Below are 133,031 nucleotides of genomic sequence, written 5' to 3' on the forward strand. Positions count from 1 at the left end.
AAGTCCCTGCTGTGTTCTTGTTAATTCCATACGGAAGCCTCACATTGATTACTTCCAGCCTTCTCTTTCTACCTTAGATTCTCAAATCGACACACTGCCCACCCAACAAATGGCTGTACCTTCTATTTCATTTGCAGTAGTGAATTATAGTTTATATACTTACTATAGCACCATTGAATATGATAACTGAAGATGATGCTTACCTCCTGCTGTGATTTATCCAGAATCATATGTCCAGGAAGTGAACAAGTCATGGCTCAAGCCCACTCCTGTTTGATTTCCAGCCATCCTCTCTAAGTCTCATCTTCCTCATCTTCCAAGTCCTCAATTTCTTCTTCCTTTTTAGAGGAAAATGTGTTCCTTCAGCTGTAAAGTTTCCCTCCCTCCTCTGACTCAGACCCCATATTTATCAGTCCCCATAGCCATCTCCCCTTTCTCTTTGCCTTCCTTCTCCCTCTTTCCCTTATGGGTTTGCTACTGAGAAAGCACAGGCTCACTGCCTGACACATAGAAACCAATACTATGTCACTGGCTTTTGAGAGAAGAAAGGCTTTATTGCAAGTTGACTGGCAAGGAATAAGGAGGCAGCGCTTACATTTGTCTCCTCGAGCTGGGGACTGGGACAGGTGTTATAGGCAGAGGTAATGAGATGTGATCTAATTGGATCTTGCAATGAGGTGATGCCAGGTGTGATCTGACTGGGTCATGCTGTGGGAATGATGCCAGGGCTCAATCTGATGGGATCATGGATCCTGCCATGTGTCTGCTTCTTAATTCAGTTCCTTATTCTTTGGTCTGAGCACTTAGGTTCCACCTGTGTTGAACACTTGGTTCATCTGGGTATACTCAGGTTACATAACTTGCCACCTGGGGTCCATAGCAACTGATAAACAACTCACAATTTTATTACACAAAGTTGAACCAGACTGGGCTGGTACTGCATTTATACTTTCAAAGGTACACAGGCCCACCCTTTCCTGGGAAGACATATGTTCTGTGGTTAGGCTTTGTGCCCCCACCCAAATCTCATCTTGAATTATAATCCCCATAAGCCCCATATGTCAATGGAGAGACCAGGCGGAGGTAATTGAATCATGGGGGCAGTTTCCCCCATGCTGTTCTCATGATAGTGAGTGAGTTTTCATGAGATCTGATGGTTTTATAAGGGGCTCTCCCCGCTTCACTTGGCACTTCTCCTTCCTGCCGCCTTGTGAAGAAAGTACCTTGCTTCCCCTTCACCTTCTGCCATGATTGTAAGTTTCCTGAGGCCTTCCTAGCTGTGCTGAACTATGAGTCAATTAAATCTCTTTCCTTTATAAATTACCCAGTCTCAGGCAGTTCTTTATAGCAGTGTGAAAATGGACTAATACAATATGCCACCCCATTGTGCTTCTTCGTGGCTGAATCCACGGTTCTCCTCTTTAACTACCAGTTTTCTGGGAAGCAGGGTTGGCTTCCTCAGTCTTCCTTGCTCATTGCTTATTTTCTCCTCCTCTCCTGCAGTCTGGCTTTACCCCTTCTCTTCCCTGAGCAAGGACCCTTTGGCAGCTCATGGGCTGTCCACATAGGCAATCTCTTTAGATCACTGGGGACTGCTGATCATCCTAGCTTTTGCAAAACTTTCTCCTCATACTGCTTCCATGACACTTTTTCAATTTGGGGTATGTGAAACAGGTTCATTGTGCACTGGTTACCAACTTGTCTGAATCTGATGAGACAGAGCATACTCATATGCAACAAGTTACATGAAGTGGATTTATTCCTTAGAGGTAGGCAGAAGGGACAACAGAAGCCTACGATTCATTACAGCCTGGTCCTCCAAGGCTCAGGAAATCTGCCCAGGGTAGATACAGTCTCCTCTGCATGTGCCTCCTTTGTACTGTAGCTGAGGAACCCCAGAAAAGAGATCATCCTGGGTTTTATACTCTGGGGACACGTGAGTCACTGGGTTAAAACACTGAAAGGCATCTTGCTTCTAAGGGCAACTGAAACAGAGAGCCTGGGTTTTTCTGGCCAGCTCCCCCTTATCGCAAGATATTGTAGCCAGGTGCAGTGGCTCACAACTGTAATATAAGCACTTTGGGAGGCCAAGGCGGGAGGATCACTTAAGGCCAGGAGTTCAAGATCAACCTGGGCAGCATAGCCAGACTCCATCTCTACAAAAAATTTAAAACTTAAGCAGGCATGGTGGTGTGCACCTGTAGTCTGAGCTACTTGGGTTGTTAAGGCGGGAGGATTGGTTGAGCCTAGGAGTTCAAGGTTACAGTGAGCTATGATTGCACCACTGCACTCCAGCCTGCTGGGTGACAGAGTGAGGCCCATGTCTCAGGAAAGAAAGGAAAAAAGAAAGGAGAAGAGAAGAGAAAAGAGAAGAAAAGAAACATGTTACATCCCCAGGACATTCTGAAGTTGTTCTTCAGAACTACAACTGAGTAAAGAGGGAGACAACTGGTTTGGTTCAAGGCCACCTAGAGGACTGTCCTGCAGGGTGTCTGTGGTTGTTTTGTGTGTGTGTGTGTGTGTGTTTTTGCCAAGTAGAAGCCACAAAATAGCTCCCAGAGTGCACCACTGAAGCTACCCCTTGCCAGACATCCAGATGTCTAGCTTTGTCTAAGTTTCCCGTGACATTCTTGTTATGGGTCTAGGGTCCAATAGGGTCTGCAAGTGTTGTAAAAAGGAAGGGGATATTGTCTGGCTAAGTGAAATCTCAATTATCTGATTGCTGTGGAGGATACTGGCTGTGGAGTGGACCTTTGCCTTTAAATTGACCTTTAAATTGACCTTTGCCTTTAAAAGACCACTACATTTAGAAGGCCTAGCCCCCCAACTGTGGTTAGTCTTTAGAAATAAGCTGTACTACATTCAGTCCAAGGACATCCCAGCTGAACCAGCCAGGATCCAGTGGGTTAAATTACTCTCACTTTGGGCCAGCATCACCAGGTGTCAAGTTTTTTTGTGGCTCAGGGATGGGGTGGCGGTGGAATGTTTCCTGGAGACAAGAAGAGGATAAAAACAATCAGGAAAGTGACTAGGCATGATGCTCTCAGGGTCAGACCTGGTACTTGGTGGAGGACGGTGGGTTCTGTGTTTTTTGTGTTCATGCTGCCACAAAAGATTCTGAAGCTCTTGAAACCATTTTTGATTCCTCTCTCTTCCATGATTCCCAAAGCCAATTTTACGATGAACTTTCTCCCAGGAGTCTTGTGTCTGTCCCTCTTCCTATTCCCACTCTCTGGTTCACTACCTCTTTTATGGCCTTTTCCAACAAAAGAGGCCTTTTCTAAGTAACATCTCAAGCTCTTATTTCTCCCCAGTCTAATGCACCTGCACTTCCACAACCAGATGAATCTTTGGGAAGAAGCTACCTGTTTAAAACCCTTGGCTCTCAAAGCCTACTGAATAAATCTCTCAACTCCGTAGTCAGACCCTTGAAAAATCTACCCTTGGCCATTCTTTCTGTCAGCATCTTCTTTATTTCCAGTTGCATGCCCTTTTCTTTGTTCAGACTCAGAATATATTTGCATATTTAGGGATAGTGGTCAAAGACTGGCTTCCAATGTGGCTCCAGTAGCTGAGATGGCATCTTACCCAAAAGTACTCTTTAGGGAAAAGCTATGCAGAGGGGCTGCCAGTGTCAAGTGCCCACAACCTATGACAATGACCATTTCTCAGTATAGAGAGGCACATACATCAGGCCTTGAAGAGTATGAAGACCACCCATGGACATATGGGCCAGACTCTGAGGACCCCCTGGCCACTCAGCCAGGGAACAGGGTTGGGGCAAACTCTGGACTAAGATTTAGGAGAATCCCTGGATTTGGTAATAGAACAGCAGAATAGCAGAGCTGGCAAGCCTCTTAGAGTCTCCTGGTTCACCCCTATTCTACAGCTGGGCAAAAGGAAACTCAGAGAAGTGAAAGTCTGTTTTGTTTTATTGTTTTTTGAAGATATGTTTGTATTTACATTTATGAAATTGAGCCTGTTTGGGAATGACCTCCTGCCCCGTATTGGTATTTTGTGTCAGTAAATTCCATGGGACACTAGGACCCTTTTGCTGATCTCAAATAGCTGCTTTGTCTGTGGGAAGCTGAAATCAGCTCTCTTCACCATGAGGCTTATTGTCTGTCTGGAGTCAGCAGCTATTGCTGTCGCCAGGTTCTTCAGCTGGTGATATACAGGCACCTTACACACAAGCACCTCCTTACATACAAGCACCTCCTAATAAACCATCCAGTGAAAATCCTTCATTGGGAATAAGCTGTACAAATGAAGCTCTTCACTAATAGCCTGGTGTCCATTTTCCTGGGCATTTCTCCGTGAAGAATTCACAAAGGACACCAACCCCCCAAATGCACTTACAGCTCCACTTCTTCTGCAGTACACACTTCTCTTTTCTGAGATGACAGGGGTCACTGTTGCAGGTTGTGTGCAGGTGATGGGGTAGCCCATCCACATAGCTCTTTCCTGAGGGGTACTATCAAGGAATATGCCAACACGCCGAGTGGAGAACAAGAGAAACCTTTTAGGAACAATTAGCTTATTTAAAGCTTGGCTTTGTTGTGGTCTTTGTTGTGGTTGTGAATGTTTATGTCCCTCACTCCCCCTGCCCTCCCCACTTATACATTGAAAACTTAACCCCTAAGATGATAGTATTAGGAGGTGGGGACTCTGGGGGGTGATTAGGTCATGATAATAGAGCCTTCAAGAATAAGATCAGTGCCCTTATAAGAGAGGCCCAAGGGAGCTTGTCTGCCTCTTCTGCCTCTTCCACCATGTAAAGACACAGCAAGAAGGCACAGTCTATGAGGAATACACCCTCACCAGACACTGCATCTGTCAGAACCTTGATCTTGGGCTTCCCAGCCCCCAGATCTGTGAGAAATAAATTTTTGTTGTTTTATATGCTGCCCAGTTGATGATATTTTGTTATACAGCCTATCAGACTAAGACAGCTTTAAAGTCAAACTATTGGCTTTGAGGAGAGGAGAGTTTAATGTAATTCTTAAAGCACCAAGAAGCCCACCCCACAGACTTTCCCTACGAATCCTGTCCCTAGAGAATGGTATTCCAGCTATACTATTTTCCATTTCAATATGGCGCTCGAATTTGGTGACTGATTACGATTTTCTTTAAATAAATCATCTTTAAAGTGCTATCCAAATTATTCAACAGGATTTTTATTACATCTGGTGCCCACTCCGATATCTTTTTTGGTGGTGGATCATCAAGAAGAAAGCATAATACAACTTACAAATATTTGCTTCTCAGACAACGTAGCCAATAAGATGTATGCTTTGGAGTTTGGTTGGAGATCCTCTGGACAGACACAGTCAGAGGAACGGTGATTACAATGCACAGTTTGTCTGCCCCCCCTTCCCCCCTAGCTCCTAACATATGTGGGGTTGGCCAGAAGGCCTGCAAAGGAGGCATCTGCCAGCTGGGTTTCTTTTCTGTGGAAATGAAAAGAGAAAGGAGTGTCCTTGTTAGGCAGACACCCTCATTATTGATGGTCAGTAAATAAGGGCAGGAGGAGGGTTAGCTGTCTGTACAATAAGCAATTCAAGATCATGTCAGAATGTGATTGCTTTGGGGAAAGGCCAAGCAAACAGTAGGAATAATGGAATTATTGTTACTTTAAGGTTGCTTATAGCATCTGTTAGTTGTTTAATTACAGGAAAGTATAAAGTAAAAAATATGACTCTGGATGTACTCACACACATATATACATAAATGCACACACAGAAAAATAAAAAATAAGAACCTCTAAGCAGGTAGAATAGCATGTACAAAGGTCCTGGAGTGGAGGTAGCACTGTGAGTGTGAGAGAGTGAAATTGAGGGTGGAGTGTAGCCCAAGATAAGACTGGAGAGGCAGGTAGGCCAGACATGGCAGTACCTTGTAGGTCATGGTAAGGAGTTGAGGTGGATTTTATCTTGGAGCAATGGAAAGACTTCAAAATATATTATGCAGTGTGTGTGTGTATGTGTGTGCACGCGCATGCATTTGTGAAATGATTAGGTTTACATTTTGAAAAGACACCTTTGGCTACAAAACGAGGAATGGACTTGGACAAGGTGGGGAGAACAAGAGAGGATGTACGAGGAAGCATTTACAGGCTACCAAAAAATTCCAGCCAGAGGTCATGTTGGAGGCATCCGTATCAGGGTGGTGGGGGAGGTGGTGAGTTATTTAATCTGTCTCTTGCTGTTGGCTTGTTTGGTTGTTTTTATTTATTTTGTCTGGCTTTTATATGAACCAGCAGTTGGCCAAGAGCATTCTTGCTCACATGTTATCTTGGTAGTCTTTGGTCAGTGTAACTGTAGGGTAAATTTCTAGCTGTGGAAGATGCATGTGTTTCACAAATGAATGAGATGTTGGCAGCTGTCGCTCAAGTGCCATTCCAAAATGCTGCCTTGATGTATACGCCGGCTGTGATAAGAATGCCGGTGATTTCATGCCCTTGCTAGTGTTTGTATTTTTGCCAATCTGAAGGATAAAAAGTGGTATCTCATTTTATTTTCTATTTCATCTTTTAAAATGATAAATGTGGTTAAATGCTTTCAAATGCTAATTTAGTCGTTTGTATCTATTTTTCTGTTATGAGTCTGTTAACACACTTTGCCCACTTTTTAATTAGATTGATGAGTTTTTTCTTACTGATTTGTATACATTCTTCATAAATTAAAAAATTATCTTGTTTTTGTTTTCGTATGTGCTTCAAATATTTTAATCAGTTTGTCATATATATTTTGGTTTCATTTGTAAATTTTTTTGTTGTATAAAAGCTAAACATTTTTCTGTAATGAAATTAATTTTTTCCTTTATGTCTCTGGGCTTAGTAGGTGTTCATCCTAGAAGATTATAATAAATTATTTATTTAAAAAGTGTTATTGTTTGTTTTTTGTTTAAAATTTTGATCCATGGCATATAATTGAAGTTAAGGAATGTGATGCTTCCAGCTTTGTTCTTTTTGTTCAGGATTGCTTTGGCTATTCAGGCTCTTTTTTGGTTTCATATGAATTTTAGGTTTTTTTCTAATTCTGTGAAAAATGACATTGGTAATTTGATAGGCATTGTGTTGAATCTGTGTATCACTTTGGGCAGTGTGGTCATTTTAACAATATTGATTCCTCCAATCCATGAGCAGGAGATATTTTCTACTTGTTTGTCATTTATGATTTTGTTCACCAGTGTTTTGTAGTTCTTCGTGTAGAGATCTTTCACCTCCTAAGTTAAATGTATTCACATATTTTATGTGTTTTTAAATAGCTACTGTAAGTGGGATTGCCTTTTTGATTTGGTGCTCAGCTGGATTATTTTTGGTGTATAGAAATGCTACTGATTTCTGCACAATAATTTTGTATCCTAAAACTTTACTAAATTTGTTGATCAAATCTTTTTGGTGTTTTTTGGTGGAGTCTTTAGGGTTTTCTAGATAGAAGGTCACGTCATCAGCAACAAGAACAATTTGACTTCCTCTTTTCCAATTTGGATGCTTTTTATTTTTTTCTCTTGCCTGATTGAGCACGTGAGGACTTCTAGAAGTTAAATAAGAGTGGTAAAAGTGGATATTGTTGTCTTGTTCCAGTTCTTAGATAGAATGCTTTCAACTTTTCCCCATTAAGTATAATATTGGCTGTGGGTTTGTCGTAGATGGCCTTTATTATGTTGAAGCATGTTCCTTTATGTCGAGTTTGCTGAGAATTTTTATTATGAAAGGATGCTGAATTTTATCAGATTTTTTTTTCTGCATCTATCGAGATGTTCACATGGTTTTTTGTCCTTAATTCTGTTAATGTGATGTATCATGTTTATTGATTTGCATATGTTGAACCATCCTTGCATCACTGGGATATATCTCACTCGATCATGGTATATTATCTTTTTGATGTGTTATTATATTCAATTTGCTACTATTTTGTTGAGGATTTTTGCATCTATATTAATCAAAAATATTGGTCTACAGTTTTCTTTTTCTGTTGTGTCCTGCTCTGTTTGGTATCAGGGTGATATTGGCCTTGTAGAGTGAGTTAGGGAGAATTCCTTTCACCTCAGGTTTTTGGAATAGTTTTGGGAGGATTGGTATTAATTCTTCTTGGTATGTTTGGTAGAATTTGACTGTGAATTCATCTGGTCCTAGGCTTTTACTGGGGGAAGATTTTTTTATTACTGATTCAGTTTTGCTACTCAATATTGGTCTGTTCAGGGGTTCTATTTCTTCCTGCCTCAATCTTGAGGGGTTGCATGTTTCCAGAAATTTATCCATTTCCTCTAGGTTTTCTAGTTTGTGAGCATATAGTTGTTCATAATCTTTTGTATTTCTGTGATATTAGTAGTAATGTCTCCTTTTTCATTTCTGATTGTATTTATCAGGATCTTCTCTCTTCTCTTGGTTAGTCTAGCTAATGGTTTATCAATTTTTTTTTTTTTTTTGAGACAGAGTCTCACTCTGTTGCCCAGGCTAGAGTGCAGTGGTGTGATCTCAGCTCACTGCAACCTCCGCCTCCTGGGTTCAAGTAATTCTCCGCCTCAGCCTCCCAAGTAGCTGGGATTACAGGCACGCACCATCATGCCTGGCCAATTTTTTGTATTTTTAGTAGAGACAGGGTTTCACCATGCTGGCCAGGCTTGTCTCAAACTCCTGACCTTGTGATCCACTCACCTAGGCCTCCCAAAGTGCTGGGATTACAGGTGTGAGCCACTGTGCCCGGCCATGGTTTATCAATTTTATCTTTTTGAAGAACTAAATTTTGTTTCATTGATCCTTTGTATTTTTTTTTTTGTCTCTATTTCATTTAGTTCTGCTCTGATCTTTGTTATTTCTTTTCTCCTGCTAACTTTGGGTTTGGTTTGTTTTTTCTTTTCTATTGTACTGCAAAGCTGTAGTAACCAAAACAGCATTATACTGGTATGAAAATAGACACATAGATCAATGGAACAGAATAGAGAACCCAGAAATAAGGCCACTTATCTACAATCAGCTAATCTTCAACAAAGTCAACAAAAATATACACTGGGGAAATGACACCCTATTCAATAAATGTTGCTGGGAAAATTGAATAGGCATCTGCAGAACAATGAAACTGGACCTATACCTTTTACAATAAAAAAAATTCACTAAAATGGATTAAAGACCTAAACATAAGACCTGAAATAATAAAAATCCAAGAACAAAACCTAGGCAAAACTCTCCTGGACACTGGCCTAGGCAAAGAATTTATGACCAAGTCCTCAAAAGCAAACACGACAAAAACTAAAATAGACAAATGGAACTTAATTAAACTAAAAATCTTACGCACAACAAAATAAACAATCATTAGAATGAACATAACCTACAGAATGGAAGGAAATATTTGTAAACTATGCATCCAACAAAGTGTTAATATCCAGAATCTACGAGGAACTCAAGCAATTCAATAAGAAAAAAACAAAAGAAAAAAACAAAAAACTTAATTAAAAAGTGGGCAAAGGACATAAACAGACGTTTTCCAAAAGAAGGCATACAATTGACCAATGAACATGTGAAAAAATGCTCAACATCACTAATCACCAGAGAAATGCAAATTAAAACCACACTGAGATACCATCTTATACTAGTCAGAATGGCTATTAAAAAGTCTAAAAACAACAGATGTTGGCAAAGATGCAGAGAAAGATGATGCAAAGATGTTGGCAAGAATGCTTGTACACTGTTGGTGGGAATGTAAATTAGTACAACTTTTATGGGAAACAGTATGGAGATTTCTCAGAGAACTAAAAATAGAACTACCATTTGATCCAGCAGTCCCACTATTGGGCATATACCCAAAGGGAATGAAATAATATATTGAAAAGATACCTGCACTTGCATGTTTATTGCAGTACTATTCACAGTAGCAAAGATGTGGAATCAACCTAAATGTTTATCAATGGAGGAATAAATAAAATGTGATATATATATATGTACGCACATTAATATATATAATGTATTATATATTATGTATGTATATATACACATACATGATATACACACACACACACATACACCATGGAATGCTACTCAGCCATAAAGAAGTATGAACTCATGTCTTTTGCAGCAACATGGATGTAACTGGAAGCCATTATCCTAAGTGAAATAACTCAGAAGCAGAAAGTCAAATACCACATACTCAGTTATAAGTGGGCGCTAAACAATGGCTACACATGGACACACAGAGTGGAATAATAGACATTGGAGACTACAAAAGGTGGGAGGGTGGGAGTGGGGTGAGGATTGAGAAATTACCTATTACGTACAATGTTCACTATTTGGGTGATGAGTACACTAAAGGCCCAGACTTCACCACTGTGCAATATATGCATGTCAGAAACCTGTATTTGTACTCCTTAAATATAGAAAAATTAAAAAAATTAAAGTACTAAAAGAAAAACAAAGCTTTGATCCATTAGTTTGATATGAAGAGTAAAGTAGGGATCCAGATTATTTTTTTCCAAAGACTCAGTTATCTCTACATCATTTATTGGCTAATTTCTAATTTTCCTATTTTAAATACTAACTGTATTATAAATTAAATTCCTGTATGTATTTAAGCCTATTTATGGGCCCTGTATTCTGTTCTACTTGTCTATTTCTTCTTTTGTAAAAATAGGTTTTATTATTATTGTTATTGTACCTTGATAATATATTTTAGGAATAGTTCTTTCCATTCTCTACAAGTCCATTACTCTTCTTTTCCAGAAACTACCTGAGTATTCTGCATGATGAATTTTATTTTTACAGATAAATTATAGTTCTTGTTCAGTTTCCAAACAAAATCTCTTGATATCATATTTTCCAGGTGGATTTTCCAGATAACTTTTCCTAGATAAATTTTGATTCTTAAGTTTCAAAACAACCTTTCTGATATTGTCTTTGGAAACTCATGACTATAGAAATGATTCAAAGAAAAAATAAACATTTCCAATCAAAGATGAAGATATGTGTTTCCATTTACTCGTATTTTAAAAGATTTCTTTTTATAGGTTCTAAACAAATTCCGGCCTAGTTTATTACTAAGTATTTTGTCTTTGTACTTGTTGTTGTACCACAGGAGATTTTTTTCCATTATACTTTATTATTTCAATAGAAAAATAATTTTTATATGTCACTTGTGTAACTAGTCATCTTATCAAGTTCTCTGATTTTTTAAATTGATATTTCTATTAAGATATAGTTCACATTCCATAAAATTCACTCTCTCAGAGTGTACAATTTAGAACACTTTAATATTCACAAAACATGCAGCCATCACCACTATCTAATTCAAGAACATTTCATCACTCCACAGTGAAACCCTGTACCCATTAGCAGGCACCCCCAACCCCTTCCCCAATCCTCAGCCCCTGGCAACAATTAATCTGCTTTCTGTCTCTATGGATTTGCCTATTCTGAACATTTCATAGAATGGAAATCATTCAATATGTGGTCTTTTCACCTAGCTTCTTTTACTTAGTGTATTTTCAAGGTTCATCCACATTGTAGCATGTATCAGTATTTCATTCCTTTTTATGGCTGAATAATATTTCATTGTATGGATATAACATTTTATCCATTTATCAATTGAAGGAAACTTTGGTTGTCCTCACTTTTTGGCTATCTTGAATTCTGCTACTATGAACATTTGTGTCTTTGTATGGACATTGGGTTTTATTTATCTTGGGTAGATACCTAGGAGTAAAATTGCTGGGTCATGGTAACTTTGTGTTTAACTTTTTGAGGAACTACCAAAATGTTTTTCAAAATAGCTGTAACATTTTACATTTTCACCAGCAATGTATGAGGCTTCAAATTTCTCCACATTCTTGCTAATAGTTTTTATTATCTGTCTTTTTGATTATAGTGGAAGTGAAATGATATTTTATTGTGGTTTTGATTTGCATTTCCCTAATGACTAATGATGTTGAACATCTTTTCATGTGCATATTGGCCACTTGTATATTTTCTTTGGAGAAAAATCTATTCAGAGCCTTTGCTCAGTGTTTTAAAAATTTTTTAATTTTTTTCTTTTTTTGGTTTTTTGGTTTTGGGGTTTTTTTGAGACAGAGTCTTGCTCTGTTGCCTAGGCTGGAGTACAGTGGCACCATCTCTGCTTACTGCAACCTCCACCTCATGGGCTCAAGAAATCCTCCCATCTCAGCCTCCCGAGTAACTGGGACTATAGGCATGTGCCACCACACCCAACTAATGTTTGTATTTTTTGTAAAGACAGGGATTTGCCATGTTGCCCAGGCTGGCCTCAAATTCCTGGGCTCAAGCGATCCTTCTGCCTTGGGCTCCCAAAGTGTTGGGCTTACAGGCATGAGCTGCCACACCTGGCCGTTTGCCCAGTTTTTAGTTGGGTTATGTGTCATTTTATTATTGAGTTTAAGGGTTATTTACATATTCTAAATACAAGTACTTTATCAAATACATAATTTACAAGTATTTTCTCCCATTCTGTGGCTTGGCTTTTTACTTTCTTGATAGTGTTTTTTGCAGCACAAAAGTTTTAAATTTTGATAAAGTTAAATTTATCTATTTTTTTAGTTGCTTGTGTTTTTAATGACATATTTAAGAAACTATTACCCAGTCCAAGGTCGTAAAGATTTACACCTATGTTTTCTCCTAAGAGTTTCACAGTTTTAGCTCTCACATTTAGGGTTTTTCTTTTTCTTTTTTTTTTTTTTTGAGATGGGATTTTGCTCTTGTTGTCCAGGCTGGAGTGCAATGACACGATTTTGGTTCACTGCAAACTCTGCTTCCCAGGTTCAAGCGATTTTCCTGCCTCAGCCTTCCATATAGTTGGGATTACAGGCATGCACCACCATGCCCAGCCAATTTTATATTTTTAGTAGAGATGGGGTTTCACCATGTTGGCCAGCCTGGTCTCAAACTCCTGACCTCAGGTGATCCACCTGCCTCAACCTCCCAAAGTGCTGGAATTACAGGCATGAGCCACTGCTCCTGGCCTTACTTAGGTCTTTGATCCATGTTGAGTTAATTTTTCAGTATGGTGCAAGACAGGGATCCAACTTCATTGCTTTGCATGTAGATACTCAGTTGTCCTAGCAGCATTTGTAGAAAAAGTTATTCTTTTCCCATTGAATTGTTTTGGCACTTTTGTAGAAGATGAACTGACCTCGACCAAATGTGAGGGCTTGTTTCTAGACTCCTGATTCTGGTTTATTGATCTATATGTCTCTCCTTGACCCAGTACCACACAGTCTTGCTTACTGTTGTTTTGTAAGTTTTGAAATCTGGATGTATGAGTCTCCCAACTTCAGTTTCCTTTTAAAAATTGTTTCAGCTGTTTTAGATTCCTTGCATTTTCTTTGAGTTTTAAGATCAGCTTGTCAACTTTTGCAAAAAGCCATCTGAGATTTTGATGGAGATTGCATTGAATCTGTAGATCAATTTGAGAAGTATTGCCATCTTAAAAATATTAAAGTCTTCAATCCATGAACATGGGATGTCTTTTCATTTATTTAGGTATTCTTTAATGCTTTCAATGATGTTTTGTGCTTTTCAGTGTACAAGTGTTGTGCTTTTGTCAAATGTATTGTGAAGTAACTTATTTCTCTTGTTGTTTTGGATATTTTTTCAGTTGATTCGCTTATATTTTTAAATTATACAATGATGTCATTGGCATATGGTAAAAATGTAGTCTTGATCTGTCCAGTGTTTACAGTCCCTTCTTCTTTGGTCTAATTGTGTTAGGTAGTTTTTCTAGAAAAATATTAAACAAAAAATGGCTATATAAGCATCCTTGTGTTATTTCTATTTTTAATGGTATGTTTAAATGGAGATCACATACACACTCCACACACTTTCTCACATTAGGTAAGCTTAGGGGACATAACATTGTTTCTATCTGGGATGTATTTCTTTAGGGAACCATCTGCTGCTCATTCCAGGTGGTTTGAGTGGGAATGATTCTCAGCCTCCTAAAGTGGTATTTGACTCAGGCTTTGCCAGTCAGAAGACTTAATTATCTTTAGCAGAATTGGTTCAGCCATGTACATGTGTTTCAAGCTAAGCCAATTAGAATCCACCTTGGAACTTTACTGCTGAAACTGTGAAGAAAGACATTCTTTTTTTTTTTTTTTTTTTTTGTACTCATAGGCCTTGAATTAAAACAGAGCTTCTTACAGCCATCTTTCTTAGTTACAAGGAGAAAGCCATCTGCACCTGGGCCAACATTAAAGGAGAAACAGAGACCAGTTGTGGCAAACTAGTCACAACTGAACTATTGAAAATCTGATTTCCAGTCAAGTCTTCTTTTTTTTTTGAAGCAGAGTTGCTCTGTCGCCCAGGCTGGAGTGCAGTGGCGAGATCTTGGCTCACTGCAACCTCTGCCTCCTGGCTTCAAGCGATTCTCATGCCCCAGCCTCCTGAGTAGCTGAGGTGTGTGCCACCATGCCCAGCTAATTTTTGTATTTTTAGTAGAGACGGGGTTTCACCATGTTGGCCAGGCTGGTCTCGAACTCCTGGCCTCAAGTGATCCACCCACCTCAGCCCCACAAAGTGTTAGGATTACAGACATGAGCCACTGCGCCTGGTCTCCAGTCAGGTCTAAAGCAAAGATATACCTGGGCTTTTCAAATATGTGAGTTGATACATACTTTTTATTTTTTTCCTTAAAATAGTTTGAGTTTTTTTTTCTTATAATGAAAAATACTAAGCAATCTAGAAAATGGATGCATTTCTTTTCTATTAAGGGTTATTTTTGTTTGTTTAAAAAACAAGAATACATATGGGAGTTTGTAAAGTGCCTACTGGAATTTTCTTATGCTTTCTCTCCTTTGATCTGTTAATATAATGTGTTACATTAATGGATTACCTAATATTGAACTACTGATAGATCTCACCTGGTCATTTTAAATTATTCTTTTAATGAATTGCCAACATTCATTTGCTGACTAAAAAAAAATTAGAGACTGGGTGCAGTGGTTCATGCCTATAATTCCAGCACTTTGGGAGGCTGAGGCAGGAGGATCACTTAAGGCCAGGAGTTCGAGACCAGCCTAGGTGACATAGCAAAATTCTGTCTCTATAAAAAATAAAACAATTAGCTGGGTGTAGTGGTGCACGCAGGTAGTCCTGGCTAGTTGGGAGGCTGAAGTGGGAGGATCACTTGAGCCCAGAAGTTTTAGGCTGCAGTGAGCTATGATTGTGCCACTGCACTCCAGCCTGGGTGACAGAGCAAGACCTTATCTCTGAAAAAGAATAATAATAAAATAAAATTAATAAAGATTTTGGGTCAATATTTATAAGTATACTTCGTCAATGGGGAGAGATCCAAAAACTGATTGACTATGGGCCACATTCAGTTGGCTGACAAATTTTTTGTCCTATGGATATTTCAAAATAGGGGTGTTAAACAGAAACACCTGGATTTACAGCTTTTCTGGATTAACCATTTGCTTCACTGAAAAGGCTGTCTGGGATGGAGAGGTGGTAGTTTCCTTTGTACTGCTGATGCTCTCCAATCTCCAGTATCGCCACTCACAAATGTGCAGTCCTGTGCTTTTAGTTGGTCAGTGTCACCCATTTTAGTCACCTTCCTAGATTGTGGGGCCATTTAAATTTGTGACTTCTCTCAGTTTTCTTTTTTGTTCTGTTGTCTTCAGGTATTTGAGGCTGTGGAACAGTGAAAGTGATGTCAGGATGAAGTGTTCTTTGAAAGATTGGAAGAGTCACTTGTGAAAATATTGATGTGGTGCTTATTAGTAGTAGTATCTCTTTTACTTTTTAAAAAATAATTTTCCCTCTCCCAGCTTGTCTGAGCCTGTTGGCCCTCCCTGCATGGCTATGGTCTGAGAATAGCTTACAGGCTCCTCTGCCTTCCTGGACCCAAGGATACAGTGTGGGAAGGAGGAAATGTCAGAGAGTTTTTGCACAGCCTTGACTGACTTGGACCTGGACTTGACTCTGATCTGAAAGATTGTTTATCGGACCATTCCAGGGCTTCCTCCACAAACAGGAGGGGGTGTATCTTTTTCCTGGGAGATTGCAGTGGGGGACCCCTCTTTGACTTTCATGTCACTCTTCTAACTCAGCTTTGAGCCCTGGAGTCTGTTCTTACAGCCCTCAGGCCCCTTCCCCATTCCACTGGGTGCCCAGCTGGTGTGGTAAGTCAGGGCCCTACTGACATTGGTTTTTATTGTACATTTTCCCCAGGTCACACGATCACCCATTTAGATCAATGTCACTCCAGATTGGAGGCTATCAGTCAGTGTTCTCAGGCCTCTCCTCACCCCACCAGCTTCCTCAGCACCTGCATCCATACAGTGTGGAGAGCAGAGGAGTGGGTTGGGATTTATGCTGCATTGCTCTGGCATCTTTCATCTCTTCCCCTTGTCATCATTTTTGAAAGTTTGTGGTTTCTGGGGTTAAGGAAGGTTGAGTTTGTGGAAGTCCGTGTAGTGACAGCAAATTATCATAAATATTTTTCACAGTGGAGATGCTCCCTGAATAGATCTAGAATCAGAGAAGGAAAGTTGACTTGTAGAGTGATCTAGAGCAATGACCTTTAGTTATCCTATAACCACCAGAAACAATTTGCTTAGATTAAAATTCAGCCTTCTAGACAAAGTGTTTTTTAAAAACAACAACAAAAAGATTCAATTGCATTGATTTATGCCTGCTTGAGAAAGGACTCATGAGTCTATGAGGGTGGAACACAGATGAAGCACTCTTAGATATTTCTTAACCCAGACCTTATGCCTCTGTGGCCATTGTAGCCAGAAAGTGCACTTTGAGGACCACTTTTTCAGGGAGCAGTGACTGAATAAACATGAGCTGTGGTGGAGGGGAATTGTAGACCTCTATTGCTTTTGTCTGCTTAGCTCTTCTCCTTGTTACATAGTAACAGAACTTGACCTCCTGGCCAAAAGGATGGGCACACAACCCAAGCTAGGGAAATCAAAGTCCTCTTCTAGGATTTTTTCAAATTGGGGCTGGGAGAGAGCTGCCTGCTTTTCTTAATGTCAGAGTGCTCTGAAGGTGTAAGCCATGGTCCACAGTGAAAGTGAATCTGAAGCGAATGAAACCAGCATAAGGAACCACAAGAGGAAGAAAGAGCTCAGGGTTCCAGTACTTTCTGAAGCTGGCTCCATCCCTGCCTTTCCCATGACTTGGTTATTGAGTTCATTAATTCTGCTCTTGACTAAGCTCATTTATATTGGGCTTGGAGAGTGTGCAGTGCCTCCTGACTAATGGAAGGCAGAACAACTCCTCAGGGATGCAGATGTATGAGGCTGGATAACTGTGCAACCACATTCATCACCTTGGCCCTGCACTCTGATTCCTAAAGAATCTGAGGCATTGCTTTGTCATGGGAGATTGGAGTGCAGATTCTTTGAATTAGCATTTCAGTGTGACTGTTATCGCTTTAGTAAGCCTGGTCTCTATTCTTAACTTTCGATATTTGATTTTACAAAAATGGTTATTAAAGTAGATGATTGAGAGATTAAGGTATCAGAAGAAAGATGAATCTATTCATAGTTTTCTTGTAGAGAAGGCTAATCTTCAAGGTATATAATGTGGCTGTGGTGTCAGGCTGCTGTGAGTAGGAAGGGCCCTGAGGAACTAATCCTCATCTCCTCAAAGCCATTGTAAACCCTTCATGGGGCTGAGCCATTCCTGGTCCTCAGTGTTGGCCAAGGGATCCCTCAAGTTTGCTCAGGCTTGATCCCACTACCTTTCCCTCCTAGGCATGTGCATCTCTACAAGGGGTTGGATGTAAGGTATGAGTGAAAGAAGGGACATGGGGATGGCCCTACCCTAGACCAGTAAAACAGATTCTCTAGGAGGTAGGATGAAGCACTCATAGGGTTTCCCAGCTCCTCAGATGATTCCAATGGGCAACCAGGATTGAGAGCCATTGCATTATGCTATGCTACGTGCCTCAATGCTATTTCTAGTTTCTCAGAGTCATCCTCACGTCCCCTCCTTTACTCTTACCTTACATTCAACCCCTAGCATATCCTGTTGGACTTACCTTCAAAAATGTGTCCAGAACCCCACCACTGCTCACAGTCTCCACTGCTACTGTCCTGCACGCATCTCCTAGCTGGACTATTCAGTTGCCTTGTTTCTGATCTTCCTGCAACTATCCTCACCCTGCCCTACAGTCCTCTATCAATACAACAGCCAGATGATTTTGCAGTATATGTCAGACCATGCCATGCCTGGCTCCCATTTCATCAGAGTAAAACTCAAAGTCCTGTCCAGGGTCCACAATATCCTCTCTGATATGGCTTCCTTTCCTCTCTGGCGTCAGGTCCTACCAATTCTCCTTCTTACTTTCTCTGCAGCCAGACTGGATGCTTAGCTCTTATGGAGCATGTAAGCAGTCTTCTGCCCCAGGGCCTTTGCACTTGCTATTCCCTCTGCCTCACAGCTCACTTGTTCAGTTTCTTTGTGTCTGCTCACGTATCCCCTTATCTAAGAGGCTGTCCCAGACTACCCATCTATAATAGCAGCCTCTCACTGTGCTGTATTGATCTCTCTCCCTGGAGAAGCCTTTACTCTCCATCCCTTCACCTTTCTTCTTGGCACCTAATACCACCTAATGTATTTATTTATTTTGTCTGTCTTTCACTAGAATGTCAGTTCCATGAGAGCAAAGACTTGGTTTTGTTCACTGTTCTCTCCCTAGAACCCAAAATAGTGTCTCTTCAATGATCATTTGTAGAATAAATGAATATTATGCAGTGTTGTTTTATTTCTTTTTTACTTTTTCTTTTTTTTTTGAGATGGAATCTGGCTCTGTCACCCAGGCTGGCGTGCAGTGGTGCGATCTCAGCTCACTTCAACCTCCGCCTCCCGGGTTCAAGCAGTTCTCCTGTCTCAGCCTCCCAAGTAGCTGGGACTACAGGCACACACCATCATGCCCGGCTAATTTTAGTATTTTTGGTAGAAACAGGGTTTCACCAAGTTGGCCAGGCTGGTCTCAAAGTCCTGACCTCAAGCGATCCGTCTGCCTCAGCCTCCCAAAGTGCTGGGATTACAGGTGTGAGCCACTGTGCCCGGCTGCAATGTTGTTTTCTAATATAAGAAATTAAAAGGGAAAATATGGCTAATAAAAAGAAAATAAATCTATGGGCAAAGTTAATGCCCATATGAGATATAATTCCATATATCTCATATGTTTCACTAAAAGGTTTGAATGCAAATTTGGCTTTTGGCTTTTAGCAACAAAGGTAAAAAGGAAGACAGCATTAATTGTAGAATTTAGTGTCCATAAAAAAAAATAAGCCTGCTACACAAGTGAAACAGAGCTATTCCTAATACTAAGATGTAAGACACATGATCAGTTTAATCCTCATTAGAGGATACAGTGTGAGAAAGTGAATAATATCCTTGAAATAAATACAGTGAATTTCTCAAAGTTCTTTGATCCTTGGAGACTGTGAAGTCAAGATTGTTGTTTGAGGGAAGTGCTCTATTTGCTTTTAACAGTATTTAAATATTTACATTAAACCTATATCTAGCTGCCAAATAAAACTTTTTTTTTTCCTAAATTCCTCCGATATCCAGGTTTTTGTCCAATTCATCCACAAGCCCTTCTGAGCATCAGAGAGGATGCCCTATACTATTGCCAAAGGAATTTGGATCCTCTCCAGGGTGACCAAACATCCTGGTTTTCCTGGGACAGGGGGGTTACTGGGATGTGAACCTTTCCATGCTAAAACCAGGAAAGCTCAGGCACACTGGCATAAGTTGGTCACTGTACTATTTGTCTCTGATTCGTTGCCTTGCTTCTCTTGTGAAACATTCATGGAGTTAAAGAATGGAATACTTTGTGTCTTTGCAAATGGAGGCATGTAGTGGTAGGTATGCTGAGCTCTTATGTTCTTTTTCTGACCCACACATAGATAAATAGAGCAGAATTTGAAATGCGAGATAACATTCTGGAGCCCAAGATCAAGCGTTCAGAAATAAGTGGGAAGCCTGGGCACTGTGGCTAATGCCTGTAAAGCCAACACTTTAGGAATACAAGGCAGGAGGATCACTGGAGCTCAGGAGTTCAAGACCAGCCTGGGCAACATAGACCCCATATCTACAAAAAATAAAAAAAATTACCTGGGCATGGTGGTGTGTGCCTGTGGTCCCAGCTACTCAGGAGGCTGAGGTGAGAGGATTGCTTGAGCTTGGGAGGTGAAGGCTGCAGTGAGCCATGATCACACCACTGCATTCCAACCTGGGCAACAGAGTGAGACCCTGCCTCAAACAAACAAATAACCACAACTGAAAAACCTAAAATGTAAATGGGTAAGCAGAAGAATATCAGGCAGTTTGAAATGCAAAGGCCTACAGGTGGGCTCAAGTTAAGGGAAATGTACAGCACGTGGTGACAGGACAGCAGGAGACAAACAAGGCTACAGGAGGCCAAGGAAGGAGAGAGGCCCCTGTTCTCTTGGTGGTGGGCTGGAAAGTTACACAGGAAGGAAGCCTCCATCTGAGGGCCTCCATGCTGGGTATAGAGGCTGCTTTACTTTCAGCTATGAACAGGGCAGCTCAGCAGAGGCCTGTCTTATACCATCTTAAATCCATTCAGAAATGGCAACAGCGGCCACATTAGAGATTTAAACAGGATGGGCTTAGGTTGTCATAGTTAGGTTCCCTGAGCACTGGACCTGTTTCATCATTTAAAGTCTCAGGCTCTTTCTTGTGACTCACAGTGAAGCCTTGGGTTTCAGGAAATTCTTAAAGAGGTGTTCCTATGTCTTTGACTCAGTTATATACTTTCTAAAATATAGGGTAGATAAAGAAGGGAAAAAAATGACTGTCTTTTAATTTCCACAAGTCCAGAGATGATGTTGATATTTAATAAATGGGTCTTCCAGTTTTTCATATGCATAGATATTTTTAAAACCTGAGGTGATATTATTTTATGTTATAACCTGCTTTTTTCATGTGTATGGTTTCTAAGCATAAAATATGCACATAGATACACACATGAAATTAGAAGCATATTGTATACCTAGTTAAGGATCCTGCTTTCTATATTTGTAATGTGCCAATTTTGCATGTCACTATTATGTCTCTTGGAAATATACCTTTTATGGTGCAAAATATTCCTTCGTGTGATATAAAATGATCTGCTTAAGCATCTCTCTATTGGGTACTTTAACTCTTTTCAATTTTTTTTATATTAAATGTAACACCGCAGTATTTTTTTTCTTTTGTTTTGAGATGGAGTTTCACTCTGTCACCTAGGCGGGAGTGCAGTGGCTCAATCTCGGTTCACTGCAACCTCTGCCTCCCAGGTTCAAGCAATTCTGTCTCAACCTCCCGAGTAGCTGGGACTACAGGCACCCACCACCACGCCCAGCTACTTTTTGTATTTTTAGTAGAGACAGGGTTTCACCATATTGGTCAGGCTGGTTTCGAACTCCTGACCTCAGGTGATCCACCCGTCTCGGCCTCCCATATTGCTGGAATTATAAGCATGAGCCACTGCACCCAGCCTAGCATGTATTTTTGAGTAAATCTTTGTGCACCTCCCCATTGACTCCTCAGCTAGTTCCTAGAAGCAAGTAAAGGAAGATGATGCACATATTAAAGACTGTGTTACATATTGACAGACTGTTTTCCAACTCAACCAGTTTATACTCTTGCCCTTAATGAATGAGAAATTCTTTTTATCTTCATTGATTCAACCTTCCAGTTCTTGCTAGAGTTACATATTATCTTAAGAAAATATTTGCCAATTTGATGGGTTAAAAAAGATATTTTAATTTGCATTTATTTGATGATTAGTAGTGGGTTAATTTTAAAATGTACTTATTCTTTTATGAATAACCTGCTTACTTTTACCCACTATTTTTTCTAAATAGGCTATTGATTTTTCTTCATTAGCTCATTATGAATATTGATTCTTTGTCATTTTATTGCAGGTTTGTTTTTAAATTCAGAATATTTTTGTTCTAAATTTGAACTGTTTGTTTAATACTAATTTTCCTTTCTGTGCTTCGCTTCTCAGTGCACACTTATACTGTTTTAAAGTCAAATTTATCTTCTTTTATGTGATTTTTTCATTGCATTTATTCATAAAAATGTTCTTTTGTTTTTATATTAAATATGTACTTATAAGTAAATTTTGATTATTTTGTGATTTAATTTTTTAATATTTGAATTACGTTTTTTATAATTTTGAAGTAATTTAAATACAGAAAAAGATGAAGCCTAATTTAGCAAATACCCATTTAATTCTGCTACTGAAATGTAATAGATGCTATCATCTTGTTGCATTTTCTTCAGATTTTTTAAATGTAAGAAATAAAATATTCTTGAAATCCCCTTTGTAGTTTTTGTTTGTTTGTTTGCTTGTTTTTTTGAGACAGAGTCTCACCCAGACTGGAGTACAGTGGTGCAATCTCGGCTCACTGCAACCTCTGCCTCCCGGGTTCAAGCAATTCTCCTGCCTCAGCCTCCCAAGTAGCTAGGACTACAGGAGCGTGCCACCATGCCCGGCTGAGTTTTGTATTTTTAGTAGAGACAGGGTTTCACCATATTGGCCAGGCTGGTCTCGAACTCCTGACCTCAGGTGATCCACCCACCTCACCCTTCCAAAGTGCTAGGATTACAGGTGTGAGCCATCGCACCTGGCCGTGTGTTTTTTTAAATTCTAATTCTTCCTTTCTCTCCTTAGAACAAACCCCATCATGAAATTTGTGGATGCCCTTCAGGTCTGTGCTTTTTATGCTTGTATTACATTTTACATCCCTGAAAACAATAGATAGTATTATTTTTGTGTATTTTTTAATAAAAAAGTATTGTATATATTCAGCAATTTCTCTTTTTTTTGAACTGAAGAGTATAATATTTTTGAAATTTTTCCATTTGGATACTTAGATCTAGTTTATCTAATTGCTGTGTAATAGTCCAACAAGTGAATATATTCCATCTTTTTACCATTCCTCTATTGTAACATCTGGTATTGCCTGATATTTTATTTTATTTTATTTTATTTTATGTTATTTTATGTTATGTTATTTTATTTTGAGACAGTGTCTTGCTCTGTTGCCCAGGCTGGTGTGTAGTGGCACAATCTCGACTCACTGCAACATCTGCCTCCTAGGTTCAAATGATTCTCCTGCTTCAGTCCCCTGAGTAGCTGGGATTAGAGTCACGTGCCACCATGCCCAGCTAATTTTTGTGTTTTTAGTAGAGACAGGGTTTTGCCATGTTGGTCAGGCTGGTCTTGAACTCCTGGCCTCAAGTGATCCCCCTGCCTTGGCCTCCAAAATTCTGGGGTTACAGGCGTGAGACACCGCTCCTGGCCATTGCCTGATCTTTAGTCTCAGAGACTTTGATTCTGTTCTCTTCCAGCTCACCATACAGAGAGTACTATAATCTCTCTGAAATGTTGTAGGTCGCATTTCCTGGGTGTAGTCTCTGAGCTGGAGACTAGGAGGAAGGAAATTTATTGGAGAGTACTCCTGAAGCCGACACTGGTGGAAGAGATGGGAAGCAAGCAGGATGGGCAGAGGGAAAAATTGGGCCGTGATGCAGCCTCGGGAGGTCCCAGCCAACTGCACAGCAGCATCTGAAGCTGGAATGACCCTTTGAAGTTGCCTGGAGATGGGGTGAACATCTAATAGTCACTGGAGGTGAACTGCCCTAGAAGCGGGTGTGGACTTTGGGCAAAGTTGTTCTCTTTAGCTGAGCCTTTTTCCAGAGAAAGCTGACCAGTGGCTGCATGTCCAGCAGCAGTGGAGGGTGGCGCTCAGTTCTTCAGTCAACCTGAGCAGCACATCTCAGCATCCACCGCGGTTGTCTTGTTACTTCACTGCCTAGAGAATCAGGTGCTTCCTGCAATTGTTTGGAGGGCTGAGATTTCCAAGGGAAACTGCGCCATGGATGGCCCTCTCCTCCAGCCCTACTGATCCAGGTCTGGGAGTGTTTTGTAGATCTGCTTCAGATTCTGTCCACTCACAATTTAGGAGTGCTTTTTCCTTACATGCTCAACCTTATTTGGTCTTAACTGCGCTCTGTATTGGAAAAAAAAAAAGGTCTTGAGTAATTGGCATATGGATTAATTGATTAATGAATCCATCTGTACATTCACAAGTATTTACCTAGTACCTACTGTGCCCAGGCATGGTTCTAAGGGTTAGAGTCACAGTAGTCAGAACTTACATTCTAAAGGGAAAGGCAGGCAGCAAGCTAACAGATTAATATATAACATAATGATATATAGGGATATGTTAAATGAAAAAATAAAATCAGTTTACGGGGATAGAGAATGGGGGAGGGAGAGGACATTATTTTAAATAGTGACCTTGATAGGCATTTCTGGCAAGGTGACATTTGCGCAGAGACTGGAAGGAAATGAAGGAGTGAAAAGTATGAGTATCTGAGAAGAGTGTTCTAGGCAGAAGGCCCAGAATATGCAAAGGTCCCAAGGCGGGAGAGAATCTGGAATGTTCAAGAACATTAGAAAGGCTAAGGTGGCTGGAGTGGAGCGAGGGAGGGAGATGTAGGAGGAGATTGTTCATAAAGGCAGAGATATGGTTAGGCTTTGTGTCCCCACCCAGATCTCCTGTTGTATTGTAATCCCCATAATTCTCACGTGTCAAGGGAAAGACCAGGTGGCGGTAATTGAATCATAGCAGCGATTTCCCTCATGCTGTTCTCACGATAGTGAGTTCTCACAAGAGCTGATGGTTTTTATAAGGAGCTCTTCCCTGCTTTGCTCAGCACTTCTCCTTCCTGCCACCTTGTGAAGGAGGTGCCTTGCTTCTCCTTTGCCTTCCGTCATGATAGTAAGTTTCCTGAGGCCTCCCCAACCATGCTGAACTGTGAGTCAAGTAAACCTCTTTTCTTTATCAATTACCCAGTCTTGGGCAGTTCTTCATAGCCGCGTGAGAACAGACTAATACCGGCAGCCAGAGTGAGATCAGGTAGGGCCCTGTAGACCATTGTCAGGACTTTTGTCTTTTACTTGCGTTGAATAGAAGCCGTGGTTGAGTGTGAGGATAGAAGTGATGTGATCTGACTTAGGTTTTAAAAGGAGCATCCTAGCAGCCATGTGAAGAATAAAAGCAGGAGGACAAGAATGAGGGCAGGGATTGCAGTCGTCTGAAAAGACATGGCTGGACTGCATCTAGGAGGATGCATGGGCTATATAATATAAGAAAGCCCTAGGACTGGACACGTTCCACTAGAGGGTGTGCGTAGATGGTGGAGAGTTCCCAGGACTGAGCTCTGTGGCTCCGCAGCATGTAGAGGTCAGGAAGAGGGTGAGGATAGGGGAAGAGAGGCCGGCCAGGTGGAAGGAAAACCTGAGATTGGATTGTCAATGGAAACCACGTGAAGACGGTATTCCGAAAGGCAGGGAAGGACTAGGGGGAGTCAGACACGGCAAAGAGCTCACTCTTCCCAATTCACTACTGCTGGTGTGGCATTTCCCAGATTACAACAAGTTTTCAGCCATTTCAATTAGCATTTGGGAGGTAGGGGAGTTAAACGCAAGCTCAAATCTAGATCCTGATTGCCATTGTTGAAAGTGATCAAAGGGAATAGAACGATGTATTTTGAAGACAGAGGTCACTGTGTGGGGCTTTTTCTCTTTTTTTCAAACCTGTCAAGGACTCTTTTCTGGATGCCAGTTTCAAGGCGGTTCTCTCACACAGTGCCTTTCCTCCTAGAATCCTGCAACGGGACATTTACGTACTCAGCCTTTTGTTCATCCTGGCTGCGCTTGTCCACAGCATAGCGGTTTTCCTCCACTATAAACTACTTCTGCTGAATAACTTTGTTCTCCTCATCTTTACATCCCCCATGGCTTGAAGCCCAGTTTTCCACACTCAGTGCACTCTCATTATATATGGAATGTAAAATTTACTTTTCCTAAATATAATTTTTTTTTCTTTATTAAGGCTTCAATCCAGTTTTTGGCAGAGGATACATTGGGCTGTATTTATTGGCAATATTATTATCTACTTAAGCAAAGAGAAAAGAAATCAGAGCTATTTAATGAGGTTCAAAGGCAAGGAAGTCCCTGGAGTTCCCTTTGGTCTCTGCCTTTTCAAATTGCAGTTGAAACTATTATTCGGGGTAAAGAGAAACAGAACCCAGGATTCCCTTTGAAGAAGGGAAACCTTGTGCTTCTTGCCTCTTGAGGACATCTATCAGCCTCTCTCATGCAGAAGGAAGGAGCACCTTGTGCCCAATCAGATGTTAAGTTCGTCCCCTGCATATTTGGAAGAGTTTGCTTCTTTTTGTTTGGGAGGCATAGCTAGCCTAACTAATCATCAGTCTGGGGCCAAGGGTCAGGCTTCCCCATATCACACACCCCTACAAGCCTGCTTCCTTGCAAAGAAGTGTGCCCTGAGGTTCAGTTTATTCTGGCTGGCTCACACTCCACAGTGCCCCAGCATGTTAAGAAAGGGAGAGAACAGAGCATCAGGACATGGGAAAATTATGACATCAGACTCTGGGAAAGTGACCGAAAGCCTCCACAGACACATAAGTTAGTTCATATTTTTGTAAAGCTTACCACTGCTTTCATACCCTCACATTAGTTCACTTGAGCTGCCAAGATCCCAAGTAGATTAGGCAATATCCATTTCCATTTAAGAGAAAAACTGTCTGCATTCACTTTTGCCTGCTAGGAGATTGGTATATTTCATACAAAGTTATGGCTTTTTTTTTTTAACTTCAATTTTAGGTTCAAGGGTACATCTGCAGGTTTGTTATATAGGTAAACTTGTGTGATGGAAGTTTGTCATACAGATTATTTCATCACCCAGGTATTAAGCCCAATACCCAATAGTTATCTTTTCTCTTCCTCTCTCTCCTCCCACCTGCCATCCTCAAGTAGACCCCAGTGTCTGTTATTCCTTTCTTTATGCTCATGAGTTCTTATCATTTAGCTCCCACTTGTAAGTGAGAATATGTGGTATTTGGGTTTCTTTTCCTGCATCAGTTTGCTAAGGATAATAGCCTTCGGCTCCATCCATCTGCCCAAATGACATGATCTTATTCTTTTTTTATGGCTGTGTAGTATTCCATGGTGTATACATATGGAATTTTCTTTATCCAGTCTATCATTGATGGGCATTTAGTTTGATTCCATGTCTTTGCTAATGTGAATAGTACTGCAATGAACATTCACATGTATGTGTCTTTATGGTAAAATTATTTCTATTCCTCTGGGAATATACCCAGCAGTGGTATATACCATTCAGTCTGACAGTTGAGGCTAAAATCATCTCACAACCCTACTAGGGCTTACAGATCTGCTTCCAAGCTCATCTGCATGACTGGTATATACAGAGAGGAATAGAAATCATTCTACCATAAAGACACATGCACGTGAATGTTCATTGCAGCACTGTTCACACTAGCAAAGACATGGAATCAACCTAAATGTCCATCAATGATTGACAGATCGAATAAAGAAAATGTGGTACATATATACTGTGGAATACCCAGTAATGGTATATACCCAGCAGAATAGGTATATTCCTATACCTGGGGATAAGAGTGGTATCCTATTCTTGGGATACCAAATAGATAACCTGGGTTATCTATCCCTGGAATCCTAGGAATAGGATACAGAAATAGAATAGGATACAGGTAACCTGGGTCGAATTGTAGTTCTGCTTTTAGCTCTTTGAGGAATCGCCACACTGCTTTCCACAATGGTTGAACTAATTTACATTCTCACCAACAGTGTATGTGTCCCTTTTCTCCACAACCTTGCCAGCATCTGTTATTTTTTGACTTTTTAATAATAGCCATTTTGACTGGTGTGAGATGGTGTCTCATTGTGGTTTTGTGACTTTTTGTTGAGGAAACACCTTAGCGAGGTGAGGCTGAGAAAGAAAAAGCCCCCTAAGCATAGCCTAAGTAGCAGGGGTGAGTTGAGAAAGCACGAAATTGTTTGTATTATCTTGGAGAAATCTGGAAGCCTGGAAATTGGAAACACTTGGCATATACCCTTTTTATAGATGGGGTAGCTGAGCTCAGAGAAATTAAATAATCTGCCTAAAATATTTTAGAAATTTGAGTAAGAACATTAGGCCTTGGCCCAAATCTTCTTTCTGCTTTGGGTTGTTCTGTGCCCCTTCCTTCCTTCCTTCCTTCCTTCCTTCCTTCCTTTGTTCCTTCCTTCCTTCCTTCCTTCCTTCCTTCCTTCCTTTGTTCCTTCCTTCATTCCTTCCTTCCTTCCTTCTTTCTTTCTTTTTCTTCCTTTCATTTCTTTTATTTTCTTTTCTCTTTCGAGATGGAGTCTCATTATGTTGTCCAGGCTGGATTCAAACTCCTGGGCTCAAGTGATCCTCCTGCCCCAGGCTCCTGGAGTAGCTGGAACTACAGGCATGCACCACCATGCCTGGTTTCTGTCTTGCTTATTTGTTATACAGGTGGTCACCTTTTGTCTCTTCCTTCCTAGGCTCTGACTACTTCTGTTTGGGCTATGGCCTCACTTTATTGAAGTGCAAAATAAACAGAACAATATGGTGGGTTCCTAAATGACAATTTACTAAACTACCGTGAACACCCTTATTCTCAAGGGAAGAGCTAGAGCTCATCACAAAAGTGTGGAATTGCGGTGAGGGGAGCAAGGGAAGCACTGGATTGGGAAGCAGGAGACTTGAGATCTTGCTTGGTCTCTGCTCCATCTCATTGTTTGATCCTGGGCGAGTCACTTCACCTCTGTAGATCTCAGTCTCCCTTTGGGGAGGGTGAAGAGGTCAAATGAGTTAATGTCTAATGTCCTGTGAAAAATCTTTCATCATTCCTCCTAGTATCTGTAGATCTTGGGGTGATCACTCATCCCAGTTTGCTTGAGACTCAGAGGAGTTCTCATGATACAGACTTTCTGTTTTAAAACTGGGACAGTTCTGGGCAAACTGGGATGAGTTGGACACCCTGGTGAACCTAATCCTCCCAGAACTATTTGGATGGGTGTGGAGCCAGTCTCCAAGAGGATGCCCTATGATCCTTACTGCCTGCTATTAAAGTAGTCCCACATTGTACCAAGGTTGGTTGGGATGACCAATAGCGTATGGCAGAAGCAATGGTATTGGTTATAGTGTCTTCCACCTGTCATGAGCTCTGCTGTCATAGTCAATCTCTCTCTGTCTCTCTGATTACTCACTCTGTGAAAAGCTAGCTGCCATGCTGTGAGCAGCCTTGTGTAGAGGCCCATGTGGTGAGGAACTGAAGTCTCTGGCCAACTATCAGAAAGGAACTGAGGCTTGCCAGTAATCATGCAGATGAGCTTGGAAGCAGATCTGTCAGCCCCAGGAGAGTCCTGAGATGATTTTGCATCAATTGAAAGATTGACTTCAATCTCATGAGAACCCTGAGCCTGAACCTCCAGCTAAACCACTTCCAGATTCCTAGACCTCAGAAACTGTGAGATAATAAATGTTTGCTATTTTAAGCTGCTAAGTTTTAGGGTAGTTTATTAGATAAAATAGATAGTGAACAGATAAGTAGTTATGAGAAAATTCTCAGAAAAAAAACAAACAGAATTCCAATACTCTTATATGGACAGTATAGAGACTTATTTCTCTGGCTGTAGTCAATGGTTTGGGATAAGCATGTGATCTAGCACTGGTCCAATCAGAATGAACTTGGAGATACTGGTACACAAATTCTCTTTTCTATTTCGCTTCTGGTGCTAACTTGTGAGCCATAAGAACAGAGCCTGGAACTGTCCAGGATGCGGGGAGGTGTGGAGGTGAGGGGGTAGAGGAGGACAGTGGAGGTGAGCATGTGAAAGCAAAGTGAGCATGGATTCTAGTCATGTGTGAGTCCCAGGTCAGATTGCACCTGAAGTAGACCCTTCGCCTGTTCAGCTATTTATCCCATCAACTCCCTGTTGTTTTATTTTAACAAGTTGAGTTTGATTTTCTGTCCCTAAGGATGTCTGTGTGATTCAGTGAGTATTTCCATTTTATAGGTGAGGAAACTGAAGTTCAGAGCAGTGAAGTAACTATCCCAGGGTTATGTAGCAAACAGGTGTCAGAGTCAGAATTGGTTCCAGGCCTTCCTGACAGTAGAGCACCTGCTCTTTTTATGAAGCCATTCTGGCCGATGAGTTAGCTTCTGAGAACTCTGGTTTCTAGGAGCTTGAAATTCCTGGAAAGATTGAATAGATCAGGATGAAAAAAAACTATGAGGCAGGCAAAGTTCATTCAAAATGAATCAGTAGCTCCTTTTGGGTTCTGGCTGCCATCCTTGGCGGAGGAAATGACCAGGCCCCAGAGAGCCTGCAGCATGAGCAAGTTTTCAGTTTTCAGTGGAGGTCTGAGAGCACAGCCACAGCATCTCTAGCAGGTTTAAAAAAAATTTTTTTCTGGCATTGGCTCTGGAGCAAGAGGAAAGCAACTTACAAAGGGTATACGAGTTTCTATAGGCCAATGAGTTTCTATAGGCCAGTGTTCTAATATGAGAAAAGCTTATGTCTTGCTTATAAAAGCCCCCTGCAGATGTTTCTGGCGGGACAGCTCTTCTGGGCCAGCTTCCATATAAGCACTGACTCAGAGATTCAGGCTTTTTCCAACCTGTAGTTCAGCCACCTTCAACACTTGGCCTCCAAGTTACTATGGAGGGAGAAACATGAGTATAGAGGAGGCACTTTTATTTCTAACTGCTCTGGACTGAAAGTGATGCATCATGACGGTTCACTTTGCATTGGTGAGAACTTGTCATATGGGTTCATTTAGATGTGAGTTGGGAGATGCAGCTTAGCCACATGCCCATAAAGAAGGAATGAGCTTGGTGAGCATCCACCAAGGTTGTGCAGTTTATACCCAGCAGAGGTGGGTGGCTAGAGCCAAAATCCAGACCTTGTTTCACTTGCCACGTTGTTTTTCCTGGTAGAGAGTCACATCAATCCATAGGAAAGGAAACCTGTTTCTTCTCACAAAGGGATAACTTTTTTTTTTTTTCCTCATGAGTCAAATTGAAGGATAACTTTAAAAAATTGGTCCACGCAGCAGAGCAAGACTCCATCTCAAAAAAAAAAAAAAATAGTCCACGCAGAAGACTGCCTTTTTCCAATTTGTATAAGGGAACTATATAAGTTCACTGTAGCTCTGGGTATCCTCAACACACAGATCTGGCAGGCAGCTTGCAGCCCATCTTCAGAGTAGGGCCAACTGTCCATTCAGACTCGGGTATTTTCACACTAGCTGTCTTTGAGAGTTCCATCAAGTAGATAGAGAACTTCTGATCCAAGGGATTTTATAGAGATTATAACCCTTTTCAAGCTTTACAGAATGTCTGAACTAGGATTGGTTTTAGAGATTATGTCCTTCTCCTTCCTAATTTTGCAATTGAAGAAACAGTGCCCATCATGTGTTTGCTGTTACTGTTGTTATTGCTGTTATTATTACTGCTTCCATATGAGAAGCATATGGGGGTCAAGTCTCAGATCTGTGTTCTAAGGGCAAATCGAGAGGCCCATTTTTCTCTGTCTGTACTGTTTTGGTGCCCAGTGTATTATGAGATAGAAATCTTGGTGCTGCCGATACAAGCCCATCTTCAGATGGGTACTCCCAATGTCTACCTGAATCTGAGGATTACTATCTTTTATCAGTTCTGAAAAATTCTTAGATACTATATTTTTGTATACTTCCTATCCTCATTCTCTCTTTCCATAGAGTAGCTGCTCTTTCTGGAACCCCGGTTACATATATGTTAGACCTTTTCACTCTCTCTTCCGTGGCTGCCAACCTATCTTTCATATTTTCATATCTTCTATTTCTGTATATTTGTATGTACTTTTCTGCATAATTTCTCCCTTCTGTCTTCTAATTGACCCATTTATGTTTCTTCAGCTGTGTCTATTCTGCTGTTCAAACTATAGATTAATTTAAAACCTTAATTCACCCTATTTTTTACTTCATTTTTTTTCTTTTCTTCGTAACTACTTCTTGTTTATAATCTCTTGGTTCATTTATCATATTTTGGCATCCACTTTTATTTATCAAACACATTTGCTTTATGTTATGTAAATGATAATTCAATATTTGTAGTCTTGGTGGATATGATTCTGCTATTGGTGATTTCTGCTGTCTTTTACTCGTGATGGCACATTTCTAGCGTGTTTTATGATTTATCATTGGGAAAATCTTGGGGCCTTATCCACAGAACAGTTTTGAAGCTTGGTTCTAACACATGTTCATCAAGAGACAACATGAATTTCCTTTTACCAGACGAATAAGAGCACTACTAACTTTTGGCCCGGTGTGGTGGCTCATGCCTGTAATCCCAGCACTTTGGGAGGCCGAGGAGGGCAGAGATCACTTGAGGCCAAGAGTTGGTGTGCAGCCTGGCCAACATGGTGAAACCTCGTTTCCACTAAAAATACAGAAATTAGCTGGGCGTGATGGCACACACCTATAGTCCCAGCTTCTCGGGAGGCTGAGGCAGGAGAATCACTTGAACCCAGGAGGCGGAGGTTGCTCCACAGCACTCCATTCTGGGTGACAGAGTGAGACTGTCTCAAAAAAAGAAAAAAAAAAGCACTGATAATTTTTAAAGAATCACTTTAAATATTTAAACATTTTAAAAAAATCACTTTACCCATGCCTATGTCCTGAATGGTATTGCCTAGGTTTTCTTCTAGGGTTTTTATGGTTTTAGGTCTAACATTTAAGTCTTTAATCCATCTTGAATTAATTTTTGTATAAGGTGTAAGGCAGGGATCCAGTTTCAGCTTTCTACATATGGCTAGCCAGTTTTCCCAGCACCATTTATTAAATAGGGAATTCTTTCCCCATTGCTTGTTTTCATCAGGTTTGTCAAAGATCAGATGGTTGTAGATGTGTGGTGTTATTTCTGAGGGCTCTGTTCTGTTCCATTGGTCTATATCTCTGTTTTGGTACCAGTACCATGCTGTTTTGGTTACTGTAGCCTTGTAGTATAGTTTGAAGTCAGATAGCGTGATGCCTCCAGCTTTGTTCTTTTGGCTTAGGATTATCTTGGCAATGCGGGCTCTTTTTTGGTTCCATATGAACTTTAAAGTAGTTTTTTCCAATTCTGTGAAGAAAGTCATTGGTGGCATGATGGGGATGGCATTGAATCTATAAATTACTTTGGGCAGTATGGCCATTTTCACGATATTGATTCTTCCTATCCATGAACATGGAATGTTCTTCCGTTTGTTTGTGTCCTCTTATTTTGTTGAGCAGTGGTTTGTAGTTCTCCTTGAAGAGGTCCTACACATCCCTTGTAAGTTGGATTCCTAGGTATTTTTTTCTCTTTGAAGCAATTGTGAATGGGAGTTCACTCATGATTTGGCTCTCTGTTTGTCTGTTATTGATATATAGGAATGCTTGTGATTTTTGCACATTGATTTTGTATCCTGAGACTTTGCTGAAGTTGCTTATCAGCTTAAGGAGATTTTGGGCTGAAACTATGGAGTTTTCTAAATATAGGACTTCATGACTAAAACACCAAAAGCAATGGCAACAAAAGCCAAAATTGACAAATGGGATCTAATTAAACTAAAGAGCTTCTGCACAGCAAAAGAAACTACCATAAGAGTGAACAGGCAACCTACAGAATGGGAGAAAATTTTTACAATCTACCCATCTGACAAAGGGCTAATATCCAGAATCTACAAAGAACTTAAACAAATTTACAAGAAAAAATCAAACAACCCCATCAAAAAGTGGGCAAAGGATATGAACAGACATTTCTCAAAAGAAGACATTTATGCAGCCAACAGACACATGAAAAAATGCTCATCATCACTGGCCATCAGAGAAATGCAAATCAAAACCACAATGAAATACCATCTCACGCCAGTTAGAATGGCGATCATTAAAAAGTCAGGAAACAACAGGTGCTGGAGAGGATGTGGAGAAATAGGAACACTTTTACACTGTTGGTGGGACTGTAAACTAGTTCAACCATTGTGGAAGACAGTGTGATGATTCCTCAAGGATCTAGAACTAGAAATACCATTTGACCCAGCCATCCCATTACTGAGTGTATACCCAAAGGATTATAAATCATGCTGGTATAAAGACATATGCACACATATGTTTATTGTGGCACTATTCACAATAGCAAAGACTTAGAAGCAACCCAAATGTCCAACAATGATAGACTGGATTAAGAAAATGTGGCACATACACACCATGGAATACTATGCAGCCATAAAAAAGGATGAGTTCATGTCCTTTGTAGGGACATGGATGAAGCTGGAAACCATCATTCTGAGCAAACTATCGCAAGGACAGAAAACCAAACACCGCATGTTCTCACTCATAGGTGGGAATTGAACAACGAGAACACTTGGACACAGGGTGGGGAACATCACACACCAGGGCCTGTCATGGGGTCGGGGGAGGGGAGACAGATAGCATTAGGAGATATACTTAATGTAAATGACGAGTTAATGGGTGGAGCACACCAACATGGCACATGTATACATATGTAACAAACCTGCACATTGTGCACATGTACCCTAGAACTTAAAGTATAATAAAAAAAAAAAAAAAGAAAGGAAAACTACCTATTGGGTACTATGCTCACTACCTGGGTCCAACATACCCATTTAACAATCCTGCACATGTGCCCTTGTATCTAAAATAAAGGCTGAAATTTTAAAAAAAATCACTTTAAATGTTTGGTTTAGGGGCTGGGCACAGTGGCTCATGCCTGTATCCCAGCACTTTGAGAGGGCAAGGCAGGTGGATCACCTGAAGTCAGGTGTTCGAGACCAGCCTGGCCAACACAGCAAAACTGTCTCTACTAAAAATACAAAAAATTAGCCGGGTGTGGTGGTGGGCACCTGTAATTCCAGCTACTTGGGAGGCTGAGGTGGGAGAATCGCTTGAACCCGGGAGGCAGAGGGTGCAGTGAGCCAAGATCATGCCAGTGCACTCCAGCCTGGGCAACAGAGCGAGACTCCATCTCAAATTAAAAAAAAGATAGTTTGGCTTAAGGTTTTTCTGGACATGCAGATAGTATAATTCTGACCTCAGGTCTGCGTGTTGTGGGGAAACTTGTGGTTAGGAATTCTCAGTGGGACTGTTTTCTTTTTACCTCTTTTTTCCAGAATCAGGCTGAATAGCCAGTTATCCCCGTCAGAGATATAAGGTAAGACATGACCCAGACTATGCCTCAATCACTTGTCATCATGGTACTGATGACAAGTGATTAAGGCATATTCTGATTTATTTCAGGGGAGACCATTGGCATGAAATGTACGGATCCACACCAGCCTCTGCTTATGGTTCATTGGCTCCCTAAGAGTCTCTTGGTGTCTGCAGTGACTATGAGTGAATAACAGGTCACCCTTCATTCCTAGTGAGTGGTTAAACTAGATCTAGATCTCAGGAACATGCATTACAAGGAGAAAGGGACCACCAGGTTCCTCAAAAAGTACATTCAGCCTGGGCGTAGTGGCTTATACCTGCAATCCCAGCACTTTGGGAGGCCAAGGTGGAAGGATCACTTGAGGCCAAGAGTTCAATATCAGTCTGGGCAATGTAGCAAGACCCCATCTCTACTATACACACATACACACACATATATACACACCTATTCACATACATACATACGTACACACACACACACATTCACTGGAGTAGTAGATAAGAAATGGTACGAGTGAAAGTGAACTCGGATTAGGAGGTTAATTTGGCTGCTTAGAGATATGGTCTAGAAGTTGTAAGGAATAAAATGTAGGGATGCCGATCCAAACAGTTGTCTGATTTTTCTCTAGCTGGGCTTATCCCAGGGTGAAGGAGCAAAGATGGCAAATGCTTTAATTGGTGCCAATATGGGCATGAGAAGTTGCTGATGAGAGAATGGGTTGTGTGGCTGAGAAGGGGGCTCCACCAGTATAAGGAAGGAGGTGCAGCCAGGTGGAAGCTGTAAGGGCCTGAGGTCTCGAGGTAAGAGCTGATGTGGAGGGAATGAGAGCACTAAAGAGATGGGAGGCTGTCATTTGGATTTAGTCTGAAAGAAGAGAAACAAAGGAGTCACCATGGGTAGCCCTGGAAAGATACAGAGAAAAAAGGTGGTTAAAAAAATTTAGAGAAGCTGAGATAAGAAGGCAACAAGGTCCCTCTGCAGGAAGCTTTTCATCCATGGTGCAGCCAACCCATTCTTCTTCTACCCACCACCATTTCTGGTCTCCTTGTGGGGACCAACTTCTGTATTCACAGAGATGAGCATGGAGGAGGCTCTAAAGTGCCCAAGGAATAGAAAATGGCCATGCTGTGTGATTCTTGTTCTTCCATCCCTTTGGCCAGTAGTCAAACTGTCACAAATAAAAATGTCATGGACTCCATCTGGCTTCTTCTATTGGATTTTTTTAGGAATAGAACAGATGGTTCACCCCACAAGAAAGAACACTTAAGGTCATTTGCAAGTGGAAAGAGATTTGCATTTGGGCGTGGAAAGGGCCGCTAGTATGGAAACATTCGCACATGTAAGTTATGCTGAATCCTGTTTGAGGCTTACATGGAGTCTGAGAAGGATTTCCTGCTTCATCAGATTCCCCAGGTGTCATCTGAATGTTCCCAAGTTCTTCAGCTTCATAGAGTTGCTCTTTCATGTAATATGTCTTAGTTTGGGTTCCACCAGAAGTAGATCTTGAGACAAGGAATTTGAAGCAGATGTTTTATTTGGGAAGTGAACAGAGGGGTTGGGGGTAGTGAGACTGGGGAGGGAAGGCAGCCAATTAAAAGTGCTTTATCAAGCCAGCTGTCACTGAGAGTGACTAGAGCTTCACCCAGAGGGAAATGTCTGAAGCAAATGTGAAAGTACAGCTCAGAGTTGGTCCCTCATTAGGGGCAAGGGAGCTGGGGTATTTATACACTGGCTCCCATCAGTCGTTGGTTGAGGGTTGCTCTGAGGTGCAACCGGAGGCTGTGCATTGATTCCCCTGTTCTTCCATCCCACTGCAATGGTCATCAAAAAGACTGCAGTGAGAAGAGAAAACCCCAGACCAAAAAATGCAGGGCCTGGCATTTGTAAGCCAGCAGGTGTTATTCACTGAAGTGGGTAGGGCGAGGGTACTACCAACCTCTGCTAGGATAGTCAAATAAAATAGCTGGAACTCATCTACTTCACATGCTGGGAAGTCCAGCAGCCTCTTCAAAAGTCTCAGAGGATCCTGGGGCAGGGAGCGGGAGGACTTGTATTCTCTTGTTTGCTTCTTACTCCGTATTCCTGCTCTTGGTGCATTTTCATCTCTCCATTTGCCAACCCTCCTGCAATGGGAATTGTGATGGCTGCTATTTTTGATTTGCTTTATCAACGGTATGTACAGTTCCTTTTCCCAAAATCCTCAAAGCACCAATAACACCTGTGCAGATAAGGGACATTTACTAAGGAATTAGGAATCATAGAGGGGAATTAGAAAACAGCTCAGACAGATAGCATGCTTCACTTTCTGCTTTTTTTCTACTTCCATTTATTTCACGTTTATTTTGAAGATTCAATGGGCTCATCAATGAGTGTCATGGGAGACACTTAAGAAAATGCTGATGCACAGAAGCTCAGAAGAGGCAGTTGCTGCCCCACCTTCACTCTGGACCACTTCTTCACCAGGTACTTTCTAGATTGCACATCACAGCCTTGTAGCTGGGTTCCATTCTCCTTGGGAGACATGTCTTCATCTTTCCTCTTCTCCAAGGCTTGGAGACCCCACAGTCCTTATGTCTTTTTTTTTTTTTAAATAGGGTCTCACTCTGTTGCCCAGGCTAGAGTGCAGTGGTGCAATCTCAGCTCACTGCAGCTTCGACCTCCCGGCTCAAGTGATCCTCCTGTGTCAGCTTCCCTAGTAGTTGGGACCATAGGCACACGCCACCACATTTGGCTAATTGTTTATTTTTAGTACAGACAAGGTTGACGAGGTCTCACTATGTTGCCCAGGCTGTTCTCAAATGCCTGGGCTCAAGCAATCTGCCCGCCTCAGCCTACCGAAGTGCTGGGAATTTACAGGCACCACGCCTAGCCCCTTACATCTTATTCTGTAAGGGAACAATTCCCAAATTCCTGTTCCTATGTTATGCAGCTCATTTTCTATTTAGGCTCACCTTTTATAGCTTAAGAAGACTCACCCACATGTTTTCATGAACAGAAAATGAATCATTTTCTCCTTAAAAAACAAACAGGCTAGGCGTGGTGACTCATATCCATAATCTCAGCACTTTGGGAGTCTGAGACAGGAGGACCACTTGAGCCCAAGAGTTCGAGACCAACCTGGGCACCATAGTGAGACCTCCATCTCTAAAAATAAAAAAAAAAATACAATGAAAAATAAATAGATAAACCAACTAACCAACCAACCAAACAAACAAAAGTGGGTCAAATGGCAGCCAGCTTTTAAAGCAATTTTTCCTTCCCTATGACAAGTGGCTACAACGTGGCATGTGGATGAGTGCATTTTATCAATGATACTCTTGCTATCCCTGGTCAACCACACCATGAGAGACAAATAGCATGCTTCACTTTCTGCTTTTTTCTACTTCCATTTATTTCGTGTTTATTTTGAAGATTTAGTGGGGCTCATCAATCAGTGTCATGGGAGACACTTAAGAAAATGCTGATGCACACAGTTTATGATTGATTGCAAAAGACATGACTTTTGTATTCATTTACTTAACCTTTTCTGGGCTTCTACTCAATGCCAGGGACATTGACAGGTACTGGGGATGCAGACATGAAAAGATGGTGTCACTATCCTTCAGATCCTACTGAATGGAAAAAAAGAGAGACACAATTCAGAGAGATGCACAGTGCTCATTTTGGAGTCAGAAGACCTGGGTTTGAGACCTAGGCCTGCTTTTTGCTGATCTCAACACCCTGGAGAAGCCTTATACTTTCTTTGAGGAAGATGTGGTCCAGAAAGCTGAACGTTTACCCTTGACTCCCCACAGGGTAGGGCCTGGAACCCAGGCATACCAGTGCCTGGTTCCACGTCCCTTTCACTGGACCATATGGCTTCTCGCTAGCTAGATGGTCGAAGAGAATTCCCAAAGTAGAAAAACGATGGTAAACATGAACTTGCCTTTATGCCCAGAAGGCTTATGTATCATACAAGTTAAAAGCACACATTTTCTGAAGCATTGTTTTTCATGGCCATCGCTCTGATTAATAAAACAGAGATTTGGAGAGAAACACTCTTCCACTAACTGGGAAATTCATTAGACCAGGGATACCAGTGGCAACTTCATGCCAGCATATTTGTGGGACGTGGAAGGAAACAGAGAAACCCGTTTGAAGGATGATTCTAGCTGCACAGCAGCTCCTGATCTGTTTTCCCTGATTCTTACAACTTATGAATAATTTGTTGAACAGTCTGAACTTGTTGTGGAGACATTCTAAAAAAAAATCTCTATTCCTTGCCTTCAACTGTTCTATGACAAATCCCCAATTCCTCTTCCTTGTGTCATCTGGGGCAGATCTGAATGAAGCCTTGGTTTAAAAATCATCACATTGAATTTAATACTTACTTCCTCCTCACTCCACCTGGCTTAGGCCTGCAGGACCTGGGACAGATGAGATTAGGTTTCTCTTTTCCCTCCTCTCCCTCCCCCAGGTCACTCTTTTGCATTGTGTTGGGGGCTGGTGCTGCTGTGGTCCTGTTTATGTCGATGGTTACTGCTTTTCCACCATGGCCGTTGGGTAGCAGGTGCTCAATGGCAGCCCATCTGAGGGACTCACATGGGTATCTTGTAGTAGGCCCTTTAGAAAGAAGCCTCTGGCCGGACATGGTGGCTCACACCTGTAATCCCAGCACTTTGGGAGGCTGAGGCGGGTGGATCACCTGAAGTCAGGAGTTCGAGGCCAGCCTGGCCAACATGGTGAAACACTGTCTCTACTAAAAATACAAAAATTAGCTGGGTATGATGGTGGGTGCCTGTAGTCCCAGCTACTCAGGAGGCTGAGGCAGGAGAATCACCTGAACCAGGGAGGTGGAGACTGCAGTGAGCTGAGATTGGTGCCACTGCACTCTCTCTCAAAAAAAAAAAGAAGCAGCAGCAGCAGCCTCTGATCTGCACAGTTCCCTTATGTGTGAGATGCGTGTGAGATGCATTCAGGCCTGACCTCCTATCAGCTCCACCTTGATGGTGTCTAGAGCTTCCCCTTGCTGCAGTTCCCTCACCTGCTGGCCATTGCTTTTGAGTGGCATAGTGGCAAGAAGGCTTGGTCCTGGCTACTTGTATTGTGCCCACCACTGTATGGCAAATGTACATATCTTTGATTCTCCAAATAGTGGGAATTCAAACTGCCACCTGTTACCCTGCTTTTCATCTGCCATCGTTTCTTCAATTCCCTCTCCCCCTGCTGCTTTAGGCATGGAAGCATGACACCTCTTACACTGCACAATCAATCACTCATCTTAGAGTGAGACATTAGTTCTCCTTCTTTCAAACCACCCAGTCACTATGAAGGGTTCTCTTGGACCACCCATCATTTGGTATAGGGGTTAGAAAACCCCCAGAACTTCCCAAATAGTTCTATGACTTATGATTCCAATGGCTCTCCAGATTTCCTCCCCACCACACCCCAGTGGTTATCTCCTTAATACAGAGACTAGAGGGGAAGACGTGGTAATGGGCTCTGCTTCCTCTTAGTCATCTCTGGAGGGGGATGATAATTATTCAGAATGCAAAAGTCTATTTTTTCCTCAGCATAATTCTAGATGCAGTAAAAAATCCCACACAACACCCTAATACAATTAAGGTAATGAACAATTCTCACTCTATCAAACTGATATAGGAATGAATTCAGGCTGATGCACAGATGAAGAGAATGAAGCTTAGGTCTCAGGTGCCTTCCCCCACACAGACCCCTTCCAAGGCCCTGGGGAAGAGCCCTCGTAATGTGTTCACATGTTCTTATGTTTTTATACAATTTGAACCAATAAATATTTTAAATCACATTTGATTAAGACCACCATTTCTATCCACTCTGGCTTCCCCTCTGTTAATTTTCCCTTGTGTCTTTTGACATCAGAGCAGCTGCAGGTATATTTAGGATGTAAAATTGACTTAGGAATACATCTATTAGGCGAAAAGTAATTGCAGTTTTTGCCATTTCAAGTAATTGCAAAAACCGCGATTACTTTTGCACCCACCTAATAGTTTGAGTTTGATGGGATATATTTATGTCATTCACAGCCACTTCCATGTAGAATTAAGTTATTGTTCCCTATTCCTTTATAGGAATGGTTTTTGGGAACACGCCTACCATTCATTGTCTGACTCAGTGCCACCTTGTCACTAAGGTGCAGGGCGGGGGTTGTAGCCCATAGGTACACATCCCACAGCAGCCAGTGCAGGAAGTATGTGGGTACTGGTGGAAAAACAAGGTTTGAAATACATTCAGACTCAGCTTAGATCATCTTCTCATGCAGCTGTAACAGAAACTCCAAGTGATCTGTCCCAATTGGGAAAAGAAATTCTGATTTAAAAGTTTGATAAAACACCCTCCTCTGACAAAGATGAGTTCCTTTCATATACAAAAGAAATTTGACTGAGGGTTTTCCAGATTGTATAATTCTAAAACTCTATGCAATAGAACTAATGCTAAGTTGTGAAATGAAAAGAAACCTTTATAATTTATTAAATGGTAATGAACAAATTTTGATCCACCAGGCCAGATGAAAGATTAAATTAGCTTTTTATTCTTGCTACAGAAGAAGATACTGAAAACTGTCATTGTGTGTGAGGAGATCAATGAATTGGCAGCCAAAAATGTAGGAAAAAAGGGTTGTAGAGGCAGTTAATTAGTAAAAATTATGATTTTTTCCAATTTATAAATTTGTGGCATTTCTGGCTTTCTAAACATTTGTGATTTGTTTCAGTTTTTTCTCTCATTTGAAAATGTCCCTTTCATATCTAATTATGTAATTATATGTTGGTGGTTTTATATTTTTTCTATTAAAGACAGTTTCTTAATTTGTTTAAGCTTTAGGAATCAGAAGGTTGGATTGGCTATTGGTCGTCTATTGTGTATTTTGGTGCTACAGGATGTCATGAAGGTGCCAAACTAGTTCCGTGCACATAAGAGTTTTAGGATCTCATTAAAATAGTGTTTTTTTTTTTTTTTAATCATCATGGAAGAGAGTTCTAATGAAGTGAGCACTTTTCCACACTGCGGATGGGAGTATAATTGGCTGGACTCTTTTGGGTTTGATTCTTTTAATGATACGTAACAAAAGCCAAAAATAGTGCATGACCCTTGACCTACACTCCTGAGAATTTATCCTAAGCAAATAATTCATAAGAAAAACAAGCTCCAAACCTCACTACAGCTTTACTGTGTAAAATTTGTGAGGCAGCTTAAATATCCAGCCATCAGGGAGTCATTCAGAAAATGATGATGTCTCAGCCTTCAGTTAGTTCATCAACATGAAAAAAATGCTTATAATATGTTGGGTAACACATTACAAAATGTTTCCCATACAGTGACAACAACATGCAAAAACAAAAACATGCATTTGAAGGGAATATGATGGTTGTTATGTCAAAATGATAGGACTAAGATTTTGTTTTCTTTTTGCTTTTGTTTTCTTTCTGAGATTGAGTCTTACTCCATAGCCCAGGCTGGAAGACAATGGCGCGATCTCGGCTCACTGCAGCCTCCATCTCCCAGGTTCCAGTGATTCTCCTGCCTCAGCCTCTCAAGCAGCTGAGACTACAGGCACGCCACCATGCCCAGCTAATTTTTTTATATTTGTAGTAGAGACAGGGTTTCACCATGTTGGCCAGGCTGGTCTCGAACTTTTAACCTCAAGTGATCCACCTGCCTCAGTTTCCCAAAGTGCTGGGATTACAGGCGTGAGCCACTGTGCCCTACCTCTTTTTGCTTTTTTTTCTTTAGTGTCACGTTGAGTTTATGTTTTTTGGTAAAGGGAAAAAAGAATCCAAATGCTTTGAGCGTCTGCTGTCTGGGCTCTCCCCACTTTACTCTTTCCTCTCCCCTGCACTTTCTGATCTCCCTCACCCATGCATGCAGGAACACATACACACACATGCACCCACACACACACACATGCACACACACACACATGCACACACACACACATGCACACACACACACATGCACACACACAGGTGCATTTTCATATACTTTCACACACATGCATATACTTTCACACACATTCACATGCTTTCACACATGCTCACACACTCACATGCACTTTCTCCAACTTTATTCTCCCCGCACTCTGGGATCTACAGTGTTTGCTCCATAAACAAGTCTGGACAGCCTTAACCCCTTACATGCCACTCTGTAAGGGCTGTTTTCGGAGCTCAGTAGTGTCCTACCAGTCATTGTCCAGGTGTCTTCAGACTGATGAGTCTACAGGCTGCCCTTGCAGGAGTTGCTCTGGTTTCCACCATCACTCTTCCCTGAACCTCTGCCTAACTGCCTCACTGGCCCCCCAAAACCTGTATACCCTAGAACTGCTTTTTGTTTCTGTAAGTTTCCAGAGGACTTCACTCATCTCTGTAGGTTAACTAGAAAGGTTCACAAAACATGTCTGGTATCATCACAGCATGTTGCTTAAAGTGATGGCTTCACAGCTGGGGTCAAATCAACCCAGAGCCTACCTCACTGCTTGTTTGCTACATGACCCAGGAAAATCGCTTTCCTTCAGGTTCTTCTTCTTTAAAATGTAAGAGTTGGACCAGAAGGTTTGTAACATCCCTTCTAGCTCTGATTCCATGATTTATAACCCATGCGTATTTCTTATTAGTTCTGTTTTGTAGTCTGCTGCAGCACTGTGCCATGTGATGGCTGATACTGCCTGGGGAAGTTTTCAGAGGCCATGAGGGCACAGCTGCTAGGGCAGAGCATGGGTAGTGTGAGTTTCTGCCTCATATGGTCTGGGGCTCCAGGTCAGCTGTTTTTTATGAAAAGGATGGTATTCATTTTGGCTTTTGAGTGCAGAGAAAATCTAAGAGGCTAAAAATTTGTTTGTGGATAAAAATCACGTGCTTAATGGAATAACTTAAGAGCTCTTGTGATGTAGGGCCAGACTTCCAGGATGGAGGCAGCCAAGACAAGACAAGGAAAAGAGACTTACATGCACTTTCTAGCAACTTTATTCTTCCCGCACTCTGGGATCTACAGTGTTTGCTCCATAAACAAGTCTGGATGGCCTTAACCCCTTACATGCCACTCTGCAAGGGCTGTTTTCTGAGCTCACTAGTGTCCTACCAGGCATTGTCCAGGTCTCTCCAGACTGACGAGTCTACAGGCTGCCCTTGCAGGAGTTCCTCCGACTTCCATCACCACTCTTCCCCGAACCTCTGCCTAACTGCCTCACTGCCCCCCAAAAACCTGTATACCCTAGAATGTCTTTCTTTTACTGAAGACAATGAAGTAGGCTGTAAGCACATATTCTGGGAGCCTAAGAGCTCAGTGAAACTTGTGTTTAATGAAATAGTATGCTTTGTGGATAGGATTGTGGTTACTGAATACAGAATGAAGAAAATGGAAGACCTTTTTTAGGGAATGAGTATTCCTTTATTTGGTAATAGGTGCAGTCTGAAGAACTGTGTACCCAGAGTAAGCCTCTGACAGAGAAAAAAGACAAGTTGTAAGAAGGGAACTTAGGGAGAGCATAGTTGTAATTACCCTAAAAGTGGGCACCCAGATGAGATGAGAGGGTTGAGGGGAAGTCTGGGATAGCCAGCCATTTAATGACACTGGAAACATTTAGTAGACATTTTTCCCTCTGGTTCTCTATCCCTTACCCTGGGACCAAGATTTATTAAGGATAGGGAGGATCTTGGTCATGGATTTGTACTGAATCTATACTGGCTGGGGACCAAGAAGGGAGCACCCTGGTTATGGGAAGGAGTCAATGCTTTTGAGGAACCCATCTCTTACTCTTCCCCAGACTGAGCCAGATAGTTTATTGATTCATTTATTTATTAATCTTTATTGAGTCAGGCTTTATAGTGACGGCTACTGCTGGGGATATAGAAACAATGTGTCCTTCAAGAAGCTCTTGAGCACTTTGATGAGAGTTCTATGACATGAAGTATAGGCAAGAGAGGTAAAGGCAAGATTAGGCAAAGGCTACTTAGGGGAGCTATGTGCACAGCTGACCCCAGGTGAGAGACACCCTCAAGGAGGTGTGGCTCACTAATGCACACATGCTTTCTACTGGTGACAATTGCATTGCCAAGGACACACAATAACAGGACTCGAAAATAGGACCAGTCGCTGGTAGAGTTATAATTCAAATTCAAGTTTGTATGTAGCAATTTTAACACAAACCTATGTTCAATGCCAAATTTTTCAGAATGGATACAGAAAATCTATGCTGAGCAAGATCATAGGGTGAAATATAAGTAGCTTTCTTATTGCATTACTGTACTATTGACCAATTGTTCAACAGCTTCACTGGGGAGAAAACATGTAGAAATGGGCTTGCGTTGTAATGAAATAAAAAACATTCAGGTTAATTGAAGGAGGAAGAGTCATTATTAAGTAACTAAAATGTACACAGGCTTTGCTCCAGGAGATCTGGAAAGATGGAATAAAGAACTCTCAGGAGTATAAGCCTGGCTCATGGCAGAAAACTAAATTGAATGTCCTCTAACTTGAAAATGCAACAGAGATCACTGTGGCCTTATTTTAAATTTTCCACATCGTGAGCTTAGGGGATGGAGCCCCAGAGTTAAGAGTTCTTCCCACTCAGTCCAGCAAGAAGTGGCTTGGATAGGAGAAATGTAACTGGGACCATCAGGCATAGGACCTGCAAGAAGCTAAGGGTTAGAATCCTGTCCGCCTCCCAGATACCATGATTCCATTTATTTGAAGTTAAGAATCAGCAAAACTAATCCATGTTGATAAAAATTAGAACTGCAGTTGGCTAAGGGGTGGACTGGGAAATTGACTAGAAAGGGAAGCATGGGGGTATTTTCTGGGGGTGATGGAAGTATTCTTTGTCTTGATGGGGTGGTACATTTTTCAAAATTCATTAAATTATATGCATGATATCTGTGCATTCCACTGTGTGTAAATTTTACCTCATTAACGATATAGAATTAGTAGGGGAAATTATTTAGAAATATTTCTGAATGGTCCATACTTCAAAAGGGAAACAATAAATCCTCCGGCTACAGCCCTAACCTTTGGAGGGTGATGTCAGAAGGAACACCGGAGACTGGATGCCAGAAGACCTGGGTGCTAGACCTGGCTCTGCTGGCCTTTCATGATGGGGAATTCTGTTTTCCTCTTTATCTCTGCTTTGTCTATCACTCAAGGAGTTTTACGAGGAGATCGCTAAGCTCTGACATTGTGAGACACCTTGTCCCTGCTTTCTGAGACAGAGGTTGGGCACGATGACCCAGAGGTGAGACTTGATTTGGTGATTCTTGTGATCTGAATCTCTTCCATATGTTTAGTGTCAGCCCAGCTCAGGGAGCAGAGAACACGGGCAATCTGATACCTCCAGGAAGTCCAATGCTCCGTTGTTGCTAAAATTAGAACCAGGCTGCAGCTTAGATCAAGGCCATTCCTTTCCCAGCCTCACGGTGAGCTAACTCTTCTCCCTCCACCCTGCACTGTACAAATGTGCCGGTAATTATAGCAACATGAGCACCAGATGATTCATCCGGGAGTCTGGAGGAAAAAAGCAGAAACCAAGTTAGAGCTTTACAGAGATCCTGACCCTTATAGACAAGGAGATGAGAGTAGGCAAAAGGAGAAAACAAATGAGACAAGAGGGAAGGAAGACGGAAAGAAGGAGGCAGAAACAATTGAAGAGAATTAACTTCTTAGCCTGGACAGGAACATGAGCGGAAGACCTAGTCAGTTCCTACTTACCCTTTGCGGCTGTGCTGGCAGCGTACCAAATGACTTCCCCAAGGACAGTGGTCCACTCTTTTTTAAAAAATAACCTCAAAAAATGAAATCATGATCTTTCCTGGTAATGCATTTTAGTAGCTTGCTTGTATCTGTGTGTCAGTAGGAATGGAGCTGGAGCTAGGCTTGATCCCAGCTTTGATACAGATTAACCATGATCTTGAGCAATTTACCTAATTGTTTGCACCTCATTTTCTTTATCATAAAACAGAGAGATCTACCTCAAAGCACACTGTGCAGCTAAAATGAGGTCAAATATATGAGAGTGCCTGTAAGGTTCACACAGGTTGGCCCAACCTAGGTTTAGCTGAAAACATATGTAAAAAAGATTGTCTAATCTAGGTGGTCTTTGTTTCTGCCTCTGGGGATCTTAATTTATCATAGGTATCCGGTATCCATTTCTGAGGTTGTTGTGTGGTAGTTTCTTTATCCTGTATTTCTCTAATCATCCACTAGGTTTGCATGCAGATGGCAAGACTAAAGGTGCCCTTCCCTTCTGGTTGACAATGGAGTGGCATGTAGCTTTTTAGGAGCTACCCTATCTTGAGCCTGTGCTATCCAATCTCTCTGTGCCATTTCTTCTGCTGTACGACGGGATAGATCTGTCCTGCAGGGCTGTTGTGGAGATTAAAAGCAATATCAAATGTGAAGTGCCTAATATAGTGGTAGATACATAATAGATGCTTAATATGAGAAATGTTTAATAGGATGAGTTATTAGGAATTTTAAACATTAGTTATTTACGCCTGTAATCCCAGCACTTTGGGAGGCCGAGGTGGGCAGATCCCCTGAGGTTAGGAGTTCAAGACCAGCCTGGCCAACATGGTAAAACCCCGTCTCTACTAAAAATACAAAAATTAGCCGGGTGTGGTGGTGGGCACCTGTAATCCCAGCTACTCAGGAGGCTGAGGCAGGAGAATTGCTTGAAACTGGGTGGCAGAGATTGCAGTGAGCCAAGATAGCACCATCGCACTCTGGCCTGGGCAACAGAGTGAGACTCCATCTCAAACAACAACAACAACAACAACAATAAACATTAGTTATTTAGTTAGTAAATTTGCTGCCCTGGACTTTTAAGCAGAATTAAAAAAACTATTTTTCTGTCCCTTGCAAGGTCCTTTGATGGTCATGCCTTAGTGTTCATGAAGACTGGACTTCCTTTCCTCAGCGGGAGTGATGCTCCTCTTGGCCCACCCTGTCCCCTTAGCTCTTACCTTTTCCTGGCACTTTGACCTGACTTCCATCTTCCAGCACCTGTGTCTTTCTTTCTTTTTTCTTTTTTGCTTGGGGATTGGGGACTTTCCTAGCCACCTGAGCCCACTCTGTCCCCACATGGTTGGAAGTGCTCGGGAATTTGTACTCTTCCCCAGCAATCTTCAACGAATGACTGATGGGAGCTGGTGGATAAATACCCCAAATCCCTCCCTCCTCAGGTGGGATACAGTTGAGGTTTGTGTTCTGTGTTACCTCCCAGAGTTCCCCAGAGAGATGAAGCCCCAGTTGCCCACAGTGGAAATTTATGTGATCAGGTGCCCTTTGTAGGCTCCTTCCATTCCCTGTCTCACTTCCCTCCGCCCCTACCAGGGTCCTGGGATCACTTCCCATTCACCTACTTACACTCATTCCTTTTCTCAGAGTTGGCTCCTTGGAGAATTCAACTAAGAAGACTCCAGGGAAGGCTTTGCTTTTGAAAATTGAAGACTCTGAAGGGCAAGCTTCTTCTACTGTATGAGGGGATAGATCTGCCCTGCAGGATGGATTAGCCAAGGGCTAGGGGTTGGAGGTTAATGTAGTGAGAAGAGGGAAATGTCTCAACCCCAGATGATGGGACTTGGATCCCAGGTAATGAAGCAGCTTCAGATTGATTGGGAAGGAGACCAGGGCACAAGATTACATGACTTCAAGAGTCAGAACCTCCCAGGGGATATATGTGTGGGTGTCAGTGGGGGACTTGGCATAATATACTGGTCCCTTGAGGCCTAGAGCAAGGTGCCAGGTGGCCAGGTTGGGAGGAAAGGCACAACTGATGGAAGCATCTCACTGCTGCAGAAGCCTTATCCTGCTGGATGAGTATTTGGGCAAGCAAGAGGGTTTCATCCAGAACCTCACTGTTAGACAGTTGGGGAACGGCTAGTATGCAATAGTGGCTTTGGGGGAAACACAAGAAAAAAACAACAGAAAGATGCCTCCACACAAAGAAACATTGTTTTTGGACACCTATCAGTTGCCTAGATTTCTCTATGTTTGGTCATAGGGAAGAATAGTTGATTTTGGACTTCATGCCAATCCTGGCATATGGAGAGATTAAAACACACCTAATTTCTTTTGGGAAAATACATGCCTCAGTTTTTTTTTTCACACACACACACACGCACACACACACACACACACACACGAGACAGGTTTTTTTTTTTTGAGACAGGTTCTCACTCTGTCACCCAGGCTGAAGTGCAGTGGCGTAATCACAGCTTACTGCAGCCTCAACCACCAGGGCTCAAACGATCCTCCTACCTCAGACTCCTGAGTAGCTGGGATGACAGGCATGCTCTACTACACCTAGTTATTTTATTTTTTTTTTTTGTAGAGGTAGGGTCCCACTATGTTGCCAAAGCTGGTCTCAAACTTCTGGGCTTAAGCGATTCTCCTGCCTTGGCCTCCCAAAGTGCAGGGACTAAGACATGAGCCACTGTGCCCGGCCTATGCCTCAATTTTGTGCTTGACTGCCAAGCTCTTCACACTCATAACACCATTCTTATCATTGTTGTTAATAGTAGTAATAATCATAATGATAATGATAAGAACAATGGGTTGAGGTTTTGCACTCCTGGTGGGGCAGGACTGAGCTGCATCTTTAAGTGACACTCCCTGCACAGTGTTCTGATGCCCTCACTTCCGGTGGGCTCCATTTGCAGTGCGTCTTCAATCTTATTGATTGGATGTGTTGAGCAAAGTTCAGAGAAAGTGCTTCACAGAACTGCCCTGGCAGGGCTGCAAAATGGCCACACACGAGGCTACCCAGAAGGAAGCTACATCTTCTAAGTGGGGAAGGGAATGCAGAATTACTCTTCCTTCTGGGCATCCTGGCCGCCCCCTCCTCTGACCTTGTGATGCTCTCTGTCTCTCTCGCTGCCTCTCTCTGACCTCTCCCTTCCCCGGCACTGGCTGATAAGGACAACAGAAGTCTGTTTTTGCCAACCTCATGAGGTCTGTGGTGGCCTAAAGTGGCTGTGGGGTCTTGACCCTCAGGTCTCACTAGAGTCAGATATACTGAGAGACCAGCTTCCCAACCAGAAATAACTTCAGAGAGACGGGACCAGGCTTCTGGAGTCACAGGACTGAGAGAGACTGAGCCAGCTATTTCAGGAGGTCTTCATAGCAGCAGACACAAAAACGGAAGACTGAACAGAGAGAGAGAGTTCTTTCTAGACATAAAAGTCTCCAGCTGAAAACCCTGGGGCTATCTCAGCATCAACTCTTGGTGAGGCGCTGCTGTTCCTCAGGTGTGTGGAGGCCCAGAAGACAAGTGCTCCCCCTTTTATGCAGAGACAAGCAGCTGTCTTAGAACTGATGATCAGGCTGCACGCGTGGCTCACACCTGTAATTCCAGCACTTTGGGAGGCAGGTGGATCACTTGAAGTCAGGAGTTTGAGACCACCATGGCCAACATGGTGAAACCCCATCTGTACTAAAAATACGAAAATTTATCTGGGCATGGTGGTGCATGCCTGTAATCCCAGCTACTCGGGAGGCGGAGGCAGGAGAATTGCTTGAACCCGGGAGGCAGAGGTTGCAGTGAGCCAAGATCACGCCACTAAACTCCAGCCTTCCAGCCTGGGCAACAGAGTGAGACTCCGAAAAACAAAACAAGACAAAACAAAACAAAACACTGATGACCACAGGAATTATATCTGTGTAGCCACAGATGCGAGCCCTTGGGTGTAAGTTTCTCTCTGTCAGTCTAGGTTCTTCCCATCATAAAGTAAGGAGGTCAGTTGAGATGGTCAGCTCCCACCTCTCCTTCCTGCTTCTGAAACTCACAGATGGATACCCCAAGGTGCCCACATTCTGATTCAGCCCCACCTGAGGCTGGTTCTTTTGTGTCATCTTGGTGTCTTAGAATTCAATTTTCCTGGGGGTCTGGTGTTACCATTATGAACTATCATTCCCTAGGACTCTTTCATTGCCTGCCAAGACACCTATTAGCCTCTCCTTTGAGGCTAACCAGGCCTGGGCATCCGTCCTGATGAACAGGGGGCCCACTGATGTCACCCCTGTGAAGGGACAGACACTGGCTATTGTGGACGCAGAGCTCTGCCTGCCTCAGCGCACACTTGTCCCAGCTTCCTGCTTGCTCCCTGCCTCTTCCTGCCTTGAGGTGTTGCAAGCTAGCCACCAGGATCCGTAAAGGAAATCTAGACATGGCTTTTATTTTTTAATTTGTTTTTTTGAGATGAGGTTTCCCTATGTTGCCCAGGCTGATCTCAAACTCCTAACCTCAAGCAATCCTCCTGCCTCAGCCTCCTGAGTACCTGGGACTAAAGGTACCTGCCACCATGCATGGCTAATTTCCTTTTCTTTTCTAGAGATGGGGTCTTGCTATGTTGCCCAGGCTGGTCTCGAATTCCTGGGCTCAAGAAATCCTCCTGCCTTGGCCTCCCAAAATGCTGGGATTATAGGAGTGAGCCATCACACCCGGCCTAGAGGTGGTCTTTGAGATCGGATATTAAGCAGACTTACACCAACTTTTCTTTCTTTTAGGTTCTCAAGGCATCTCTTAACAAATGTAAAGAAAGCCCTGGCTATGGGCCACGTCTCATTTCCTTGCAGAAACCCCTTCTCTCTGAAATACAATGGAACATAAGAATTGCCCATCTGAAGACCTTTGTGTCCTTTTCCAACACTGCTGTTGGAGATGCTGCTCATTGTGTGACCTCATGTCTGTTGTATAAAGATCCACTTGATAAATTTCTCCTTGAACACAGTGCCAGGAAAATTTTCTTTTTCCAATCGGATTCCAAAGTTATTGTACAATGAGAAGTATATGAGCCAGTGTGTTTCCCTTTTATCCAGGAAACTCAGTGATAAATCCAGGGTTTAACTGTAGTAAACAACATCCCAGGTGCCTTGAAACATATTGTTCTCTTTTTACTCTAGCTAGTTGGTCCTTGAGTTGTGTTCTGTTTTTAATGTTTCCTTACACTCCTTTGGGAAATGGTAAGGTGTAAATTTTCTCCAAATAAATCCATGCATATGAGCACATATACATGAGATAGATGGCCTCCTCCTGTCCCTTTCTTACCATCACCACTGCTATGTCCCCAGCCCAGGCTAAGTGCCAGGCACTGGGAATGCAGTGATGAAAGGCGCTGCCTGTGAATGACTCATGGTTTGTCTATTGCAGGGATAAGCTGGCACAGAAAGAACGCGAATGTAAGGTGGAATAGGGTCAGTGCCGACATCAAGGAACAAAGAAAAAGATAGAGGGGTTCAGAAGGAGAGCAATTGATTCTGGAAAGAGACATCAGAATGTGGAAGCCTTCTTGGATGGAAGGGAATTTCAACTGGACTGGGAAGGATGGAAAGGATTTTGAAGGCAGAGATAGAGGAGGAACATCTCTGACTGAGAAAACGGTTTGAACAAAGACTTGTACTGGAAAAAAAGTAAATCGTCCTCCACATTTGGCAAAAACACTAGGAACTGAGTTGGTTGGCAGGTAGGATACATGAAGGAGACAGTGGGAGCTGAGGATAAGATTCTTTCACATGATATCTATTTTGCAATTTATAAATGGAATTTGGGTTCAAGCCTGTAGTCCCAGCTACCCAGAGGCTGAGGGAGGAGGATTGCTTGAGCCTAGGAGTTCAAGACCAGCCTGGGCAACAGAGCCAGACCCCATTTCTTAAAAAAAAACAAAAAGCAAAAGATCTTGGGTTCAATATGTCCTTTTGTTCAACAACCCTGTGAAGTAGCAGAGGAAATAGGATTATTTCCTGTAATGGATCAGGTAACCCGGTTAAAGGGCAGTTAATTCATTCTAAGTGACACAGGCTGTAAGTGAGAAAACCAGCACCAAATTTCACACTAATTTTACTACATTAAGTTTCATCTCTGGAAATAAAGAAGAGGTTTGCAGGGCCAAGCTAGTTGAAGCTTACCTTGGACTAAGAATCAACGTTTTTTTTTTTTTTCTTTCTTTCTTTTTTTTCTTAAGAGGTGGGTGGGGGTGTTGACAAGGAGGAAAGGGAGGAACCCACGAACGTAATTTCAGCAACAGTTCCCTTAACAACGCCCGCAGATGGATGAATTTCCGCACAGTCTTGTTCTCTGTTCCTTTTCTGTTCCTGAAGAGAAACAATGAGGGAGTGAGGGATATGCAGTGATGTTTATCTTTCCAGCTCTGAACTTTCAAATTCTGGAATCCCCCAGGGTTGGGGAAGGGTGGGTGTAGTCACTTCCCACCGTTGCAGAGGGATGGGAGATGTAGCAACTCCTGTTGGGGCATGGGGTGGGGTGTGTGATTTCCTCCCAAATCGGAAATTTATCTCCCGAATGGGAGGCTGCAGAGAGTCATCAAGGACTTATCTCCAGGAGCAGACACCAGAGAGGAGCCCTGCCCAATCCTTTACCCCAAAGGGGGTGTGCTCAGCCCGAGGAGGAAGAAGAGGGTTGCCAGCTAAGTCAGCACCAAGGGCGCCCGCTCTCATTCATGTGTCAATGAAGAATTCCTGCCAGACTTCCAGTACTGTCCTCGACCATGGGCAGAATCCCAGCTGCCCCTCCCGGAACACTCCATGCCACTGGAACTCAGGAGCGCAGGTCAGTTCTGTAATTGAAAGCAAAGGGGAATTTTGGTCCTTTCCTTGGATTGAGTCCAGAATTCTGGGATGAACAGCTCAGCTCCTAGAAATTATGCTCTGAAATTTCCAAAAGCTCAACAAATAGCCCCAACATGCAGGGTTGTCTGTTGAGATGAAGCATCCTTTCACTACCCTTAGAACACTACAACAGGAAGGAAGTCCCATCCCTTTTTTATAGATGAGGAAACTGCAGGTTAGAGAGGCTAAATATATATTAAATCAAGCATATTAATTCTAGTATTTAAATTTTCTAAGTGCTTATTTTATTTTAAATCTGTTTTATTAGACCTAAAGATAGGTAAATCTTCCTCTCCTACTATCTTCCTCCTCACGTATATTTCCAAAGGTTTTTTTTCCTGTATTTATACAAGTAATTAGCTTCCGTCTGTTTGTTTCATCATCTATAAAATAGGAATGATCTTTGCCTCATAGATGCATGAGTATTAAAGTACATAAGATAATACATGTAAGGCATTTAAAGCAGTTTGCAAACACTCAATAAGTGTTATCATAAGAGGAGAAAATTTCCACTTAAAACTTCTTCCACCTTCTCTGCCTGTCTGCATCCCAGGTTTTTGGTATAGTCTGGGACTTTTGACAAAGTTTAATGCTCGTTACCATACTGATGTATTTTTTTTCTCCAACGATTATTTAACATCTGCATTATTTTTAAACTGTATTCATAATACTTATTTCATCTTAGTTCTAAGTTTAAATTATTTCAGTGCTGATTATCTGTCCTATCGTAATACAGTCTTCTATTATAGAGTTCTTTATTTTGACGTGTAGATCAACTGCATAGTATTTTTAAGGAAAGGTACAGCAGAGGCATACTGAGACCTTACAGATACCTTAGAGTGTCTTTCTGTTGCTTTAAATAATGAACAATGGATGACTTCTTGGGGTTTGAAATCTTGCTTTGCAAACCTTCCCCCTCAGAATTTTATGGAGCTGCTGGAGTACACTGAGGCTAGCTCCATTTTTCTTCCATTGCCTACAATGTTCTACATGCCTAGATAATAATAGGCATCTTCCTTTATCCTTGAAATAAAAAAATTATCTACTTTTTATCTCTTAAGAATTCTCATTCTTAACAAACAGAGGTTTAAGTTGGCCAGGTATTTCCTTTCCTTCTCTCTCTCTCTCTCTCTTTTTTTTTTTTTTTTTAAGAGACACAGTCTCGCCATGTTGGCCAGGCTGTTCTAGAACTCCTGGGTTAAGGCAATCCTCCTGCCCTGGTCTCCCAAAGTGCTAGGATTACAGGAGTGAGCCACTATGCCTGGCCCCAAAATGTCTTTGTGTCATCCTTGGGTCCTCACTGGATTTGTCCTCCTGAATGCTAGTAGCTCCTCTCATTTTCCTCCAGGTAGAGGGCTGGCTGGTTAAGTCTGTGTTACTAGTTCAATAACTTGGCCACCAACTAGGCTGGCTTGAGGAAAGAGTTTAGAAAATCCCTAGATGTGTATGCTTCGTTTTGTTTTTGATAATGCTGCTTTACTGGGGCAAACATTCCACATCTCATTTCTGATCAATCCAGCCTTCCTTCTGTGAATGGGTTCTGGCAAGGTTGGCAATGGAAATATTTAACAACCTGCCCTGACTAATCAGGAACAGGCAGAGGTAGTGTTGAGGCAGAGGCCTAGAAGCCCCTCTTGTGCCAAATATTTACCCTTTGTTAAATAAAGGTGGTGGTGGTGGCTGGGTGCCGTGGCCTGTCATCCCAGCACTTCGGGAGGCTGAGTCTATTGGATCACCTGAGGTCAGGAGTTGGAGAGCAGCCTGGCCAACATGGTGAAACCCTGACTGTATTAAAAATACAAAAATTAGCTGGGTGTGATGGCAGGCACCTGTAATCCCAGCTACTTGGGAGGCTGAGGCAGGATAATCACTTGAACCCGGGAGGCGGAGGTTGCAGTGAGCTGAGATCTCACCACAGCACTCCAGCCTGGGTGACAGAGCAAGACTCTGTCTCAAAAAAAAAAAGATGGTGGTGGGGTGATTAGTGAGTGATCTGAGAGGGAGAGGCTGGGAATGTTATTATAGTAGAGAGCATGCAGGAGGCTCTGGGCAATAGCTCTTTGCCAACCAGCATTGAAGTATAACAATGCATTAACACTCAAAGAGCCAGCCAGTGCATCTAGTGATGTCATACTGAAGTCCAGCCCACAGTGTCAGGGACAATTCCTGTGGAGCTGGCCCCCAGGTGCTCTGTCAGTGTCTCTACTTGCTGTTGTCCTCTGGCAGGGATGCTTTGCAATGCTGTTTGATTAGCAATGACATCCCCCCAAACTCAGAATCAGGATGGTTGTCCGACATTCTCCAGGAATCTAACCATGTGCCTGGCTAACTGACCTTACTACCTCACTGCATACTACACCACCACCCTCTTCCAGGACAAAAGGTGTAGCTCTGAGGGTACAGTTGGAGACGGCAAGTACCATCTGTAATATTGAACTGAGATTGGCATTTAGTTGTTATTGAATTTCATCATTCCCTGGAATTTAGCCAAAGAGTGGCTCTATCATGTGGCAGCCAAACTATTAGGAGAATGGTGCCAAGTAGTGCAAATTTGTTCAGCACAAATAGCAGTTGTGCTCAGAATATTCTCACACAAGGAGAGGATCAGGAAAAGAGTGGCTCTGATCTAGGTCCCTGAGCTGCTGGGTGAGGGCTGGGTCTGAGAAAGTATCGGGACCAGGCCATGTTCACATTTTCTAGGCCAGTTCCAGCACAAGACCTTTTGCAGAAAATTCAAGGGGAGGTGATCTATGCAGAGTGTTACGTAAATCCGGTCATAGAAGTGGGTCACAGGGCCCAGTGCTGTGGCTCACACCTATAATCCCAGCACTTTGGGAGGCCAAGGTAGGAAGATTGCTTGAGCTCAGGAGTTCAAGACCAGACTGGGCAACATAGCAAGACTTCTGCCTCTACAAAAAAAAAATTAGTTGACGTGGTGGTGCACATCATTTCAGCTATTTCAGAGGCGGAGGTAGAAGGGTTACTTGAGTCTAGGAGGTGGAGGCTGCAGTGAGCTGTGATTGCATTGCTGCCCTCCAGCCTGGGCAACAGAGTGAGATCCTCTTTCAAAAAAATTAAAAAGTGAGCTACAGATATTTTATAGATATTTGTATTTCTTCTGCAGAGGGCAAGCTGGTATCTGTGGCAGGCAAACCCAAAGAGACACTGGCTTAGCTTGCAGATACCTCAAGCCCCAGGACTCATATGCCAGGACAGATGATAGGACAAGAAATGTAGTTGTTGTTGGATCATTACGTTGGGTATTAATTTGGAAGGGAAGAATTTTATCTATGGGGTTGAATCAATGAGGAAATTTTATAGACAGAACATCCAAAAGATTGAGAATAAAGGAGAGTTATGGAGTGTCTGCCAGACAAGCCTTTAAAATGTACCTGGGTTGAAAGACCAAATATCTTAGCCTCACTGAAGGACAGCCGCTAGAGGAAGAGAAGACCGAGGAAGCACATCATGATGATGATGATGGTGATGATGGGCAACTTTTATTGAGCACTTAGAATGAGCCTGGCACTGCTCACATCAAATTTATATGTATTAACTTATTAACTCATTTACTTGTTGCAGTGAGTGAACAAAATAGGTAGTATTACTGTAGTGTTATGATAAAGACTGGTTTTCATCTACGATTCCTGGCTTATAACTCCCATAACACAAGTTACAGGCTTTTCTTATAGTGCTGGATGTGTGGCCTTAGGAAACAGAATCTCCTGCCTTCCTTTCACTTGCCCCAAGGCAGGACTCTAGTCTTTCCCCACCTTTCTGATTGGAGTCTCAAGACCCTCCCCAGGGAGGATCCCACCCTATATCCTGGAGAAAGGATTGCTAACCTCATGAACCTTCCATAAAAACTCAAGAGGAAAACAAAAAATCCGAGAGGACTGTGAATTTGGGGAGCTTATGAATAGAATAGCTGACTACCTGGAGGTTCCTGGAGGGTGGTGTGCCCAGGAAGGGCATGGAAGCACCGCGCCCGTCCCCCATAGCTCGCCCTATGCATTTCTTTACCAGTGTCCCTTGCAGTACTCAGTATAATAAGCCACTACCTGTGTTTACCTGAGTTCTGTGAGCTGCTCCGGCAAATCTCAAACCTAAAGAGGGGATTATGGGAATCCCAACTTGAAGCCAGAAGGTCAGATGCTCTGGAGGCCTGAACTTGCAACTGGTATCTGGCATGAGGGGGTAGTCTTGGGAACTGAGTCCTCAGTCCATGGGTTCTGACGCTATCTCTGGATAGATAGTGTTGGAATGAATTGGAGGGCACCTAGCTGGTGTCCACTGCTTGGTGAATTGGGGAAAACCCCCTCATGTTTGGTCACAGATGTCCTCTTCTATGTTGATGGTTATTGTGGTGGTGTGAGAGGTGAGGAAAAACATGATTTCAGAGAGTTTTTCCCTGAATAATTACTATCCCCATTTTCCAGATGGGAAAATAGAGGCGCAGAGAGGAGAACGAAAACTGCTCAAAGGTGACAAAGCTAATAAGTGATGGAGCTGATTGTCAAGTGCTTTTCCACTAAAGAAAAAGAATGGGCAGCCTTCTAATTAAGTAATGAAAATCAAAATTTTTTTCTGCAAGGCAGAGAAAGTAGCAGTAGAATTCAGCATGGAAAACAGGGACTGGCTCAGTCAAATGCTGCCAGGAGGCATCCACAGACAGGAGCTTTTAGCCAACTTCAATTTTCGCCTTCAATTTTCCCTCTAGTGCAGTGAAGCTGGGTAGAGACTAGAAAGCTGTGACAGTGAGCATGGGGCAGTAGGGACTGCTTCCTAGGCCTTACTCAGGTTATCTGAACTGAACAGGAGTGGGCCAGAGTTCTGGCAGCTACTTTAAAGACAGCGAGTATTCCACAAGGAGCTGCAAGGAAGGTATCCTCTCCCATGAGTGAGACTTAGGCTGTGCCAAAGGGATATGGTATCCAAGGGAGTTACAAGGCATCCTTCTGATCTTATTTGGAAAGTTCTAGAAAGATTGCATTTGGATCTCACACGCTGAGGAAATATATAAAAGAATTCTTTCCAAATATCTTATATCTAAGTCTTAAGTTATTCCAATCTGGAAGTTTGGAAAAATCATCCCAAATGCCGCTAGTCAGAGGTTATTTCCAATCCCAATCTGGAAAACATTCTTCCAGGCATCCCCGTAGGCTTCTATACATGGGTATAAAATTTTACATAAATGGTACCTACTGTATATGATATTCTCTAGTTTGCTATTTATATGGCATGTTGGTTTTCTAGGGCTGCTGTAAGAAATTGCCACAGACTTGGTGGGTTAAAACAAGGGAAATTTATTCTCCTATGGTTCTAGAGGCCAGAAACCTGTTACCAAGATTTTGGCAGGGTTGGTTCCTTCTGGTGACTCTGAGGGAGAATCTGTTCTATGCCTCTTCTGGCAGCTTCTGGCGATCCTTGATGTTCCCTGTCTTGTAGCTGTGTCACCTCAATTTTTTGTCTTTCTTTTCTTTTCCCTCCCTCCCTCTCTCCCTTCCTTCCTTCCTCCCTCCCTTTCTTCCTCCCTCCCTCCCTTCCTTCCTCCCTCACTCCCTTTCTTCCTCCCTCCCTCCCTTTCTTCCTCCCTCCCTCCCTTTCTTCCTCCCTCCCTCCCTTCCTTTCTCCCCCATCCCTTCCTTCCTTCCTCCCTTCCTCCCTCCCTCCCTTTCTTCCTCCTTCCCTCCCTTTCTTCCTCCCTCCCTCCCTTTCTTCCTCCCCGCCTTCCTTTCTCCCCCATCCCTTCCTCCCCCTCCCTCCCTCCCTCTGTCTCTCCCTTCCTTCCCTCCCTCCCTCCCTTCCTTGCTCCCTTCCTTCCTTGCTCCCTTCCTTCCTTGCTCCCTTCCTTCCTTTTTTTCTCCCTCCCTCCCCCTCCCTCCCTCTGTCTCTTCCTTCCTTCCTTTTTTCCTCCCTCACTCCCCCTCCCCCTCCCCCTTTCCCCTGCCCTCCCCCCTCTCTCTTTCTTTCTCTTTCTCCTTTCTCTTTCTCTTTCTTTCTTTCTCTTTCTTTTTTCCTTCCTTTCTTTTCCTTCCTTTCTTCCTTTCTTTCCTTCCCTCCTTCTTTTCTTCCCTCCTTCCCTCCTTCCTTCCTTCTTCCCTTCCTCCCTTCCTCCCTCACTCCTCTTCTCTTCTTTCTTTTTCCGAGACAGGGTCTCACTGTGTCACCCAGGCTGGAGTGCAGTGACCCAATCACAACTCACTGCAGCCTTGACCTCCCAGGCTCAAGCAATTCTCCCACCTGAGCTTCTGAGCCAAGCAATCAGTGGCCACTGGAGAAGTTGGTTGGCAGAAGTGGAGGGATAGCAACTTATCTGAGACAAATAGAGGAGGGTTTCCTGCAATTCTGGGGAAACTGAGACCTGCCTATTGCAGCAGCTCATGATTAATTGTATTAACACTTCCGGGCTGCTGTGAGATCCAGGTGGACAGGCATTTGAAGGCTGACGCAGGCAGAAGATTATTAAGTCCGCGTGATGTGCAAACACAGGTTTTGGAGGGTGGGTAGCTGTGTATTTCCAGTGAATAAAATTTATGATAATATGAGTGTTTGTACTGTACTGCAGATGGTCCCAGGAGAGTGAAAAAGAAACTGAACAATTCACTGATGTGGCAGGTGCTTTCAAATATCCCCTTGTCTATCAGGCATTGTCGTTGGGGCTAAGGCTATATCGATGAAACAAAAAGACCCCTGTCTTTATGGGGCTTACACTAGTCCAAGTTGCTCATTGCTAAGAAAAATTGCTCATAATAGGGATTTGCAGAGAAAATGCAAAGTGTCATGAGAGCCAGGGGGTACCAGACAGCTTAATCTAGGCTGGGGATGTTGCTGAGGGAGATGACTTCTAAGATGATCTTGATGGATGAGTAGAAATCACACGGAGAAGAAGGGTCTTGAGAAAGTAAATTCAAATAGAGTTAAAAGCAAGGGCAAGAAAGACAGTGTGGGGAAGTATCAAGGATTTTGTTATTTTTAGAACATAATGGGAAACAGGGTTATTTGCAGGACAGAAACCTGAGACTGTTGCAAGTAGACAATACTTTAATAGGCTTTCGACATCAGACTGACGGGGTTTCACTGTGTTAGCCAGGATGGTCTCGATCTCCTGACCTCATGATCCGCCCACTTCGGCCTCCCAAAGTGCTGGGATTACAGGCATGAGCCACCATGCCCAGCTGGTTTTAACCTCAGTGTATATTACAGTGCGAGAAGATGTATCATTAGTTCCAGAAGCAAAGGTTTACAACTTCCTTTGGAATCAGAGACCCACTTGTAAACTGGAGTCTTCTGAACTGAGCCTGGAGAACAACACCTTGCTGTCACTGCATCATTTTTCTAGCTACAAATCAGAAGCTGTACCCATGAGTTGCCACACGAGGGCACAATTGCCCAATTATGGAATTAAACATGCTCTTTCAAAGGTCAGGGAAGCCCTTGTCCTAAACGTTTCTTCTGGATGAGACATTACTTTTGAGCATGAGAAACAGCCCGATGTGGCTGTGTGGTGGCTCAAGCCTGTAATCCCAGGACTTTGGGAGGCCGAGGCGGGTGGATCACTCGAGCCCCGGAGTTCAAGACCAGCTTGAGCTGCATAGCAAGACCCCATTTCTACAAAATATTTAAAAATTAGTCAGGTGTGATGGTCTGCACCGATAGTGCTAGCTTCTCAGGAGGCTGAGGCGGGAGGATTGCTTGAGCAAAGGAGTGCAAGGCTACAGTGAGCTGTGATCACACTATGACACTCCAGCCTAAATACAGCAAGACCCTGAAACAAACCAAAACAAAAAAACAAGCCCAATGCGACTATCTAAAACCTGCAAACATCTGCTGAATGAGGTGCCTGGAGGAATTTGAGCAGAAAACTGGTTCCCATTCTTGGTCTGCTGTCAGTCTTTTCATAATAATAAGCAGTAGTATTTACTGAGTACTCACTGTGTCCTAGGTACTGTGCCAATGTGTCACACACGTCATCTTACATACATATCCACACTCATCATATGACGTGAGTGATGTTATTTCTCCATTTTACAGATGAGGCCACTAAGTCATAGATTGTGATTCCACCCAAGGTTTACACAGCAGGTGAGTGCTTAGTTCTGCCATTTGGATTGAGAATATCTAACTCCAAAGCCTGTGATTTAAATTACAGAGGCTGGGCACAGTAGCTCATGCCTGTAATCCCAGAACTTTGGGAGGCCGAGCCGGGCAGATCACCTGAGGTGGAGAGTTTGAGACCAGCCTGGCCAACATGGAGAAACCCTGTCTCTCCTAAAAATACAAATTAGCCAGGTGTAGTGGCGTGTGCTTCTAATCCCAGCTACTAGGGAGGCTGAGGCAGGAGAATTGCTTGAACCTGGGAGGCAGAGGTTGTGGTGAGCCGAGATCATGCCATTGCACTCCAGCCTGGGCAACAAGAGTGAAACTCAGTCTCAAAAATAAAATAGAATAAAATAGAATAGAGTAGAATAAAATAGAAATAGGAATAGAATAGAATAGAATAGAATAGAATAGAATAGAAATTACAGAGCTGGTCATATAATATAGAATTATTTTCTAACCTCTTGTAACAGAAGTACCCAAATAAAACTGATGTGGATAAACATGGTCTGAGACCTGCGAATGCTATGAACACATGAGGAAGGCTTATTTTTCAATGTTTTCTTTCTCCCGTCCTCCTCTCTTATCACATTTTTTTTTTTTTTTTGGTGGTGGGTTTTAATTCTGACTCCCATGTTAACTTGTGTATTTCCCATACTATCTCTGCACTTCTGTTTCCTCATCTGTGAAACTGAGACACACCCTATCTTTTCCCATCAGCTTAAGGGAACCGGAGAAGCTGACGGTTTGGGGAAATGAGTCTGCCTTGATACCCTTCTGTGCACATTCATCCAGTGTCTTTAAGTTCCTGGAAACGGTCTCTTTCTTAACTTTCCCCTATTGGACTGTAAGTGAATAATTGCATTGCTTCCAAACCTTTTGTAATTGCTGACTTTTAAATTGCAGACAAATAGGAGAAATGGACCCAAACAGATTGATTCTTGTTGCATTCTGAATCTTATACTCAGTATGTGAAATGCTTTTATTTATATTTTTCTGAAGCCATAAGGGCCAGCATTTTTTTTTCCCAACCAGCAAGAGGAGATGAATGAGTCAATGAGAATCAGATGAGTGTTCCCACAGTTGTGGCCAGATAAGGGGTAGGAAGTAGAAAAGGCCCAGGACAAAAAGTCAAGTGACATTGATTCTAGCCCCTGCTCTTCCTCCTGAGGAGCTTGTGGTCCTCAAGGGTTTGGACCCACTCTGTGGGCTTTTATTTTCTCAGCTGTAAAATTAGAAGGGCCAAATTAGATCGGTGGTTTTCAATCTATGTTCTACAGATTCTTAGGGCCCTCTGGTGGAGCAAGGTGGAAGTTTTGGCCCCAACTCACCCTTTGAGTCTATCATAAGACCACCCTTTTTAAATCTGTGAGGCAACTTCAAAAGTTCTTGGGAAAATGTAATTAAAAGGTAAAAATAAAAAATATAAGCTTTATTTCTCAATATAACCTCCATCAAATTCAAGACACTTTTGTAAGCAATGTTACCAGCCATTTAGTCCAGCTGTAAAGAATTGAGGTTCCTGGGAATTTAACCATGTTAATGCTGTATTTTTTACATTATTAACTGAAGAAAAAAGGGTGTCCTTTAAAAGTTTTTCAAGATTTGGAAACAAAAAGAAGTCAGAAGGAGCCAAATCAGGACTGTAAGGTGGATGCCTAATGATTTCCCATTGAAACTCCCACAAAATTGCCCATGTATGATAAGAGGAGTGAACAGGAGCATTGTCATGTGGAGAAGGGCTCTCCAGTGAAGCTCTCCTGGGTGTTTATCTGCTCATGCTCTGGCTAACTTTCTCAAAACACTCTTATAATGAACAGATGTTCTCATTCTTTGGTCCTCCAGAAAGTCAACAAGCAAAATGCCTTGAGCATCCCAAAAAACTCTTGCCATGGCCTTTGCTCTTGACTGGTCCACTATTGCTTTGACTGGGCCATTTCCACCTCTTGGTAGCCATTGCTTTGATTGTGCTTTGTCTTCAGGATCATACTGGCAAAGCCATATTTCATCTCCTGTTGCAATTCTTCAAAGAAATGTTTCAGGATCTTAATCCCCCTTGTTTAAAATTTCCATTGAAAGCTGTGCTCTTGTCTGCAGCTGAGCTGGGCACAATGGTTTTGGCACCCATCAAGTAGAAAGTTTGTTCAACTTTGATTTTTTCAGTCACAATTGTATGTGCTCCAGCCTGGGCAACAAAGTAAGACCCTGTCTCTACAAAAAATTTAAAAATTAGCTGGGTGTGGTGGTGTATGCCTGTAGTCCCAGCTATTCAGGAGGCTGAGGCAGGAGGATCACTGGAGTCCAGGAGTTTGAGGCTGTGATGACCTATGATTGCACCATGGCACCCCAACCTGGATGACAGGATGAGACCTTATCTCAAAAAAGAATTGTGTAAGTTACCAACTGAGATGTCTATGATGTTGGTTATTGTTTCTACTGTTAATGTCAATTCTCTTTAATCAGGGCACAAAGAAGATAATATTTTTCCTTCCAAATTGATGTGGATGGTCTACCACTGCAGGCTTCATCTTCAACATTGCTTCATCCCTTATTAAAATGAATTATTCATTTTTAAACTGCTGATTTCTTTGGGGCATTATTACCATAAACTTTTCACAAAGCATCAGTGATTTCACCATTTTTCCACCCAACTTTCTCCATAAATTTGATGTTTGTTCTTGGTCCAATTTTAGCAGAATCCATGTAGCTCTGATACAGGATCTTTGCAAACTGATGTCTTATCCTTCTTAGTGCCTCAAAATAGATCCTGTTCAGACATGCAGTACAAGTTAGTGTGAGTTTTAGTGCAAAATTTTTTAAAATCCATGTATAGTTTTTTCATAAGATGTGTCTTCCATGAACTTTTTGAAGACCTCTCATATTTGTTTTATGTAATTGAATTCTGTCTTGCTTTTGTTTAAAAGAAGCCTCCCCTGCTCAAAAGGGGGAAAAGGTTTAAAAATTTTTCTGGTGATTTTGAAGGACAGCATCCTCCTATAACGTAAATATCAGTTAAATATCAGTCTCTATGTTTTTTGATATCTAGAATAAATGACTTGAAGCCCCCCCACTCCCTCCACCCCCTTTATGCCACTTGGAAATCTGAAACCCTCCCCAGGATATCTGTGAATTTCCAGGAAGGTGCTGTTCTCCTCGTCACCCTTGCCTCTGGGTGCTTCTGCAGAATGCATCACCACAGATGGGAAACTTCGTTTCTTTTCACTCTCTTAGGCAGAGACTGAGACTAAACACTACTCTGGGTCCATGCCGGAATTCCCATACCCACCAGAGTGTTAACTACAAAAGGGTTTTCTTTTAACAGGGCCCACCCTCCTCAGAAGCCAGTGGAGAATGTAAATAGTAAGAAATCTCTTCCGCTCTAAGGATTTAATAGTATAAGCAGGCATATTACCCAAGTGGTCAGCTTCAGTGGAAGGGGACTGGAGACTGACCACCAGATGATCAAGAGCACTAAAAAGGGGCTGCAAGACCTTAGGCTCATGGTCCTGTTCCTCGGGACGAATGCTGGGCTCTGATGGCCATGCTGGGCTGCGGAGAAGCAAAGGTGCATTGTTGGTGTGATATTCTTTCCCCCAGGGGTCTGATAGAAGCAGAAGGCAAAAATAGATGGAGACAAAAAGGACTAGGAGACCCTTTCTATGTAGAGACATCACTCTATGTTCTTTGTAGAGAATAGGAATACATGGCTTTGATCAGATGAGCTATTAAAAAATGATTATGTAGTTCTGTTAAATTGGATTATTTTCAATATCCTGTCTGCTTTTTCAAAGGACTGTTATTTAGTGGGAAAACATTGCTGAGTTCCTTTCAGAGAAATCCTCCCTGCAATGACCCTTTGGCAACACACCTTACACATGTAACTACTTGTTCAGAACAATCTTCTCCTTCTGACTCTCCACAAAGGCAGGGACCATGAGTATCTTATTTCCCACTGCATCCAGAAGGCTGAGCACAGTGCTTGAGACACAGTGAATTTTGGTTGAATGAACAATTGAAAGGATTCGCCCATTGCAGTGTCATTTTTCCAAGACCTGACAATATCACTTTTTATTCTTTTCTTATTTAGTTCCACCTCCTTATCCCCACTGCCACTGCTTAAGTCAGCACACGGCATCACCTCTCCTGGGGCTATCTTTAACTAGGCTTCCTGACCCCCTACCCTGGCCTGTCTGATTTAAATCCAGGCAATGGCCTGTAGCCCCAGCCACCTTCCAAAAGCTCTACTCTCTGTCCCTTGTCAATTTCCTCTTCTGAAAGTTTCAGGGGCCCTCCACTACTTGCAGAAAGAAACCACTAACTCTTGCCTGGATGCTGAAGGTACTTTCCCATCATCTCCACTCTGCCTTTCATCACCCTGTGTCCCTCCTGGCCCTTGCTTTCTTGCTTCTGTGCTTGGCCTCATCATTCTTCCTCTGCCTGGAAAGTGCTTACCTCTGTTCTTGCATCTGTGTGTCCAAATCCTATTCATCATTTCTATTATTATGTCATTTAAGTTTCAAAAAGTCTCTGAGTCATTGTTCTTTAACAGTTTTAAAAGGTGATTCTTAAGAAAAGGATTTGATGTTGAAATTAGCTTAGGAAGTGTTGTATGGATTATTGCCATTTTGTAGATTTATAGTGCAGGCCATTAATTCAAGGATCCGAGAAGACCTGCAATCAAGAAGCCTATTTAACTCAGCATTTCTCAAATTCATTTGACCATAGAACCCTTTCCCCTTTCACACCTATTAACATATTGCAGATTATTTTGGAAATACTTTCCCGAGAGTTACCGGTAATATCTTTAATCTGTTTTTAATGATGAAGATGCTGAGGCTCAGAGATAAAAATACTTGCACAAGCCAAGTGAAAGGAGCTTCAATCTGTTTTTTTTTTTTCCTTTACTACACTGTGATGACTTACATTTGTCATCCAACAAGAACTTTTAAACTTTCCGAACTATGGAAAGTAAGATAATAGCCTGTATTTATCTTTCCTAACATCTGAATTTTGTCCCACTTCTCTTTTCTAAAAATGATTATTCCCAAGTTTTTCTTTCACTTTTCTTTCCTGCCAGATGTTTTACAAGTAATGAAAGGCTCCAATTAAATTTTCCCAAGAGCTTCATCAAATAATGAAAACAATACATACAGCATGTTATATTTTTATGAGCTTAAAAGTAAAATTAAAACGTATAATTTTGAGGTTACATGTAGGTATAATAAAACTATATAAAAAGAAAAGCAAGCGGATAATGAACACAGGATTTAGGAGATGGTTACCTTGGCTGGGGGTAGGGAGGGATGGGGAATGAAAGACTCTTATATTTAGATGTAGATTATTATCAAGATCTTAGCTTTTATTTTGGGGTTATGGGTTTTCAAGTGCTTATTACATTATTTAAAATAACTGGCTAAATAACTAGAGGACCACTGCTGAGAGTGTGTCATAATCCAATTTAATGTACCTGAGACCCTAAAATAAATACATAAATCATAAAAAAGAAAACAATAGCAAATTAAGTTTTCTAGTATATAGCTAGTTTATGTCAAAATAATAATACTTATAAGGCGAGGGGAGTGGTGGCCTGATTTTAAGGGGATATTTATTGCTAAGTAAAACTGAGTAAATTGCACAGCAACCAATAATGTATGAGTGCATTTCTGTTTTAATTTTGGCTTTGAGAGTTTTTGAGGAATGTAAATTTAAAACTATATAATCACATGTAAAATGAATATTTTATGATAAAAAGAGTAAAAAGTAATAAAAAGATAATTTAAAAAATCCCTGCATATTTGTTTATTATTTTATTATCACCTGGCTTTTAAATCCATCTGTGTTGTAAGTTGTGAAATGATTCTTTATGTTACTTTGTTTATCTTGTTAAGATTCATTTGGGGAGTCAAGGGACTCTGCTCATGCCCAAGTCTGTGCCCTCTAATGAGTAACACCAGAGACTGCACAGTGTCCAGGAAATAGACTTCAACAAACTAGTCTAGCCAAGGTCACTGGAGTGTTTTCCAACACTAACAACCAATTATGGATTCTCCAGACACCAACTGGGTGTCCAACAATTAAATTCCATTCTGACATTAACTACCTGGAGTTAGTGTCAGATTTCACAGGCTAAAAGGTTCGGTTTTACAAGACTGCCTTCACTTCAGATGCCAAGTGCAAGTCCTGGGCCACCCATACTTCTGGCTGTAAAATCAGGAGTTCCCATGACCCCCTCCTCAAGTTCAATTATTAGCTAGAATGACTCATAGAGCCAGGAAAGCACTCTGTGTTTACTGATTTATTACAAAGGATGTTATAAAGGATGCAACTCAGGAACAGCCAAATGGAAGAGATGCATAGGGTAAGGAGTGAGGAAAGGGGTGCAGAGCTTCCATGACTTTTCTGGGTGCCACCTTCCAAGCACCTCGATGTGTTCACCAGCCCAGAAGCACATCAACATTTATTGTTCAAGAGTTCTCTCAGAGCTTAATCTCCAGCCCCTCACCTTTCTTCTTGGAGGTGGGTCAGTGGAGCTAAAAGTCTCCACTCTCGAATCACTTGGTCCTTCTGGTGGCAGTCCCATCACGAGGCTATCTAAGGGCTCCACCCTAAGTTACCTTATTAGTATAAATTCAGTGTGATCAGAAGGAGCTTATTATGAATTACAAAAGACATTCTCATCATTCAGGAAATTCCAAGGGTTTTAGGAGCTCTGTGCCAAGAACAAAGAACAAAAACCAAATATGTTTCTTATAATACCACAGTTGCCAAACAAATATACTAGCAAACAAGAAAACAAAAACAATGAGCCCTGGGCATGGAGAAACAATAGACAGAGTTGCTACGACATACAGGCATACCTCAGAGATAACGCGGGTTTGTTTCCAGACTGCTGCACTAAAGCATATATTGCATTAAAGTGAGTCACATAAATTTTTGTTTTCCCAGTGCATATAAACATTTATGCTTACACTATACTGTGGTCTATTAAGTGTTCAATGGCTTTATGTCTAAAAAACGTACATATCTTAATTTAAAAATAGTTTACTGCTAAAAAATGCTTAGAGCCATCTGGGCTTTCAGTGAGTTGTATTCTTTATGATGGTGGAGGATCTTGCCTTGCTATTGATGGCTGCTGACTGATGAGGGTGGGGGTTGATTAGGGTGGCTATGGCAATTTCTTAAAATAACACAACAATGAAGTTTGCCACATTGATTGACTCTTCTTTCACATGTCAATCTAAACAGAGAGAGGCTCTCTGAAAGAAAAGATATATGTTTGGGGATAGAACATTGCAATGGGAATATGCATGTCATAGTAAACTAAGTGTATATTCACGGAGGTAGAGGAAGACAAGGGTTTTTTTGTTTGTTTGTTTGTTTTGAGACGGAGTCTCCCTCTGTCGCCCAGGCTGGAGTGCAGTGACGCGATCTCGGCTCACTGCAAGCTCCGCCTCCCGGGTTCACGTCATTCTCCTGCCTCAGCCTCCCGAGTAGCTGGGACTACAGGCGCCCGCCACCACACCCAGCTAATTTTTTGTATTTTTAGTAGAGACAGGGTTTCACCATGTTGGTCAGGATGGTCTCTGTCTCCTGACCTTGTGATCTGCCCGCCTCGGCCTCCCAAAGTGCTAGGATTATAGGCGCAAGCGTTTTTAAAATAAAAAAAAATGAGGATTGCATAATTGTTTTGAAACAATTATCCTTGGCTACAAAGATCAATAACAAGGGTGATGCCCAGTCCAAGGTGGAACAGGCAGTTGTTGGGAAGATGTTTTTGCAGAAGGATTTTTTGTATAACTTTGTGATGACTTTTGTGCAAGGTTGTGGTTTGTGCAGTCTTTTTTGTTATCAGGCATACAAGCATGAAAACTCTTCATGGCCTTCTCTGGCTCTACTTGTCAGGGAATTTTTTTTTGTTTTTTTTTTTTTTAGCATTAGCGACTCCATTTTGATTCTGATAACTTTCACATTTCCCGTTTTTGATCAATATCTTTTTCCAAAAGCATTACTGATCAATCAACCCATAGTTAGGTTTTGATGTCTCTCGATGCTGGGATGAACCTGTTCCAGTGGCTGGTCTTGTGTCACACTGGGAGCAGTGGAGGGGGGTAATTAATGACTAGTAGTCAGTGTCAAAACCCTTTTAGCTACATTTGCGTAACAAGGAAGGTTGCAGGAAGTGGCTTTAAGTCAAGTCTACTAGAATCCATGACTAAGCTCAATTTTGCAATTATGTCAAAGTGCTGAGCCAGCATTATTTCGTACTTCGGCAAACATTTAATAAATAACAGATCCAAAGTTTAAAAAGGGAAAATACAAAGTAAAAGTTAATAATTATATGACAAAATTCTAGTTTGCATAATGGTTTTCAGCTAGAACCTAGGCTTTTGTTTTTCGTTTGTTTTGAGACAGGGCTCGCTCTGTCACTGCAGCCAGAGTGCAGTGGAGTCGTTGCCTCTCACTGCAACCTCAGTCTCTCAAGCTCAAGTGATCCTCTTATGGTCAGCCTCCCAAGCAGCTGGGACTATAGCAGGTACCACCGTACCTAGCTAATTATACTTTTTTTTTTTTTTTAACAGAGACAGGGTTTCACTATGTTGCCCACGCTGATTGCGAGCTCCTGGGCTCAAGCAATACTCCCACCTCAACCAGAATCTAGGCTTAAAGACAATTAATTGAATAAATCAAATGACTATAGGGAATTAAGTGAGACCTGTTGTAACCATGTGGCCTGTTTTCTTATGTTGTAAACATGGGTCTGAACTTTTCCAGAGAAGAATGTGTCTAGGTACAGAATGTAGTATTACAACAGTACAGACATTTTCTTATTTAACCCGTGGTTACTAAAGGATTTCTTAGGGTAGGTTCTGTTAGGTTACCAGCTATTAACTGTGAAATTTTGGTTACACTATTTCACTTGCCAAGTGAAAAAGGTAACATTAAGGGAGGTAAAAGTCTCATTATGTTATGGAGTCATTTCTTTTTTAAAAATTTTATTTTATTAAAAACCAATTTTTTGAGATGGATTCTTGCTCCGTTGCCCAGGCTAGAGTGCAGTGGCACAATCTTGGCTCACTGCAGCCTCCGCCTCCTGGGTTCAAGCGATTCTCCTGCCTCAGTCCCCCAAGTAACTGGGACTACAGGTGCACGCCACCATGCCCAGCTAATTTTTTTAGTATTTTTGGTAGAGACGGGGTTTCACGATGTTGGTCAGGCTGGTCTCAAACTCCTCACCTCTCAGCTGATCCACCCGCCTCAGCCTCCCAAAGTGCTGGGATTACAGGCATGAGTCACTGCACCTGGCCTGGAGTCTTATTTGAACATCTTGGGAAAAGCTGTTTATGGTGTGAAAACATCAACTTTTTCTCCTGGTTTGTAGTGTGAGCATCTCTGGTCATGACATTGGGTGGCTTGGTGAGTTTTTTGTGTGATTCATACACTGAGCATGAGGCTTGTTTCTTAAAATCTGTCTAGTTTCAGCTTGCAGGGCTTTAGGAATAGGGCAACCTTTGTTTTTAGTTGGAGAGTTGTAGCCAAATATTAGAGAAAATTAGGAGAATTCAGGGTCTAGTCTAGTCTACAGGTAGATAATGAGAACTTGAAAACAATTCACAAGGTTGCAATCCAATACAGATGGCTTATAGTGTTGTTTTTGGAAAACTAACTTTTTCTCTCTGCATTGATCACTTAGGAATCTCATATTTGAAAACCTTTTGTGGCTAGGAATCCATAGGAAGGCAGACTTTAGATTTTACATACAGTTTTAAGGTTCTTGGACCTGCCAGGAAGTGACAATTTTTCCTCACTGTGAGGCTGGGAACTCTGGAAGCCAGGCATTTTCTGCACATTCTTAAATATGATATTTTAGTCAAAATCTTGGCAATATAACCAATGTTTCCAATTGTATCATACTTATAAAGAGATTATACATATATATAATATACACATATATATTGAATGTTAAGATTTTATTTTCAAAGCTTTTTTGTTGTACAGAAAGTAAAAATGCTGTCGCAATCTCAGTGTAATTGGTAGCCAGAGATGGTTGACTTACCAATCACAGCTATCCACACTACAGCAAGAGTCTCACACAAAAAGCTAACAATGCTTACAATTTTGTTGGAGTGAAGTCCCTAAGCTCGGTGGTAGATTACCAAGAAGGACTAAATGGAGGAAGGCAGAATGTCACAGAACCTATTCTTTGGCTCTTTGGGTGGGTGGATGTCCTGGGGTTTGTATCACAGCTACTTTTTTTTTTTTTTTTTAAACAGCTACCAAATCCATGAATAGTCCAAACAATACTGAACAGTTCTGTTTCTGCAGGTGGTCTGGGGTCTTAACCATCTTCTTCATCATCTGTTTCTCTCTTCCTGTTTTCACCTTTTCCGCTTTCTTCCTCCTCTTCATCCTCGTCTTCATCCTCATCCATCTTCATCTTCATCAAGTCCAAATTCTTCTTCCTCCTTACTGACTTCATCTTTGTCATCATCCCCTTCTACATCTTCGTCTTCATCCAACTACTCTTCTTCACCATCCTCATTCTCCTCGTCTTTCTCACCTTCTCCTTTTTCATCCTCCTCCTCTTTATCCACACCATCCACCTGGGCATCTGAGTCAGGGGCTTCCTCGTCCTCTGGGTCATAGGTATCCAAGTAGGTCAGCTGGGGCAGGAGCTTGAAGACACTCTCTTGGTAGTCATTCAGGTTAATAACCTCACAGTTAAAGAGGTCCAGGCTTTTTAGACATTCTAACTTTTTCAAAGGTTCCAAGGTGCTGATATCTTTCAGTTTTTTTCTGCTTAAGTTTAAACGTGTGAGATTTGGAAGTTTTTCTGCAAACATATTCAGACCTCCAAAGATTCTATTTTCACTGAGTACAAACTTTTTCAATTTAGGCAGCTTGGGGAGATTTGAAATTGAAATCAAACCTACATTTATTAAACGGAGGAACTCTAAGTTCACAAATTCAGCTGTTAAGCTCTCAATTTTCCAGTCATTTGATTTGCAGTTGTCCAAGACATGTTCTCGAACCCTCTTTAAACACTCTTACATCTCACTTGAAAAACGTCGAGCACACCAGGTAAACCTGATGGACGAATTCCCACAAGTTCGCGGCTTGTTAACCACAGCCACCTGAGGGCAGGAAACCCGGCTGCTTGCGGGACCCGAGTGGGGTGGGAGGCCACGCGGGGCCGCCCTCAGCGGGAAAGCCACTCACCCACTGGGGCGTCCGCCCGCAGCGCCACCTGGCCCCGCGCCAGTCCGCGGGGGGCTCGCCGTGGCGGGCAGTCGCGCTAAACCCGGGAGACCAAACGGATGATTCCTCCAGGCCGGACCAGCGCACACGCAGCCGCGCCGCACGAGGGCCGCACCGGGCTGTACTCTAGCGAGGCCAGAGGCTGCACGACCCGCCAGCGGAGCCTAGCTGAGGCCCGCCCCAAACCACCCAAGAGAGAATGTATTTTTATTGAACTTATATAAATAAAAATACTCGTGAATAGCTTCTGAATTTTGGAAGAATCAGGTAGGGAGAAGAAGCAATTGCTTCTATTTTTGTATACGTTACCAAATTATTATAAACTATAGATAGCTTATGAGATAAAATTTCCTGAAATCTGGAAAACATTTAAGTAAAGAACCAATAAGGTTTTAAATAAGAGTCGTCAGAACATTACTTTTATCAATTGCTTAGTTTCATGTATTTGTTTTGCTTGATGTTAATTAGCAGTTTTATGAACCCATTGGTTTTTTAATTAGGGCTCTGGAAATTTTTATGGAGTCCATTGATCGTAAAGTTACCAGATATCTGTTAGAGTGTTTTCCATGAAAAGCAATTTTAGACTATAGCTGATTGCAAATACTTTTAAAGAAGCATTCAAAACATAATTATAGATGACAAAAACTTAGAATAGCCATGATTAAAATCTGATGAAAGTTCTCAGTTGGCAAAGAAATTGATTTATTTCTACTACATGCAGTATTTTAAGATAACAACCAGAATCATGACTGACAGTGTCACATCAGAACTTTTATAAATTTTTATAATCTTTTATAAATTTTATATTATCATTAGAATACTCATATTAATAAGATAGCCAGACAAATACAGCTTTAGAAAACCTTCAACATAGCAATAAAATTATGACTTTTAATAAATTAACAGATTTTAATAATGTTATATAATTTTTGAAACTTTATATTAATAGCATACCCATAATTGTAACTGAAAGAAGATCCAGCACCACTTACCATTTGGCAATGCCTCCCATACAATTTACCTAAGTCTAATCATTCAGTATCTCTACAAGATGAGAGAGACATTTTTTGGGGCTCTCTGGAGGCCCACCCAGAAAATCTCAGTTAATTTTAGGTCAAAAAGAGATAATTTAGAATATTGATTCTGGGGAAACCTGCCAAAGATATTAAAAGGTTCAAAACAATTGATCAAAACAGAATCACAGGCCCCAGCCCCCATGGTGGTTCATGCTTGTAATCCCAACATTTTGGGTGGTCAGTGCAGAGGCCAGAAGTTCAACACCAGCCTGGGCAACATAGCAAGATCTTGTCTTTATAAAAAATTTAAAAAAATAAAAATAATTTTAAAAAACAGAATCACCAGTCACTATAAAATAAGTTATTATCCAGAGTGATAAAAGGCTCAAAAGCAGTACAGAAAGTTGCATGGATATTAAAACCTTAACCTCTTTAAAGCCCAGTTTTCCTAAATAATAAAAAACTTAATAAAGACAATGCAGGTATTATCTTCATAAAATGTAAAAAATATATATTTTTAAGGCCAGTTACCAAAAAGGTAAAGAAAAATCTCCTGTAGTGTGATTGCTCTTCCTTAGGTGAAGCCCATTTAGATAACCTGGAACTCAAATTAATCAGACTCATGAAGGGTATATCCTGGATTATGACTGTATGCTATGTTATAGAGGAATGTAAACAAGAAAACTAGTACCTTGACCAGGAGAATGCATGGCTCTTAGTAATAGCATGACAAGTTTCCTGGTTACATGGAACAATTCAGACACATCAAGAAAAGCCAAGGGTACAGAATCAAATTATATTGGAGGAAAATATTGCTTTTCTAGACCTCCAAAAGAAAATGTCAGCATCAGGTTGTAACAACAGAGTTAAAACTGAAAAAAATGTTACAGCAGTTGGCCAGGCCCAGTGGTTCCCACCTGTAATCCCAGAATTCTGGAACACTGAGGTTGGAGGATCACTTGAGGCCAGGAGTTCAAGACCAGCTCTGGCAACATAGTGAGACCTCGTCTCCACACACACACACACACACAAGTTACAGTAGTTGACAAAAAGGTTGAAGGAGAGAGTTATCACCAGAGCCAAGCAAAAAGATACACCCTTTCACAGGAAGAAAGAGCAGAAGGCAGTAATGAATGTCCTACAAATCATATGCAGTGAGGTACAGCAAAAGTTGAACTTATATAAGTCTGAGAAGTTTCAAAAAGGAAAATTTTACCTCAAAAAATGAAGTTACCATTCTGAATGAAAAACACAGCATTTTCCAACCTAAAACTAGATAAACTAATTAGATATCTGGATGAAATAGAAACTGTCTGTAGTTTAGAAGATGGCTATTAAAGAAACAGGTTTCAGAATTAAAAATCGAAACCTCTTGCAATTCTACTAAGAGTAAATCAATACTTTAAGAAAATCTTGTTTTTACATGGAGAACCACATTTTAACATTTTGGATTAATGCATTTTTAAGGTCCAAGTTCAATCTTTAGAAAAACTTTTAAATAATTTCCTTCAATTATAGCCAATTTGATCACACAAACAATTCCTTCTATAAATTATTTTTGATGAACTTACTGCAACCTACTCAGACCACTGATGACATACTTGGGCTTTCTGCATTTTCCTATACTTCCTCTATCTTAAATAACCAATTATTTTACTTTAGGACAAAATTTACCACGCCAGATTCTTTCTTATTCAAAATTATTCTCTTTTTCATGTTTTTTACCAAAAACATATTTTCATATTTTCTTTACATTTCTATCTCCTACTTGCTGGTTCCATTTTATTTTATTTCTATTTCCTTCCTAAATCTGTATTTTAAAACAACCTTCAAATAACCTCTGAATTAGACAAAATTACTCTTTCTTTCTCAACAAAGAGCATATTTGTGTACTTTTCTTATAATTTTTTTCATCAAAAACATATCTGACTTTTTTGGTATATTTTAAATACAAAGTTATATATATATTAATTAGAATGTTTAACTCTTAGCAACCTTAAATTTTTAGCAAAAACCTGGGAAGCAAGAAATCTTGACTTGTCTGTTACATATCAGCATTTTAGAGATCAGAACTATTTTATAAGTTTTAGAAATATGTTTCCCCATAACATATTTTTTTTAACTTTTAAGTTCAGGGGTACACATGCAGGATGTGCAGATTTGTTACATAGGTAAACATGTGTCATGGGGGTTTGTTGTATAGACTGTTCATCACCCAGGTATTAAGCCTAGTATTCATTAGTTATTTTTCCTGATTCTCTCCCTCCTCCCACCTTCCACCTTCTGAAAGGCCCCAGTGTGCGTTGTTCCCTTCTATGTGTCCATGTGTTCTCATCATTTAGCTCCCGCTTATAAGTGAGAACATGTGGTATTTGGTTTTCTGTTCCTGCATTAGTTTGCTAAGGATAATGGCCTCCAGCTCCACCCATGTCCCTGCAGAGGATGTGATCTGATTCTTTTTATGGCTGCGTAGTATTCCACTGTGTGTATGTACCACCTTTTCTTTATCCAGTCTATCACTGATGGGCACTTAAGTAGATTCCATGTCTTTGCTATTGTGAATAGTGCTGTAATGAACATACACGTGCATGTGTCTTTATAATAGAATGATTTCTATTCGTTTGAGTGTACCCAGCAATGGGATTGTTGGGTCAAATGGTATTTCTATCTTTAGGTCTTTGAGGAATGGCCACACTGCCTTCCACAATGGTCGAACTAGTTTGCAATCCCACCAACAGTATAAAAGCATTCCTTTTTCTCTACAACCTCACCAGCATCTGCTATTTTTTGACTTTTTAATAATAGCCATTCTGACTGGTATGCGATGTTATCTCATTGTGGTGTTGATTTGCATTTCTCTAATGATCAGTGATATTGATTTTTTTCTTTCTTTCTTTCTTTTTTTTTTTTTTCAAGATGGAATTTCACTCTTGTTGCCCAGGCTAGAGTGCAGTGGTATGATCTCGGCTTACTACAACCTCTGCCTGCCGGGTTCAAGCAATTCACCTGCCTTAGCCTCCCTTGTAGCTGGGATTAGAGGCACGCACCACCATACCCAGCTATTTTTTGTATTTTTAATAGAGACAGGGTTTCACTATGTTGGCTAGGCTGGTCTCGAACTCCTGACCTCAAGGGATCTGCCTGCCTCACCCTCCCAAAGTGCTGGGATTACAGGTATGAGCCACCGTGCCTGGCCAATGTTGATGTTTTTTCGTATGATTGTTGGCCTGATGTATATCTTCTTTTGATAAGTGTCTGCTCATGTCTTTTGCCCACTTTTTAATGGGGTTTTTTTTTTCTTGTAAGTTCTCAATTAAGTTCCTTATAGATGCTGGATATTAGACCTCTTGGATTCATAGTTTGCAAAATTTTTTCCCCATTCCATAGGTTGTCTGTTTACTCTGTTGATAGTTTCTTTTGCTGTGAAGAGCTTTTTAGTTTAATTAGATCCCACTTGTCAATTTTTACTTTTGTTGCAATTGCTTTTGGCATCTTCATCCTGAAATCTTTGCCCATGCCAATGTCCTGAATGGTATTACCTCATTTTTCTTCTAGGATATTTATAGTTTTGGGTTTTACATTTAAGTCTTTAATCCATCTTGAGTTAATTTTTGTATATGGTGTGAGGAAGGGGTCTATTTTCAATCTTTCGCATATGGCTAGCCAGTTAGTTATCCCAGTATCATTTATTAAATGGGCAACCCCCATTGCTTGTTTTTGTCAGGTTTGTTGAAGATCAGATAGTTGTAGGTGTGTGGTCTTATTTCTGGGTTCTCTCTTCTGTTCCATTGGTCCATGTGTCTGTTTTTGTACCAGTATCATGCGGTTTTGGTCACTGTAGCCTTGTAGAATAGTTTGAAGTTGGGTAGTATGATGCCTCCATCTTTGTTCTTTGTGCCTAGGGTTGCCTTGGCTATTCGGGCTCTTTTTTGGTTTCATATGAATTTTAAAATAGTTTTTTTCTAGTTCTATGAAGAATGTCAATGGTAGTTTAATGGGAAAAACATTGACAAACTGCTTTAGGCAGTATGGCCATTTTGATGACATTGATTCTTCTTACCCATGAGCATAGAATGTTTTTCCATTTGTTGTGTCATCTCTGATTTTTTTTGAGCAGTGGTTTGTAGTTCTCCTTGTCGAGATCCTTCACTTCTCTCATTAGCTGTATTCCTAAGTATTTTATTCTTTTTGTGGCAATTGTGAATGAGATTGTCTTCTTGATTTGGCTCTCAGGTTGACTGTTGTTGGTATATAGGAATGCTAGCAATTTTTGCACATTGATTTTGTATCCTGAGACTTTGCTGAAGTTGATTATAAGCTTAAGAGGGTTTTGGGCTGAGACGATGGGGTTTTCTAGATGTAGGATCATGTCATCTACAAACAGGGGTAGTTTGACTTTCTTTCTTCCTATTTGAATGCTTTTTATTTCTTTCTCTTGCCTGATTGCTGTGGCCAGAACTTCCAATACTACATTGAATAGCAGTGGTGAGAGAGGACATCCTTGTCTTGTGCCAGTTTTCAAGAGGAAGGCTTCCAGTATTCCCCATTCAGTATGATATTGGCTGTGGGTTTGTCATATATGGCTCTTATTATTTTGAGGTATGTTCCTTCAGTACCAGGGATATTGAATTTTATTGAAAGCTTTTTCTGCATCTATTGAGATAATCGTGTGGTTTTTGTCTTTAGTTCTGTTTATGTGATGAATCACACTTATTGATTTGCATATGTTGAACCAACATTACATCCTGGGGATGAAGCCTACTTGATCATGGTAGATAAGCCTTTTGATGTGCTGCTGGATTCAGTTTGTCAGTATTTTGTTGAGGATTTTTGCATCGATGTTCACCAAGGATACTGGCATGAAGTTTTCTTTTTTTGTTTTATTTCTGCCGGGTTTTGGTATCAGGGTGATGCTGGCCTCATAGAATGAGTTAGGGAGGAGTCCCTCCTTTCTAATTTTTTGGAATAGTTTCCGTATAAATGGTACCACCTCTTCTTTGTACCTCTGGTAGAATTCAAATGTGAATCCATCTGCTCCTGGGCTTTTTTTGTTTCAAAAGCTAATTACTGCCTCAATTTTGGAACTCATTATTGGTCTATTCAGAGATTCAATTTCTTCCTGGTTGAGTCTTGGGAGGGTGTATGTGTCCAAGAATTTATCCATTTCTTCCAGATTTTCTAGTTTATGTGCACAGAGCTATTTATAATATTCTCTGATGCTTGTTTATATTTCTGTGGGGTCAGTGGTAATATTCCCCTTATCATTTCTGATTGTGCATAACATAATTTTTAATGTATATTAATAGACTCATATACTTTAGTCTTTCTATAAAACTTAAGAAGCCAAGAACAAGCTTATATTTGTGTTTGGCAATTTGTTTCAGTTAAAAATTTTTTTTTATTTGGAAATGACCCAGGCATAGATACCAGAGTATCTATTATTTAATTTAACATAACGTAACTTTAAGATTTCCAATTACAGAAAAATTTATTTAAAAGTGAAAAAGAAAAAACCATAAAAAGTTCATTTATAAGCATTTATTTGATTTACATTTACTTGATTTTTTTAAAAACAGTTTACCTAGACTACTTATGAGAATTGAAAAGTAGACAAAGCCCATCACCATTTCAAGTTATTTCCCTATTAATCATTTTAATAGCCTGTATTAGGTATTTAAGTACAAACCTTAAAGTTAAATATATGAATATGTTGCTGGTAAATATTCAGCAAAATGTATCAGAAGATACATCTGTTTTCATTAAACTGACAATATTAAAGTCTTATTTGTCAGGAAATTATCCAAACAGATAATTCTGTTTTAGTCTGGATTTATAGTTTTGTAACCTTTGTGTCAAACCCCGATTCCTTAAAACATCTAGCAAAGACAATATAAAACTGACCAGTAAACTTAAGCAAAAATGCATACTGACAATTTTGAAGACATTTTTATTTTATCAGTAATTTAAAAACCAGTTTATTTACTAAAGATTTACTTTCGTCATGTGAACTAAAAGGTATCTGAGTTAATGGCTATATACATATTATATTTTATATGAGTACTCATTTATCGTTAGAGGATTTCTGACCGACATCAGATTTTACTATGTAAACACAGCATACAACATGATAAATGTACATATCCATAACACATCTAAACACATATACACACTCAAATAAAAATCTTATAGCTTTCATTTTAGTATTATAGTCATGAGATAGTATTACAACTCATTGTTTTTTTGTTTGTTTGTTTTTGTTTTTGTTTTTTTTTTGAGATGGAGTCTCACTCTGTTGCCCAGGCTGGAGTGCAGTGGCACAATCTCAGCTCACTGCAACCTCCGTCTCCTGGGTTCAAGTGATTCTCCTGCCTCAGCCTCCGGAGTAGCTGGGATTACAGATGCGCATCACCATGCCCAGCTAAGTTTTGTATTTTTAGTAGAGCTGGGGTTTCACCATGTTGGCAGGCTGGTCTCAAACTCCTGACCTCAGGTGATCCACCCAGCTCAGCCTCCCAAAGTCCTGGGATTACAGAAGTGAGCCACCATGCCTGGCCAACTCACTGGTGTATAAAAGAAAGTGAGATCCAAATTATATTTCTAACAAAATTGAGATTTGTTCACATTGCTAAACTTTATTTGCCCTGATAGGTAATTGAATGAAGGCTGAAGATCAAAATTTTGGGTAAATCAGTTTCCATGTCAGTTTGATTTTGAAAAACTTCCTTCATCTTATTTTTTTTAGCTTCAAGTGAGTTCAAGTTTAAAATTTCAATATTTACATTTTATCTAGGATTGGCTGAATTGTATAAGAAAAATGAAATCTCCAGGTAGCCTTGAACAAGTAACAAATCTATTTGCTGATCTGGTTTACTTCATTAACAAATGTGGGCAGAGAAGAATTTAAGCAGTTTATTTTTCTCTTTTTCTCCTCTTTTTCCTTTTGGCCTCAGTGTAGCCAAAAAGTAAAATTTTTATGCTGGACAGAGATACCTTACATTATTGCTCTGAGCTCAAGATTTTGACCTGTTTGATCTGAGAGCCTAATTTTTAGAAATATTTATCTATTTCTTTTCACTTTAGATTACTAATTTGTCAGTTAAGTATTTTATCATTGCACACAATTGTTAGGCAAACCTATTTTATATTTCTAAAAGATATCAGGGTTGTTGGTTACCACGGAACTATTGGAATTTGCAAAACAGTTGATTTGAAAGTTCTTAAAGACTTTTAAAAATCTTTGCTTGAATGCCATAAGTGGTGAGTTTTATCTTAACACCAGTGGAAAAGTCAGCAAATTCAAAGTAGGTAGAAAAAAAATAGAGATAGAGAACATGTAAGACTCTCCATTTTAACTCTATAGTTGCAGGTTTTTTGAATAAAGATCGTTTGAACTCTGAATTTTCCTTGATGGAATTTGCCTATCAGTTTGAAAATGTACACAAGAACAGGCCATAATATGTAGCTGGCTGGAGTCCCAGAAAACCTGGCATGTCTTAATGTTTGTGAATCCCATTCTGTTTCTTATTAATCTCTCAAGAGCAAGGAAAATCCAAAAATCATGTCAGAGAACATCAGGAATTTAGACCAGTGTTTTAGATGATGGTGATTGCCCTGTGGCTTTTAATTAGCCATCCTGCACCCACCATCCAGAGTGTTTATTTTTACTCTCAGAAGATTTTCAGAAACAAGTAAGGGAAACAGTCAAACAAAAGCAAAAAAACCCAGATGAGAATGCTCACAAACACTTTAACCTAGGCGTGCAGATCACACAAAATATTAAACTAGGTATTCAAGCTAGACCAAAAGTAAATTTACCAGAAGATATGCCTCAGAGACAGAATGTAAATTCTGTGGAAACCAAGAGTACTCAATCTGGAAAAAAACATTTGTCTTTATACCAGAAAGGACATATCAGAAAAGACAAAAAGTCTTTTTTTCATCCCAAGAATGATGTATTTTTTTGTTGTTGTTAAGGCAGGCTTATCTAAACCAGATCCCAAATAGTATTTAAAAAACCTGTACCAAAAGAAGAGGGGCTCAACCTGAGAGAAAACTCACCAGGGCAGAAAAGATGAGCCATGGAAGCAGAGCTCAAAGGACTGAAGTGAGTACCACACACTGGTTGCAAGAATCACTGATTCTTCCCAAGACTGATCTTTTTCAGATCCCACTTTTGACACCATATGTGTCACCCTAAATAATAAATAGAGAGAGGCTCTCTAAAAGAAAAGATACTTATTTGGGGACAGAGCATTGCAATGGGACTATGCATGCCATAGTAAACTATGTGTGTATCTAGGGAGGTAAAGAAAGATAAAGGTTTTTAAAGGAAAAGATTAGGACTATATAGTTGTTTTTAAATAATTTTCCTTGGTTACAAAGATCAATAACAAAGTGACACCAATCCAGGGTTGGATAGGCAAGTGTTGGGTAGATGGCCTTGTAGAAGTATTTTTTGTATAAGGTGGTAATGACCTTTGTATAAGGCTGTGGTTTTTGTAGAATCTTTTCGTTATCAGGCATATAAGTGTGAGAACCCTCTCTTTATGGCCATTCCCAGCTCTATTTGTCAGAATTATCTTAACATTAGTGACTGTTTTAATTCTGACAATTTTCATACATGAAAAATTTCTCGGCCGGGCACGGTGGCTCACGCCTGTAATCCCAGCACTTTGGGAGGCCGAGGCGGACGGATCACAAGGTCAGGAGATCAAGACCATCCTGGCTAACATGGTGAAACCCCGTCTCTACTAAAAATACAAAAAAATTAGCTGGGCATGGTGGCGGGCACCTGTAGTCCCAGCTACTTGGGAGGCTGAGGCAGGAGAATGGCGTGAACCCAGAAGGCGGAGCTTGCAGTGAGCCGAGATCGCACCACTGCACTCCAGGCTGGGTGACAGAGTGAGACTCCGTCTCAAAAAAAAAAAAAATACATTTCTCTGTAGCATGTGATGATGTTTGATAGCATTTCACCCATAGTAGAACTTCTTCTGAAATTGGAGTCAATCCTCTCAAACCCTGCTGCTGCCTTATCAAATAAGTTTATGTAATAGTCTAAATCCTTTGTTGTCATTTCAGCAATGTTCATAGTATCTTCACCAGGAGTAGATTCCACCTCCAGGAACCACTTTACTTGTTCATCCATAAGTAGCAACTCCTCCTCAAGACTGCAGCAACACTGTCACATCTTCAGGCTCCATTTTTAATTCTAGTTTTCTTGTTATATCCGTGACATCTGCAATTACCTCCTCCATTAAAATATTGAACTCCTCAAAGTCATCCATGAGGATTGAAGTCAATTTCTTCCAAACTCTCATTAATGTTGATATTTTGACCTCCTCCCATGAATCACAAATGTTCTTAATGGCATCTAGAATGGCAAATCCTTTCCAGAAAGTTTTCCATTTACTTCACCCAGATTCATCAGAGAAATCACTATCTTTGGCAGCTATGGCCTTAAAAATGTATTTCTTGGCTGGGTGTGGTGGCTTATGCCTATAATCCCAGCACTTTGGCAGGAGAATCGCTTGAAGCCGGGAGGCAGAGGTGAGCCAAGATCATGCCACTGCACTCCAGCCTGGACAACAGAGCAGGACTCTGTCTCAAGAAAAAAAAAAAAAAAAAAGCATTTCTTAAATAATAAGACTTGAAAGTTGAAATTACTTCTTGATCCATGGGCTGGAGAATGGATATTATGTTAGCAATCATTAAAACAATATTATTCTCCTTGTACATCTCCATCAGAGCTCTTGGGTGACTAGGTGCATTTTCAATAAACAGTAATATTTTGAAAGAAATCTTTTTTTTTTTTTTTCTAAGCAGTAGGTCTCAACAGTGGGCTTAAAATAGTCAGTGAACAAAGCTGCAAACAGATGTGCTGTCATCCAGGCTTTCTTCTTCCGGTTATGGAGCACAGGAAAAGTAGATTTAGCATAATTCTTAAGGGACCTAGTGTATTATTCTGTTTTCATGCTGCTGATAAAGACATACCTGAGACTGGGTGATTTATAAAGAAAAAGAGGTTAATGGACTCACAGTTCCACATAGCTGGGGAGGCCTCACAATCATGGTGGAAGGTGAAAGGCACATCTCACATGGTGGCAGACGAGAGAAAAGAGCTAAATTAAAGGGGAAACCTCTTAAAAAACCATCAGATCTCGTGAGACTTATTCACTACCACGAGAACAGTATGGGGAAAACCACCCCCATGATTCAAATATCTGCCACTGGGTCCCTCCCACAACATGTGGGAATTATGGGAGCTACAATTTGAGATGAGATTTGGGTGGGGACACAGCCAAACCATATCACCTAGGATTTTTAGAATAGTAAATGAGCATGTGGTGCGTTACCCACTAACAAGATAATCATCCTGTTCTCTGAAGCTTTGAAGGCAAGCATTGACTTTTTTCTCCATGAAAGTCCTAGATGAAATCTTCTAATGTAAGTCTTTTTTGCCTACATTGAAAATCAGGCATTAACTTTTTTCTCTGTGAAATTCCTAGATGACATCTTCTAATGTAAGGCTTTTTTTGCCTACATTGAAAATCAGGCATTAACTTTTTTCTCTCTGAAAGTCCTAGATGACATCTTCTAATGTAAGGCTTTTTTTTTTTGCCTATATTGAAAATCTGTTGTTTAGTGCAGCCACCTTCATCAATGATCTTAGCCAGATCCTCTGGATAACTTGCTGCAGCCTTTACATCAGCACTTGCTGCTTCACTTTGCAGTTTTATGTTATACAGATGGCTTTTTCCTTAAACCTTCTTTCCTTGAACCAACCTTGGCTAGCTTCAAACTTTTCTTCTATAGTTTCTTCACTTCTCTCAGTCTTTACAGACTTGAAAAGAATTAGAGCTTTGTTCTGGATTAGGCTTCGGCTCAAGGGAATGTGGTGGCTCGTCTGACCTTTTATCTAGACCACTAAAACTTTTTTCATATCAGCAACAGGCTGTTTTACTTTCTTATCATTTGTGTTTTCATTGGAGTAGCACTTTTAATTTCCTTAAAGAACTTCTCCTTTGCATTCACAACTTAGCTAACTGCTTTATGCAAGAGGCCTAGCTTTCAGCCTGTCTTGGCTTTTGACATGTTTTCCTCACTCAGTTTAATCATATCTAGCTTTTTATTTAAGAGACAGACTTGGCTCACGCCTGTAATCCCAGCACTTTGGGAGGCCGAGGCAGGTGGATCACAAGGTCAAGAGAGCAAGACCATCCTGGCTAACATGGTGAAACTCCCTCTCTACTAAAAATACAAAAAATTAGCTGGGTGTGGTGGCATGCGCCTGTAGTCTCAGCTACTTGGGAGGCTGAGGCAGGAGAATCGCTTGAACCTGGGAGGTGGAGGTTGCAGTGAGCCAAGATCGTGCCACTGCACTCCAGCCTGGGCAACAGAGCGAGACTCTATCTCAAAAAAAAACAAAAACAAAAACAAAAAAGAGACAGACATTTGGCTCTTCCTTTCACTCGAACACTTGAACACTTAGTGGCCATTTTAGGGTTATTAATTGTCCTAATTTATATATTGTTGTGTCTCAGGGACTGGGAAGGCCTGAGGAGAGGGAGAGAGATGGGGACATGGCTGGTAGGTGGAGCAGTCAGAACACGTAACATTTATTGATTAGATTTGCTATCTTATATGGCCATGGTTCATGGTGCCCCAAACAACTACAATGGCAACATCAAAAATCACTGATCCCAGATCACCATAATAGATATAATAATAAGAAAGTTTGAAATATCTTGAGCATTACCAAAATGTGACACGGAGACACGAAGTAAGCACATGCTGTTGGAAAAATGGCTCCAACAGACTTGCTTGCTGCAGTCTTGCCAAAAACCTTCAATTTGTAAAAAAAAAATCGATATCTGCAAAGTGCAATAAAGTGAATTGCAATAAAATGATGTATTCCTGTATCTAAAATGTCTAGTTTTCAATAAAAAATCATGAGACCTGCAAAGAAACAGAAAACTGTGACCCACAGACAAAGAAGATAAAAAACAAACAAAAAAGTCAACAGAAACTGCCTTTGACAGAGCCCAGATGTTGGACTTAGCAGACAAATACTTCAAAGCAGCCATTATAAATATGTTAAACTAAGGGATACCATGATTAAAGAATTAAAGGAAGGTATGATGATAGTGTTTCATTATGAAATATAAAATGTCAATAGAGAGAAATTATAAAATATAACCAAATGTAAATTCTGTAGTTGAAAAGTACCATAACCAAAATAAAAAACTCACTAGCGGAATACAGCAGTAAGTTTGAGCCGGCAAAACAAAAATTTGCAAACTTGAAGATAAATCAATAGAAATTATGCAATCTGAAGAACAGAGAGAAAAAAATGAAGAAAAACAAATAGCATCTTGGAGGAATGTAGGATATCAGTAAGTGCATCAATATACACGTGATGGGAGTTTCATAAAGACAGAAGAGAGACAAAAGATCAGAAAAAATATTCCAAACAATAAGGCCTGAAAATTCCCCAAATTTGATGAAAAGAGCATTAATTTACATATTCAGGCAGCTCAAGCAAGATAAAAGAAAAGAGAGCAATATCCAAATATATCTAGTTAAAATGTTAAAAGACAAAGACAAAAAAAAATCTTGGAAGAGCAAGAGTAAGTGTAAGGGAAGCAAAATAAGATTAATAGCTGATTTCTCATCAGAAATAATGGAGGCCATGGCTGGGCACGGTGGCTCATGCCCTTAATCCCAGCACTTTGGAAGGCTGAGGAGGGCCGATCGCTTGAGGTCAGGAATTCAAGACCAGCCTGGCCAACCTGGTAAAACCCCATCTCTACTAAAAATACAAAAATTACCCGGGCATGGTGGCACATGCCTTTAGTCCCAGGTACTCAGGAGGCTGAGGCATGAGAATTGCTTGAACCCGGGAGGCAGAGGTTGCAGTGAGCCAAGATTGTGCCGCTGTACTCCAGCCGAGTTGATAGAGTGAGACTCTGTCTTGGAAGAAAAAGAAATAAGGGAGTCCAGAGGTAGTAGGATGGCATATTTAAAATATTGAAAGAAAGAAAAAAATACTATCAACCAAGAATCATGTATCCGGAAAAAGCATCTTACAAAAATTAAGCAAAAACCAAGAGGATGTGTTGCTAGCAGACCTGATTTATAAGAAATATGAAAGGAAGTTATTCAGGTTGAAAACAACACCAAGCAGTAATTTGTATTCATAGAAAAATATCATAGAGCACCAATAAAGATATTTCTTCTCCTGAGTGATTTAAAGCAATTGTATAAAACACTATGTATAATTGTATTGTTGGGTCTATTATATATAGAAATGTAATATTCTTGTCAAAAATAGCACTAAGGAAGTAGGTGGGAGCAAAGCTGTATCAGTGTAAGGACTTACTGAATGACCCAATCATTAGAACCTTGTTAAAAATGTAGAGACTAGAGCTGCTTTGTTTTATTCTTGATTTTATGAGGAATATGAAAAAAAAGGAAAAACAAACAAACATGACTTTGGAGTCAGAAAGTTTGGATTGAGTCCTTTCTTTGAGCAACTTTTAGCAGTTTGAATTTAGACTGCTAGCTTCTTTGAGTCTCAGTTTCTGAATTTATCAAATGCAGTTAGTGGTATACTGTCTGATCTAACTGCTTTGTCCTATGTGTCCGTCACAAGTATCCTCGAATGTGGTGATATATTGACAGAGCTGGTGGATTCATCAGTATGTGGGAATGTTCCTATTTTTATTCTACACTTCAGCCTGCCAGTTCAAATCCTTCCCAGTTCAGCTCCAAAGCAGCCCCTCTCCCACCACTCAAAGGCCATCCAATTCCCATTCTCACAGTTCCTCAAGGCAGAAAGGATCCTTCAACTCCATGGCCCTTCATCAGCATATATATATATTTTATTATTTTTTTAAATTGGAGATGGGGTCTCACTATGTTGCCCAGGCTGGTCTAGAACTCCTGGGCTCAAGTGATCCTCCTGCCTCGGCTTCCCAAAGTGCTGGATTATAGGCTTGAGCCACCACGCCAGCCCATCAGCACATCTTTAATTGCATTTTTCCACAGTCTTCCTTAAGTAATTAGTTTTCATGAACTATCTTTTCTTTTAGACTGGGTTTGCTGAAGGGAGCGAAGGCTCCTGTCTTCCATTTCAGTCATGTCTTACTAGACACTAAATACAGGTAAATTACTGAATGCATTCAATCAGCATCAAGCCTCCGGTAGTCCTACAGTAACTGGTATCCCTCCCCTCCCCAGAAAATAATATTTTGTTTTATTAATGCTGGCTACAGCAGAGTCTGGTTTTCTTAAGAGTTCTGCAAATCGCAGGTTCGTCCTTTAACTTTGAGACCCAGGGAGGGAGGGAGCAAGGGAGGGAGGGAGGGAGGGAGGATGCTGTCAAGTCCGCAAAAATATGGACAACCTCAGAAACCTATAAACAGAAATATACTAACATGGTATATTTCTTACTTTTAAGGCCCTGAAATTATTAATTCTCCTTTCTTCTTTCTATGCGATTTTGGTTTCCAAATGTCTACATTGAGCAGGTATTGTTTTATGATTAGGGCGAAATTGCTGCTGCTGCTGCTGCTGCTGATTACAAAAAATAGGCTGCAAGCAAGCCGTGCTTCCATTTAAAAGCTCCTCTTTGTTGCCTCGACAAGCAAGGGGTACTCGATAGCACTTTTCGGTTAGATTGTAATAGAAAGAAAGCTTTAAATTTCTCTCTCGGAAGCACTTTGTCAGCCAGGGTTTTCCCTCTCGCCCGCTCTGCAGTTAAGGAAATCTAAGAGGTGGAAGTGGGGCAGGCTGGGGGGCCACAGACAGCCGCTGACCCAGACGCCCCATCTGCCGCCCCAGGGCGAGGCTGCGCGCTGTCACTTATTGGCCAGCAGGGTCCCAGACCTTGACCAATCGCCTGGGGCCGGGTCGTCATGGCGACGCGCCACGCTAACGCGTGGTGTAGGAGGAAGGCCCACTTGCTGAACAGCAGGGAGCGATGGCGCAGAACGTATATGGTCCGGGAGTCCGGATAGGCAACTGGAACGAGGATGTCTACCTGGAGGAGGTACGCAGGATGTGGCCAGGTGCAGACCCGCAGCTCGGGAACTCCCAGACCCTACTCTAAGTTCAATCTCCTACTTTGAGCGCCTCAAGCCTCCTCTCTCTCCCAGCATACAGCGAATACCTCTAAAATCCCCTACTTCTCTAAACTCCCAAGGAATCTCACCTGCCAAACTGCAAACCCAGGTCTCACTGACCTCTACTCTGAGCACCCTGACTTTCTTTCTCTGGGTCCCTTGGCCTCCCAAAGTCAGGCGCCTTGACTCTCAAGCCCCTTGCCTGTGTCTCCCGCTTAGTCTAGAGCCCCACTAAGTCCCCCGTATTCCTTAGAGTCTTACAGTCTCATGCTGCGGGCCAGGTGAGAACACAGGCTCTAGGTAGAAATAATATCCCTCCCCACTCCAACCCTGCCACGCTTGCCCTCTTAAATGACCCTGAGTATTCCTTTTATTGACGTTGTACTCACTGCCTCGTATTCTCCCAAGGGTGGTCTTAACAAGGCTTTGAGCCATTCGTGTACGGGTCAGATTGGGGAGGGGTGAACTTTCTAGTGTCAGTCATCATACAGTCAAGGGAAACCTCAGCAGGGGAGACATGGCCTCCAAATGTCACTCAGGATGGTATCTGGCTGGAGTAATTACTGGTGATGTTTCTTTTTCTTTGTTTTGCCTTTCTCATTTTTCTAAACATTCTATAATGTAGTAAAAATATTAAAGTAGTGCTAAAAACGTTCCATCATTCCCATTATGCTCACATCACCTTTTTTGTACTTAAATTTTGCTTTTTCAACTTGGAAGACCTTCTGACCTAAAAGTTATTGATACTAACATCTGTATTATTCAGGGCTGCTTTTGTTGATTTTCTCTTTAGGAGCTCATGAAAGACTTCTTAGAGAAGAGAGACAAGGGGAAACTTCTCATACAGAGAAGCAGAAGACTAAAACAGAGTCTCTTGAGACCGGTAACTTTTTTTTTTTAATTACACTTTAAGTTTTAGGGTACATGTGCACAACGTGCAGGTTTGTTACATATGTATACATGTGCCATGTTGGTGTGCTGCACCCATTAACTCGTCATTTAACACTAGGTATATCTCCTAATGCTATCCCTCCCCCGCTCCCCACCCCACAACAGGCCCCGGTGTGCAATGTTCCCCTTCCTGTGTCCATGTGTTCTCATTGTTCAATTCCCACCTATGAGTGAGAACATGCAGTGTCTGGTTTTCTGTCCCTGCGATAGTTTGCTCAGAATGATGGTTTCCAGCTTCATCCATGTCCCTACAAAGGACATGAACTCATCATTTTTTATGGTTATATAGTATTCCATGGTGTATATTTTCTTAATCCAGTCTGTCATTGTTGGACATTTAGGTTGGTTCCAAGTCTTTGCTATTGTGAATAGTGCTGCAGTTGGTGGGACTGTAAACTAGTTCAACCATTGTGGAAGTCAGTGTGGCGATTCCTCAGGGATCTAGAACTAGAAATACCATTTGACCCAGCCATCCCATTACTGGGTATATACCCAAAGGATTATAAAACATGCTGCTATAAAGATACATGCACACGTATGTTTATTGAAACCAGTAACTTTAAATTCAGACATTGTTTTCAAAATTCTGTTGAACTTGGTGTGAGTATATGTTAAGCAAGAAAAAAATTTCATTACTGAGTTACCATTTGGAAAATAACAGTTTTAAAAAACAAAATTTGCAATGTTTTAAATTCTTCTAAGATTTTAGAAACATAAACAAAGTCTGCCCTAAATCATGTTTACCTGCATTTTACAAATAAAGAAATAAATGAGTTAATATGTAAATAAGTAAAATGCCCCTTAGTTGGTAATCAACAAATTTTTCAATGAATGCTGAATTTCTAGAATAATGAGTAAATCCATGTGATTTTCACCAGCTTTATTTGACTTCATTTGGGATTATTGGGAGCTTTGCCTTGGCAAAGGGGAAGGGAAAGGAAGAAGGAACTAAAGGTTAGAGGGAATCCAAGTGAAATCCTGAATGAAATGTGTACTAGTCTGAGAAGGAAGAAAATTGCCTTGGCAGTGACTGTTGAGGAATTTCATGGTTTATGTAATAAACTACTGTTAAAATTGTAGATGCAACTTTCCATAACTGAAGATGGTTATATTCATTACGGTGACAAAGTGATGCTTGTGAATCCTGATGATCCTGACACAGAAGCTGATGTGTTTCTGGGTGGGGACCTGAGCCTGTGTATGACTCCAGATGAAATTCAGTCCCATCTGAAAGATGAATTAGAGGTACCCTGTGGCCTGAGCGCAGTTCAAGCCAAGATCCCAATTGGCAGAAACACTTTTATCATTTTGAGGTAAAGAGACTTTAATTTTCAGTTCATTTTCATCATAAATATGTTTCACTTGTAGCTTAAAGATTCCTGGGTATTGGAACCACTGAGTGGAGGGAAAGGTTTTGTGAACATTTTTCGTGATTTTCATCTTGCTTTGCTTACCTTGAGAATTATTGTCAAGGGAACTTTACAATCCCTTTTTACCTTGGACAGCAGGATAATTGTATTCAATTCAAAATGCTTAAATCATGAATATAGGATCCAGGGAATTAAATCCATATTCTGCCTGGAAGTAAAGTGGGTTTTCCCTATAACATTTTGGAACACTTTGAGCTCATTTGAGTGTTTTCATTGTTCTTAATATGGCTATGTTATTTTTTTACAATAAAAACATACAGTTTAATACAACGTAGCACTAGATGGGATTTGCTCTTTTAAAATTAACTGTCCGTTAAAAATGTACTTGAAGAGATTTTGAAAATGAACAATTAAATCCTTAGAGAAGAAATAGATACATGATCACAATTTAAAACTATTACTAATTCGTATGACAGCAATGTAAGCATTGCAAGAATATATAGACCCGGGCCAGGTGCAGTGGCTCATGCCTGTAATCCCAACACTTTGGGAAGTCAAGGCAGGCAGATCACCTGAGGTCAGGAGTTCAAGACCAGCCTGGCCAACATGTTGAAACACCATTTCTACAAAAAATACAAAAAATGAGTTGGGCATGGTGGCAGGCTCCTGTAATTCTAGCTACTCATGTCACTGAAGCATGAGAATCACTTGAACCTGGGAGGTGGAGGTTGCAGCGAGCCAAGATTGCACCACTGAACTCCAGCCTGGGGGAAAAAGAGAATATATAGACAGATCTTCAAGTTCTAATTTAGATTTCCTTTGAATACATATGTTAAGGCAACTAAAAATTGATCACAACCTCTGTTTCCTGAAGGATTAAGAGGGAACTGTATTAAATGTCTACAAATGTGTTACCTTGGTTCTCTCTGAAGATGTCAATGCACTTGACCAGAATTCCTTAGTATACATTAGCAAGACGTGCTTAGTTTACTCTAACCAGAGGCTCACAAAGTGGGGATGCTTTGTGTGCTAGCTATGGTGCAGGGCAGGTAGTAGGGTGCTAGCTGGATTTTAAGACCAAAAGAAAACACCTTTTATTTAATTATTTAATTCAGTTACAGTATGTGAATATAAATTATCAAAAAAACTGATTACAAACAAAATTGCATGCATAAAAAATAGAGTCATAGAATGATTCTAATACAGAGAGTTTACATTTACATTATACTTATTGTCCACTGACAGTGTACACAGAGATGCCACTGGTCAAGTCCTTAGATATGGGCAGGACTTTTGCCTGGGGATAACAGGAGGATTTGACAACAAAATGGTGAGTTATCACTTTGCATATCTACTTTGGATCAGTCATTTCTGGTGTCAGCTTGCAGCTTTTCACAGGCAGTTTTGGGCCAAGCCAGTCTTTCCTTTTAACTTCCCGAATTACAAAAACTACACCCTTGAAAGCTAAAGAGTAAGGGAGGAAAACCATTTCACAATACAGCTGGCAAAAAGCAAAAGTTTATACCACTTCCACCTGTAAATTAACTGATTGAATTCATCAATAACCATCTGATACCTGTCAAATGTTGCCAATGCTAGCAAGGCATATTATCTGACAACTTTTTTATTTAAACTTTTGATGATCAGACTTTTGCCTAGTATGGGAGTAAGGACAATATGAGATGCTTAAATTTGCATAAATCAGGGAGCCTTGGGGATTAGGAAGTATAATAGAACCAGATAGATTTGGGTTTGAATTTCAGATGCGTACCTATGGGATGGGAATTTGGGTAAGTTATTTAATGCTTTTTGGGCCTGTTTCTCATCTATAAGATGGTGAGTATTAATCTACCTTACTACATGCCAGGCAGTGTTGTAACTGCTTCACATATTTCAACTCTCCTAATCCCCTAAACATGCCTTTGAGGTAGGGACTATTTTACCTTAAATTTACTGATGGAAAAACTGAGGCACTAAGAGGTTAAGTGATTTCTGACTCAAGTCACTCAGCTAGCAAGTAGCAGAGCTAGTACTATATCACATTTTTTATTGAATTAATAATTCATTTACTATATGATGTAGCGTTATTATTATTATTTTTGATACCACTAAGAAAACGCAGTGCTGCCTGCTGGGTGCAGTGGCTCATGCCTGTAATCTCAGCACTTTGGGAGACCAAGGCAAGAGGATCACTTGAGGCCAGGAGTTGTAGACCAGCCTTGGCAACATAGCGAGACCTCATCTCAACAAAAAATTTTTAAAAAATTGGCCAGGTATGGTGGCCACATACTCATGAGGCTGAGGTGGGAGGAGTGCTTAAGCCAGAAGGTAGAAACTGTAGAGTTTGCACCACTGTACTCCAGCCTGGGTGACAGAAAGAGACCCTGTGTCAAAAAATAAAAATAATAAAAAGAAGAAGAAGAAACAATGCTACCAATTAAACTCTGACACCCCACAGATGGTAAGTTGCAGCCTGATAAATATTGACTTATTGAAAAAAGGGAGTAAATTACCATTTCTTAACCAGAGATTAGCACCATTAACATTTTGGCTTATTTTTACTTTCCTATGTATTTTTTCTTAAACTTAGATAAATATACAGATAGGTTATTCTTTCTAAAATAGCATTTTTAAAGCTTTTTAAAATGACAAAAGCATTTAAGGAGAGCATAAGATATAATTGTGTGGCGGTATCATAATTTACCTAGCCTTTCTTCTACTTTTGGGCAGTTGGGTTTGATCCAGTATTTCTCTCTTATATGTAAAGTTCCAGTGTGCATTTGTGTATAAATGCTTAAAGCTTCCCCTCTCAAACTTCACATTAGGAATTCTACCTTTAGGATAGATTTTTGGGCAAAGAATTACTGAGTCAAAGAATATAAACACATTTAAAAGTATTGATACATATGAAGAGTTCTTTTTGTAATGGGCTGTAGCAATTTGCACTCTCAGCAACAATAAGAATGATCATCTACTGCTTCATTGATTGTATTAAATATCATAATGTAAAACTTTGCTAATTTGACAAGCAAACAAAAAGAAAATAAAAAATGATATGTAAATGTTGTACTACTTGTAATTTCTCCTGTATTTTAAGTTTGCCTTATCTCTTTCCCTTATTTCTTCTTTTCTCTCTCGCTTCTTTTTTCTTTCTCCCTCCCTCTCCTCTCTCCTGCAAATCATCTGTTTTTTGCCTTTGTATTGATTTGGGTTTATATACCAGTGATTAGTAAATTTTGTCATATGTCTTGCTAATATTTCCATTTGTTGCTTGGCTTTTAAGTTGTAGTTGTTCTAATATTATATTTTTGAGTAAAATGTATCAGTGTTTTTCTTTGTAATTCCTTCCATTGCTTTTAAGTTTTAAAGACTGCTTCAGAGATCTGATAAAAAGAAAAACTTGAATTAGCTTCTAGATGTTTGCAATTTGACTTTTGCTTACATTTATTATTTAATCAACTTGGGACTTATTTTGATAAAGGGTTTTATGTGAATATCTCATTTTGTCCCAGATGACTGGTCAGTTTTATCTATTATCTCTTGAATGATTATTCCTTTCTCTACAGGTGTATGACATTTCCCTTAGCATATATTAAATTACTGTATATACTACCCTGTGCTTCTGAGCTTTCTATTTTGATCCATTAAACCCTAGTTGTCTCTTTTTTTTTTCTTTTTTTTTTTGAGACAGGGTCTCACTCTGTCACTTAGGCTGGAGTGCAGTGTCGCAAACATGGTTCACTGCAGCTTCCACCTCCCAGGCTCAAGCAATTGTCCTGCCTCAGCCTCCTGAGTAGCTGGGACCACAGGTGCACACCATTATACCTGGCTAAGTTTTTAAAATTTATATATTATTTATTTATTCATTTTTGTAGAGACGGAGTTTCGCCATGTTGGCCAGGCTGGTCTTGAACTCCTGAGTTCAAGTGATCCTCCTGCCTCCGCCTCCCAAAGTGCTGGGATTACAGGCATGAGCCACTGCACCCAGCCCAGTTGTCTATTTTTATTCTAGGACTATAGTGTCTTAATTATTAGAGCTTTATGATAGGGCTCATAGCCCTGTGACCTTGACAGCTCATAGGGCTAGTTGCCTCTCATTACACTTCTTTGTCTGAATTTTGTTAGGAATTAATTTCTCAGTTAAATGTAATGGTTATTTTTTTCAAGTCCCTCTGCCCCTGTGGAGAAAAGATTACTTGGTATTATATTTTGATTGGCATTGTAAAATTAAGTAAATTCACATATTTAGTAACTTTTCCATATTTATTCTTCTGAGATGTCTCTCCATTTATTCTCTCAGCAAAATTTTCTATCACCCAGTAAGATTTTGTGGTTTTCTTTACATGGACTTGACAACAATTTTGTTAAGGGTTTTTCCTTGGCATCTTGTATTTTCAGATGCTACTGTAGAGCGTTCCTCTTGATAGAATAAGGATAGAACATTTGATAGAATAAAGGATAATTTCTCCTATAAAAATATGAGAAGGCTATTGATTTTTATATTCACCTTTGATGAAATCACCTACTCTTATTAATTCTATAGTTTTTTCAGTGATTCTTTTATGTTTTCTAGGCAGACAGTCATTTAATCTTCAAATGATGACAATTTTCTCTCTTCTCCAATTCTTATACCTCGAATTTTGGTTTCTTGTCTTTGAATTAGCAAGCCCTTCTGTGGCATTCATAGAAGCGTTGGTGAAATAGTGGCCTACTGGGTTAGTTCCTGATTTTATTACTGTTTTACTTTAGGTGAACAAAGCAGTTTGTGGTTTGAGACAGATATTATTTGCCTTTTTTTTTCTTTTTTTTTTTTTAAGTCAGAGTCTCACTCTGTCGCCTAGGCTGGAGCACAGTGGTGTGATCTCGGCTCACTGCAGCCTCTGCCTCCCGGGTTCAAGCAATTCTCATGCCTCAGCTTCCTGCGTAGCTGGGATTACAGGCGCCTGCCACCACACCTGACTAAGTTTTGTATTTTTAGTAGAGACAGGGTTTCACCATGTTGGCCACACTCTCTCGAACTCCTGACCTCAAGTGATCCTCCTGCCTCAGCCTCCCAAAGTGCTGGGATTACAGGCATAAGCCACTGTGCCTGGTCTTATTTGCCTTTTTAAGTTCCGGTTTTCTTGTTGCTCTGAAAGGCACCATTATCCAGGGCCAATGGCGAATCTACCTTGGGCCCATCTCCCTTCCCCACCCACATCCAGCTGATTACCAGGTCTCTTCCTCTGTTCCTAGGCACTGTTCTCCCTTCCTACTGCACTTTGGCCTGTTTCTCATGCCCAGTGCAGCCCCTTAGCAACCCAGGCCCCATTGTTTTGCCCTTTTAGTCTATCCTGACTTCAGACCATACTAGACAGGGTGCTGCCAGGTTGATCTTTTTTTTTAATTTTAATTTTAATTTTTAAAATTTATTATTATTTGTTTTTCAGGTTGATCTTTTATAAGCACAGGTCTGGTCACCCCCATCCTCACTGGAGTCAGCAGTGGCTCCCCATTGCCCTTTGAATGAAGTTCTGGTTATTTGCTGTGGCATTTGAGGCCCTCTGTGATACATCCTCACCCTGTCTGTGTTCACCCTCTCTGGCTTTCCAGCCTCCTCCTCAGACCCTCTTTTGATCCCCCAGGAAAGCACTATGTTCCTACCTCTGCCTCTCACAGCTCATTGCAAATCTGCTGGACCTCCCTAACCAGAAAGGTGCATGCAGGTGCTTCCCATTTCTGTGCTCAATCACCTCTTCTGCTAGGTGCAGAACCTCATGAGGATAGTAACTCATCTCTGCCTTCCCCACAGTGCCTCACAGCACAGCCTTGCATGGGAAAGGTGCTTATTAGAAACCTGTCAAAATATGCAGAAACTACCTCTACATTCAGGGCGGGGCTGAACCAGTGAAGAACTAGCAAAGGACTAACATTTTGGACTTTTCAGCAGGATGGGGGTTGTTTCTTGGCAAGGTTACAGGCAGCCAGAGAGCCGACATAAATTTCCAGCATGGACATCAATTCCAGAGGGGTGTGGGTCACCTTGAAGGCTCACAAATGAATATCAGCTGTGAGGATATTGATCTGAAGAATAATTCATTTCATGTGATGAGTTTAATGCAACATCATTTATATTAAATAAAATATTAGTCCATGGCTGGGCATGGTCGTTCACACCTATAAACCCAGCACTTTGGGAGGCCGAGGTGGGAGGATTGCTTGAGACCAGGAGTTCAAGACCAGCTTGGGAAACAGTGGGATCCTATCTCTACAAAAAATAAAAAAAAAAAAAATCAGCTGGGCATGACCGTGTGCACCTGCAGTCCCAGCTACTCAGGAGGCTGAAGTGGGAGGAGCACTTGAGCCCAGGAGTTGGAGGCTGCAGTGAACCATGATTGCCACTGTGCTCCAGCCTGGGCAACAGAATGAGACCCTGTCTCAAAACAAAACAAAACAAAAAAAAACCCCATTGGTCCAGTTCCTATATCCTGAAGGGGAACAGGGGACAGGGAGTAGGAAGGAGAGAGGAAGATTGAGTTTGGTATTCAGAGGAAGGAAAAGTAGTTGGAGATGTGAGTGTGTGTAGGTGTGTGTGTGTGTGTCTTGGTCTCAGCATGCCAGATGGCATATCTAAGGTAGAGGAAAATTATGCTTTCTCATACAATCAGTAAGAACAGAGTTTTTGAGAACTGCTTTGAATGTGGTTGCCATCCAGCCAGTCAATTGCTTCTTTATTCTCCAGCTTTTCACAGAGCTCTGACTTAGTGCATCTGCTTACTGTCATTTTCAGTTGTATTTATCAAGTGACCACAAGACCCTCCTGAAATCTTCTAAGAGGTCTTGGCTCCAGGAAGTGTACCTAACAGATGAGGTCTCCCATATGAACTGCTGGCAGGCTGCCTTCCCTGACCCCCAGTTACGCCTGGAATATGAAGGCTTCCCTGTCCCGGTGAGTGCAGCATCGGGAAGACATGGGTGCCTATGCTATGAAATGGATGCAATTTATTTCTGTCTATAAAACACAGACTTATAGCTCAAATGCCTTATGACTTTATCACTCTTTTCTGTCTTTTTTTTTCCATTTATAACACACAGACTTATAGCTCAAATGCCTTATGACTTTCTCTCTCTTTTCCATTTATAACACAAGTTTGGGAGGTACCAATTTACCCCATGGCAGCATCCTGCATTAGAGTTTCTCAACTCTTGCTAAACATTAGAATCGCCTCAGGAACTTTCTAAAAAGCTCAGGCCCTGCCCCTGTCATCGGGTTAAGAACCAATGATGTGCGATCTTAAGAGTTGTGACACTGCTTCCTTTGCACTGTTTTTGCTAAGGCCTCCTCTAAGTACTAATTTTTAAGGAGTTTGAGCCCAGGTGTGGTGGCTCACGCCTGCAATCCCAAAACTTTGGGAGGCTAAGGCGGGCGGATCTCTTGAGGCCAGGAGTTCAAGACCAGCCTGGGCAACATGGCGAAACCCCTGTCTCTACAAAAAATACAAAAATTAGCCGGGTGTGGTGGCACACACCTGTAATCCAAGCTACTCAGGTGGCTGAGGCATGAGAGTCTTTTGTACCCAGGAGGCAGAGGTTGCAGTGAGCCAAGATTGTACCATTGCACTCCAGCCTGGGTGACAGAGTGAGACTCTGTCTCAAAATAAATAAGTAAATGAATAAATGAATAAATAAATAAATATTAGGCAGGTGTGGTGGTGAGCACCTGTAGTCCCAGCTACTTGAGAGGCTGAGGTGGGAGGATCACCTGAGCCTGGGAGGTCGAGGCTGCTGTGAGCTGTGATGGTGCCATTGGACTCCAGCCTGATCAACAGTGAGACCCTGTCTCAAAAAAAAAAAAAAAGAAAAAGAAAAAGAGCTTAGGGAGTCTTGGAGAAGCCAAGGAGACAGCAGCGTAGTCACATAGTCAATGCAGTGGTCCTGCAGGACGGCATCATTCTCATTGTCACTGTGCGACATTTTCTCTGGATGCTGGGACCCATGGGACTGGAGCCTGAGGCGTGGTCCTGATGGGAAGGTGGGAGGTCTTGTGTGCATGGAGTAGGCCTCCCTATTTCAAGGGCCAGAGGCTTTCCTGCTCACAAGGCATCCAGCAGACAGAATGAAGATGTGTTGATGGCCACTGCGTTGAGTATGGAATTAGTAGCAAGCATGGCCAGGATTCGCTTGCTACTGACCAGGAAGTGGCCGCAGTTGCAGGCCACTGAGTCCACCCGATGCAGCATGCCTGTCCCTCACCTCTGCCAGGTGGATCCTGACTTCACAAGGTTCTTTCTCCAAGCATGGAGGACATATATATTATCTACAATGAAACAGGCTTTACAAATTGTTCTCTTTAGATGTCCTTTGCTAAGCTTTGCTCTTCTGAGAATTGCCTTCTAGTTCCACAATTTAAACTGCCAGTGCCTCAGTTTCCCTATCTAAATTCCAGGTGTTAATAGTACCTACTTCATGAGGTTTTGTGAAGACTAAATGGTTAGTACATTTAGAGTGCTAATTCAAAAGGTGCCTGGTTCCTAGAAGCCACCCACAAGTGTTTCTTCTTGTCATGACTGTTGTTATATTGTTACTGTTGCTGGCTTTTTTTAGAGGTTAAGGGAGCAGTCAGTGTTCCAGGCACCAGGAGTTCTTTTCTCCATTACTAATTCACCTTATGGCTTCAGGAAAGTCTCCCCAGGCCTCATTGAGACGTGGTTACACCTCTGCAAATGGGAAACCCCAAACCTGTCTGAGCTACCTTGCACATGTCAATAACCTCTGGCTAGAGAGACCGCCAGGAACAACTGTGGCTTAACAGGTTGGGTAGATTACTTCTTGCAGTGAGGGAGAACACACACAATGGGGAAGCATGAAAGAGGGTGTTAGGATGCTTATAGAATTTGGGCTTTGGTTGGGTGGTGTTGGAGAGAATCCCAAGAAGTGAGGCTTTGCTCTGGACTGGATGCTGTCAGGAAGTGGGGGATAATTCTATGATTGGTTATCTCAATAAATCTTATCTCTAGGGAGGGCCAGACTAGAGTGAGGACAAAGCTGTCATTAGTAAAGAAGCAGCAGTCAGTCGCTCATATTAGCTGGGAGAGGCCGGTGTTTGGTATTTAGTGGCTTAGCCAATGTTTGTGTTTTGTGTGTGTTCAGATATGATTATAGAGTGCTCTTGTTTTTGTTTTGACCCCTCATGATCACAGAGTGGCCTTGTCTGATGTGGACATTCTGTGAAGTTGATTCTGTTCCCAGGAGAATACTAAGGCCTACTTGTCAGTGCCAGGCCAACCCCTGGATGGCAGGGCTGGTTTTTCTTTCTTACACAGCTTTTAACTTACATGAGTCAGGATTTTGAAATAATATATATTTTTCCTGATTATAAACATATGTTCACTTATGAAAAGTCAGGAAAGCACAAAAATAATACGAAAATTACCAGTAGTTCCATTTCCAGAGAAAGCCATTGCTTATCATTTCTTTTTACAAGATAGGACATCATGAAGATACTTCTTTTTTTCCAGTAAATAACACCATTGATCATATCTTGTGTGGCAAAGATCTTCTCCAATATAACTTTGAGTGATGATTTCATCATACAGATATCTACAATAATGTATTTCATCCATCCATTATGGTTTGGCATCTAAATTTTTCTGTGTCTGTGTGTGTATAAATACATGTATAGTCATGTGTCACTCAGTGATGGGGATAAGTTCTGAGAAGTGCATCATTAGGCAATCGTGGTCACCCTGACAATGATTTTGTCGTTGTGTGGACATTGTGAAAGGAAAATGAATCTTGGGACCTAAACTCACTATGTCAAAGGGAAAGTCAAGCTGGGAATGGGGTCATGCAAACCTGCCTCCCATTTTGCTCTTAAATAGGATAGCTACAAATATATATATATATATATTTTTAAAGCTACATACATCCCTCACAATTTGCCCACAAGGAAATTCCTCATGGGCCCCAAGATCTTTACCTTAAAACAGTTATGTGGAATGTTACCCTGACAATGTAAAGTGATAGCTTATCTTCACGGTATGGGACAAAGGACAGAACTAAAAAGTCATCCTTCCGCTCACCTGAGACAAAGGCATATATGAATGCTCCCTCTGCTCCATGTTTATTTCATCTTATGTAAAAATGCAGATTCACCGAGCACAAGACGAATGCATAAGTAACTCTTACGCCCTCTCACATGTAAAATGTGTGTTTGTTGAACACTGACCGAAAACTCAAAAGAATGCAACTGCTTGCCTCTTTTATTTACCCTCCTTTTTTTGTTGTTGTTTTTTCTTTCTTCCTCTTCCCCCCAGTACCCGCTCTTTTCACTTTAAATATTGAGGTCCCCAGACCCTCTTCGGGAAAAAGCACGGACCACCGATTTTTCCTGTTGGTCTGTGTTCTTTTTGGTGGGCGCATCCTTGACCGTGGCAAATAAACCTCTTAAAATAATTGAGACTCGCCTCAATCATTTTCTTTGATTTACACATCATAAATGTACTTACACATCATAAATGTACTTACACAAACCTAGATGGCATAGCCTACTACACACCAAGGCTACATGGGATAGCCTCGTGTTCCTAGGTGTAGAAACCTGTACAGCATGTTACTATACTGAATACTGTAGGTAACTGTAACACAATGGTAAGTATTTGTGCATCTAAACACAGAAAAGGTACAGTAAAAATAGGGTCTTATGGTCGCATAGGTGGTCCTTTGCTAAATGAAATGTTGTGAAGTGGCACATGACTGTGAATATATATAATTTTTTTCTATGAAATTGAAATAAATGTATATTCCAAATTTTTGCCTTAGGGAAGCTTTTCCCTAAAGCAAAAAAAAAAAAAAAAATTTAGAATGCTAATAACACATTTTCTTTATCTGTTAAGGCAAATGCTAAAATTCTCATCAATCACTGTCACACAAATCGGGGACTGGCAGCCCACCGGCATCTTTTCGTAAGGTATTGTATTTCAGGGTACAACAAAATGCTGTGACTGGGGCTGGGGGCCATGAATATAAGCAAAGAAGCTCAATTGACAGTGTATGGCTGCACATACAAAAAATGTCCTTTGCTGATGAAATACCGCCACATAGAACTTCGATGGTGTAAAAAATCCTCTTAGAGCCCCTTCTTTTATACAAATCCTTCCCCTACAAGAGGATTTTAGTTCTAATGGGATCCTACCGGCCTAATCTTTGCCCAAATAGGGTGCAACCTCCCTGCAAACATGTCCCATTTTAGAGATTCCCTAGGGCTTTATCTAGCAATCCGCTTCTTAAGGTGCTTTTGAGATTAAATTATTAATAACAGCTTATTGAGAGTTGTTACTCAATTTCAAACCACAATTGATTCTCTCTTGCTCCAGCACCTATTTTGGAAAGGAGGCTGAGGTTGTAGCTCACACATACCTGGATTCACACAGAGTTGAAAAACCAAGGAACCATTGGATGTTGGTTACTGGGAATCCCAGGGATGCCTCGTCCTCCATGTTGGATCTGCCCAAACCACCCGCAGAGGACACTCGAGCCATGGAGCAGGCCATGGGCCTTGACACGCAGTAACACGCCAGACACGTGCATGTTTTCCCTGGTCCCACTCTCACCGAATGTAGCTTTAAAAGAAATTAACAACCTTGGTCATGCCTCAAGCTATTTTTGAATCAGATGTGGAACTCTCTGGGCGCTATATTAAACTAAAGATTACATTAAGATTATTGAATTTGTGGTGGGAGTCTAGGGCTGAAGAAAAACAGCTCTAGAGAATAAATAGTATTTGAAAGTGACAAACAATAGCCCTTTGTTGATAAACAAATTCTGAAGAACTCAGCTTCCTCTACTTATATCCTTCATTGTCTACAAGGACAATGCGTTACTTTTTAAAGTTATGTCTATGTAATAAAGCTGTTGGAACTATACTGAATTTTTGGTACCACAGTTTCCCTCTTGAATGTACTAAAACACAAAAAACTGACAGCTCTGAGCTGTGGCCTTACCTTGGAATTAAACATTTCCGCCTTTGTAAAACATCCTATTTTTGTTTCTACCTTTGGCTTTCGAGGTCAGGACCTCTACCTGATCAGTAACCTATTATTTTGTAATGATTTTTAAGCTGCAGAATCTCTACCTTGTCTTTGAAACTGGCACATTAGTTGTGGCACCCATGTGATTAGATAGTTCCTGACAAAATAAATGTATGTCCTTCCATTTATTTGTTCATCTGTTCATTCCTCATTGAGTGCCTGTGATGTGTAGGGTATTATAAAGGGATGTAGGGTTTCCAGGTCTTGTAGATACAGGTAAACTATTAGGCTGGTTCACAAATATGTATACTGAGAGGTAGAACGTGGGCTGTAAATGTGTTTTAAATAGATGGCAGTTTCAGTCAATGCAGACTGACCCTCTTCAAGAAGGCAAGCATTTTCCATCAAGTACTGCAGGATTTAGGGCAGTGGTTCCAGCCTTGGCTATGCATTGCATTCACTCTGGGAACTGTAACAATTACTGATTCCTGGTCTGAGCCCAGAAATTCTGATTGAATGGTCTGGGGTACAGCCTGGACATTGGGATTTGTCAGTGTCCTTTAGATGGTTCCCACGTGCAGCCACGGCAGAGACCCACAGTGTTAGGAGGTGGAGGAGGAAGCAGTGGTTCCTTAGGGTGGTCAGAGGAGGCATTTCTCGCAAGTCTCTCTGGCTACACATTAGAATCTCCTGAAGAATACTGAAAAAGCCCGCGGCCCAGGCTGCACTCTGGACCATTCAATCAGAATTTCTAGGGTGGGACATTAAAAAAAACACAGATGCTTGGGCCCACCCCAGAGCTTCTTATTTTATTTGAAGTGGAACCCAGGTATTAGTATTTTTAAAAACTCACTATTTTATTTAAATTTAATTAAAAATTTTAAAAACATTTTTAATGTTTAATTTTTGTGGTTACGTGGTAGGTGTATATATTATGCGGTACGTGAGATTTTTTTTTTGATTTTTTTTTTTTTTTTTGAGACGGAGTTTTGCTCTTGTTGCCCAGGGTGGAGTGCAATGGCACAATCTACGCTCAACACAACCTCCGCCTCCTGGGTTCAAGCGATTCTTCTGCCTCAGCCTCCCGAGTAGCTGAGATTACAGGCATGCACCACCACGCCTGGCTAATTTTGTATTTTTAGTAGAGACGGGATTTCTCCATGTTGGTCAGGCTGGTCTCGAACTCCTGACCTCAGGTAATCCGCCTGCCTCCCAAAGTGCTAGGATTACAGGCGTGAGCCACCGCACCTGGCCATGAGATGTTTTGATACAGGCATGCAATGTGAAATAATCACATTATGGAGAATGGGGTATCTGTTCCCTCAAGCATTTATCCTGTGTGTTACAAACAATCCAATTGTACTCATTTAGTTATTTTTAAATGTACAATTAAGTTATCATTGACTCTAGTCACCTGTTGTGCTGTCAAAGAGTAGGTCTTATTCATTCTTTGTAACTATTTTTTTTTTGTGCCCATTAACCAACCCCACCTCCCTGTCAGGTCCCTAGTACCCTTTCCAGACTGTGGTAACCATCCTTCTACTCTCTGTGTCCATGAGTTCAATTGTTTTGATTTTTAGATCCCACAAATAAGTGAGAACATGTGATGCAAAAGCTTGCTAATTTATTTTAATGTGCAGTCTGGGTTGAGAACCTCTGGCTTAGCTGAGAGTTAGGTCTGCCTGTGTGTCTCCAAGGGGTGAGACCAGATGGGTTTGGGCTCCAGCTGGGGAAAGACATTCTTTAACGGTGTGAGCCACCTGAAAGCATCTAAACCAATTTCAGTGCATTCTTGCTCCTACCATAAGATATCCATGGAAAGCTTCAGACAACATCAGGGCTCTTGATCCTTTCCTAAGTGATCCTCCAATGGCTTCTTGACTGAACACTGAGAGGTTTCCATCAGATGGAAAGTCTTGACTGTGAGTTTTCCAGGTTCTTGGCACGTTGAACAAAGAATTGAACAAAGTGCACAAACAGAGCAACACAAAACGCACAAAGCGACAAAAGAATGAAGCAACGCCATAAGCAATGCAAGCACAGATTTATTTAAGTGAAAGTACACTCTATAAAGCACAAGCAGGCTTGGGCAAGAGGCTCAAGAGCCCCAAATACAATGTTTGTTAGGGTTTAAACTAAGCTAGAAGAATTTTGGTAACACCGCTAGGTGCCCTTTGGAGGGTTACACCTTATGAATAATTGGCCCACGACCAATCAGAGGCTGAAGTGGAGACTTGGCCCATGACCAATCAGAGGCGGAAGTGGAGACTGCCCGCAGCCAATTAGAGGCTGAAGTAGGAACTTCTTGTCTTGTTATCACAGGAGTGAGGATATGGCCTCTATGCTGCCTAATCTTGCCTAGAACCAAGGAATGGTGCCATATCAAGGGCTCAGTGTTGGTCACTGCTGCTGGTAAATTGGGCACTTGACCTGTAGCCAGGTCAGCCTTGGTGAGTGGAAGTCCATGTTGCTGAGCCCATGCCTTAACCCTTGGTTACCCTAATTCCCTATTCTGTCTCAGTTTTAGTGTAACCAGGAATTAGTGCCACCAACCAAGTTTGCACTCAGGTAATCAGTGACTGACTACAGTGACTGCTGGGGGCGTGACTGCCGCCTGGCTGATGGTGATTGTGAAGCACTTCATTTTAATGTACACAGACTGAGTTCAGAGACGTTAAAAGATGGAAAAGTCTGTACTTCTCAGAATAGATGAAAGACAATAAATACTAGAAAGTGAGCACTTACATGCATCACCTCGTGTTATTTACAAATCAGTATTTCTACCTTGGGTCTGTTGTGTACCTCAAAATTATAAAGAGCTTTTATACTCATTTTCTTATTTGATTTTCACTACTCTCTGGGGTTAGACCAGGTCTTGTTCTTTGCTGTTTATCTCTATTTCCTGGGAAATATCTGTTAAGTGAATGAATGAATCAGTCAACAGATGAATGGATCCGTAACTTTTACAGAGGAGCCAGGCTTAGAGATTTGTTCAGGGACACAGCTCCTAAACAGCAGAGCTGAGGCAGAACCAAGTCAGATTCTTCTATCCCTTCTTCTGGACAAGGGCCTTCTAATCTAATTTTTTTTTTCTAATTCTTCGTTGTGGTTGCTTTCCTGTGCATTATAAGATGTTTGGCAGCATCCCTGGCCTCTGCTCACTAGATGAAGTAGCACCCTTCCACTCATGACAACAAAAAGCATCACTAAACATTGCTAAATGTCCCTAGGAGGGGTCTGCTATTTGAGGACCAATGGTCTAGACCTACTTCTAGCTGTTTTTTATTTGCCATTTATAAAGGATGCTGTAAAATGGGTATTTATCTCTCTCTCTCTTTCCTTCCTTTTCTTTCTTTCCTTTTTTTGTGTCCTATAGAGACTAGAATACGTGGTCCCTAACATGACTTCCAGATATATTAATAATCTGCTTTTAGCATCTGTGCTGGACTTTGATGGAAACTTAGGATATTGGCAGGTGGAGACTGGCTCTCCAGGACGCAGCAGCTGTGTGGACCTGTGTACAGTGACTTTGGCACACAGCACCTCTGCAGCGACATCCAGTGTAGGGTACAGAGATGCTCATTGAGATGTGAAAAGAAGAGTTTAGAACTCTTCATATATCATTATTTTATCTTTTAAAGCACATTAATGTGTGTGTGCTTTATACTATCCAAGATAGTTTTTATTTTTTACCTTTAATAAAAGTTTATCTTTTTATTTTTACACTTCAACTTGACAAAATACTAGTTTTTTTTTTTTTGAGACAAAATGTTAGTTTTTAAATGTACATGACATTTTAGCTTAATGGACATGAGTAAAATTTCTTAATAGAATTACATATAAATGTATGTGTGTAGCAAATACCCAAAAGGATTGCTTATTGGGAAGGGTGCACAATCACAAATTGTGGAGAGCATCCTGTGTGCTGTGTGCAGTCATTCATTATACAGAAAATGCCACTGAGTCACTGTTGCTGCGACGATGCCTGCACAGCTTTGTCCTGAGTCATGGACAATGGGCTCCTCCCAGCTCTAAGGTTCACTTTCTTTCAATTGAACAAATGTCTATGAATTATTTGACAGTGAGGAACAAGGTAAGGACCCTGCAAATGCAAGAGAGAGGGAAGAGGAGACCGTCTGTGTGATTATGCATAGGGCATGCTGAAATCCCAGTGGAAGGACCACATTACTTATACCCGGAGGCCAGGGAAGCCTGCCTTCAGATGACACTTGAGCTGGAAAGGACACACATGGGAAGAGCATTCCAGGCAAAGGAGACTGCGTTTGCAAAGGGCCAACACCTCTCCTGGGGAGAAGTGGGGGCTGGCAAGCGACATTCAAAATGGACTATATGCTGGTACACTCAGCATGGCTATACTGGCTGTTAAAATACGAAAATGCCTCCATCCTGGTTGGAAAATAGCTACTGACTCAAGCCCCTAAAGTGCCCTCTGTAACCCTGGCACCTCCCTGGGAACCCTTGGACTTCCCTACAACCAGCAACTAAAGGGTTAATGTTCAGCCCAATGGTGGGGCCTGCAAGACCCTACCCCAGCATGGTGACTGGAGTTTGTTTTATTTGGCTCATGTTCAGTGATACTCAAGAAAAACTATAGAGGTGGTTAACTATTTTGAATATCACTCTTGGCTTCATGTATCAATTATCGAACTTGAATTTGATCTTGAGGGTGATGGTCAGCCTGTGAAAGGCTTTGAGGAGGAAAGTGTCACGATTTTACTTTAAAAAGATGATTATGGAGGCACGGGAGGATGAGCTGATGCGGCTTTGAACTAAGGCAGTGTCAGGAAGCACTGGGAAAAGGGTATGGGTTAGAGAGAGGCCAGAAAGAGAGAGACAGGACTCTATAGCTTGGTGGGTATAAGGCCAGGAGAGAAGGAGAAGGTGGACACTCAGATCTGGGGCACTTGCCCCTCGCTGAGATTCAAACCCAGGAGGAAAAGCCAGGTGCACAGGAAAGGTGAAAAGTGGTTATCTGGGAATGTCTGGTCCCTGAGTGGAGGTTGTTTTTGTGTGGATATAGCTGCAACCCATCTACAGTGCTGTCATCTGCTAGGCTGTTTGTCTCTATCACACTCACCCAAGTCTTGGGTAACTGATAGCAAATACAACTTTGGGATTGAAGAGCAACTTTAACTTCCTGCCAGCAGGAGCAAGGAAGAAACCAATGAGCCCAGTGGCTAGGGTTCGCCACATCCTAGCTCCAAGAACTTCACCTTTGAGGGCTTCTCAGAGGACGGGATATGTTAGCTATGCAACAGTAGGTGCCCATGTGTGAAAGGGCCTCTGTTGCTCCCCCTCCGCCTTCCTATGAATTTAATATGTGTACATCCCAGTCAGTAAGTGAGTTCATCTTTATTGCATTTGGTTCCATACCTGGAGGAGGATTTGACTCCTTTCCCATATACAGTTGACTTTTTTGCATTCAACCAGATCCAGCAGACATCATTGACTATTTTATACCAGGTCTTGAGGTAGACACTGGAGATCCAGTGGGGAATAAATGTGTTCCTACCTTTAAGGCTTCCACTGCAGAGAGGGTCATAAGGGAGATGAGACATTGAAGGAGGTAGAGGGGTCAGAGTGTGGCAGTCTATATTAATATATGGAGCATTTGGGAGCCACTGCATATTTTTGAGCAGGGGAGATATAGGACAGGAAAGCAAGGTTAGTCTGGGAGTGAGGGGTACAAGGTAATTGAAGGAGGTCATTTGTGAGTCTGAAATTATAGTTGGTGAAAGCCCCCAAAGGCTTAAACCTGAGGAGAACAAAGCTGAAGTCTGATTAATGGGTTTTGGCAGATTTTTTTCCCCCAATATCCCTTCAAAGGCAAAAAATAATAGAGACATTGTTTTTTCCATTAGTAAATACACTCAACATCTCCTTATTTGTCTGTAGCTTTTCAAAAGAAAATAGCTTTGTTTTTAAGAGCAACTATGTAGGCCCCGGTGTAGCTCATGCCTGTACTCCTAGGGCTTTGGGAATTTGAAATGAGTCTGTGCAACATAGAGAGAACCCGTCTTTACAAAAAATAAAAAAAATTAGCCAGGTGTGGCGGCACATGCCTGTAGTCCTAGCTACTTGGGAGGCTGAGGTGGGAGGATCACTTGTGCCCAGGAGTTAGAGGTTACAGTGAGCTATGGTAATGACACTGAACTCCACCTTGGGCAACAGAGCAAGATCCTATCTCAAAAGAAAAAAAAAAAAAAGAACAACAGCTATTTAGAAGTATTCCTATATTTGATAATAATTCAATATAAATTCAGTTATCTTGAAGACTTGGCGTAAGGAGAGCCTGGCTAAATTACTGGATTCAATTCCTATGGGGAGATGATGTCGCAGAGAAGTCAATTGGTTAATATATAAGGAACTCCTACAAATGCAAGATAAAACTGTAAACACCCCTTTAGAAAAATAAGGCAAAGGCTTATACTGGCAACTCTAAAAGAAGTAATTCAACGATCCAATAAACATTTCAAAACATGTTCAAATGAAGACAGCAAGGAGATACCATTTTCCTTTCATCTGATCGGATGGCAATGACAGAACCATAGAGTGTCAGAATCTACAAGGACCAACTGATTTGGCTTCCCCGGTCATTTTACAGGTGAGGAAGATAGGCCCAGATAGGGGAAGGGACACACCTAAACCCAGGGGTTAGACAGAGGCAAATTCTGAACAGATCCCCCTCTGATGACAGTGGTTGCTGAGAAGTCGAGACTGATGAACCTTGAAGAGGTTTTGCAACCTGGAAGGAGGCCTGGTTTCTGTCCTGCCAATTTGATCTTGCAGTTTTCCAAAGTGGCCACGAGATGTCAATGTTAATAATGCTAACAAGTCAACACTTGCAATTGCTCAAATGTTGAGCTTATTGCAAAATACGAGGGGGTTTTCAGTTTTCAAAATGTACATTTTAAGAGGGGAAAAACCATGAAAACACTGTGGTCAGAGTATGAGTTCAAATTTTTTGACTTTATAAAGAAAACAGTGTATTAGGCACGTGTAAAACCTGAATAAAACAGCATTCCGAGGGTTTGCGACAAAGGAAGTTCAGGTTAGCATACAGCCCCTTTGGGACTTTTTATAAACATTCCATTGGAGCCTGGAGTTCCCTCCGAGAAATTGTATCCTAAACCCCAGGTCCAGGGTTCCTGCATGATGTGCCGAATAGTGATTTCAAAGCCCTCGCTGCTACTTACCATCCTCAGCTAAGCCACTTTGCCCTCATGAAGCCTCAGTTTTCTCTATAGGATTACTAGCTCCCTCTTAGAGTTGTTTAGAAGAATGAGACAATGTATTTGAGAGAAGCAGGAGGAGTTCATGGTTCTGAATGCTGGCTCTGGGATCAGACAACTCAGTGCGGACGCTGTTTGCTTCCTAGCTGCATGTCTTTGGAAGGTCATTGCACCTCCTTGGGCCTCCATTCATTCATGGGTTAAAAAGAGGGCTAAAATATTACCCATCTCTCAGGCTTCCTGTGCAGATTAAGTGGAGTTATGTGGTTAAGCATTGAGCATCCTGTCTAGAACTATGTCAATAAGAATAATAATTCTCAAGACTGCTTGGGTCTCTTGTATGTATCTCTGCCTTGCATTGCTGCATTCTAATTTTTAAATATTTGTCTCTCCTCCACTTAACTATGAGCCCCTCAAATACAGATGCTGTGGGTATACACATATGATTTTAATATCCGCATCCCCCATGTTCAGCCCAGGGCTTGGCTCATACTGCTAAATACTAGTTCTTCCTTCTCCCTCATTTTACAGGTAAATGAAAGCTTGGAGAGGTGGACTGATTTGTCCAGTGGTGCACATGAGTTAGTACTTCCTCTATTACAGCACTTGTCACTCTGATGTAATTCTCACATATAACCTGTAAGCCAGGTACCATCATTATCTGAGTTTTACAGAAACAGAAACTGAGACATGGAGAGGTTAACTTACCCAATGTTACACAGTTGGTAAGTAAGAGAGCCCAGGCACTCTGAATCTGGGGCCAGAACACTTCACCTGTAACTTAACCTCTCAGGCAGAAATCCTTCACGAATTTTTATTGGCTAGAATTGAATCAGTAAGATTGGAGATTGAGCAATACTGTAGTGTATCATGGGAAGTGACCCTAGGTGTGCCTTCAAGTTCCATGTTGAGACCTGCTTCAAATGTACCATCCAAGGTTGACTGGAAGAGCCATGTCTGTAGGGAGAACGTTCTGCAGAACCATGTCTGAGTGAGTGGGAGGGAAGGAGTCAACAGGAGGCAAGGTACCAGTGGAACCGCTCAGCTCAGGTACCATCCAGTCTTGGGGAGCAGGGAGCAGTGGTGAGGACTGTGGAGGAAGCCTGGGAGCTGGGCATCCCCCCATCCCTGCTATGAGTCTATGGTGAGACCACAGTTGTTTGTGAAGGCATGGATGAATCTGGAGGACATTAAGTGAAATAAGCCAGACACAGAAACATAAATATTGCATGATCTCACTCACATATGGAATCTGAAAGAGTCAAACTCCCAGAAGCAGAGAGTAGAATGGTGGTTCCCAGGGACTGGGAGGTGAGGGAAATGGGAAGATATTGTTCAGAGGATACAAACTTTATACGATGAACAACTTCTAGGGATCTCATGTACAGATCCACGTGGGTGATAAGAGATGTGCTATTTGGTTTGATTGAGCACTCCTAGGGTCACTCCCCATGATACACTACAGTATTGCTCAATCTACAATCTTACTGATTCAATTCTAGCCAACAAAAATTCATGAAGGATTTCTGCCTGAGAGGTTAAGTTACAGGTGAAGTGTTCTGGCCCCAGATTTAGAGTGCCTGGCTCTCCTACTTACCAACTGTGTAACATTGGGTAAGTTAACCTCTCCGTGACTCAGTTTCTGCTTCTGTAAAACTCAGATAATGATGGTACCTGGCTTACAGGTTATATGAGAATTACATTGGTTAGTGCATGAAAAAGAGGGCTTAGAAGAGTGTCTGGCACATAGTATGTGCTCAATAAGTGTTAGCTATGCTAATGATGGTATTTTAACCCTGGAGACACAACTTGGGATAAGTTTTCCTGCCCTCAGGGAAACTTACACAGTGTGTATTTATATCAAATCATAATGTTGTATACTTTGAATGTATAGACTGTTTGTCAATTAAATTTTTTTTTTTTTTTTGAGATGGAGTCTCGCTCTTTTGCCCAGGCTGGAGTGCAGTGGCGCGATCTCGGCTCACTGCAAGCTCCACCTCCCGGGTTCATGCCATTCTCCTTCCTCAGCCTCCCGAGTAGCTGGGACTACAGGTGCCCGCCATCGTGCCCGGCTAATTTTTTTGTGTGTGTGTGTATTTTTAGTAGAGATGGGGTTTCACCGCATTAGCCAGGATGGTTTCGATCTCCTGACCTCGTGATCCGCCCGCCTTGGCCTCCCAAAGTGCTGGGATTACAGGCGTGAGCCACTGCGCCCGGCCAATTAAATATTTTAAAATAAAAAATGTCTTAAGAAGAAGGTGGTTCTTAGTTCCCTGAGCACCCACAGGTGCCTCAGCACCCCTGGAAACTCAGTCGCCCGCCACATGCCTCCAGCCCAGATGGATGGTGCATGGGACTCGTCTCCCCAGCTCTGTCAATGGGTAGTGGTTCTCTGGAGCCCTGTGCTGAAAAAGATTAGAGAAATGTCCAGTCTCTGTGGGAAGAGCATTAAAGATGCCCTCTTGTGTCCAGGAGGGGCTCGTGGGCCACATTTTAGCCTGTCCTGCCCCAGGCACTCCCTTTCTGATAAACCCAAATTCTTGCAGCTTCTGCAGGCCTCCCTGGGCAGCCAGGCTGGCACTGGGGTTGTGGGCTTTGTCTGGGGAGCTGAGAAAAACAGGCAGATCCCCCCAGGGCACCACCCTAGAATACTGGCACTGTGCGTCCCATGTTCTAATGCATGCAAGTCATACATGAACACCCTGCCTCCCTCCCACCCAGAAGGAGCTGGAGATGGTGTCTCCTGTGGCCATCTCTAGCTGCTAAGCAAGTCTCCTCCCTTCCTCCATCCCTGCGTCGTCTCTGCACTGTGTTATTGTTGGCTGACATGGACAAGATTGAACATTTGCCAAACATCTGCTCATGTCTCCTGAATGTGCTCCCAAACAGACGGGCAGGAAGCAGCACCACCCTTGAACTGCACTGCCAGGGCCTGTGAGCTGCCACACCAGGACACTGCCTGGCTTGCTTGGGGCTGGCGGGATCCCCTGAGCTAAGATCTGGTCTCTTCCTTTGGGAAGGGTGGGAGAATGGCGAGAGAAGCCTCTTGGTTTTACATCCTTCCTTCCCTCCAAGTAGGGATAATGCTATGGGTTAGGGACATTCAACAGACAGAGGCCTACCACAGGTGGCTGGAGATGGAAAGAGGAGGAGGTTAGGGTCCCCTTGGGAGACAGAGGGGAGGGAGTGGCCTCTACTTCTGGGATAGAGATGGGAAGCAGACAAGGATGTGAGTGCAAACAGCTCATTTGAGAGGTGATATGAGACAGGAAAGAGAGGCAAGTCAATAAAAGGTGCTTTTTATCAAGCAGGTAGCACTGGGGGCAGCTGGAACTCCATCCCACTACAGAACCTGAGAGGTAGGATGTGCCTCAGCAAAACGCCACCTGAGGGGTGAGCACATGGGGAGATTTGCTTCTCATCTCACATCTGTCTTTGATTGAGGACTGCTCTGGGGACGGGAACTCCTTGGCTTTTTTGTCCTGCTGCAGGGAGTGGGCTGAGAGAAAGCCCTAAGGGGAAGTCCCGGGTACTTGCAGTAGGAAGCCACAGAGGAAATTTGGGCAGGACAGGACAGTTCCTGTTACAAGTGGCAAACAAAAGTCAAAGATAAAGGGTAGATGGGGGCATGGACCCATTGCTTATTTCTCTCCTCCTCTCTTCCTGTGTCTTCTTTTTCTGTTACTCTTCATGGTTACTTGCTCACCTCTTCTCTCTCCTCCCCTGTCCATCTCTCCCCTGCCACTTCTCCTATCTCCCTCTTTCTGTTATCTCTTTCTGTCTGTCTCCCTATGTACCTGCCTCCCCTTCTCTCTGTTTTCCTTATGTATCCCAGACATGGAACAAGCAAGTAATGGATTGATAAAGTGCCTTCATTCCTACCACCCAAGCAGGGGCCCTTTAGTCTAGTCCCAGGGAGACGCTTCCTCCTGTCCCCAGGATGAACGCTGCTCCACTAGTCCCTTAGCTGGTAAAGTGATCTTGGACCACTTTATGTTGCCAAACACAGGCTCAGTTTGGCAATTACAATGTTGTTTTTTCGTGTCATAATGAAATTCTGAACTTAATGTAAAGTTGAATTTTTCCTCCTCCTCCAGCTCAGCTCACTGCTGGCAGGAGGCCCCTGGTAGATTTGCTTCTCCACCTCGCCAACTGCAGTTTCTGACCCTTTTGGGGTTGAAGTTTGAGGGCAGGAAAATAAATGAGATCGTCAGCAAAGTTCTTTCTCGACACCAGTTCTGAGAGATCTAGCTTCTGGGTTCTCTGGTCTTGGCAGATAGCCAAGGTCACTGTCTATCTTGAGTGTTTTGAGACTTCCTTGGAGATCTCCCACTCTGCAGGGTCTTTCCTAGGGTTTCCATGGAAGGCAGATTGGTCTGTCATCCAACTCATTGCTTGCTCTCAGCCTCTGGGCATTCCCCATACTTTTGGGTTCCTCCTGTTGAGGTCTGTCTTCTCTTTCAAGGACACCGCTTAGATGGGGCCGAGGATGATCCCCCATTCTCTCTCTCTCTCTCTCTCTCCCTCTTTCTTGTAGCCCACATCTGGCCCACAGGAAACAGCCATGGACTTTTCCAGCTCCAACAAATTCTGGGTGCATAGATCCAGCCCCACGAAGCCACTCTTTCTTCTTGCCACCAAAGCAGCAACTCAATATTTCCTCATTTCTCTCTTTTTAGCCTTTCCAGGTGGGAGTCAGCACCAGTACTGGGTTTCCTTCAAATGGCAGAGGGTGCTAATCAATATCCCTGGGTGACCTCCTTGAAGCTCTCTTCTGTTAACTTCAGGTGGAGGGGGACATATTCTCATCCCTCTTTGGGGATGATGCAAGGACAGAGAATACCACCAGTTTTCTCCAAAAAACCCTTTTCTCATCTCTAACTGCTGACTCTTATAAATCTCTATGAATAGAAAATGTAGGGGAAAAAAACTCACAATAAAAAATAATAATACGACCATAAAAAATAATATGAGGCAGGACATGGTGGCTCATGCCTGTAATCTCAACTCTTTGGGAGGCTGAAACAGGCAGATTTCTTGAGCCCAGGAGTTTGAAATATTGCAGTGAGCTTTGATTACACCACTGCCTGGGCAACAGAGAGCTACCCCATCTCTAAAAAAGAAAAAAATAATAATACAAATAAAAACCAACACAGTATAACAACTGTTTATATAGCATTTACATTGTATTAGGTACTATAAGTGATCTAGATATGATTTAAAATATATAGGAAGATGTGCATGGGTTATATGCAAACACTACACCATTTACTTGTAGTTGGAACATTTACTTGCACTGTAGTTTTTTTTTTTTTTTTTTTTTTGAGATGGAGTCTCACTCTTTCACCCAGGATGGGGTGCAGTGGCGCGATCTTGGCTCACTGCAACCTCTGCCCCCTGGGTTCAAGCAATTCTTCTGCCTCAGCCTCCCAAGTAGCTGGGACTACAGGTACCCACCACCACACCTGGCTGATATTTTTTATTTTTTATTATTCTTTTTTAGTAGAGCCAGGGTTTCACTATGTTGGCTAGACTGGTCTTGAACTCCTGACCTTGTGATCTGCCTACCTTGGCCTCCCAAAGTGCTGGGGATTACAGATTTTTTTGTTGTTGTTGTTTATTTTTTGATAGGATCTTGCTCTGTCACCCAGGCTAGAGTGCAGCAGTGTGATTGTAGCTCACTGTAACCTCAAAGTCCTGCTGCCTCAGCTTCCCAAGCACCTAGGACTACAGGTATGTTCCATGCCAGACTTCACACTACAATTTAAATGTGCAAAACAAAGGACTCCTATTCTCTATAGCTATATGATTTTCTTAACAAATCTTTACCACCTGGCAAAGGTGTGATGGGGAGGAGATGAATTAGATTTAAATAAACCATAAAATCTTATTCTGATGCAATAATTCAAGCAGTCCCTTTAGGTAAAATTTTTGATCTCTTAGGTTTGTCCCCACCATCCTTCCCTAACCCAAGATGGTATGTAGTGCATGTGGAGGGCTTACAAACTGCATGGCAGCAGGGGAAAAGGCAGGTTCTTGAGTCCATGAGTTGTCCTGGAGGGTCCTTGCTGAGCTCTGCCATGAGGCACCTGGACTGCTCTGGGCTGGTGACTGCTGAAGGCTGACCAGCTCCCTCTGCTGATACTGGCCATAGTTGTCTGTGGCTGGAGTGATTAGTGATCTGGCCTGGTCAGTACTGTATAGTCCTTCTTGGTTGACCAAACCTCCCCTCAGTTCTTGATGGCACTGTGGCTGCCCTACTGCCTTCAGGTACAGGCCACTTTGTCCCTACAGCAGGGACCTCCTCCAGTAAACTCTCCTGCTGAATCCTCAGCTAACTTCTGCTTATCTTCTTCCACAAATTGAACTTTTCAATCATGAGCACAGCACACAGGAATGAAAAGCAGCTTGTTTGTGCTCACCTCAAGCCCCATCTCCCTGATCCTGCTAAATCATGAGTTTACTTTGATGTGGTTTCCCTTTAAGTTCTGCAAGTCATGATTTCCCTATGGTTGTATATGAGAGGCGACTCCAGCTTGAATTGGGCTTTCCTCTGAAGTCAAGTCACCTCTCTGCCTCTCTCCTCCAAAGTCAAGTGGCCTGTCCTCGACATCCAGCTGCTTCTCCCATCTACTGGCTGAGTCTGGGTCTTTATAGGCACAGGATGGAGGGTGGGATGGGCTGTAGGTAGTTTTGGAAAAGGCAATATTCAGCTGGTAAAAAGACATTATTCAGAAAGAACCAATTGGGAAAGAGTGGGCACACAGGGATAGAAGTTCTCATTTTGGGCCATGAGTTTCAGGCTTTTCAGCTTGAAGATCGAGCTTTGCCAGGGACCCTCCCCTGCCTGCCTAGAGATTCTTTACTTCCTGTTTCTATCTATATATTAATCATGATATTTTAGAGAAGTTTAGGAAAATGCCCCCACCTGGATGCTGCTGCGGGGCCTGCACGGAGTTTGCTCCTGCCTGCGCCAAAGTGGCTGGCTGGTTCTAGCACTTGCTCACCTATGCACTCCCTCCCATGAAGGGTGGGGCTCAGTGGGCCTGAGTAAATGGAGTTTGATTTCAGTGCTGGCACTGAAGCAGCCTGCACTTGCTTTCCTACATGCTCCCTCCCATGAAGGGTTGAGCATGGCAGGCTGAGTAAACAAGACACCCCTGTCATGGGTCCCATGTAGGGGTCAAGAAAACAGCCTGTATCAATATTATGCTCCTTTTTCCTTCTCTTAGCAATCTCCTCTTCTGTGCATTATTCTTTGAGACCAGAGGTGTTAGCTCCAATCTCTACTTCTTCTATGTTATACCATCTCCCCTAGGGTAGCATCTTAGGCCGTTGTCTCCTTCCAAGGCCGAAGGTATTTGCTTTCTATTATGGAATGAATCATGAAGTTCAGCAACCAGGCCTGCCTCCTAATAAGCCAAAGAGGAATGGGGGTAAGAAAACCAATTGGTTTTCTTTCTTGCAATAAATCTAGCTTATAGAACTACTGCATGGCTGGAGATCCAGAAAAATCCTATGCAGATGCCAGAAGCTGAATGACTCGTGTTGCCTTCCTACTCTACTAGTCTGTACTTGCTTGCCTCTTCTCCCATCTCCAGGCAGGTGTATGCCTCACACTGCCTAGGAAAAGAATGGAAACAGAAATGCAAAAAGAAAAGCATATTCCCATATTATAAAATAATATACAGTATCTAAATGCTGTAATTACACAAATAGGAATGTGAGAGAACAGAAGAGGGAGAGACTCAGGGATGCTTTGTAATTGGGAAGACTTCATAGAGTGAGGGCCATTCCAGTAGAGAGAGGGGCCTATATACTAGTGTGTAATTTTTTTACTTCTTTAGTTTTTTGAGACAGGGTCTTGCTCTGTTGCCCAGGCTGGAGTGCAGTGGCATGATCTAAGCTCACTGCAAGCTCCGTCTCCTGGACTCAAGCGATCCTCCCACCTCAGTGTCCCGAGTAACTGGGACTACAGGTGTGCACCACCACACCCAGATAATTTTTGTATTTTTTTGTAGAGATGGGTTTTCACCACATTGCCCAGGCTGGTCTCTAACTCCTGGGCTTAAGCAATCCTCCCACCTTAGCCTCCCAAAGTGCTGAGATTACAGGTGTGAGCCACTGTGCCTGGCCTAATGTGTAATCTTGAAAGACCCATTCAGAGGACTAGACGTCAGAAGACAAAGTCAGTTAATTGTTGGGAACCATACCCTCCAAGCAACTGAATTACCTATTGACTTTAATATTTGTGAATTCTTTTGAGAAGTGTCTGTTCATGTCCTTCGCCCACTTTTTGATGGGGTTGTTTGTTTTTTTCTTGTAAATTTGTTGGAGTTCATTGTAGATTCTGGATATTAGCCCTTTGTCAGATGAGTAGGTTGCGAAAATGTTCTCCCATTTTGTAGGTTGCCTGTTCACTCTGATGGTAGTTTCCTTTGCTGTGCAGAAGCTCTTTAGTTTAATTAGATCCCATTTGTCAATTTTGGCTTTTGTTGCCATTGCTTTTGGTGTTTTAGACATGAAGTCCTTGCCCATGCCTATGTCCTGAATGGTAATGCCTAGGTTTTCTTCTAGAAGACATTTATGCAGCCAAAAAACACATGAAAAAATGCTCACCATCACTGGCCATCAGAGAAATGCAAATCAAAACCACAATGAGATACCATCTCACACCAGTTAGAATGGCAATCATTAAAAAGTCAGGAAACAACAGGTGCTAGAGAGGATGTGGAGAAATAGGAACACTTTTACACTGTTGGCGGGACTGTAAACTAGTTCAACCCTTGTGGAAGTCAGTGTGGCGATTCCTCAGGGATCTAGAACTAGAAATTCCATTCGACCCAGCCATCCCATTACTGGGTATATACCCAAAGGACTATAAATCATGCTGCTATAAAGACACATGCCCACGTATGTTTATTGCCGCATTATTCACAATAGCAAAGACTTGGAACCAACCCAAATGTCCAACAATGATAGACTGGATTAAGAAAATGTGGCACATATACACCATGGAATACTATGCAGCCATAAAAAATGATGACTTCATGTCCTTTGTAGGGACATGGGTGAAATTGGAAATCATCATTCTCAGTAAACTATCGCAAGAACAAAAAACCAAACACCGCATATTCTCACTCATAGGTGGGAATTGAACAATGAGAACACATGGATACAGGAAGGGGAACATCACACTTCGGGGACTGTTGTGGGGTGGGGGGAGGGGGGAGGGATAGCATTGGGAGATATACCTAATGCTAGATGACGAGTTGGTGGGTGCAGCGCACCAGCATGGCACATGTATACATATGTAACTTACCTGCACATTGCACACATGTACCCTAAAACCTAAAGTATAATAATAATAATAATAATAATAATAAAAGAAAAAAAAATTTGTGAATTCTTCTGATTAAAAAATAATAAATGCTCACTGGATTAAGTAAATGCTCACTACATACTTATACTGGATATAAGTACCTGTACTGTTAATTTTTCATGTGTCTCCTTAACATACATTTTATATGTCATAAAGAGCCATCAGACTCATATTAGACTTTCTATGAGAAAACACATTACTTGTATAAACCCCTGAATATTGGGATTAATTTGTGATGATAACATTTCCTGACTTGTTCTAATTAATTTACAAATTGGTAGTAGAAATGGAATGCTGCGTTGACAGATTAGCTAGGCAACAGCAGTGAGGAAAAAAACTGAAATACGTGCATTGACAGATTGGTTAGGCAACAGCAGTGAGGAAACGGAATCAGACTGAAAACCCTGCAGCCCCTGCTGTACAGTGGTAAAATATTTGTAAGACTAGTCTGCAATAACTTGGAAGGCTTATTCACTTCCTAATGAACTTGTAGCTCTAGGGGAAGGGGTTGAAAATAGAATGTTGGTAGCGTGTACTGATTATTACTGTGCTTAACAAAATTTACAAGGAAGAGATAAGCACAGAAAATAATTTACTAGTTTCTAGGAGTAATAAAAGAAAATAGAGAAAGGCCAGAAATTAAAGTTGAAAAGCTAACTGCCTTTAGATGATAAATGCTATGTAATGGAATTTAGAAAGATTTTAAATGGCCAAAGGCAAATATCAAATTAAGGGTGTGCTTTCCAGTTGGAATTAAGGCAAAAGTCAAATGAAGGGTGTGTTCCATAACTATTGTTAAAATTTCCCTCTGGCTAAAATGTATCAGAGCAAATATTAGATTATGGCTGTGGCCTTGACACCTATGGCTTCAAGTTGCCTCAAGGTAGCCACCAACACACTGAGTGAAAGAAGCTGGGGTGCCTAGAATGAAGAAATGAAACAGGTCTGGAAACCAAGCCTTCTAAGAACAATGGGTGTGGTTCTTGGAAGAGGAACTGACTGCTAAACTTTGAGACTCGTACACCAGTACACCAACAAAACAAAGCAACCTCCCTTCTCATGATTCTGGCCTTAAAAGGCCTGTGATTATTTGGGACCTATAACCACTCTTGAGACTCCAAGAGGCAAACAGGCTGGGAAAGCTATGCAGCCCCCCAGGAGGACACATTTTTTGAAACCTACTTTAGATGAGGCCAAGGAGGCAAGGGAAAAGGAAGAAACTTCTGAAATATGTCCTTGGAGGACAGTAAAAAAGGGAGTGCCCTCCAGAGAGCAGCCTAAAGGACTGACTAGGGAACATCTCCCACCCTCGAGGTCAGAGGTCCTCACAATGGCTGTCCAGTAGGATTGTAGAATTTCTATGGTTCTATGACTGCTGGAGTCTCCCATTTTTCTCCTCTTTGAATGAGAGTCCTTATGGCTATTGTCTTGTCTCTGTGCCACCACTGAATACTGGTATGTAGAAGGCAGGTAACTTGACTTTTCAGATCAGCAGTTGACAAACTATTGGCCACTAGCCAAATATAGCCTACAAGCCTTCTGCCTGTATTTTCTTTTTTTTTTTTTTTTGAGACAGGTTCTCACTCTGTCACCCAGGCTGGAGTGCGGTAGCACAATCTCAGCTCACTGCAACCTCTGCCTCCCAGGTTCAAGCGATTCTCATGCCTCAGCCTCCTGAGTAGCTAGGACTACAGGCATGCACTACCACACCTAGGTAATTTTTTTTTTTTTTTGTATTTTTCATAGGGATGGGGTTTCACTATGTTGGCCAGGCTGGTCTTGAACTCCTGACCTCCAGCAATCCGTCAGCCTTGGCTTCCCAAAGTGCTGGGATTACAGGCATGAAGCACTGCACCTGGACCCTTCTGGCTGTTTTTATAAATAAAATTAGATTTATTTACAAAAGCCAAGCTCATCATTTGCGTACTGTCTGTGACTGCTTTTTGTGCTGCAATGGCAAGTTGAGGAGTTGCAACTGAGAAGCTATAGTCTGCAAGCCTTACATACTTACACTTTGGCCCTTTGATGAAATATTTGGTGACCCCTGTTCTAGGATGATAGTCCCCTTGACCACGAGCAGCCACATCTGACTCAATGCAGAGACCACTGTGCATCTTCTGGAGATTCTAATTTTTTGAGCTGGGTGTCTGGACTAGATGGGACTTTGTGTTGTCTCCCATGGAGTAAGAGTGAGTGTTTGTTTGTTTTGTGGAGAAAGGAGGGAGAAGAGGGACATTTGGTGACCAGAATGTGGCTGAGATAATGAATACTCACTAAATATCCATGTGCTCTTCCTAGCTGCCTTGTAGTTGGATGTGGTCAGAAAGTAAGTTCCAGGCAATAGATCATGAGTAAAAATGTCATATATCACTCCTGGCCTGAGGCATTGAAAAACTCTTGTATAATTCTTTGTGCTTTCTCATCCTCCAATGTGGAGCTCCGGAAGCATTGTGTTAAGATGATGGAGACACAAGGTGGAGACAGCCTGGATCCCTGAGTCATTTTGGAAGGTCTGACTGATACAATAAACATCACAGCTAAGTCATAATTTAAATAAAATTGAGTTTATACTTCTATATTATTGATAGTGACAGGAGGCAGAGAAATTCTAGGCAGACAGGGGCGGATCCCTGGCCAAGCCCCACTCTCAAGTCAAAAAGCCTGAGACTGAGAGGCCCAAAGTGAGAACTTCTATCCCTGTTTTCCTGCTCAACTGTTGCCTTTTCCTAAATCACCCATGGCCCCACCCCTTCCCATCCTGTGCTTATAAAGACCCCAGACTCAGCTGGCAGAGGGGAAAAGCCACTGGATGTTGGGGACTATGGCTAGACATCAGAGAGAAGTGACTAGACTTTAGAGAGCTTGAAGGCATAACTTCAGAGAAGAATCCAGTTTGAGATGGCTGGACTCCAGGGGAAGATTACCTACTTGTCCCATCCCCTTTTCAGCTCCCCTTCCCACTGAGAGCCACTTTCATTGGGGACAATAAAATCCCCTGCATTTACCTTCCTTCAATTCATTCATGCAACCTCATTTTTCCTGAACAATAGATAAGAGCTCAAGAGCCATGAGTGCAGATACAAAGGGCCCACTGAGCTGTTAATACTTAAGCCATCTATGGATGGCAGAGCTAAAAGAGCTCTGGGGTTTCAGGGGTTGCAGGCATTGCCCACCCCAAATGCTGCTTCAGGGTCTGCACAAAGTTTGTTCCTGCCTGCATAGAAAAGCGCTTGCCCTGCTCCCACACCTGCCCACTTGCGTGCTCCCTCTCATGACGGTTAGAACACAGTGGGTCCCAGTGAGTGCTGGTGCAGAAGTGGCCAGCTGGTTCCGGCACTCATATACCCTAGTTCCCACCTTGTTTGCTCACGTGCTCCCTCCCATGAGGAGTTGAGAGCGGTGGACAGAGTAAACAAGGCCCTCCTATTGTGAGTCCCACTAAGAGGTCAGGAAAATGTCCTGCTTTGTTATCTATATTTAATAATATAATTATATTTATGTTATTAATAGTTTCCTATACTATGTAAAATAGTCTTTGGAAACATAATTTGTAATAACTTTATGTTATTCCATTGGATTATTTCATTGATAATGCTCCATGCTTAGAAAGGTATCCTGAGAAAGACAAGCTCATTCACTGCTTGTAGGAAAACAATTTAGTGCAATTTTTTTGAGGTGCATGATAAGAGATGTCAATTAGCCAGGTGTGGTGGAACACGCCTGTAGTCCCAGCTACTCATGAGACTGAAGCAGGAAGATTGCTTGAGCCCAGGAGGCAGAGGTTGCAGTGAATGGAGACAGCACAACTGCACTCCTACCTGAGTGACAAGAGTGAGACCCTGTCTCAAAAAGTAAATAAATAAAGAGACGCGGGCAAAAATTTATCAACCAAGATTTTTGTTTTAGCTTAATTTATAATATCAAAATTGGAAATGACCTAAATGTCCAACAGTAACCAATCTGTTAAATAAATGACAATGCATCTCCAGGCATTGCCTGTGTGTTGATGTGGCTTCTTTAGCATCAAATGGCTGGAACTTGAGACAGAGAACATGGATCTGATCTAACAACTGGCAGCTTGAATGCTCTGTCTTTCACACTGTACCTATTCATTTCCTGCCGACTGCCTTGGATTATAGATAGGGCTGGCTGAGGTTTTTCTCCTCTTAATTTTCTTGGCAACTCATGACTTCTGGCTGCAAAGACTTTTCAGATGGTCTCTTGGACATCAAACAGCTACAGGCAAACATTTGGTTACATAAAGTGCAAATGAATCATGAACATGTGGATTGTATTTCTATTCAAATACACAGGGATTTCAAATTATGGGAAATGGACTATGGGCCGTACAAATTAGCACGAGGTTTGGGAAGTCAATGGAAATGCTGAACAGATTCTCAGTTATGTCCATCTACTCTTCTCCAAAACATTCTTCCTTAGCACCCTAGAAATTACAGCTATTTAATTCAAGAGAATGTTGAATGCTAGTCTTTTCTGCAAGAGGGAGGGAAGGCCAAATGAATCTGCCAAAGGTTCTTAGGGTTTATTTATTTTGTTCCAAAGCCAGCAAAGACTGAACAACATGCAAAATATATCCTCCCTTCCCCTTGGCTTCTGTGTTGGAACTTTCTTAATTTTATCTTTCTTCAGTCTCTTCCCTGTCTTGGTGTTGCATCTCTGTTGGATGTCTTTTCCATTGCTTGTTTCTTCAATGTTGAAATTTTATAAGGCTTCATGCTTAGCCCATTTTTTTTTGGTATTGTTGTTATTTTTGTTTTCTTCTGTCTCTGCTGCTTGAATCAGAACTTAGTCCATTTTTCTTACTGTGCTTTCTATATTGTTTTAAATCAGAACCTTTGACTTCAACTACTTTCTATACACCGATGATGTTCATATTTCTATCCCCATCCCAGATCTCTCTCCTGACCTCCAGTTCCTGCATCCATATGCCCATCAGACATCTCCACTCTCTGTAGCCCACAGATGCTCCAAACCATAGTCCAAACTGAGCTCATCATCTTCCTCATCACTCCAGTTGTTTTCCCTGCATTCATTATTTTAGTAACTAGAAGTATCAGTTACCAATGCCATTATTTAATTAGTTTAGGCAATTTTGAGTCTTCACTGTATGCCAGACACTGAGTTAGATCAGGGAATACAAAGATGAATAAGAGCTAGTATTTGGCCTCAATGTGTTCACAACCCAGTGGAGAAGATGGACATGTCAACAAATAATTACAGAGAAAGCCCAGCATTAGAAATATGCAGAGAATCTTAGTAGCATGGGAAAGGGGCATGAATTATATCGGTGGTGGGGAGAATTTTAGAAGGGTGATCCCTGAGCTGGCAATCAAACGGTGAGAAAGGTAAAGGAAGAGAGGGGACAGATGCACAAAAGCATGGAGGTGACAGACAGCAGTGAAAGCAGACAATTAGCACAATTTCGGCTTTGCTGGAGCCTAGCATTTGAAGCAAGTTGACAGGGCTTAGTTATATAAAGGCTTGCATGCCTTGTTCAGAAGGCTTGGGTTTTTTTCAGATAGTTTATATAGTCTCTCAGAGGAGTGTTCAGTGGCAAATATAAAGGTCAGACTTCTCCCCCTCCTCCTCTTCCTCTTCCTTCTTCTCCTTTCTTGAGAGAGGGTCTCCCTATGTTGCCCAGGCTGGTCTTGAATTCCTGGTCTCAAGCAATCTTCCTACCCCAGTCTCCTCTCTTAAAGTGTTGGGATACAGGTGTGAGCCACTGTGCCTGGCCAAAAGGTCAGATTTCTATGGTTATGAGAGAGGATGAATTTAAGAAGGGTAAGAATGGTTAAAGGTAGAGGAATTAGGAGACTCTTGGGTTATTCTGGCTGAATAGTATGAAAGCCTAAGCCAGGAAGTGGCAGAGAAGTCAGTGGGTCTAAGAGTTGTTTAGAATATATAACTGTGAGGGGCCAGGAACAGTGGCTCACGCCTAATCCCAACATTTTGGGAAGTTGAGGTGGGCAGATTGCTTGAGGCCAGGAGTTCAAGACCAGCCTGGCCAACATGGCAAAACCACATCTCTACTAAAAATACAAGAAAAATTAACGAATCATAGTGGTGTGCACCTGTAATCCCAGCTACTGCTGAGGCTGAGGCACCAGAATCGCTTGAACCTAGGAGGCAAAGGTTGCAGTGAGTTGAGCTCGAGCCCCTGCACTCCAGCCTGAGTGACAGCACAAGACTCTGTCTCAAATAATAATAAAAAAAGAAACAAAGAAAATATAACTGTCAGGACTTGAGCTGAAAGTTGAGATAAGGAAAAAAAAGGAGTCAGGGATAGATTGTAGCTATCTGGGTTGGGTGATGGGGAATATAGTAATGGTGCTAGCAGAGAAAACACAAGGGACTCAGAAATATTCTTGATATATTAGACTGTGGTTCCTTGAACTCATCCTCCTATTTCCTGTCCCTGTACCATGGTGCATACTGGTGCCTGTGACTCAAACATGCCCACCACCCTTTTCCAGCTGGCCAACTCACCCGAGGTTCAGAGTCAATTCATTCATCTATCCAGCGTTTATCTGATCTAACTCAGCAGGGTCTGTGCCTTCTTCTGTGCTCCCACATCTCCCAGGGCTAAGCTTTATTCCCGAAACCACACCACTGTAATGTACTTGCCTCTGTCCCCTCTGTCAGTCTCCAATAGAGAGGTTTTGAGAAACAGAAGCCCAGCAGCCATTCAGTTGCTCTTTGCTGACTGCTGAATGCATCTTGGGAAGAAATGAAGGTTGTTCTTTTTAGTTACAGAATTGAAATCTGATGCATCAGAGAAATAAGGACAACATAGATGGCATCTGAGCTTTGATTTTTCTTTCTTTCTTATTATTATTTTTGGAGATGGGGCTCACTCTGTCACCCAGGCTGGATTGCAGTGGCACAATCATGGCTCATTACAGCAGCGACCTCTTGGCCTCAAGTAATCCTCCCACCTCAGCCTCCAGAGTAGTTGGGATTACTGGTGCATGCCAATATGACCAATTAATTTTTTTTTCAGAGATGGGGGTCTCAACTATGTTGCCCAGGCTGGTCTTGAACTCCTGGACTCAAATAATCTGGCCACCTTGGCCTCCTGAGCTTTGATTTTGTGACAGTTGTTACCAGTGTGATCTCAGGGAAAGAGGAAAGATACAGGCAACATGTTCTATGACCATCTAACAATGTGATTTGGGGCTGTAACAACTTCTCTGGCTATTAGGTGAGTGGGAAGTTTCACTTGTGTGAGTGAATGGCCAATACCCTGGAAGCAGAGCATCTGGGCTCAGGCCTTTCAGGGACCTGGGTGGGAGGAGGATGGCTGATGGAAAGCAGTAGCACTGGTCAAAACAGTAAGGTGACAACAGGAGGCTCCAAGGAGGAGAGCTCAGTCACAGGGCTCTAGGTGGGCCTTTCCCTTGATTCCTTAGCAGTGCAGGATGAGTGTCAGCTGCAAATGAGATTCTTGAAAAGGGCAAGGACAGGAACAGGCTAAGGTTTCAGGGGCAGAGGAAGAAGGAGCAGCGGAGGGAGGAGGAAAGGTGAAAAAATGCCTCTAGAGAAACAGTGGAGCTGTTGGAGCAGAAATGGTGGAGGCACAGAGAGAGCAACGTGAGTAGGAACTCCTAGCCTGCAGTGGGGCTGTGTCCACTGCGTATGGTGCAGACATGGAGACAGCAACCCAAGTGAGCTCCAAGCCTACAGTGGGGCTGTGTCCACTGTGTCCATAGCAGATGGTGCAGGCATGGAGACAGCAATCCAAGTGAGTTCTAAGCCAACAGTGGGGCTGTGTCCACTGCAGATGTTGCAGGCATGGAGCCAGCAGCCCAGATAAGCTCCAAGCCTACAGTGGAGTTGTGTCCACTGCATGGGGGAGGCATAGAGTCAGTAACCCAAGTGAGCTCCAAGCTTACAGTGGGGCTGATCTGGGGGAGCCTCCAGAACTTGACAGCCTCACTACTGATTTATTTTGGATCTGTGGTCGATGTAAAGGAAGAGAAAAGTGTGAGATGACCTGGAAGGAGTTGAGAAGGCATCCTGGGGGGACTAGAAATACCTTTGAGGCTAAGCCTAATGTCATCCCCTCTGTGAGGTCTAGTCTGTCTTCTCATTGTTGGAGTTCTTCTTTCCCTCGAGCTCACTCCTGGCCTTTAAGTCATCCAGTCTACCCCCACTCTGTGTTCTTAGTTCTGCAGTCACCACTTTTGGACATAGGGCTAAGATCTGATCTTTGCAACTTGACTCTGGGGCCTTCCTTGAGAACAGAGCTCTGGCCTTTTGTGCTAACTCTCTGTACTTTAAACTGCCTCAGTGAGTAGTCCTGGCCTTGGGTGGACCATTGGCCTCTTTCTGGTTGACATCCATCCAAACACATTCAGTTTCCCTTGGAGAGGTGGAATTCAGACAACAATCCTTTGTCCCCCCGGCTTAGCAATCTGCGGCAGCATGAGCTGGAATACTCAGCATTCCAGCCAAGCCTCTGCCTCCTCCAGGTTTTCCTAGCTAGAACAACTCAGTAATTTCTGAAAGACAAAACTGACTTAAGGTAGGAAGAGCAGAACTTACTTACCATCTTCCAAATGCTGTACTTATTACTTGCTTATCTCCACCTCAAGGGAGAGCAAAGATATAATGCCCCAGGGCTTAACCCAGAACTTTCATGTTAGTTCTGGTTCCTAACTCATTCCTGGGTGCCATGTGTTACTCTCTGGGTCCCCTATTGCTTCTTGAGTCCCTGTAATGGGCTGGTATTGGAGTCACTTTACTTTTTCCCTTTACTACAACAGACAATCCAGATGAACCTCCATAGTCAGTCAGCCAGCCAGATAGTGGCCATAAGTATCAATTGATATTTGTCAGTTTCTTCCCTGCTCTTGTCTAGTTTGGAGGAGATAACCAAAATTTGATGGCATTCTACAATGTGATGCTGACCACAATATGCCTTAATTCAGAGAGGTAATACAGGTGAAGTGATTAGCACAGTACCTGGCACAGAGTAAACGCTCAGGAAATGGTAGCTGCCATCACTACCATCACCATCATCACCATCATTAACCACCACCATCATCACCATCATAAACACCACCAACCACCACCACACCATCATCACTATCATCCCCATCATCACCACCACCACCACCACCATCATCACTATTTTCACCACTACCATGATCGCCGTCATCATCACCACCACCATCATCATCATGATGACCACTACCATTATTATCAACACCATCTTCACCATCATTATCATCACAATCATCATCACTATTGTCACTACCACCACTATCATTATCATCATTACTATTATGGCCACCGCTGTCATTGTCATCACCATCATCCCCACCATCACCATTATCATTGCTGTTCATTACAATTACTCATATAATCTCTTTATCTCCCACTGTCCAGGCCCAGTCTAGGGTATCATACTATCATATAGAACTCAGTCAGGGCAGCTGGCGACTGATATGTTGAACTGAAGGGGACTACTAGAGCAGAATAAGCACACTTCATCCCTAGAAAGAAAAGATAAGATGTAGTCCAGAAAGGAGAGCCATAGGCCCTGAAGTCTGGGAGTCCCTGGGTTTAGTCTACCAGTGGTCAGTCTTGAATTGGGAAGAAGCTGGAGAAAAAGAGCAAGTCTGGAACCACAGGAAGCAGAGCTCAAGAGGAGGAGTTAGGACGAGGGACAAGTGGAAGGTTGGCTCAGAATTAGCCTTGCTAATGCTGGCACCTGCTGCGATGTTCCTGTTCCTGTTGACTGACTCAAGAGTTGGGCTTGAGTCAGTCCTGTGAGGATAGATAAGGGTGTTGCTGGAGGACAGGAACATGGCTTACGTATTCTGGTCTCCTACAGCATAGCTACCTGGCTCAGTGCAGGTGCCAAGGAAGTCCTTGCTGCATTGAACTGGCTTCCTGATGACAGAGACTATGGTGAGTTTCTCTCCTGTGAATTATGCTTGCTTCTGGGTGGCTCTTGGAGAAACATTTGTAGTTAACATAGTATTTGTGGAATTTTGTGTATTGGCCATGAATAATTAATGATAAATTTGTATATATGTGAGTATATATGTACAATGTAAAATACATACACACACATAATATAAAACTTTTTCATTAAAACAATAAAAGTCTTCCAGAATAAAAGAATAAACTGAGACTTTATGCTTTGAGTGTGCAGAAAATATTTTTTGATACATTGAAATATAAGATGAGATTGGGTATTCATGAATATGCTTTCAAAAGTACAAAGTGCGTGAAAGATTGATAAAGCAAGCTCTACCTATCTGTAATTTGCTGAAATGTCTGCCTGCTTGGGAGCTGCTGTGGACAAAGGAGATTTTGAGCAGAGGGTCTCTTTCCAGTCTTAGTATGCAGCAGACTGGTCACAGCAGGGCGATGAAGTGAGTTCTTCATTCATCAGCTATCGCCATGGATGGTTGAGATGGGTGCTGGTGGCAGAGCGATTGGCATTGGTGGCCTGTACGACTCTCACTGTTTCTGAGATTCTTTGTCCTTGAGCACATCATTCTTCCTTCTAGGCCTCAGTGTCCCAGTGTGTACAGATGAGTGGGCTGGTTTAGGACAAGGGTTTTCCTGATGTGCTCAGCAGAGCTCTAGGAGGCTGCTGAGGAGGGGAGGCTGGGGGCAGGGCAACAGACTTGCCACCTTGTCTTCAACCAGAACAACTTCACATTTATCTGTTTTAGCCATTAGTGTTTCATGTGAGATGTTATTTGTAAAAAGAGATCTGGTCCTCTTCAAAGTTTGCAGATCACATGGATCAGCTCATCCCTAAGTTCCTCCAGCTCTGATTTTCATGATTCTGTGACTATGATCACTCAAGGCTTGGAGTCGATACCAAAGATTATTGCCTTTCCTTCTGGGCACAGGTGGGATAGGTCCTTTTCACTGATGCATCTACTTAGTTCTTGGTTGAGAATCTGTAATTGGTAGTTTTCTGGTCGTAACGTAAGAATATTGGGCATAAGTCCTACTTCCACCATTTCTTAATTCTGTGACCCCAAGCAAGTCTCCCAACCTCTGTGGGCCTATATTTCCATGTCCATACAATGGGGAAACTATGAGGATTAAACAATGACACGGTGATAGATTAGTTATTTGTAATGTGTGAGGCGTATGAGTATTGATCATCATTGTTAGGCGGTTAATAGTTAAGCAGGTTTTGTGGTTTCTAGCACTATTACAGATGACTGGATGAAATTTCAGGACTTTTTTCTGAGATTTGGGATTTCCAAATCTCCCAGGTTAGAAAACCAGTCTGTGCTTTTGCCCTTCTTTGACTGTTGAATGAGGCTCAATTTGTCCTTCACATGAATGCTGAAAAATAATAAAGCATTTAAAAATCCATAAATTGATATAATGGCCTGCCTCTATAATGTTCTGAATGCAAAAATAAATGATGAAGGCAGTGAACATTTTAAAACAAATGAGCCGGTTGAATAAGAACATTGATTTTTAGGTGCACTTACCATCCGCGGAGTTGAAGGCATTGGGGTTAATGATTACACGTTAGACTGAAAAATAGTTTGCTGGCATTTTCTGAGCCAGCCCCATCTCCCATGGGGTCACTGTCATGTAAGTTGTCACATGTCACTCCATGCAGTGTGGCAGCTCTCCATGGGAATGTGTGGGAAGTGGCCAAGGGTTTGAGAGACAATGCTGGCTCTTCTGATGACAGGGCCTGGAAGATGTTGCAGGCCATTTGCTACACAAGGCCCTGGTGGAGAATGAAGAAGCCAAGTCTTAGAGGTTTGTGATCTTGGGATGATGCTGGCAGGCAATGGCTCAGCTCCTGAAGTGTTAAATGTGATTTAACAGCATCAGCTGAGAACTCAGAGGTCCAGGCAATGGGAAACGGGAGGAAGTCGGCTGTGGGAACTGGTCCCGGGCTGCTGTAGGTCTGGTCCCTCGGGAACACTACAAATCCATTATATAACAGGGAGTGGTGCAGTTGGACTGGATTTGGGCTGTCTGCCTCGCAGAAGTGGCCTGTGCTGAATCTGGTAGGGGCAGTAACTTGTGGCTTTGGGAGAATGAAGTAGGGGCCGACTATACAGTCCAGTCTCTACGCTAGAGGCCGCTAAACAAGAGAGGACATACAGCCAAGGGGCAGGGTTCAGAGCGGGCTCCAGGCCCACCAGGGAAGGCACAGGCCAGGCAACAGCAGCGGAAGGCAGGCTAGGCAGACCAAGTCAATACATGAGACCTGGGAAGACTCAGGGTTCATTCCAGGCACAGTAGATCCTACGCCCACAGCAGTGCGGGTCACTGTGGGCCTCGCCTGCCAAGCTCTCTGAGCCCCCCAACATCTTGGCAGCCCAGTCACAATCAGCTCAGGGCTGGGGAAGGCCCGGTAGCAACTGGAAGCCTCTGTGTCCATAGCCCTGAGGGGCTGGGGGGCACAAGGACTAGCTGAGGAAGGGAACCCGATCATCGGAAGGGAGAACAGTCCAAGGGACCATTGAGTGTGTGGGGGACACCAACAAGCTCTCAGTGCTAGGGGCCAGTAAGGGGTGCTGCTAATGGGGGCACAGCCAGTGGCCAAGAGGGGAACAGAAATTGGAATGTGTGTGGGTGGCTGAAGTTATGCCCCTCCCAAGGTGGTTTAACTGGTAAGAGGCAGGACTTTTCATTCCTCATTATAGACACTTGGGTGTAACAAAAAGCTGCTTCATCAGCTTTTATGCAGGGGAGGGATGGCAAGGATTTGGGTTTGTGTATGGGAAGAGGTCATATAGAAAGAATGAAGGAAATAGAGAGAAGACCTCCCCAAATGTGGTTTCTCCCCAACCCCCTAACGCTCATTCCAGCTTTCCAGCGTTTCTAATTTGTGGTTATAA

The 133,031-nt window shown here is 41.9% G+C and overlaps 1 protein-coding gene and 1 pseudogene across 3 annotated transcripts; one reads left to right on the forward strand and one right to left on the reverse strand.

The window, feature by feature from the left end:
- The first annotated feature begins 53,423 nt into the window (after nt 1–53,423).
- CFAP161 (cilia and flagella associated protein 161) lies at nt 53,424–103,718 on the forward strand. 3 transcript variants are annotated; one of them, XM_063652444.1, is made up of 7 exons: nt 53,424–53,648; nt 89,995–90,084; nt 91,233–91,465; nt 92,768–92,852; nt 98,292–98,450; nt 102,397–102,470; nt 102,877–103,629. In XM_063652444.1, exons 1-7 carry the CDS (start codon nt 53,547–53,549, stop codon nt 103,070–103,072), a joined length of 939 nt encoding a protein of 312 aa, XP_063508514.1. In that variant the 5' UTR covers nt 53,424–53,546; the 3' UTR covers nt 103,073–103,629. The 3 variants fall into 3 exon arrangements, with proteins under 3 accessions (XP_063508514.1, XP_054306773.1, XP_054306774.1); XM_054450798.1 differs by lacking the exon at nt 53,424–53,648 and adding an exon at nt 89,000–89,128 and having other exon boundaries at nt 102,877–103,718; XM_054450799.1 differs by lacking the exons at nt 53,424–53,648; nt 89,995–90,084 and adding an exon at nt 89,000–89,128 and having other exon boundaries at nt 102,877–103,716.
- LOC129013881 (acidic leucine-rich nuclear phosphoprotein 32 family member B-like) lies at nt 72,144–88,996 on the reverse strand (annotated as a pseudogene).
- Nucleotides 103,719–133,031: the final 29,313 nt, after the last annotated feature.

The sequence above is a fragment of the Pongo pygmaeus genome, chromosome 16 (assembly GCF_028885625.2).
Source record: "Pongo pygmaeus isolate AG05252 chromosome 16, NHGRI_mPonPyg2-v2.0_pri, whole genome shotgun sequence".
Taxonomy (NCBI): domain Eukaryota; kingdom Metazoa; phylum Chordata; class Mammalia; order Primates; family Hominidae; genus Pongo; species Pongo pygmaeus.

Excerpts from the sequence above, each read along its gene's own strand:
- CFAP161 (XM_063652444.1), top strand. The coding sequence starts at position 53,547 with ATGAAGAATTCCTGCCAGACTTCCAGTACTGTCCTCGACCATGGGCAG. Across the intron at positions 92,853-98,291 it reads GAGGATTTGACAACAAAATG|TTGTATTTATCAAGTGACCA; the intron begins GTGAGTTATCAC and ends TGTCATTTTCAG. Across the intron at positions 102,471-102,876 it reads CACCGGCATCTTTTCGTAAG|CACCTATTTTGGAAAGGAGG; the intron begins GTATTGTATTTC and ends CTCTTGCTCCAG.